Raw genomic sequence first — 144,179 nt, 5'->3', positions numbered from 1 at the left:
TTCAAAAGCTGGTTTTCCAGTCTTCTTACTTTTCCTCATGGAAGGTTGGGCCATTCTTTCAGGATCCAACACTTCTTTTTCACCCTGTTTTAGGCTCTGTGCTCTAGTCTTGACATACTCAATCTCAGGGAGGTCCAGCATTGCTGCATGGGTTTTCAATTCTACCTCAGCCCATGCTGAGGTCTCTAGGTCATTTCAAAGCAGTCAGCTGTAAGTTGTGGACAGACCACTGCCCGTTTCAGACCAGTAAACCCTCAGTCTAATTTTGCCATGGCATGGTTAGTAGTAACACTGTCAGCATTGGCAACGAGATAAGATTTTCCAATCAGGTATTGCTCTGGGAAACCAGTGTGTCTCATCATGGTGGGTGACACTGGCACCTGTATCCCCCAGGGCTTCTATCCTAGTCTCTTTTATCCAGGGGTATTTTAAATACTTCAAGTTTGGAGGCTACACAGATAAAATGGCAAACTCAACTCCGTCCTCAGTGACTAGAACTGCTTTAGTGTGAACCCTGATTTGCTCTACGCACACTGTTGATCCCATCTGCAGATGGAGGTAAACAAGGGGCTTCTTGTTAGTAGCATCACCAGTTAAGTGCCCCAACTTCTCAAAGTTGAAACACCAGGCCTTCTGGGGATCAAAGTCTTTCCCTTTGTACCCACCATTGGATCGGGAAAGAGTTTTGGGATCCACCCCCTGAATAGGTTTCTGGGCCCTTCAGAACACTCTGGATTTTTGTCTTTGGGGTTTGCACCCCCTTGGGGAGGTTTGGGAACCCCTTTTCTTTGGTCAGCCCCATTGGCTGCTTTTGTTACCCTTGTCTTGGCCCAGTAGTCTGCCTTCTTTACAATTCTGAGGGAGACATTAGACCTAGGTCTACTAGATGTTGATGTAACTTCTCATTCATGCAAAAACTCAAAATATGTTCTTTCATAAAACAATTGTAAATTTCATTGAAATAATGCACATTAATTCCAGTTAACCATGTATCCAGTGTCTGAACTGAGTAATCTAAAATATCATTCCAGGATTGGTTTTGGGTTTTGTGAGCCCCCCTGAATCTAATTCTATGTTCCTCAGTTGTGAGTCCAAAGCCCTCAATCAGAGTGTTCTTCATGAGGTCATAAGTCCCATTATCTGCCCCTGTAGGGGTCAGGAGTGTGACTTCCTCACTTTGTTCATTTCACAAGTTCTCTCAAATGCTGTGAACCATTTTATGATGTCATCACCTTCCTCAAATTTGGGGACAATCCCTTTGGGGATTTTGGAATCATAACAACAAAAGAACCAGGGGTCTATAACGGAGCTTCAAGTACTCCGAGCTGCTGCAAAACTCCTATATAAGTTAGTTAGGCGCCTTACTCACTTATATAGGAGTTTTGTAGCAGCTCGGAGTACTTGAAGCTCCGTTATAGACCCCTGGTTCTTTTGTTGTTAGGATTACAGTTAGGGGGATACGAACTGGGCAGGTCTTTAAATTTCCCTCAGACCCTTCTTCAATTGTTTGTGTTTTACGATTTTGGGATCATGACATTTCCCTGTGTCCCTACTTAGTATGTTACTGCCACCATTGATGGGAACTAAGCCCATATCTGCTTTTTCTTTCTCTAGAGTCAGGTATCTGGTCTCTAGATCTAATCTCTTGGTCAACCTCACTAAGAGGTTGGTCTCCTTATTGAGGCGTCCTCAATGTACTCAGAAGCACCTGACCCACCTGTTTGGGATCTAGGTACTGTGAGTTGAAATCTTGGAGTCAGGGGCACAGGGGCCCTGTTCTCCCTAGGACATAAGGGGGTTGTAAGTTATACTCATCCCCTCCATCCTCTTCCCCATATGAGAGGTCTTCACCTTGCTCAGAGCGATGGTCCTTAGATTACCATGCCAATAGCTCCTGAAGCTTTTGTTTCGAGGGATGGGACCACTAGGTAATGTTTTTAAGTTTACATAGAGGCCTTAACTCCTTAAATTCCAAGTGGAGATGAGGGGTGAGGTTGAGCTCCACAACCAGGTTCTCTATGTCATTGGTGATATTTCCACTAGTTGCTGGGTTTCTTGTTAAAAGACATTCTACTAAAACTTTCTAACCCCCCTACCACTAACAACAGTGAGCTTTTATTGTTTCTATGTTCTAAAGGGACTCAACGAAGACCTTAACAAGACTTTTAGTAATTTGGAAAAGTTTGTCAATTCAAAAATTCAGATTTCTAAAGACTATTTAAGAGTTCTGTTGTGTGATCAGGTGTTGACCAAGTCAGTCCAACAAATGCAAAGTTGCAGACCCCACTGCTGATCCACCAATGTAGGCTGATGGCTATGCATATAATATACCAAGTAAGGTATAATGTGCACAGAGTCCAGTGGAAACCCCAAAGGTAGTAGGTGGTAAAAGTAGATAGTACCTTACTCTCCATTTGTAGTAGTGTGGGCGAGCAGTAAGGCTTTATCAGAGGGTAGTGCTAAGCATTTTTTGTACACATACAGGTAAGAAATTATGACACACATTCAAAACTGAACTCAGACCAATTTGTTTGTATAAAAATATAATTAGTCTTATTTTATTACTAGAACCAAATCATAGGCAAAATTGTGCTCTCAAAGATAAGGTATCACGAATATGCGTATGTCATTAACTTGTTTTTTGTTACAGGCTTGTAGACATTAGCAATAAATAGTCAAAATAACTTTATAGTTACTTTTCTTACCCAGCGAGTAATCCCTAGATACCAAGCTGGTACATTACCTAATAGAAGGGAAAGAAGTTAATGCGTTTTGTAATACAATTACAGTTTTTCAGGGTTACTCACGAAACGCTCTTAGTCCTGAAAGAACAAAAATGAGGATATGGTCCGTCAGCAGTACTGGGTCAGATGGACGCTTGGTTCGCACCACTAGCGGCACCGAGGCAGCCAGGTGCAGAGTGCAGGGACCACACGTTAGCCAATTGGGTTAAGCACGGTCATTGGGTTGGGGACTGCGGACAAGAAGGCCCCCTGGTTGAAAAAACAAAAAGCTCTGGGTGTCGAGGTTAGCACAGGAGAGCCCAATGGGCAGCAAAAGCATTACACCACCAGCGGCACAGAGGCGGATGAGTGTAGAATGCGATCATTGGAAATCCCAGGTTTCTCAATGGAGACCTTTGGTCTTGGTCCAAGCGGCAGACTTGGTCTGGGATTCCTGGGAGGTGGAGAGTGACCGTGTTAGTGAATGGGGTCTATGGGAGTTGAAATCTTGTGGCCACAAGTGCTCGCAGACGGAGTCGTTCAGGTGTTCGTGGTTGGGCTCCTTGGACCACTTCGTTCAGAGAGACGGTCCAGGTGTCACCTTAAGTCACGGATGGGGAGAGCTTCCCAGAAACAGGCTGCAGGCTAGGTTTGGAGACTCAAGGTAGGTCGGGGATCACCAGATGCCAGGTAAGGATTGCCGGGATGACCTCCTTGTAGTGTTAGGCCACTCGAACTCGGGCCGTAGGCATCGGGATTGAACGGACTTTCCATGGGTGGTGCTTTTGGTGGTCCCATGCAACACCCATGGATTTTGACACTGCCCCAGATTTACAACTTAACATAAATCTGGGACAGCCCCAAAACTAACATGTTCCCAAAGCAGGTGTAACAAATAAAAATATGAAAATTTCACCTCGTTTTTTCTCTTTCCACAAGTTCTGCAATTTGCAGCACACATAGAAAAAGGGAAACACCTTATTTGATTGTTTTTGTGCAGAAAGGTGCACCTTCCAGCACAAAAACAATCCTGCGAACAACACAGACACATTTTCAACATGGTTCAAGAGTCGCTGCATTGGGGTGGCTGCAGTTAGTGAGTCGGTTCTGGCATAAAGGACACAAATGCGCAGTATCTTGTAGCTACGGTTAATTTCTGCCCTTTTATTTTGACTTGGGCAGCACAGCTAGAATGCTTGCGGCCCTGCCCTACGCCAACATTTTGTAAATATGCCACTTTATTTTTAAAAAGCGTTGCCCATCTGCCTGGGGCACTGAAGGGATTTATTGAGTGTATTACATAGGACAGGGGTACTCATAGTACGGCCCGCGGGCCGGCAGCGGCCCGGCAAGCCTTCCGTGGCAGCCCATGGACCATGAGACATCATACCCGGGTTTTCAAAGAATATCTGCAAACACTCTGCTGCTCTGTGGGGCTGTGGGGCTGTGGGGGCGATTAATTCCAGCGAGGCCAGAGTGGAGCTGCAGGGGCGCTAAGAGGAGGTGAAATACAGCAAAGCCCCATTCACATGCAATGGTCTTTTTAAAGACCTGTGAAGTGCTCGGGTGGGGCTGTTTGTCTGTGCGCGCTGTGGAAGCAGGCTGGGGATGCTGTCTCAGCCCAGGTGACACACAGGCAGGGTGAGAGAGTGGTGACAGACGGAGGTAGAGGGACAGAGACAGAGGGAGGGAGGGAAAGGGAGGGAAGACAGAGGGAGAAGGAGGGAAAGGGAGACCGAGAAATGGAGACAGAGAAAGGGAGACAGACAGAGGGAAGAGAGTGACAGAGGGAGGAGGGCGACAGAGGGAGACAGAGAGAGGGAGACAGAGTGAGGGAGACAGAGTGAGGGAAGGGAGTGAGGGAATGGAGTGAGGGAGGGAGTGGATGAAAGGGAGTGAGGGAGTGAGGGAGGGGAGTGAGGGAGGGGGTAAGGGAGGGAGTGAGGGAAGGGGAGTGAGGGAGTGAGGGAAGGGGTGTGAGGAAAGGGAGTGAGGGGAGGGAGTGAGGGAGGGAGTGAGGGAAGGGGAGTGGGGGAAGGGGAGTGAGGGGAGGGAGTGAAGGAGGGAGTGAGGGAAGGGGAGTGAGGGAGTGAGGGAAGGAGAGTGTGGGGAGGGAGTGAGGGAAGGGGAGTGAGGGAAGGGAGTGAAGGAGTGAGGGAAGGTGAGTGAGGAAAGGGGAGTGAGGGAGTGAGTGATGGAAGGGGAGTGAGGGGAGGGGAGTGAGGAAAGGGGGTGAGGGAAGGGAGTGAGGGAGTGAGGGAAGGGGAGAGAGGGAAGGGAGTGAGGGAGGGAGTGAGGGAAGGGGAGTGAGGGAAGGGGATTGAGGGAAGGGAAGTGAGGGAAGGGGAGTGAGGGAAGGAGAGTGAAGGAGGGAGAGAGGGAAGGGGAGTGAGGGAGGGAGAGAGGGAATAGGGGGAAGGGAAGTGGAGTGAGGGTGAGGGAGGGAAGGAGAGGAAAGGAGAGGGAAGGGAGATGGAAGGAGAGGGAGAGGGAGTGAGACAGTCAGAATGAGGGAGAGATAGGGATAGAGAGTGAGTGAGAGGGAGTGAGACAGTCAGAGTGAGTGAGACAGAGGGAGACGGGGAGGGAGAGAGGGAGGGAGAGGGAGAGAGGGAGGGAGGCAGAGAGAGAGAGAGAGAGAGAGAGACAGGTGTGCATGCCGGGTCTGGTAGCTCAGTGGACGAAGGCGTCTGCTGCAGGGACCTGTGTTCAAACTCATGGTCACAGTTTTTTTTGTTGCTCTAGCACCGCCCCCTCCCCACTGACCCCGCCCCCACCGGTGCGGCCCTCGGACACAAACCACACTGTAAATTTGCCCCCCCCAGAGAAAGTTTGTGAGTACCCATGACATAGGATGTGGTGTGTACACACCTTATTGTCATATCATCTCTGGTGGCAGTAGTAGATTTGTAATGTACACTTGAGTACACTTTTTGTGGAAACATCACTGTGAATACAGAAGTCTGTGCACTCCAGGGCTCTTACAAATGCCTGCCAAACGTGTTACACCGACAACACCCAGCCGCTCGTGAACATTCTCCAATGGGCGCACATGCTTGAGGTAGCCATAAGAGTAAGCGGCTTCAAAAACCGCTCCCACGTGCCAGACGGTGCTTGGTCTCGATGTTTCCCCACTTACCTGATCCTGCAACTTTCGGCTCTCGCAACTACTTCCATGACGACTCCTCGGCAGCGGCTCCACCTGGTGAATCACATCTTTGGACTCCAGTCCTGTGATCTCTCACTTCCCTCTTCTCTACCTGCAATAGAACAGAAAAGGAAACAAGACATGATAAAGGTTTGATGCAATGCAATTTGGCTAGTGCTACAGACACTCGCATTTTTCATGCAAAGACTTACCATTTGGCATTTTTACACGCATCGAGAAAGACTATGAACAGTGATTTTAAAACCGCAATCTTTTGACTTTTGAATAATAAAGAACTAATATTGGTTATGAAAAAGACTCATACTGGTTATCAAAGAACTAATGATTAACAAAACGTATTCTGATTCTAATGGTATTAATCGTGATTGCATGGGAATCATAACTCAAGACTTATGCTATTGTGTGACAAAAGCAAACAGATCGACCGACCTCTTATGTTTAGAGGATGTCGTACTTTTCAATGAATCTCCCATGAATGGCAACCTTTGGGCGAACGGGGTGTATTGCCAACTCACTCTCCTGTTTTGTTTGGGATATCCTGTGCAGTAGCTCAACATCATTCTGGGGTGATGAAGCAGCTGAAAATGACGCTTCTGCAATATTTTCTCTCTTTTCAATCCCATTCCCCCTTCTCTTGAGGTACTATCACCAGCACAGTGTCACTCATCTGGTGCTGAGGTTAGTGCTCAGGTGGAGCGCAGGTTCAGCACCGCCCCATCGGAACCACCTGGAGTTCACTTGAGTGGCACTGCCCTGAACATTGACCAAGTTGGGCTTTTAATACACACAAAAATAGTCATCTATTCTGTTATCTAGCCTGAGGTAGAATTCATATTTAATTTTGTCTTTTGGCTTTTCTCTATGAGGCTTGTGAGTTATCATGTTCACGAAAAACAATCCCTCAATTTTGTTAACGTTTTGACCCAACCATATATTAGAAAGGCTTCATCAGGATGTGTAGTTGCTCTATCAAACTCACGCTTCTCACACTCTGTGAGCCAGTCTTATTCAGAGAGGAGGAGTCGTCATTGTAAATAGACTTCAATTATCTTATTCACAATATTTAAAAAGCCAGGTCATCCTGCAATGAATATACATCAATACCTGGGAACATTGTCAGCCCCGACTTTGATCCTGGCCAGGAGCGAGGTAGTGCTGGATGCAATTCACAGGTGTTGAGAATGATGCCGCAACTACATGTCCTTATAGGATCCTTATAATACATGGTTGTGGCAAAACGTCGACAAAATTCAGGTATTGTTTTTCGCAAAATACTGCAACTCACAAAGGAATCAGGATGGCTGGACTTGAACTTTTAAATATCGTTGTACATCCTTGAATGTGTATATAATGTGTTAATCACTTTGCTCTATCATCACAACACTGGCACTTCTGAGCCCAGCACTGTCTCCCTTAACACAAATGTTTTTATTTACAAAAAAAGACTGCATTTGAATTTGGTTTAAAAATCTTTGGTTTGCAACAGAAAAAGCCTGGTAATTCTTTCCACATTATGATGAATTGCATATACAGTCAGAATAAGTCAACATATGGTGCATAGGTTTGTGTTTAGGAGACCCACGAGACCTCTGTGCTAGTCCATAGGTAACATTTAGCTTTCCAATACTTTAGGTGCATTTTTAGAAATGTAAATATGCTAAATAAGAACAAGCTAACTTTAAAATGGTTTAGGGGTTAGAGCACCAGCACTGGGCCTGGGTAGCAGTGGCACAGTGCACAAAGTCAAAAACTAGAAGCATCTGTTGACAAAAAAATGGGGGTGACTACGCAAATCGAGGCACTTACACACTGACATTTTTCAACGATAAGGCACCAATTAAGAGTCTGGAGGTACACGGCAGCGGCGTGGCAATGGCAGCCTACCTACCACCCTATTACAAGATGGGCGGTGGGACCGCCACAGCGCTGTTGCAGTCGCCAGAGAACTGCCAGTTGTGGTCTACTTACTCATCTTTCCCTTTTTCCTCCATATTCCTACCTTGCCCTTTTTCCATTTCTATCCCTGTTGATGGGATGTGTCTCCACATTCCATTTGTCATCACTTGACTACGGAATGTGCTGGTCTGAACTGGATCTCAGGAGTTGGAGTTTAGCTGCTTTCTGAGCTGGTAGTCTTATACTTGTACTGCTGAATAAATCTACTTAAAGCTTCCAGTGTGCCCTTGGATTTCTTGACACCATCATTCCTACCAGTGTTGCGGCGGAGTAGAGGCATCCATATGCTTGGCGGGACCGCTGTGGTCCTGTCAAGCATATTAGGAGTTTCCCTTCCGCCAGGGATTTCATGGCGGTTTCTCCTCTATTAAAACCCTGGCAGAGAGGAAACATAGGGGTTCCAACAGGGCCCCCTGATGCTTTTGCACCCTGTGGAGGCACAGAGCGGGGTACAGCATGAGCTCCCCTGTGTGCATGGACATCAGTTCCTACATGGCATGGACTTTTAAGTACATGTCATGCCGGAACTGTTTTGGCGTTCCCCTTGCGCTGCCTCTTTTTAAGGCACTGTCATGGGAATGCCTTCAAAAAGTCTACTAGACAAGAGGACAATCCTAATCTGGTGGGCGGTCTGACGGTGCTCCAGATTGCTTTGTCAGAGCGGTGGCAGGGTGCCCCCGGCGCCGCACTGCCAAAGTCGTAATCGGGTCCTTAGAGTCATACTTGCTCATCACAATTTCTCCATGTTCTTCATGGTTTGTCCCAATAACGAGTACATTTTCTTGAAAACATTACACTCTCTCCAAATTTCCCAAAACAGAATCCATAAACGTTTGAAAGATGTGTACAGCCGAAACTAGACCACAATGAATTTTGAGGAATTTAAATGCAACCATTGTAGTAATAAAAACTCTTGGGAGTCCAGGCACAACATAATCTGATGATAAGCAGACTCTAAATCCAAAGTGGTTAACAATTAATCAAGAGTAAAACAATGCATAATGGCCAATAGTCTATGAGCCTAGAACACGATTAACATAACCCTCTCCGCTACACTATTACTCAATACAGACTTAGTAAAATACAGTTCAAACACACTTGATAGGAGATCTATCACACCATATGCTTTATTGTGCATTTAGGGCTGATTACAAAATGAATTTAAACATTTAGCTTGTGAAAATACAAATAACACACTTTATGTAGAAATCGTCAGCAAAGACCCTTGGAATAAACACAGACGACTTCAGCATCACAAATATGTAAATTAAATATACAGAACGTTATGGTTAGATGGTCTTTAATGTAAGTTATTTAACTTAACATTAAGTAACTATAAACCAGCTTCTTTGGTTCACAATCAAGCAAATAAGAACAAAACTAAGATGTAACGTGTACAATGATTCCTTAAATGTATTAGTACAAAACAAATCTGCTAAAAATAAGTTACAATTCAGGTGAAGATAGTATATTTTATTAAACAAATTACCAGGCCTTATGTCAAACAAAAGAGAAAACACATCAGCTCGTCAAATGCAATTTATGATTCATGTGTTCGAATCACTACATTCTTGGCTAAACCTTTTAAAATGATTCTTCTTTTACTGTGTTCCGCAATGGATACAAAGATGGTTCCCACAAGGAAATAACTTTCTGAAGTTGAAAAAAATGTGTTATCCTTGGTAAATAATGTGGAACATACTCGGGTAATTTCTTATAAAAATACACAGTTAACCGCAAAATAAATATTCATTGAATGGTCACTTCAAACCATTTTTTCCAGAACATATTGAAACATGTGTGGTATAGTTACCAAGCTGCAATCTGGAAAACTAACAGTTGATCAGCCGCACATGTGGCCAGAAGTCTAGAGATCAAAGTTTCTTCAACAGCGTGACCATCCAGTTTATTGGAGGGATGAATGCAGCCTTTGTCTGGAATAACAACACACAAAGTTCTCATTTCAAGCACTTCAGCCTAAGCCAACATCATATGTAACATAACTACACCTTGTAAGGGAAAGGGAATTTAGAAGGAGGTTAATTCTTCTCCTGGGCATCCACATATGTTTTTAAACCCGGGATGACACACTCCCCATGATCCAGATTGCTAAAGAAAGCACATTAATGCCTAAAGAGCTACAATGTGCACTTTCTGTTACAAAAAAAGAAACCCTCAAGTCTGCTTCCTCTAAAATCAGAACAAATATTTATCTCAACAAACTACTGTTTTGGCCAAAAAAGAAAGGTTGGACTGTATTGTATTTAAATATGTATTTCCACTGCAAAGCCAAAACCCACACAAGTTGCGTTGTGCTACATTTCCCACTTTTCTCCACTAGCCCTAACCAAAGTATGTCTCTACTTATATTCTTTTTGAATTGTTTATATGAATAGTCTGTCTTTTGCTGCATAATTTCTATACCGTATTTAGAAGCTCGCATACCAGAACATTTAAATGTGAAGATAAATGAAGAATTAATTTTCCCTAAAATATATAAAATTATAATACAGCCTGGGTGGATTAGTTTAAATATATCATTTTTTCCAACTGCAACTGATTTTTTTACATCCCATTCGATGTATGAGTCTGTACCTGAAAGTGAATATCACTTATGTCACAAGTACTCGATATTTCTAGGGCTGGTAACGAAAATGGGATTGGCTCCCAATGATAGGCTTGGATGGAGTTAAAGATATGTATACTTTTAAAAAGGTTACTTGTTGTTAGGTGGAATCCAGTGGTTAGTTAAGCATATATACCAAGTAATTGCGCAATATTCTAATGTAAGCTCACATTCGTGTTTGCTAATACCATGAATCTGTATGCATTTTTTTTTAAACTGTGTGTTTACCTTCTACCTCTGACCACACATGGCCTTCTGAGCTAGTGTCAGTATTGTTTTGCAAAGTTATGTGTCACGTGGAGGTCACCGAGATGTTTTTTTACTGAAATGATGTGTATTGTACATCACCAGGAACACTGTACCAATGAGTACATTGTCCCACATCTTTAAAAAAGACGTAATCATTCTTTGGGCCACTAGACACTACTTTCCATTTTTTTAAATGTAACCCAGGCAGATTGAAATTGCTGAACCATATTATCTGAGATTCAAATGAAGGATTATTGTATTGTCTGTAATTCACACTGTCTTCCTCGGTTTTGCACTCAAAGATGACTGTTCTAAAAAGAAACAGGCTAGATTTTGGATTTTGCATATCAAACTATAGAACAGTATTGGGCATCTATGTCAATTGCAGCTGAATATTTAGCAGCAAAAGGACAACAGCATCATATATGTTTGTGATTTTCAACAATTATGGAAGATTTGTGTCAATGATTTATCTGTGTCGTGGAAAAGGGTGCAAACTGATCAACAGCCCATCAAAGCAATTCAAGTGACTCATACAGGATATTGCTGATTGCTTTCTCATTACTCAGTTGCCTTTTTAAAGGGAATGGCCTAGTGGCCATGGGCATTTATGCAGGGACTGTTTGTATCATTTCAGTAGTGAATGAGAATGTAACTGACATGAATGAGCTATTAAGTAATGTGGTAGTCAATGGGATTTCGTATTCTGCCTTGTTCTCCACAAGATAAGGCTACAAATAATCTTTCTACGTGCAATGGAGGGGTGTGTGACTTTCTGTAGACTTCGAACAAGAAAATAACAGCTTTTTTGTTAGAGTCTCCTGGACGGTCACATGCCTGAAGTACTACGCAATTTCTTGAAAGAAGAGGGCCAGACTATGACTTTGGAATTCTGAGGTTGGAGTGCTGAAGTTAGATCACTTTGAGACAAATTTGTTTTCAATTGACTGAAAAGTTCAATACTTTAAGATAATAGGAAAAACAATTGATTAGAAAAATTGTGTTTGCCCTGTTTTTCCCTGTTCTCACGTTTTTACTCATTTATGCTGTGCCTGTATGTTCTGTGAAAAAACTTTTCTGCTCCTCTTTTTTGTTATTCTATTCCATCTTTATTTTAATGTGCAGTCTCTGGTTAGCTAGGAATGTAATGTAATGTAACGCATACTTTTATAGCGCGAACTGTCACCCAGAGGGAATCCTGGCGCTTTAACTCTACTAACCTCACACAGAGCACCAATTAATCTGCCCTAGGGAAGAGATAAGACTTCAGCCCTTTTTTGAAGGAAGAAAATTCCTTCAAACTCCTCAAAGAGAGTGGCAAAGAGTTCCAGAGCTTGGCAGAATGTGTTACTATAATGTATGCTTTTTGTTTTGATTTTATTCAGAAGTGCTTATTTGTGTTGTGCTTTTTGACCTATGTCATTGACACCCTAATACAATTTTTGGAACAATCTAAGTCAAACAAAAACAGACCGTAGTTGTAGAACTAGCAAGTGCTTTATTAATATAGTTTTCAGTTCCTTAAAGGAGACAATGAAGTCACAAGGCAGAAAAGCAGTATTGTGCACGCTTTGATATATATTTTATGATGACCGTGTCTAAAGTGAGCACCTTATCTAAAGATTCCTTTAAACACTTCAAGAACTGGTCTGAAATGAAAAATGATGTGACTTGCCTCAGAAGTCCTGGCTTGAGACCAGTTCCTGCCTCAGTTCTTCGCAATCTGCTGTTTTGCCGCAAATTCGTAAGATCTCCTCGAAAAAAATAAGCATTTATGGAATTTGCTGCTCCCCATCAATCCAATGAATATTTAGGGATACATGCTCTGGCTAAATTAAAAACAAGCAAAAGCAAAAACGTTGTTTAAAACAGGAGAATATAAAAAAAAATCACTATTACCTGGTGCTCATCTTAAACCCCCTTCCGCCAAATTTAAAAACAAAGAGGCATAAAAGACTATTATGACAAAAATCTGCTTTGTGCTTAGAATCAGGGGAAGAAGGTTATAGATAACGCGCCTCCCAGGATAGCCAGCTCATAGCAAAAGACATTTTAGACTTACTTAGCGTCCTATCACCCCACATGCGCTATTTCACTAACTTCTACATTGGGGCTATTGCTATTTGTATGGCCTGTCCATTAACCTGTTTTAACTACATATGAACTTTAATTCCCATGAAAATGATGTGACTTGCCTCAGAAGTCCTGGCTTGAGACCAGTTCCTGGTGCAGTTCTTCGCAATCTGCTGTTTTGCCGCAAATTCGTAAGATCTCCTCGAAAAAAATAAGCATTTATTGAATTTGCTGCTCCCCATCAATCCAATTAATATTTAGGGATACATGCTCTGGCTAAATTAAAAACAAGCAAAAGCAAAAACGTTTTTTAAAACAGGAGAATATAAAAAAAATCACTATTACCTGGTGCTCATCTTAAACCCCCTTCTGCCAAATAAAAAAAACAAAGCGGTATAAAAGACTATTATGACAAAAATCTGCTTTGTGCTTAGAATCAGGGGAAGAAGGTTATAGACAACGCGCCTCCTAGGATAGCCAGCTCATAGCAAAAGACATTTTAGACTTACTTAGCGTCCTATCACCCCACATGCGCTATTTCACTAACTTCTACATTGGGGCTATTGCTATTTTTATGGCCTATCCATTAACCTGTTTTAACTACATATGAACTTTAATTCCCATGAAGAATACCCGTTCAATAGGACTATCTTAATGGTGTTGGGTCTAGTAGGTCTGTTTTATCTATTTACACAAATATTAATCATTGATGAGTTTTAACCCAATGTAAATAGGATATTGTATGATGGTTTTATTGAACCGATTTAAATTGTATATTTCTGCGTCTGTAACTTCTTATGGATTTTAGCCGAAATCAACGGTTTGATGATGATGAAAAAAAATGATTTGCAAATACATGCTCACCAAAAGTGGCCAAATCTAAAAAGTAAAAATAATTCCTGTCATTGAGTTTCTTCCAAGTGCTGAATTTTGAGAAGGGAAATATAGGTTTAAGAAGACTAACTATTCATGTGTTGCTTAGTTGCTTACTTAAGTTATTGTCAATAGTGGCACCTACCCTGCATGTGGTAATTTTGGGGCACTTTTGCTACAGGATCACGCACATAGGGTCACACCTTCTATTTAGGATATAGCATTTAACATAAATGGCAAATTAGTCGATTCTGAGTGTGTCAGCTTTTAATGATGGTTCGGTAACAATGAGAGTAATTGTGAGGGTAGTCATCATGGATGATGATCCTTTCCTCTGCACAATGCAGACAGACAAAGTCAGGTCATCCATTACAAGGCCATTGTGCTTATGGTCTCTGTAGTCATTGAGGCACATGTTTGAACGACTGTAAATAATTGTCTGAAAAGCAAAAAACTAGGCTGAACTCTAATGGTCTTGGTGCAAACATTATTTAGTCTGTTTCCTTCGCCCTACTCCTGTATCTGTTGTGTTTCTTTTTCATCTCTCAGATGGCCTGTTCATTAGCGGATCAAGAACGTGTTATCCAAGGTTTATTTACTATTGTTTAGGTGCTTGAAGCAAATTAGTTTATGTTAGGAACTGAGTTTCTGTTTGGCAGAGGTATGCACCCTGTCGAAGTAGGAAACACAGTTGTCCTCAGGTAAGTCAGATAAACACCCTAGATTAACCTGAGCTTACCCTCTGTAATTTGTCACAGAGCAGTCAGGCTTAACTTAAGAGGCAATGTGTAAAATGTTTGCACAACACTTAGTACAGTAACACAGTGAGAATACCATAAAACGACTCCACACCCAAGTGGAAGAAAAGAGCATATTTTTAAGAACAAAATAGCACTAAAATGAGAAAATTCGAATAAGTATAACTGGAGTTATGAATTTTTAAAAATACACTGAAATGTGGTGCTTAAATGTAAATAGCACTAACTGGGGACATCAGATCCCGCTAGACTGAGTCAAATCTAAAAGTTCAGGCTGACCAGATACAGGGTACAGCCTTAGCTACCTGAATCGAACCTTGGATGCATAAAAGGCAAAGGCAATGCAGTGAGCAGAGAAGGTGATGCATTATCGTCAATCCTGTAGATGTAGGTGATGAGTAACTTTGAGCTGCGCACTGTCAAGCATGCGTCGAGAGTTAAGATGTGCAGAACACTGGGGCGATGAATCATAATCAAACAGATGGACTGAAGGTTATGTGATCATCACAAAGCAATGCATTGGCGCCGAGCCCTGCTAAGATGGACATGCATCAGAAACTGGAGATGATGCATCATGATGCAGGCAATGATACAGTGTTTTCTGTCCGGGCAGTAGCAGCGATGTATCGAGGTAGACGCGCCAGTTCCAATCAGCGCAATATCGTCAATGAGTGGATTTCCACAAATGCAGCACCTTCTACCCACTTCCAAGGGCCCAGGACTTGATTGGCAACCCTTTGCAGGACAAGACTCACAGCAGACAGAGTTCAGGTGCTGTTGCAGGAATGAGAAGTATGCTCTGTCTCTGAGACTTAAAACAGAAGACAAGTCAGCATGCTCTTGGAGACAAGGAGGGCAGCAAGCAACAGGTCAGCAAAGCAATGCAGGAGTCCAGCAGAGTGTCAGTACTTTCAGAAGTACATCAGTCTGCTCTATGGTCCAGAAGTGTACTGAAGTGGTGGTATTTGAGGTCCAGTACTTATACCCAGCTGTGCCTTTGAAGTGGGGGTGACTTCCAAGAAAGGCCCTTGAAGTATAAAGAGCCCCTGTTATTCGTGCCCTGGCTCCAGATTTACCACAGGGGGTAAGCAGCCCCTTGTGCGGGAAATGGACACTGGCCATTCAGATGTATGTGTCTGCCCCTTCCTCCCATCCTGCCCAGGATGACTATTTCGGATGTGTATGGCCCATCAGTCACACCTAAGCTCCCTTTGTGTGTGGCTGTCTAGAGCGAATGCACGAAGCCCAGATGTCACCCACCCTAGACATGTATTCAGAGACAGGCATCTAAATTAAGAAAATGACAACTTTCTAAAAGTGTTGTTTTCAAAATTGTAATTTAAAATCCAACTCAACCATAATTTGGGATTTTAAATTATGATTTTAGAGACACCAAACCTGGGGACCAATCGCTTGCAAATTGGGAAGTACACTTAAAAGATGTAATAAGTCAACCCCAGTGTTAACCTATGGGAGAGATGGCCTTGCAGTAGTAAAAAAAGGCTTTAGGAGTTTTCACTGCCAAGGCATGTAAAATGTAAAAAGGTCCTACTTTTTAAAAAAACTGCACTCTGCCCTTGGGCTGTCCAGGGCCTACCTTAGGGGTGACTGATATATATTAAATAGGAAGGTTTTCGGCCTGGCAATGCGATAAACATGCTAGGTTGACAATGTAGTTTAAACTGTACATACAGGCTCTGCAGTGCCGGCCTGAGGCGTGTTTGTAGGGCTACACAACTGAATGGCACGATCAGTGCTGCAGGCCCACTTGTAGCATTTAATTTACAGGCCCTGAGCACAGGTAGTGCACTCTACTAAGGGCTTATAGGTAAATTAAATATACCAATTGTGGATAAGCCAATGTTACCATTTTTATACAGCAAGCACATGCACTTTAGCACGGGTTACCAATGGTAAAGTGCCCAGAGTCCTAAAGCCAAGAAAAACGAAGAAAGCAAAACAGGAGGTCTGAAGCAAAAAGTCTGGGGAAACCACTCAAATGATGCCAGGTCTAACAGTTTGCTTTTGGCTGTGATAACAAGACATGCTCTTTAAAATTATGTCAAGACAATTATGTGGCCCACTGTAAGTCCTTCACTATGTGCTCAAGTGCAAAGGCTCCCATATTTTTTTAAATTATGCTACCCATTTGTTGCCAAACAATGGACTCTGCTGAATTATTTTATCATTAGTATGTTGTTGTTGCTGGTTTGTAAATGTAATACCAGATTGAGTACTTCAAGTAGGAATGAGGAGTCTTGCATGGTTGACACCCGCTGTTGTGACTGATACCAGCCAAGAATTTTGAGTATCATTGGGGTTAGCTCGATTGCTAACAGTCATAGCGGAACCTGCAATCCCCATGGGACTGGACATGATTAAGCATCCGTGTTGCTGAGAAGATATACTTCTACTTGTGCAGTTTTGGGAAACTGGCCGACCTCAAGCTCCCCTAGCCTGGTGTAGAAGGATCTATTTGTGCATCTTTCTCAGCCACAATATAAAGTCTCTACATAGTCACCTTCTCCTCCTAGGAGGGCTCTGTGTTCATTTTACGAGGGCTAGCACATTTAATAAATACTTTGCCACAATCTGTAAAAGTGAAACATTGCACACATGAAACTGAAGAACACAAGTTGGATGGACTATTTGTATCAAAAAATGTACCAAGCTGGAGAATTAACTATGATGTAGAATCTATTGCATGATTTTTAGGCTAGCTTGGCAGTTATTTGTCTTCATTGAAACGCCCATTCTTTATCTAACGAGGCAGATATTTTCTGAAGTACAGTACAAATATATTCAGCAAACAAAAGCAAGTTGAAAGCTAGTCAAAATAAAAAAAACCTACAAAGAGCTCGTGCTCCTGCGAAACACTGCAGCTGATCCTGTTGGTGCTCCAGGCATCATGTTAACTCTAAACCCTCCTGCTCTGTGCCAAGGCTGATATTCTTCAGTGGCACATTTAACCTTGAGCACTGACAAACGCTGAAGCTCAAAATGGGGCAAACATAAAACAGGGATCACACAAAGATAGCAAGCCATCCCAGCTTTATAACGAAAGAAAACCAAACACTTGCGCTGACTCAACCGGGGATGTCAGCAAAAAGAGCAATTCAAAACTCACATATGCAAACCCTTTATGGAGAACAAACCGCAAACTACCCACAACTATGAGTGATCCTGGGACTCAAAACAGGCTTTCTCAAGGCATATATAACATGACAAACTGTCCATCTCCCTGTGGTGCAGAACAATGCTCATTTTAAGAAACAAAATGCAGAGTGATGCGTCTATGAAAAGAATAAGCATAAACCACTCCTAACAACAAGGCAAAGGTTTCTGAAACGCGATTCCTGATTGATGATGAAAGAACATCACAACACAAATGTATCCAATCAATAAACAATGTCTCTATAACGGATCCCCTTCAAGTTAGGAGCCCCATTTCTCTGAGGTCCCAGTGACCTTATGTCCATATTACACAAATCTGTTTTTGTCAATCAGTGTCAATTCTGGTATCTTTTGCCAGGATGTTAAAAAAGGGGGTAATATATCCCTTTAAACTTCTGAAGGAATATTGTACTGTTCATGATTTCACCTTGAAGTTCTTTAGGAGAAGATTCTAGGGACACTGATTATGAATAGGTTGCAACTTTCCAGTCCCTGCTAAAACTCTTTTTTGCTTGCAGAGGGACTGGAAAGTTCAGGCTGTGCGAAATTCTCGACATGGAGTGAATACTGTCTGCACAGAATATTGCACACGCACACTTTTCTATTGGCCAATTTCGGCCTGTGGAAATTTTCCTGAGAGGAAAATCCCCCTTAGTTACCGAGGCTTACATTATTTGATGAAGTAAGAACTGAAATCTATGTGTTGTGCAGTGCCCCATTACCAAGTGAAACCCCAGAAATGCAGATATTTACAGGACCCAGTGAATACCTAATCCTGAGGTGCCAATTGCGACCAAGAGTGGTAAAGACATCATCCCTATCTGGGGCACTCGTAATAGTTGCCTTTGCTGTCCTGCAGACTTGTAGTAAATGTTTGGAGCATTCAATCTTTCAGACTATAATAGTTAGTGTCCTCATATGTTTTTCACAAGTTGCACCGTTGCCAGATAGTCATGTTTAATTTAAATGAAAAAAGAAGATCGAAGGTTTTCAAAAAGTCAATGTATCTGTTAGAACCGGCTGTCTCTAGTTGGCAGAGGTATGCACTTCTGACAAATAGGGACACTCCTTTTCCAGTCAGGGCAAGGGGATCACACCCTTTGATAACCCCTGCTCACCCCCTTGGTAGCTTGGCAGAGCAGACAGGCTTATCTCAGAGGCTGTGCGTTAAGCATTTATGACCACATACAGTAATAAAGTGAATACACTACAAATGGACACGACACAGTAGTATTATAAAAATAAGTATTTTTATATAAGGCTTAGCACAAGACCAAATAACGACAAAAATATACACAATCTTAATAAATACTTTTGGAAGGGAAAATAATAGTTCAAATGCAGATTCTTCTTTAGTACAAAGTCTTTTCGTATCAAAGCAACTCTTCTTCTTGGCAACACAGTTCTTAGCAACAAGGTAACCCACACGGGAGCTACACGACGTCGAGGCAAAGTTAATCCAAAGGTTCGGCGTCGACCGCGAGGAGCGCTACGTCGAGCCCGGAGTCACACGGACCCCCAACAACACAGTACCTTGGAAAATGAAGCACACGATGATCAGCGGCGTCGAGCAATCCGGCGTCGCGTTGTCGGTGTCGATCAGGCCTCAGCAGGCGTCGTTGTCGATGATGCAGTTGCCCAGTGTGAGCAGCGCTCACGGCGTCGAGAGGGCACGAGGTCGATGCGATCAGCAGCGGTGCAGACACGAGGTCCCTTGGAGCTGGAGCCGAACTCACTACTCACTGGTGTTGCTGCTGGCGTTGATCGGGCCCGGCGGCCGGCGTCGAGGAAGCGGGACACTGGAGCCGTTACTCACTATATCGAGCTGGATTCGGCGACGTCCGTCGGCGTCGAGATTGCTGGTTCTTTCAGAGGTGCTGGATTCACAGGTTCCAGCAAATAGCACTTTAAGCAGATGAAGTCCTTTAGCCCTGTGACTTCAGCAGGAGACTGGCACTCTTCCAGTCCTTGGAGATTTTCTTAGCAAGCGTGAGAGTACACACACAGTTCCTCTCTCCTGGTTCCTTGGCAAAAATAAAGAAGCACTGCAGGATTCCCCCCAGCAAACAGCACACTGGCAGAAGGGGTAGGCAAGTCCTTAGATCAGCAGGCCTCTTGTCCTTGGTTACAGGGTTCCTTGTCAGAAGTGATCTGATTTCTTAGTTCAGGGGTCCTTCTCTTATACCCCTTTTCGGCTTTGATCCCTTTGTCCATGCAGGGGAATTTCCCAACATCCTGGGTCTGTTGTGGGTGGAGCCAGGCAGAAGCACCTGGCCTATTCACTGAGCAGGGCTGGGTCCTCAGATGCTCAGCAGGAGGTGGAGCCAGCATTGTCACTGGCAAGAGCAGAGCTATCGGCCTCCTGGTAGGAGGTGGGGCTAGGATCGTCCATGGCAGGCACAGAGCCATCAGCCGCTTGGCAGGAGGTGGAGCCAGCATTGTATCAGGCAGAGGAGGCTATCAGCAACTACTCTCCCCCTACTCTCAACGCAAATGTCCCACTCATTCCACACTGACTCATCCAGACCTCTGGAGCCACCCAGCTCCTGTCACACACACGCAAGACCAGCAGAGACCAGAAATGGTTAGACAAGAAAATAGACACTTTCTAAAAATGCTATTTTCAAACCCAGAGTCCAAAAACCATCCACACCAACGGATGCGTCCTTAAACCCCGAGTTCAGGGATACCAAACTCGACATTGCACCATGCTCCCCGAGCCAGCTAGGATCATAGCATTAATAATCCCGGCGGCCCATTCTAACTAATGGAGAGCAGGCTACCTCGCCATAGTGAAGAACGAAGATGGCTGTTGTTCACTATCAGGACATGCCAACTTGGTCAGGCGTGTCCTACCTTATACTTACAACGCACCCTGCCCGTGGGCCTACCATAGTGGTGACTAACATGAAGTTAAGGGAAGGTTGGAGGGACTGGCAAGTAGGTATACTTGCGCAGCCCGTGTGACAGTACCAGACTGCACGTGGGTCTCGCAATGACCGACCCGTAGACATTCTTTTACGAGGCCGCTCTTGTGGGTGGCACAACACGTGCTGCAAGCCCAGGAGCGGCATTTGTATTTACAAGCCCCGGCACTCCTGGTGCACTAGACTAGGGACTGACAGTAAACCAAATAAGCCAAAAATGGAATACAATCGATACATCAATTTAACATAGGGAGCACTTGCGCTGTGGCACTGATCAGCAGTGGCACGGCTCCCAAAGCATTATCCAGCAAAACATCGTAAAACAGTGGAGGCAAACAGAAAAAATGGAGGAGAGACTCAAGCCAATGATTTCAGGTCTAACACGTGTCCCCTCCAGCTGAAATGTGGGGAGAACTACCCTTGACCGAGGGAGTCCTCATCACTAAGGCGGAAAAATCTGGACAGACCATCAGCATTGGCGTGATCTGTACCAGGGCGGTGTTCCACCGTGAAGTCCATCCCCTGTAGGGAAATGGACCACCTCAACAGTTTCGGATTCTCACCCCTCATTTGCATCAACCATCTGAGGGGCCTGTGGTCTGTCTGAACCCGGAAGTGAGTCCCAAACAGGCAGGGTCTTAGCTTCTTCAGCGCCCAGACCACAGCAAATGCTTCTCTCTCTATCGCACTCCACCTCGTTTCCCTGGGAAGTAACCTCCGACTGATAAAGGCTACAGGCAAGTCTCGGCCCTCTTCATTCACCTGAGCTAGAACAGCCCCCACGCCATGCTCTGAAGCGTCCGTCTGGACAATAAATTCTTTCAAAAAGTCGGGTGCCTGGAGTATAGGTGCTGTGCACATTGCAGTTTTCAGGGTATCGAAGGCCGTTTGACAGGCATCAGTCCAGATCACACTCCGTGGCTGCTTCCTGGAAGTCAGCGAAGTCAAGGGGTGCACAATGTTACCGTAATCCTTGACAAACCTCCTGTAATAACCCGTGAGTCCTAAGAAGGCTCCCACCTTGGGTTGCAGGGGGGCAACCTTGCCGCTCCCTACTTGGTGCCCCAAGTACACCACAGAACCCTGCCCAATCTGGCACTTACTGGCTTTGATTGTGAGGCCTGCTCCGCGCAGGGCCAACAACACTTCCTGGAGGTGGCGCAAGTGTTCCTCCCAGCTGGCGCTGAACACTGCGATGTTGTCCAGGTAGGCGGCACTGAAATCCTCCAGTCCAGCCAAGACCTGGTTGACCAACCTCTGGAAGGTGGCAGGGGCATTCTTCATCCCAAAGGGCATCACCCGGAACTGGTATAGCCCATCTGGTGTGGAGAATGCGGACCTCTCCTATGCCCCATCAGTCAAGGCGATCTGCCAGTACCCAGACATTAAATCAAACGTGCTAAGGTACCGGGCAGCCCCCAACCGATCTATGAGCTCATCAGCTCTGGGGATGGGGTGCGCGTCAGTCTTCGTGACTGAATTGAGTCCTCGGTAATCCACGCAGAACCGAAGTTCTGGCGAAGCACCAGGCGCTGCAGCCTTCGGGACCAAGACCACTGGGCTGGCCCAAGGACTGCTAGAGGACTCAACCACCCCTAACGCAAACATTTTAGAGACCTCCTCCTTAATGTAAGCTCGGACCTTGTCAGTCACCCTGTAAGCCTTGTGCTTCACAGGAGGGCTGTCTCAGATGTCAACATCATGGACACACCAATGAGTGACACCCGGAACCAAGGAAAACAGATCCGGGAATTGTCCCAACAGTTGGCGACAATCCTGTTTCTGCTCAAGGGTCAGTGTGTCAGAGAGGACAACACCATCCACTGACCCCTCTTGCTCTTTAGCACATAGGAGGTCAGGAAGAGGCTTACTCTCCTCCTCCATTCCAGCATCTGTAGCTAGGAGCATGCCCACTTTGGACCTTTCTAAGTGGGGCTTCAAACGGTTGACATGCAGGACCCACAGGGGGTTCCTGGGAGATTTCAAGTCCACCAGGTAGGTGACATCGCTCTTCTTCTCCACAACCTTAAACGGTCCAGTCCACCTGTCCTTGAGCGCACAAGGTTCCACAGGGGACATGACCCACACTTCCTGACCAGGCTGAAGCTCTACCAGAGTGGCATTCCGGTCGTACCAACGCTTCATCTCCTCCTGGCTGGCCTCCAGATTTGCCTGAGCAAGATCTCTGAAGTGCCGAGTCTGGTTCCAAAAGGCCAGCATGTAGCTGTATACATCCTGGGGAGGTTTCCTGGGAGATTGCTCCCAACCTTCCTTGACCAGACTCAAAGGCCCTCTTACCGGGTGACCATACAAAAGCTCAAAGGGGCTGAACCCTAGAGACTTTTGCGGCACCTCTCGGTAAGCAAACAACAGGCATGGCAAGAGGACGTCCCATTTCCGCCTCATTGGTTCCTCAAGACCCATGATCATGCCTTTAAGGGTCCGGTTGAATCTTTCAACCAGCCCATTTCCTTGAGGGTGGTAAGGAGTGGTGAACTTGTAGGTTACCCCACACTCCTTCCACAGACACTTCATATAGTTAGAAATGAAGTTGGCGCCCCGGTCTGACACCGCCTCTCTGGGGAACCCCATCCGGGAGAAAACACCCATCAGTGCCCGTCCCACCACGGGGGCCGTCACTGTTCGGAGAGGGATGGCTTCCGGGTACCGTGTGGCGTGGTCCACCAAGACCAGGATAAACCTGTTGCCCAGGGCTGTCTTGGGGTCCAGGGGCCCAACAATGTCAATCCCCACCCGGTCAAAGGGGGTACTGACCACTGGAAAAGGTTGGAGGGGAGCCTTCTGCTTCCTTCCGCTTTTCCCACTTGCCTGGCAAGTGTGAAAAGTCTTACAATGGATGTCTACATCCCTTCGCATCTGAGGCCAATAAAAATGGGTGACAAGCCTGTCATAGGTCTTGTCCTGCCCCAGATGTCCAGCTAACGGAACGTCATGAGCCAACCCCAGTAGGAAGGCTCTAAAGCGCTGGGGTACCACCAGTACAAGGGCTGACCCAGGCTCAGCAGCCTTAGGCTCGCTATACAGGAGGTTGTTCTCCCAGTACACAAAATGTGACCCTGACTGATCACCTGAGGATTGGGATGAGGCCTGCTGCCTCATACCCACAAGAGAAGGGCACACTTTCTGTTCGGCACAGAATTCCTCCCTGGAGGGACCACCATCCTGCTGCCAATGGGTCAGCTCAGGCAGGTCTCCTAGTTCGGCAATTTGTTCCCCTGTGGGCTCCAGGGCATCCCCCTCAGGGTCTACCTCCTCCTGGACCACAGGAACTATGGGGGCCGGTTTCCCGCGCCTCCTGCCTCTTCTCTTCACAGCTGGGTCCTGGGCCGTACTTTCAGGCTCCGGGATCCCATCAACACCCTTACTTGCTGTCATCGATCGAGTGGTTGCACACACCCACTCTGGCACACCCAACATCTTCAAGTGCGTCTCCCTCTCCACCTTAGCCCAAGGGGAGTCTTCTAGATCATTGCCCAGGAGACAATCGACAGGCATGGTGGGCCTCATAGCAACCTGAAGAGTACCTGAAACTCCCCCCCATTCAAAGGAAACCTGAGCTACCTCACACTCTTTCTGGGAGTTGTCAGCAGCTATCACAGGGTAGAATGCGTGGGGAACCACCTGCTCTCTGGACACCAAGTGACACTTGACAGCTGTCACACTCGCTCCGGTGTCTCTGAGAGCTTCCACTCTATGGCCATTAATGGTCACCCACTGCCTATATTTACTAATGTTACTAGGCAGAGGGGGTGGAGGGACCATTTGCATGTCTCCTAGCGAGACCAGGGACATTTCTGCGGGACCCCTCCCACCAGGGACAGCCATCTCCTCCCCTCCCAGGGCTACACTCGCCAACTGACGGGGGGTGCACGCGGGGGTGCATTCGAATTCTTCATGGGACACTGGGGGTCAATATACCGGTGTCCCACCTGCCCGCAAACGTAGCAGGTTAGGGGGCCCCTATGAACAGGTTTACCCGTCGGGCCCCTGGCTTCTTCTCAGGGGGAGGCTGGGAACCTTCCCTTGGTTCCCTTGGGGATTACTTTGGGGCCCTTTCTGGGACTCCTTCTGTTTACCCTTGTCCCCCCACTCTTCTGCTGGGGACCCTGCCCACCTTTGGCTGAGTCTCCCACTGGACCCTTGTGGACCCTGGTACTGACCCAGCGGTCCGCCTCCTCAGCAAGTTTTCTAGGGTTAGATATCTTGCTATCAATCAGGTGCTGGCGCAGCTCTGGAAAACAGTTATTAGACAAATGCTCCCAAGCAAACAAATCATAAAGAGCTTCGTAACTTTCCACTTTGCTGCCCTTCACCCAACCATCCATGGCTCTGCAAAAATAAGACACATATTCAACCCACGTCGTACCAGGCAATTTCTTACATTCTCTAAAAGCTTGTCTGTACTTCTCAGGGGTTAGGCCATACTGTAACATTAAAGCATTCTTCATATGAGCATACGACATCCTATCCTCAACAGGCATGTCTAACAGGGTATCTCTTCCCTCATTCACAAAGCGACCCCACAACCCCGCTCCCCAATCCTTCTCAGGGACCCGGTGGGCCAACAATGCTAACTCATATGCTTTAAACCACTGACCAATATCTTTGTTCCTATGATAATCTTTTATCACATCTTTCAGGAAATAAAACCTACTTTCTACAGGCACAGATGGGATGCTGCCACCAGAGGGATTCAATTCTAACTTCTTAGCTTGGATGTCCAACTCCTTCAACTTGGTATCACACTCCAAAGCTAACTTTTCTCTCTCAAACTCCAACCTTTTGGTCTCCAAATCAGCTTCTCTTCTACCTCTTGCATTTTCTAACTCCAGCTGCCCATTTATCTTTAGCCTTGCCATTTCCATGTTGTATGCATGCTCCTTCGCCCTTTCTTCTCGTTCTTCAGGGGAAAGACCTTTGGAGGAAACACTGCTTCCGGGAGAGGACTCAGGCCCATTCACTGGCGCCTCCTCATCCCCTTCCCCTGGCGGTACCACCACCGCATCAGAGGGATCTCTGGACTCCAACCAGGCCTCCAAAGCTTTGTGATATTCCGTTTTGTTTTTGCAGCCCTTGGTAGGCACTTTCAACTGCTTGCAAAAGGATTTCAGCTCCTTCAAGCCGTAGTCGTTAATCTTCGCTCTGTCGAATTCCTCCACAACAACAGGGGTAGTGACTCCGGTGTCACTCATGGTCAAAACTGGCAGTGTTTAAAAAATCAAGTTTCAGAAAAGCGGAGAACCAAAAATAGGATCCTTCCAAATTAGATTGTGGCTGCGCTATGGTCTGCTTTCACTATGTAGCGCACACTAATCACTGCACATGGGTCATAAATGCAAGGTTCAAATCCTCACCGCTGCGTCCAATGTTAGAACCGGCTGTCTCTAGTTGGCAGAGGTATGCACTTCTGACAAATAGGGACACTCCTTTTCTAGTCAGGGCAAGGGGATCACACCCTTTGATAACCCCTGCTCACCCCCTTGGTAGCTTGGCAGAGCAGACAGGTAAATGTAAATGTAAATGTATAGGCATTTATATAGCGCACTACTTACCCGTAGGGTCCCAAGGCGCTTCGACCGCTGCGAAACCCTTCCTGGCTTCCCTGAGAGATGGTCCCTTAATGGGTATCTCCAGGGTGAGACCAGGCATCCCCGGCGGTCTGGTGGGGCCGTTAGTGAAGATGAGGCAAGCTAATGCCCAGAGTTGCCGAGTGTGATCACTTATCAGAGTGGGCACCGAGGCGAGAGAATTATCGAGTCCACTGACCCTGGTTCAGAAACCTGCCGCTCCGGGAATCGAACCCTGGTCCCGGGCCGTCCTCCGCTCTCGGGTCTGCTGCCTCTAACCAGTGAGCCACACTACTTCACTTATCTCAGAGGCTGTGCGTTAAGCATTTATCACCACATACAGTAATAAAGTGAATACACTACAAATGGACACGACACAGTAGTATTATAAAAATAAGTATTTTTATATAAGGCTTAGCACAAGACCAAATAACGACAAAAATATACCCAATCTTAATGAATACTTTTGGAAGGGAAAATAATAGTACAAATGCAGATTCTTCTTTAGTACAAAGTCTTTTCGTATCAAAGCAACTCTTCTTCTTGGCAACACAGTTCTTAGCAACAAGGTAACCCACACGGGAGCTACACGACGTCGAGGCAAAGTTAATCCAAAGGTTCGGCGTCGACTGCGAGGAGCGCTACGTCGAGCCCGGAGTCACACGGACCCCCAACAACACAGTACCTTGGAAAATGAAGCACACGATGATCAGCGGCGTCGAGCAATCCGGCGTCGCGTTGTCGGTGTCGATCAGGCCTCAGCAGGCGTCGTTGTCGATGATGCAGTTGCCCAGTGTGAGCACCGCTCACAGCGTCGAGAGGGCACGAGGTCGATGCGATCAGCAGCGGTGCAGACACGAGGTCCCTTGGAGCTGGAGCCGAACTCACTACTCACTGGCGTTGCTGCTGGCGTCGATCGGGCACGGCGGCTGGCGTCGAGGAAGCGGGACACTGGAGCCGTTACTCACTATGTCGAGCTGGATTCGGCGACGTCCGTCGGCGTCGAGATTGCTGGTTCTTTCAGAGGTGCTGGATTCACAGGTTCCAGCAAATAGCACTTTAAGCAGATGAAGTCCTTTAGCCCTGTGACTTCAGCAGGAGACTGGCACTCTTCCAGTCCTTGGAGATTTTCTTAGCAAGCGTGAGAGTACACACACAGTTCCTCTCTCCTGGTTCCTTGGCAAAAATAAAGAAGCACTGCAGGATTCCCCCCAGCAAACAGCACACTGGCAGAAGGGGTAGGCAAGTCCTTAGATCAGCAGGCCTCTTGACCTTGGTTACAGGGTTCCTTGTCAGAAGTGATCTGGTTTCTTGGTTCAGGGGCCCTTCTCTTATACCCCTTTTTCGGCTTTGATCCCTTTGTCCATGCAGGGGAATTTCCCAACATGCTGGGTCTGTTGTGGGTGGAGCCAGGCAGAAGCACCTGGCCTATTCACTGAGCAGGGCAGGGTCCTCAGACGCCCAGCAGGAGGTGGAGCCAGCATTGTCACTGGCAGGAGCAGAGCTATCGGCCTCCTGGTAGGAGGTGGAGCTAGGATCGTCCATGGCAGGCAAAGAGCCATCAGCCGCTTGGCAGGAGGTGGAGCCAGCATTGTATCAGGCAGGGCAGGCTATCAGCAACTACTCTCAACGCAAATGTCCCACTCATCCCACACTGACTCATCCAGACCTCTGGAGCCACCCAGCTCCTGTCACACACACGCAAGACCAGCAGAGACCAGAAATGGTTAGACAAGAAAATAGACACTTTCTAAAAGTGCTATTTTCAAACCCAGAGTCCAAAAACCATCCACACCAACGGATAATAATAATAATAATAATATGAAATTTATAATGCGCTCAGCTTACCCAGGGGCGTCCCGGTGCAACAGACCAGAAGGGGAGACTCAGCTAATCACTACTGTGGAAACAAGTGGGTCTTAAGAAGTTTCCTAAATGGTAGGATCTTGGGCTCTGAGCGAATCCTGAGGGGGAGAGAGTTCCAAAGAGACGCCACCTGCACCGAGAAACGCCTGCCCCCAGAACGGGCTTTTCTTACTCTGGCTGACTGCAAAAGGTGTTTTTGGTCCGAGCGCAGCAGACGTGGGGGTTTATAGGGACGGGCCATATTAGCAAGGATAGGGGGGCCTTTGCCATGTAAAATTTTATGGGCAGTACATAGCGCTTTAAATTTCACCCGCTCCTTCACGGGGAGCCAGTGAAGCGCTCTGAGGGCAGGAGCAGCAGACTGCCTTCTGGGAACATCCATAAGGATTCTCGCAGCTGCGTTTTGCACCTGTTGGAGGGTTTTGAAGGTCGCTTCGGAGGCACCGAGAAACAGCGCATTCCCATAATCGAGCCTCGATAGAATTAGGCCACGTATCAACAGCTTCCTTGCTGGATCAGGAAGCAAAGGTAGCACCTTTCGGGCTGATTTCAGTAAGCCAAAGCAAACCCCTGCGGTCTTCCTGGCATGAGTCCTGAAGGACAGATCTTCTTCCAGCCATACTCCCAAGGACTTTATCTCCTTCTTGGGGGATGGTGGGTCACCAAGAGACCGGGGCCAACAGGTCGCAATAATGGAGGGACTGGGATTGCCCAGGAGCATCAGCTCGGTTTTACCTCCATTGAGCTTTAAGGCAGAGATAGACATCCAACGATAAACATTGGCGAGGCAGTCGTGTAAAACCTCAGGTTGTTCCGCCAGCTGAGTGAGGCCGACCACCAGCTGAGTATCATCAGCATAGCTGATGATCTTCACCCCCGAGGGGGCGACCACTCTTTCAAGTGGAGTCATATATATATTAAATAGAGTAGGGCTCAGCGATGAGCCCTGCGGGACTCCACATTGAAGAGGGATTAGGGCAGATTGCTCTGACCCCTCCCAGACTTGGTAGAAACGGTCAGAGAGAAAAGATCCCAACCATTTCAGGGCCGTCCCTGAGACACCTACCTCTGACAGACGTTGGAGGAGCACTTGGTGACTCACAGTGTCAAAGGCAGCACTCAAGTCCAGGAGGATCACTGCCACTGACCCTCCTGTATCTAGAGTGCTCCTTGCCTCCTCCACTACTGCCAGCAAGGCAGTGTCTGTTCCATGGCCGGGACGGAAACCAGTCTGGGAGTCTCCTAGCAGGTGGTTAGACTCAAGATGGTGAGAGAGCTGACGGTTAACCAGCTTCTCTGCAATTTTTGAAAATCCAGGCAGAAGTGAAATTGGCCTAAAGTTGGTCAAGTTGGATGAGTCCATTCCTGGCTTTTTCAATAAGGCCTTCACCACGGCCTTTTTCCATCTCTGGGGCACTATGCCCTGCGTAAGTGAAAGGTTCAAGAGGTCAGTCAGAGGAGTTGACAAGGTGTTAGCCACGAGTTTAAGATGTTTTATGGGGACTGGGTCACTCGGGGAGCCACTCTTCATCTCTAACAGGACTTTTATGACCTCCTCTTCCGAGAAGGGGCCAAAAGATGCTAGCTCAATCAGGCGATTTGTAGGACTAGTAACCGATTCATCGCTTTGAGGGATAGTAGGTAAGGAGGATAATATTTTCTCTATTTTAGAGTGGAAGAAGCTGGCCAGTTCCTCACATTTTTCTTTGGGATTATCGTGCAACACTGGAGGGACCGGGGCTTTCAGAAGTTCCTTGAAGATTTTAAACGATTCTCCTGAAGAATTGCTTGCTCTCTCAATCCGATCGCTAAAGAAAGTCTTCTTAGCGTCCTTCAGTGCGCTTTTATATTTCCTTAGTTCCCTTTTATAATTGGCCCGGCTTTCTTCCATCCGCTCTCTCCTCCAGGCACGTTCAAGCCTTTTACAAGAGGTTCTGATGCACCCAAGTTCGGGGGTATACCAGGGGGCAGAGCCAATTCTTCTCTCCCTGACAAGCCTCCTTTTATTAGGGATCAGTAAGTCCAGAGAGTTGGTAAGCCATTTGCCCAAGAGCTGGTCAGCAGTGTTGGGGTCATCTGTGAGGTGAGGACAGGTTCTAGATAGCTCTTCCGCCCAACTGTCCACCGGGAGCTTCGACCAGAGTCGTTCCACAGTATGTTGTCTAGGAGCGGGGTCTCTGCGGTTCCCCAGCAGCCAGCTAAACGGAACAAGGTGGTGATCAGTCCAGGGGAGAGCCAACATCTGGAGAGCCTGCAGGTTCACAGAGTTAGCAAAAACTGCATCAAGCTGATGGCCTCTGTTATGGGTAGCTCCCATATTAACAAGATGAAGGTCCAGTGCACCAAGCGAGCTTAAAAGCTCCCTTGCCACTACGTCATTAGGGTCGTCAAAATGAAAATTGAAGTCCCCAAGGGTGACAAAGTTGGACGAGGCAGCAGCCAGTGGGATAACAGCCTCCATGAAGGAATCCACGAAATTCCACGGGGTTTAAGGATGCGTCCTTAAACCCCGAGTTCAGGGATACCAAACTCGACATTGCACCATGCTCCCCGAGCCAGCTAGGATCATAGCATTAATAATCCCGGCGGCCCATTCTAACTAATAGAGAGCAGGCTACCTCGCAATAGTGAAGAACGAAGATGGCTGTTGTTCACTATCAGGACATGCCAACTTGGTCAGGCGTGTCCTACCTTATACTTACAACGCACCCTGCCCGTGGGCCTACCATAGGGGTGACTAACATGAAGTTAAGGGAAGGTTGGAGGGACTGGCAAGTAGGTATACTTGCGCAGCCCGTGTGACAGTACCAGACTGCACGTGGGTCTCGCAATGACCGACCCGTAGACATTCTTTCCGAGGCCGCTCTTGTGGGTGGCACAACACGTGCTCAAGCCCACGAGCGGCATTTGTATTTACAAGCCCCGGCACTCCTGGTGCACTAGACTAGGGACTGACAGTAAACCAAATAAGCCAAACATGGAATACAATTGATACATCAATTTAACATAGGGAACACTTGCGCTGTGGCACTGATCAGCAGTGGCACGGCGCCCAAAGCATTATCCAGCAAAACATCGTAAAACAGTGGAGGCAAACAGAAAAAATGGAGGAGAGACTCAAGCCAATGATGTCAGGTCTAACAGTATCCAACAACTTTTGTGTGCATGATTTATTCCATATTTCGACATATACATAATTGACATCACTAGAAGCTGAAGCCCTTCCTTTATTTAGCCATGGTCTTATTAAGAGATTGCAGCAGTGCTTTGGAATATGTACAATAGACAATCAAGAAGAAAGCAATCAAATAAGCTAGAACCTAATATGCAATGAGATGTTAGTCCTGAAACAAGATATTATCAAATGTGTGCATTGAAGATTACTTGTTTCTAATATTTTCTAATTGAGAATAATTCATGTGAAAATCAACACAAATAACCTAGCTGCAGGAGATGCTCCAAGTGGTGACATATGAATGCCAAGGGCCCGATTCACAAAGGGCCTCTGCACTCGTGGCAGAGTTCTTGCAGTTATGGTGGGGGCGGCTTCACTCATGGAGTAATCTTCGAACTACAGTTTGTCATTGCTCACTCATTCTGCCATGAGTGAGGGCCCTCCACCAAAATTGTGGGTCGTCCAACATGAGTGCGGAGGCCCTTTGTGAATCTGGCGCATGATTTATAACCTAAATGATTGTTTACCTGTCTATGACAAGATCTAGATCTTGGGAATGTTTATCCAGATATGACAGTATAATAGGTAAATGAACAGAAGCTGATGTACTGGAAGACATTGTTACAGTTTACAGTGAAGAACCAGTAATGATTATTGACATTGTGCTACACTGCAGTCTTGTACTTGACGTAACCATTAAGTGTGGTTTATGGTCTGGGTGATCTTGCTTTTTTCTGTTAACTGCTTACGTTGGGAGTATTACATAAGTTGTTGCAATAAGTATTACTGTTACTATTTTGAAAATTGCTTAGGGAGGGAAAATTGGATAGAGATCGTTGGGTGGGATCCAAACAGAGGGATGGAGAGGTTCAGCTACTTGATGATGATGATGGGGCAAGATTGCGATATTGATTGTTGTTGGACCTGGCCCTTTTGGCAGGTTCACCCCGAGACTTTTTGCTTTTTCCTGGCCTGTTTCTGTAACCTGGTGGTGGTGATTTTAGGCCTCTGCACACTTTTTCACTGTGGTACAGTGTAAAGTGCGTGAGCTCTCTGTGTATTTGTGGTGAGTGACCTGCCCTCCAATAGGAATGAATGGGGAATATATATGCCCATGGTAGATCCTGATGTGTGGGGAATGCAGGGTCGAGTTTGGTATGTGCAAACTCGTGAGATTGAATGCTGCGTAATGGTATATGCGGCATGATTGTGTCTAGTGTAGAAGTGCCACTTTTAGAAGTTGGCATATTTGTGTAATTTGTGTCTGGCGTGTGATTGGCTGAGGCTGGCTGGTGAGCCTGGCTCCAAGAGTCTGGGAGGGTCTGCCCCGGTGGTGAGTGAAGTGTTTAGCATGCTGATGTGAGGGGAGGAGTGAGCTTGGGCCTGCTTGTGGATTGACCGTCTGGTTTGAGGGTCCTGAATGAGGCTGGGTTTTCCCCACACAATGCTGGCTCCACCCCCTGGGGTGCGTCTGATATCCCTAGCCTGGCCAGTGAAAGGAATTCCCTATAACCAGTTCTAGATGGTTCTCACAATGCCTACACCCTTTAGACAAAGGATTTTGGGTATAAAAAGGGTGCTGTGACACTCTAAAAATGTTCTCATTTTTGGACTTGAATCCTGCCAGGGGCGTGCTGCTGCTTGGGCCCAGGGGAATCCCTGGGTCCGGCCCAGCCCCTGGATGCCTGGAGGACTTCTGGGGGACCCCTCTGCCTTGCCTGGGCTGATAGGGGGACTTTGCTTTGCCCTGGATACCTGATGGACTGCTGCAGGTCAAGAGGGACTTTTCTGCTGGACTTTTTGTGCCTTTAAGCGCTGAGAGCGCTTTATTTGGGCTCTAGCGCCAGGGAGCGCTTGATTTGCTATTTTAGCGCAGGGAGCGCTTTAATTGTGCTAGCGAGAGCCTACCTCGCTGCTTTCTGCCCAGATTCATGTATTTGTTGCGGGGGCCGTCCCGCGTCATAGCCGCCAAACCTGTATATTTAGAGGCAGGTGCCCATCCTGCGTGTTGTGCCCCGAGCGAGTCCCCCATCGCTTGATGGTTTAATGGCAACGGGAGACCACTCTATGCTTTTGTTGGGGAAATAACAGCGCTGGCCTCGGCAGCGCGACCGGAGCCAGGGGGGCTTATCAGTGGGGCCGCGCTGCCATTGGCTGGCCCGAGAAAGAGGTGCCGCACAGCCATTGGCTGCCCACCGGAAGGAGAGCTGTGTCATCACCGGGGCTCCCAGGAGCAAGGGAGAGCCCCGGTCTGACGGTAGAGCCGAGCCGCCTTGCCCAGCCGCCCAGGAGGAGGAGCCCCTGTGAAGGGGGGGCTCCGCGACGCGGCACGAGGACAGGCAGCACCAGAGGGGGACCGGACCCACGAGAGGATTCCCCCCCCCACGGAAGCCGGTGAGTCGAAGCCGGCTGGGGGGGAGAGGAGGAATGAGGAGGCTTTTTGCCGGTGCCTTCACCCTGAGCGGCCCCACTTGACAGTGGGCTGCTCCAACATGGAGAGAGTTGTTCCGGGTCTAGTAGGCCCGTGATTGTCCTGTGTTAGGGGCATTTTGTCTATAGGGGGCACGTCCAGTGGTTTAAGGACCTTTCGGGCTCCCCCCGATGCCCCGCTAGTTTCCAGAGCCCATGTGTGGCTCAGTGGGGCACATTATTGATTTTTAGAGCCTCTGTGGCCCCGATTCACATATTAGTTAAGAGCCTAGAGAGCTCTTAGGTGGCAAAGTTATTTTCAGAGCCTGAGGGCTCCACGGAGCATATTTGTTTAAGAGCCTGTGTGGCTCCAACGTTTGGCTATGTGTATTGTCAGAGCCTGTGTGGCTCCAACGTCTGGGGCATGTGATACGCCCAGAGCCTGTGCGGCTCCAGCAGTGGGCGCAGTTTGCGCCTAAGGGTCAGTGAGGACCCTGTCGCAGTTTTGATGATTCTCAGCTGCCCAGCAATTAGTGGGCAGCTGCACCGTTTAGGTCTTGGGATCGTCCCCAGGTGCCCAGCAAGTAGTGGGCACCTGCAACGTTTAGGTTTTGCGCCAGTGGCGCACCCCTGACTGGCGCTGCATGGCAGCGCGCCCTGGCATTCTGGACACTGGGCTCTTTAGTCCCTTTATTAGATGGGGGCTGGTATGTGATTTTATTTAGGCGCAATGTGATTATGTATGTGATGGTAATTGCCTAATGTGAGTTTTGGGCAATGTGATGTGGTGCTAGGAAATGTAATGCATTTATTATGATTACGCACCTTGATCTTACACCTCTGAATGTTTTTAGGCATCATGTGTTTTTGCGCTATTGAGTTATGTTCTGGCACCTCTGAATGTTTTTATGCATCATGTGTCTTCCTTGATTTTACACCTCTGAATGTGTTGGTTTAAGCATCATGTGTTTTTCCTTCCCTGCACCTCTTAATGTGTTTTTGATGCATCATGTGCCTTGTTATTACACCGCTGAATGTATGTTTTATGCATCATGTGTTTTTCCTTCCCTACACCTCTGAATGTTTCTATGCATCATGTGTAATGCGTTCTTGCTTATACCCCTAATTGTATTGTAATACTTAGGTGGTTGTTCTTTCTAGTACAGGTGGTCCTAGTGAGGTCCTGGTTCCCTGCGTGACATTTCTCCTAAGGTGTTTAGGGTTGCGTAGGCGGTACTTACCTGTTCCCAGTAGTTACTGGATGTGATCTATAACTGTTATTTTGTGCAATACTTATTCTAAGTTCTAGAAGTGCTATTTCTAAAAGTGTTGATTCTGACAGAGGCCCACGTGGCCCTGTCCTGGTGTAAATAATCCCTTGTGAATATTGCCCGTGCCAGTTGGCACAATGTACATGTGTGATTCTATCTGATGTGTTTTTACAATACAGAAGTTATTTTTATGTAACCTTGTGTGGAGTTCCTTTTGTGGTGTGCCTAGGATGTTGTTGCTGTTGTGTGCTGGCACAAATGCTTTACACATTGCCTCCGGGATAGGCCTGTCTGCTCGTGCCAAGCTACCAAGGGGTTGAGCAGGGGTTATCTTGGCGTGTGACTCCCTTGCCCTGACTAGAATGGTGGTTTCTGCCTGGCTTTGGCGTCAGCCTTAGCCTACCAGAAATAGCCAGTTCTAACAATTGTGATATCATTAAGTCCAGTACATTGTTTAGAATTTGGATACCTAAACGTGTTTTTGTGTCGTTTGGTGATGTCTCTCCTATTACTTAGTTTAATTTTCTGACTGAGGCGGATATAGCTTCCTGAGGCTTATTGTTACATTGTGCACTGCTGTGTAAGGTTGGGCTGGCCACTTAATAGCTTCCTTTTGCTATTTGATTCACTGTATTGTTCATGCTTCTCCCAAACTGCCTTTCAATAAAAAAAATTGAATATAAATGAAATAACACAGCAAAAGCAAAGTGTACCACTCAGGGGGCTAATGCTTGTGTGTGGGGTATGGTTAATTAGAAAGCTACTGACAGGGAACTCAGCATACTGTTGTTAGAAATGGGAGTTTCTAGTTGGCAGTGGTATACACCTCTGCTCACAAGCTAGAAACCAATCTTCTGTTTCCCTCTTACGGCCACTGTTCTCTTGGTACTCTGGCTGGGGATCCTCCCACTCAGATTGCGCCTCAGAGCAATCTGGAAGTTTTGTTTGCCATCGTACTTCCTCATAACAAAACAAGGCTGCCCCAAGATCCAGCCTTGTGGATCTCCTCTTCACAGCCAGCCCCATTTCCTTGCAAAAAACTCTTAGCTTTTTCAGTGTAGATCTCTAGGTGCCAGAAGCGGACTTACATTTTGTCAGGCCTCACAGATACAGCAATCAGCCAGAAGATAAACAAAGAAAAACAGTATGTGGTTGCGTAATGGTCTTCACTCAGTAGTAGTGAACACCAATCACTGTATGTCAAGTACAGGCATAAGTCCAATCCTCACAGCTGACCACCAATGTTATAAATGGGGATCTTTATTTGGCAGTGGTATACAACTTATCCAAGTAGGGACCCTTCCTTCTAGTCAGGATAAGGGAGTTACACACCCAAATAATCCCTGCTCACCCCCTTGGTTGCTTGGCACGAGCAGTCAGGCTTATCTCAGAGGCAATGTGTAAAGTATTTGTACATAACACACACACAGCAAGACAGTGAAAACACTACAAATGGACAACACATCAGTTTAGAAAATGTAAGTATATTTACCCAAACAAAATGACATTTATCTAAACAAAAGGACCAATACAACAAAAATCCAACATACACAACTGAAAGTATGATTTTTAAAAGGTTTCAAGCAATTCTGTCCAAAGAACTCTATGGATGCAGTGATTTTACACAAGGCATCTCAAATGCATCAAAATCACAAGGCAAAACTGCTGCATAGGAGGGAAGCATTAGAAAACACAGCAATGTGTCAATTCCTGAGACTAGGGGGAGGTGATGCGTCAGTTCTGCTGCATGCAGGAGAAGTGTTGTGTCTAAACCGTACTGTAGATGAAAGCGACATGTCGAAATTAACTACAGTTCTGGTCTGCAGGTGATGCATTGGAAAAACGTGGCGCACAGATGCGATGCATTGAAATCTGGATGCACTGGAGGTCGCTGCAGCGGCAAACAGGCAATACATTGATTTCTTGGGCTCTGGTCCCACGATGCGTCGATTCTTTCAGTTACACAGCAGGGCCAGTAAAGGAGTCAGTGTGTGGGTAATGGACTTCCAAGACACTGTGCGCTGAGCTCGAGCTGTGGCAGTTTATTCAGCCACTGACAGCCGCTGCGTTGATTTATTTGGACACACAACAGCAGTGCATGGAAATTTCTATTGCACAGTGGTCCTGGGTCAGAAAACCTGGCACTGGAAGGGCAGTGTGTCAATTTTGATGGTTTCAAGCACGTCTTTGCCGCAGGAACACACTCCAAGGGCCCAGAACTGGATTTGACACCAGAAGACAGGTCAGAACTCCCAGCAGTGGAGTTCAATGATGCTGCAGATGAAGACTTTGATGGCCCTGTCACTTCCAAGTGGAGACAAGCAAGCACAAGCCCTTGGAGAAACATTACAAGCAGGATACAAAGCAAAGACCATTTATTTTCCTCTCCTAAGCAAAAACACCAACTGTAGGCCAACCTAGCAAAGGGACAGTATTCCCTTTCAAAGCTCTCTACTTGCTAGAGGGTCCTTCTTGATGCAGAAGAGAAGCGTTTTAAAAGTCTGCGGTTTTAGTTCCAATACTTATACCCCAATTGGCCTTTGAAGTAGACATTATTCAAAGGATTGTCTTTGTACTGCAAGAAGCTCTTGCCCTGCCTAATCTTGGCTCCAGAGGCACTCCAGGGGGTGGAGACAGCATTGTGAAAGGTCAGGCAAAGCCCTATGCAGGTGCAGGTGACAACTTCTCCCACTCCTCTAGATCAGGAAGGTCCATAAGCCTGGTGATGGGCCATCAGGATATGCAGGGAATACCTCAACTCCCTTTGTGTGACTATCTAGAGTGAATACACAAACAGGCCCGTCAGTCTAAGCCAGACATTGATTCCACAGGCAGGCAGAGGCAGAATTTGAAGATGGTTAAACAAGAAACTTCCCACATTCTAAAAGTGGCGTTTTCAAACAAACAATTTAAAAACCACCTACACTAAAAGATTTGCTTTTAAATCCTGAGTTCAAAGAGTCTAAACTTGAATTCTCTAGCTGTTCCCAATTGAAAATTGCACTTGTAAAATGTAACAAGGCAGCTCCAATGATATCCTATGGGAGAACTAGTCCTTGCAATAGTGAAAAACAAAATTGGAAGTCTTTCACTATCAGGACATGCAAAACACACCAGTACATTTCCTACCATTCACAAACACTGCATCCTGTATACTAGAGTACCTTGGGCCTACGTTAGGGGTGCCTTACATGTAGTAAAAGAGAACGTTAGGGCCCGGCAAGTGGGTGCACTTGCCAGGTCGACAGGGCATTTTAAAACTACACTCACAGCCACTGCACTGGCAAACCTGAGACACGTTTACAGGGCCACTCATGTGGATGGCACAACCAGTGCTGCAGGCCCACTAGTCGCATTTGATTTATGGGCCCTGGGCACTTAGTGCACTTTGCTAGAGACTTACCAGTAAATCAAATATGCCAATCATGGAGAACCAGTCAGAATCACAATTTACACAGAGAACATATGCACTTTAGCACTGAATAGCAGTGGAAAAGTGCCCAAGGTACTAAAACCAACAAAAACAGCTCTGAAAAATAGGAGGGAAAAGGCAAAAGGTCAGAGTATAAACCTGCAAAAGAGCCAGGTCCAACACTGTCAAAACTAAAAGGTGCCCACAAAGGTAATCCACTATTCTGTGATGCCATTTCAGGCACCCCCCACCATTCACCACATCCCCCAAGGACCTCCATTCAGCATTCAACATCAAAAGGGATTGAGTTAGCTGGTAACAGACATTGGCTGGTGTGTTCCGCCTGGACAAGAAATCAGGGGCCGTATTATGCAATGTGATTATTTGCACCCAACACACCTTTTAAAAGGTGCGCCGGGCACAAACACTCACAATGCGCCCTATTATGATGAATGCGCTGCCCCCATGGCAACCGCAAACTTGCGCTGCCCCCAGGGCAGCGCATACATGTGAAAGCATAAAGCAGCTGCTCCGTGTTTTCACAGTGCAGGCGGCATTAGCCCTCACTTTTACAGGGTAATAGAGATTCCTTTGCAGGTGGGTGCAGTCAGTTACTGCACCAGCCTGCAAGTGATGTCTGGGTGGTCCGCAGGACCCCCTTTATCCCCTGCAGAGGGCTGCTCTCAGGAGGTGCACTAACAGTGTTCCACCTTTTAAATGGCACAGCGGTCAGTGCACCTCCTGAGGGCTGCTTTGACTCTGCACTCGCGTCTGTAATAGGGTGCAGGCGCAGAGTCAAAGGAAATCCCTCATTTGCATAGGGTACACCCCTATGCAAATGAGGGAACACCCACTGAAAGTAGCGCTGGTGCTTTAAGTGAGCCAGCGCTATCGGTATTAAAGAAGGGGACGCACACGCGTCTGCACTCCCTTCTATAATAGCAAAGTGCCCCGGTGTGTGCAAAGCAGGTGCAAATGCCCATCACTCCCCTGGTGCACTTATTGTAATACAGCCCCAGGAGGGAAAAGACCATCCTACCTGCTGAGGTCTGTCTATGGAAATGAAAAGTAGGTTTTCTCAAAGAAAGATGCACACAAAGTGGGACACTTCATTCCTCCTCTTGGAGTCCCAAACTAAGAAGATGATGTAGCCTTTTTCATAGACACTCTTCCGTTGTTTATTGATTATTGACCGGGGAACAAGAGTGTCAGAGTACTCTCCCTACCTCTCTCCTTGTCATGCATACGTAAAAATAAAAAGTCAAGAAGGAGCAGGCTGGCAGTAGAAATTTTGCATTCTTTCTCAACCTCCCCTTTGAGAAATTCCTTAGACTAATATCCAAAGGAGGTTTACATATCTTACAACATATGCAGGTAGACATCTTTTGTAGCAATAGGAGGAATATCTTAAAGCGCAGACCACTGACCCATAGTGACCTTTTAAGGACAGTTGAGCTGCAAAGTTTCACAATTCTTGAGAAAGGTGAAAATAACTTTTAATTAGGCTTCACAACCACAACCCATAGCTGAGCTAGCATCTACAAAAACTGTAATTTTCCCTCCTCTTGTTTCCTGCCCCAGAACCCAGTGATTAGTGCCCCATGGTATCCAATATCCCATCATTTGTGAGCATTTTTTGCCTAGTGACCAGTGCCTCCTAGCCCTCTGAATTTATCTTGCAAACCAACCTCCTCGTAGCTAATGCTGTCTACACCCTATAAATCAATGTCTCTCCCCTCGACTATACATATATGTCAAATAAATGATATCTGCCTTAAGTAAACTGTAATCTATGTGCCTGTTCCCCTCAAGTATGAGCCCCCTCTAGCTATGACGATCTTCTCCACGGATTCCCTCACTACCACCCTCCAACAGTGCACTTCATCTCTCTATAGCACTCTTTCACATACATTTCATTTGTGTAGGTGTCAGAGAACTTTACATAACACATACATTATTCAGAACCAATGAATCATGTGTGTGAAAATCAATCTATAGGGAATGTTACATACCAAAATGAGGATTAAAAGGTGCATCCATCTAGTAGGCTTTATATTTTAAGAGCGTTTGCCCTGGAGAAGCAGAAACACAGGATTTAAAATGTTCCACTGGGTTTGGGGTTGACTTTACTAAGAAGATGCAGTTCTTCCCGAACACATTATTTTTTTAGTAACATTAGGATAATGAAAGCCTCGGGGAAAAAAGAACAATCTAACCAATACCTTGCAGTTTGCATGCCGCTCTTTGATGACATTTAATAGGTCATTGTGCTATATTTGGATTGTTATTTATGAACTGGAAGTAACAAAATTATCTCTGACAAAAGCAGTAACCCACTGATCTAACCATATGAAAACAGTTCAGTAATCTGCATGGTATGCAGTTCTTTTCAGTGGGCATGTTAACCCTTTTCACTACTTTGTGATGAGCCAACACTGCCATTAGAAAAAACTCATCTCTCTCCAGGGAAAAATGTATCACCAAAGTTACCTTGACATATTTATTGATGCCTGAAATCTGATGGACACACAAGAAACTCTGAAGCAGATTCTCTTAAACCTAAAAGTTATTTCTAAAAGTGCCCCCATGAGGTCTGCGCCAGGTGCAGCTGCACCTCCTTAAAGCAGGCCCTAGACCCGGTTTTGGATCATATTTTCACTTGAAACCGCTTTTATCTATAGTATTTGTAGACCTGTGGCTTTGCCTAACACATTGATGCCATTGATATCCACATTGGTGTCTCGTTTCAACATTTCTCACCCAATCTTCATGCTAATGTGTCTGACTGCCTCACAGGCATCTGGTGATAATAGATTGTGCTGTATACCCTCAGGCTTAACAGTATAAGGTCAGGGCCTTGTCCTTTCTCCTCACCACCAATAACCCCATGTCCATTCATTGATTTACCTTTAGATACATTTAAACCATCCCTTGGCCAGAAATGTGGAGGTGAACCTTTTAACTCTATTATACTGCTAGATTTCATTACTCACATTTCTACAGCTGCCATGTTCCATCTACTTTGCGCAAGAAAACCCTGTGCATGCCTTCCCTACTTGGCAGTCAAGTTTCTGGTCAATGCCATGGTCATGGGTAAATTCCCCTTCTTCAGCAGTTACTTCTAAGATTCACATACCTTTCTTTTAACCCATTTTATGGAATGATGAACTTTGCCATCAGAAATTGACAACATCTTCCTAGGCACTGATTCCTAGCACTAGAACATCATCAAGCAGGTTGGTGTTCTCACTAGACAGATATTGGGCACAGTAACATCTAATGGCCATAATGTGGAAAACCATTCATGGCACATCTGCTTCCAACCCCTACTAACAGATTTCACACTGTACTTCTGTCCAACTTACACAATCAGCCACCCAAGCCACTGGTGGTACCCAGACGACCATGTGAATCTTCAAAGTTTATATCCTTTCAGCTCTTAAGGTCTCACAAATGGAACCCTTTCACCAGTCAAATTAGAGCCTCTTCCTCTCTGTTTCTATTCAAATGTGTGCTTACAGTCCACCCTGCCATATGACCCTCCCTGTCCTCATCCCACCCAGCGTCCTATTTAAAATCACACCAATCCAACTCGAACCATACCTCCTCCACTTCTAAAAAGAAGCAAAGCTGGTTTATATCTATGGTTGTTAGTGAATCCAGCAATTACTCCACCCCCCTTTTTTGCATGTTCATACTAGTATTGTAATTGTACTGCACTTCCAGACTGACTTACTGTAAGCTATTACATTATCAATAGCTTTTATTTTCTTTATTTAACTCTAAAGAATGTGATTTTCTGTACTGGTCAGCTTCTTTCTTGGAAAAAAGAACACTTAGACTTACAAAATTGAAAATTAAAGGTTTTGAAAAATAATCTTTGATATTTCAGTTTAGAGCAGTGGTCTTCAAACTTTTTTATGCCGAACCCCAGTGGTAAAAGAAAATCATTGAGGCCCCTTTAGAATTTATTAAAGCTATTTTATTAAATCGGCAATGCTTAAATATGTTTACACATATTTAAGTTCAAAAAGAAGTTTATTGATCAAGAAAAGGTGTCAATATAATAAATAACAGCAATATAAAATAGAAATGATGGTGTTCAAATGAAGCATTGCAACATTAATAATATGCAGAGTAGGCTCTAAAGAGACATATGAGGCAAACAATAGGAAGATAATAAAATAAGCAATAAAAAAATGATAAAAATGAAATGCAGAAGAATGTCAAGGTCAATTCAAGGGGGTTTGGAGACTTCTTGCTGAGAGGGACATAAATGAAATGAACGCATAGCACATGCATCAAGGTACAACGTTATAGGAAGCCACAAATTACTGCGTTTCATTGCCATGTGAAGAGGAAAAACAAAAGCAGTATCCATTCTGTGATTATGACAGACATTATACCACCATGCTCTAAAAGAGATATTTGTAAACTTTTTCCAGTTAACAGTAATCTGCTGAAAAGAGACAGCTATCAATAAGTAGATAATCTGAACATTTTGTGAATTATGTTCCCAACAAGGAGATAGACTCCCTAAAAAAATATGAGTGAAAGAGAAAGGAAATTGAGTGTGAAAGATGGCATTAATTTGGCTCCAGATTTGCTTCCAAAATGCATGAATGATATTGCAAGAAAATAACATGTGAAATAAAGTTGCATGTGGCCAAGAGCAAGACCAACAAAGATCCGGGACTGTGGGAAACGTCTTACTCAAAGTGTGTGGCGTAAAAAGAAGTCTGTTATAAATAAAGAAAAGTGTCTGCGTAATAGTAGCAGCTCTAGATGATTTGAGGAGTTTGATCCATATTCTATCCCATAAAGATATGGGCCAAGAAGTGGCAAAGTCGCATTCCCATTGTTCCTCAACCTTAAACTTGGGCCGGGGTGAAGGTGTTGTGCGAAGGAATTTGTAAATGGTAGAGGCTTTAGACGAGGTACATAAGAAAGAGTGAAGTTGTGAAGTTGGGTTAGGAGAGGTAGAGTGAGTATGAGAGTTCAGGAGGATAGTACCGCCTTTTTGATTATAAGGTAATTGCGGGCGACAGAAGCAGGAAGATTAAAAGATTGACTAAGTGTTGAAACGGGTAGGAAGGTAGAATTAGAGAAAAGTTGAGAGACCCATATTAATCCTTTCTGCCTCCAAGGTTTCCAATAGAAGGGTTTATTATTTATAAGGAGACTCCTATTATGCCAAATGGTTGTGTTTAGGAAATCAGCAGCCGTGGTGGGAAGGGTAGGGGTAGAAGACAAGAGTAATTTGGTAGTAAATCTATGTATAGGGGTGGAAAGGAACTGTGGCTTATGGGAGAAAGAAAGATACTCAGCAAAGGTAAAAGGGGAAAGTGAAAGGCGTTCTATCGTTACCCATAGGGGCAAGCATCCTCAGGGTCTCGCAACTAAAAAGAAGCCTGCCGTAAAAGGAAAGCCTTGTGGTATGCTGGAAAGTCCGGAAAATTGACACCACCTTCCGACTTGGGGTGGGTTAATCTGAAAAAAGACATACGAGGCTTTTTGCCAAGCCAAAGAAAGGAAGAGAGAATAGTGTTAATCTTCCTACAGAACTTTGTGGGGATAGGGACTGGTATGTTGGAAATCGTATAAAGAACAATAGGGGATAGCATCCTCTTAATAGTATTGAGGCGTCCCCACCATGAAAGATAGAGAGGATGCCACCTAGTTGTGAGATCTGAAAGCTTCTAAAGTACATTTGTTAAGACAAAGTGAGACTCTATCTAAAATTGAGGGTGTAACATGTAATCCTAGGTATTTGATATGAGAAGGACTCCAAGCAAAATTGGAAGCACTAAAGTCAGGTTTAAAAGTGAATTTTGTTAAGGGTAAAATTTCACATTTATCATTATTGAGTTTATACCCAGAAATCAGTGAATATTCATGCACTTCATCAAGGAAAGCTGGGATAGAGACAGTAGGGTTGGCCATAAAAAGTAAAATGCCATCTGCATAAGCAGCAAGTTTAATGTGGGACTGTGACATCTGAAATCCATGGATGTTAGGATTTTGACGAAGCCTGGATAAAAAGGGCTCTAGAGCTAAGTTAAACAGAAATGGGGAGAGAGGACATCCCTGTCGTACTCCTCTACCTAAATTGAAAAAACCATTAGCACAGACTGCTGCTCTTGGGTTGGAATAAAGAAAGGAAATTAAAGAAATAAATTTAGGACCAAAACCAAACCAGTTTAGGGTAGAAAAAAGATAGGTTGACTCAACTCTGTCGAACGCTTCCTCTGCGTCTAATGCAATTGCTGCTAAAGAATGTTGAAAACATGAAGATTTAGATAAAACATTGAACAAAAGTCTAGTATTATCAGTGATAAAGCGCCCTTTAACAAATCCAGATTGTTCTGGTCCTAATAAAAAAGGTAAAAATGGGTCTAGTCTTACATCAAGTGAGTTAGCGTATATCTTATAATCAATGTTGACTAAAGAAATGGGCCTGTCATTTTTGTAGTATTGGACATCTTTCCCTTCTTTAGGTATTATACAAATGTGAGCATCGGAAAAGGTACCTGAAGAACTGCCACGGGTAACGAATGAGTCTGTGAGGGAATGTAGTTTAGGTAATAGTAATTTAGAGAATTGAAGGTAAAATTCATCTGTAAACCCATCCGGTCCAGGGGCTTTATCTTTCGTAAGGTGATGAAGTGCAGTAAATAATTCTTGTTGAGATATGTCAGATTCCAAAGAGGGTAAATCAATAGGAAAGTGGCGAGGTTGTTGTATATCAGAGAAAAACTTAGTTAAAGAATGAGCAGTAGGTTGAGTTTCAGAGGAGTAAAGGGTAGTGTAAAAATGGGAAAATTAATCTAAAATATCAACATCCCTATGTTTAAGAATAGAATTATCATCAAAAACAGATTCAATATTCAACTTATTATGTTTAACTTTCAAATAGTTAGCCAAAATGTTCCCCGCTTTGTTCTTTCCACCATAAAATTTTGAACTAGATTTCAACAGATATAAAAATGCATCTTCTGCGGATTTTTTGTTAACTTTCATCTTGCCGTCGATAAGAGCTGTCAAACTATCCTGTGAGTGAGAGGTATAATAGGAGTATTCCAATCTCTTGATTGGTTGGAGAAGATCACTGGTGGACTTACGATCAATCTTCTGTTTCTTGGCCACATAACCAATTATGAAGTCTCTAGCTGCAGCCTCAAATGCATCCCAAATACTATGTTTGGGAATAGAGGTCGTGTCATTAAACTCAAAATATTCATTGAAAAAATCAATAAAAGAGGCGTTGAATTTGGGATCTAAAAGTAAAGTATTATTAAAACGCCATCTCTTAGGTCCAGTGAGTTTGGGCAGGATATCAATGTTAATCGAGGAGGGAGAGGTAAGGTCACAGTTGAAAAAAATGGCCAGAAATAAGGCCTCTGGCCCTGATGGATTGCCGACCGAGGTATATAAAGATAACTTAGAAGAAATTCTTGCCCCATTATTGAGACTTTTTAATAAAATATTTTTGCAGGGGGAGCATACCCCAGCTTCATGGTCAGAAGCTACAATCTCCCTTATAGCCAAACCAAATAAAGACCCAAAAAAGATAGAGTCTTATCGGCCCATTTCTCTCCTAAACTCAGACTCAAAAATCTATTCTGGTATACTTGCATCTAGACTGGCTAAAATAATTAAGTCTATAATTCACTCTGATGAGAGGGGGTTCATACTCGGCCGCCAATTAAATGAACTGACATTCCAAGTCATTGGAGCGATAGATATAGCAACGAGAAGAAGATGCTGCTTACTATTGTGGCAATTGACGCCGCAAAGGCGTTTGATCAAGTAAACTGGCTATTTTTATGGAAGACAATGACAACATTTGGTTTTCCAGACATATTTATCAAAGGGATTGAGACACTATACAGGGGGTCCCCGGGCCAAAGTACTGATCAACGGTAGTCTGTCCGAATGGCTGAACATTTCTAGGGGAACGAGGCAGGGTTGTCCCCTATCCCCCTCCTTTTTGATATTTATATTGAGCCTTTTCTCTGCTCCCTGAGGCAAGATTCAGTAATTAAACCATTTATAATGGGAGACCGGGTGTTTAAGACAGCTCTCTATGCTGACGACCTTCTTCTTTATACATCTAACCCTGTGGAGGCTATCCCCAGGTTATTTGAATTGGCCGAAGATTTTGGCACAGTATCGGGGTATAGTATTAATAAAGATAAAACTGACATAATGAGCTGGAACAACCCCATCCCGATTCCAGAAGCAAAATCAAAAATTAGATACTTGGGGATTTATCTCACCCATAACCTAGAAGAAGTTCCCAAAACTAGCTGGTTAATGGTTGTTAAGGAAGTTAGGAAGCTTTTAACTAGATGGAACTCTCTGCCTCCTAACATGTATGGTAGTGTGAGCCTAGTCAAAATGATATTATTGCCAAAGGTTACCTTTTTATTTAACTCCATCCCCTTAAACTTTAATAAAAAGGACATTTCTAATCTGCAAGGGAGGATTTGCTCTTTTATATGGGCTACCAAGTCCCCTAGAATAGCCTGGAGGAAATTGAGAAGGGGACTGAAACTGGGTGGGCTGGCCCTCCCCGATTTACTTCTTTATTGTTATGCTTTTCAGTTTACAAATTTCAGACTCCTAGCCAACAAGTTGGACTCCTCTTCTCATGGTAGACTTTTTCAGGCTATGCTATCAGACCTACCACATGGCTTAGACTTTTTTCTCTACAAATTTGGAGATCAGAAGTTTTTTAACCCCTTCCATGCTCATGACGAGCTGAGCTCGTCATGAGGCACGGTTGAGCTGTGCTTATGACGAGCTCGTCATGAATAAAGGAGCTTTCAAAAAAGTCAGCACCGGAGGGGAAAACCCTTAGCAGCCAAGGTGTTAAGAAGATTCGTTTGAAGCTCTTACGGACAGCCCTAGACAATTGGCAATCAATACGCAGAATTTTAGACATCCCCTACTACCATCCTCAGGCCCCAATATGGGATTCTCCAGGTACACCGGAATGTTTACTGGACCAACTTGCCCTTCCACTGAGAACAGCGGGCCTCACGAAATGGGGAGATTTGTGTAATAGCTCGACACTACTAAGTTGGGACTCCCTATCAAACTTAACAGAAGGCCCCATCACGAGATTTAAATTCTACCAACTAACTGCTCGGTGGGGGAGCCAGAATTGGACCAATGAGGAGGAGAGCTCTATTTATGAATCAATAAGCAGGGAGAAGGGATGGAAAGGCAAGCTTGCTTTATGGTATAAGACATTGGTGGGAACTAAAGATAATTTAGAGGCTGAAACCATTCAGGTATGGGACAATTCCACAGTACAGGTCTCAGGAGACCTACTAAAAGTCTAGACGGACTCCTTCACACTCTCTCAAATAATTACATAACCATCAAATTTGAGAAGAAACCACCTGTTTACAGGGTATAGGGTTTACTGGACTCCTGCGAAACTTTCTAAGATTGCAACAGAAGAATACTCATGCCCAAGATGTAGGTTTCCAGCAGCAGACGATGGTCATATGTTTGTCAGATGCCCTGAAATAGCTTGCTACTGGAGACAGGTGTGTGGGTTTCTAGAAGAGGTACTGTCATTACCAATAACTTGCAGTCCCAGATTAGTTCTCTTTGGACTTCCCTATGATTATGATATAAAAAGTTGTACCTCACAGTTTATTTTCTACGTAGTTGTCATCGCCAGGAGGGAGATTTGTAAAGGTAGGAAATCGGAAAATCCCCCCAAATTTGCAGACTGTCTAAGAAACATCATGGCGGTGAGTCGTCTAGACATGTTGTGTGGTGGGGAAAATACTATTAAGGTTTGGTCTGTATTGAAGGCATGGTGCGAGAAATAATACCAACAAGTCCAATGATTATGCTAGAGGTTAAGTGGTCCTGTCCTCCCAAAGTGGCAAGTAACATCGTGAACAGGAGTTGGACTGGAAACGACCTACCTCTGGGCAAACTCCACTGGCTATCCACAAACTCACGGGCAGGAAAGGTTTGTTTGTGCTAGTGGCCTGGAGTAAACCCATCTAGAGTTAACATCTACTGGTGACATATATGAGGAGAAAAAAAAAAAAGAGACGGGAACGTGATCAGATAACAAAATGGGACCAATTCCTGCGTGGGTGAGAGTCTGGAAAATGTGATGAGAAACGAAAATATAATCAATACATGATTGAGAATGGTGGGAAGGGTAATAAAAAGTAAACTCTTTAGTTGTCGGATTACACAAACGCCAAGCATCAATAAGTTTAAGTTGTGAAATTGCTTGGGTAAAGAGTTTATGAGGTTTGTTAGGGATGAAAGAGGCCTTGGATTGTCTGTCTAAAAGGGATCAAGAGGTTGTTTACAATCTCCTGCCATAATGAAATTGTCATCTATGAATTTGGTGATAAGAGTGGCCATCACGTGTCAAAAGAGTGGGTCACCCCCTGTGGGAGCATAAACATTTAGAAGAGAAAGTGGAACACCCCTTAAGGAAAGTTTAACATACAGCCATCTACCATCAGTGTCTGATTCTGTAACCAATAAAGAATGGGAAACGGATTTACGACATAGAATTACCACACCATTGCGTTTACCATCACCAGGAGCATAAAATACTTCACCCACCCAACCTCTTTTAAGCTTGACAGATTCAACATCGGACAAATGAGTTTCTTGTAAAAAAGCAAAATCTACATTCAATTTGGCTAGGTGAGTTAGAATTATTTGTCTCTTAATGGGAGAATTAAGACCCTTAACGTTCCATGAGACAATACGTACTGACGTTAAGAAAAATAGAAAGTATGATACCTAAGAATAACAACATTATAGAAAAGAAAAACCTCAAAATGATTAGAATCAAAAGTTAATGAAGAAAGGAAAGATAGAAATAGTATAGAATAAGCAAAATATTTAACAGAGGACATCACGTAACGAGAGTGAAAATGAGAGTCAGAGATGAAAGAGATACATTTGTCTGGATTGAGGAAAGATTAAAGGATTTGAGAGTCATGTCTACAGCACAAAGAGAAATCAATATATTAAAGAGAGCAATGAGAAAGAGAGGAGGATAAAACGAGAAATGACACCTGAGCGAAAAAGAAATATAATTAGGAAAGGAAAGGAAGAGTAAGAGCCAAAAAAGATAGGAGACATAAAACATTAAGTGTTGAAACGGGTAGGAAGGTAGAATTAGAGAAAAGTTGAGAGACCCAGATTAATCCTTTCTGCCCCCAAGATTTCCAATAGAAGGGTTTATTATTTATAAGGAGACTCCTATTATGCCAAATGGTTGTGTTTAGGAAATCAGCAGCCGTGGCGGGAAGGGTAGGGGTAGAAGACAAGAGTAATTTGGTAGTAAATCTATGTATAGGGGTGGAAAGGAACTGTGGCTTATGGGAGAAAGAAAGATACTCAGCAAAGGTAAAAGGGGAAAGTGAAAGGCGTTCTATCGTTACCCATAGGGGCAAGCATCCTCAGGGTCTCGCAACTAAAAAGAAGCCTACCGTTAAAAGGAAAGCCTTGTGGTATGCTGGAAAGTCCGGAAAATTGACACCACCTTCCGACTTGGGGTGGGTTAATCTGAAAAAAGACATACGAGGCTTTTTGCCAAGCCAAAGAAAGGAAGAGAGAATAGTGTTAATCTTCCTACAGAACTTTGTGGGGATAGGGACTGGTATGTTGGAAATCGTATAAAGAACAATAGGGGATAGCATCCTCTTAATAGTATTGAGGCGTCCCCACCATGAAAGATAGAGAGGATGCCACCTAGTTGTGAGATCTGAAAGCTTCTGGGTACATTTGTTAAGACAAAGTGAGACTCTATCTAAAATTGAGGGTATAACATGTAATCCTAGGTATTTGATATGAGAAGGACTCCAAGCAAAATTGGAAGCACTAAAGTCAGGTTTAAAAGTGAATTTTGTTAAGGGTAAAATTTCACATTTATCATTATTGAGTTTATACCCAGAAATCAGTGAATATTCACGCACTTCATCAAGGAAAGCTGGGATAGAGACAGTAGGGTTGGCCATAAAAAGTAAAATGTCATCTGTATAAGCGGCAAGTTTAATGTGGGACTGTGACATCTGAAATCCATGGATGTTAGGATTTTGACGAAGCCTGGATAAAAAGGGCTCTAGAGCTAAGTTAAACAGAAATGGGGAGAGAGGACATCCCTGTCGTACTCCTCTACCTAAATTGAAAAAACCATTAGCACAGACTGCTGCTCTTGGGTTGGAATAAAGAAAGGAAATTGAAGAAATAAATTTAGGACCAAAACCAAACCAGTTTAGGGTAGAAAAAAGATAGGTTGACTCAACTCTGTCGAACGCTTTCTCTGCGTCTAATGCAATTGCTGCTAAAGAATGTTGAAAACGTGAAGATTTAGATAAAACATTAAACAAAAGTCTAGTATTATCAGTGATAAAGCGCCCTTTAACAAATCCAGATTGTTCTGGTCCTAATAAAACAGGTAAAAATGGGTCTAGTCTTACATCAAGTGAGGTAGCGTATATCTTATAATCAATGTTGACTAAAGAAATGGGCCTGTCATTTTTGTAGTATTGGACATCTTTCCCTTCTTTAGGTATTATACAAATGTGAGCATCGGAAAAGGTACCTGAAGAACTGCCACGGGTAACGAATGAGTCTGTGAGGGAATGTAGTTTAGGTAATAGTAATTTAGAGAATTGAAGGTAAAATTCAACTGTAAACCCATCCGGTCCAGGGGCTTTATCTTTCGTAAGGTGATGCAGTGCAGCAAATAATTCTTGTTGAGATATGTCAGATTCCAAAGAGGGTAAATCAATAGGAAAGTGGCGAGGTTGTATATCAGAGAAAAAATTAGTTAAAGAATGAGCAGTAGGTTGAGTTTCAGAGGAGTAAAGGGTAGTGTAAAAATGGGAAAATTAATCTAAAATATCAACATCCCTATGTTTAAGAATAGAATTATCATCAAAAACAGATTCAATATTCAACTTATTATGTTTAACTTTCAAATAGTTAGCCAAAATGTTCCCCGCTTTGTTCTTTCCACCATAAAATTTTGAACTAGATTTCAACAGATATAAAGATGCATCTTCTGCGGATTTTTTGTTAAATTTCATCTTGGCGTCGATAAGAGCTGTCAAACTATCCTGTGAGTGAGAGGTATAATAGGAGTATTCCAATCTCTTGATTGGTTGGAGAAGATCACTGGTGGACTTACGATCAATCTTCTGTTTCTTGGCCACATAACCAATTATGAAGTCTCTAGCTGCAGCCTCAAATGCATCCCAAATACTATGTTTGGGAATAGAGGGCGTGTCATTAAACTCAAAATATTCATTGAAAAAATCAATAAAAGAGGCGTTGAATTTGGGATCTAAAAGTAAAGTATTATTAAAACGCCATCTCTTAGGTCCAGTGAGTTTGGGCAGGATATCAATGTTAATCGAGGAAGGAGAGGTAAGGTCACAGTTGAAAAAAATGGCCAGAAATAAGGCCTCTGGCCCTGATGGATTGCCGACCGAGGTATATAAAGATAACTTAGAAGAAATTCTTGCCCCATTATTGAGACTTTTTAATAAAATATTTTTGCAGGGGGAGCATACCCCAGCTTCATGGTCAGAAGCTACAATCTCCCTTATAGCCAAACCAAATAAAGACCCAAAAAAGATAGAGTCTTATCGGCCCATTTCTCTCCTAAACTCAGACTCAAAAATCTATTTTGGTATACTTGCGTCTAGACTGGCTAAAATAATTAAGTCTATAATTCACTTTGATGAGAGGGGGTTCATACCCAGCCGCCAATTAAATGAATTGACATTCCAAGTCATTGGAGCGATAGATATAGCAACCGAGAAGAAGGTGCTGCTTACTATTGTGGCAATTGACGCCGCAAAGGCGTTTGATCAAGTAAACTGGCTATTTTTATGGAAGACAATGACAAAATTTGGTTTTCCAGACGTATTTATCAAAGGGATTGAGACACTATACAGGGGTCCCCGGGCCAAAGTACTGATCAACGGTAGTCTGTCCGAATGGCGGAACATTTCTAGGGGAACGAGGCAGGGTTGTCCCCTATCCCCCTCCTTTTGATATTTATATTGAGCCTTTTGTCTGCTCCCTGAGACAAGATTCAGTAATTAAACCATTTATAATGGGAGACCGGGTGTTTAAGACAGCTCTCTATGCTGACGACCTTCTTCTTTATACATCTAACCCTGTGGAGGCTATCCCCAGGTTATTTGAATTGGCCGAAGATTTTGGCACAGTATCGGGGTATAGTATTAATAAAGATAAAACGGACATAATGAGCTGGAACAACCCCATCCCGATTCCAGAAGCAAAATCAAAAACTAGATACTTGGGGATTTATCTCACCCATAACCTAGAAGAAGTTCCCAAAACTAGCTGGTTAATGGTTGTTAAGGAAGTTAGGAAGCTTTTGACTAGATGGAACTCTCTGCCTCTTAACATGTATGGTAGTGTGAGCCTAGTCAAAATGATATTGTTGCCAAAGGTTACCTTTTTATTTAACTCCATCCCCTTAAACTTTAATAAAAAGGACATTTCTAATCTGCAAGGGAGGATTGGCTCTTTTATATGGGCTACCAAGTCCCCTAGAATAGCCTGGAGGAAATTGAGAAAGGGACTATAACTGGGTGGGCTGGCCCTCCCCGATTTACTTCTTTATTGTTATGCTTTTCAGTTTAAAAATTTCAGACTCCTAGCCAACAAGTTGGACTCCTCTTCTCATGGTAGACTTTTTCAGGCTATGCTATCAGACCTACCACATGGCTTAGACTTTTTTCTCTACAAATTTGGAGATCAGAAGTTTTTTAACCCCTTCCATGCTCATGACGAGCTGAGCTCGTCATGAGGCACGGTTGAGCTGTGCTTATGACGAGCTGAGCTCGTCATGAATAAAGGAGCTTTCAAAAAAGTCAGCACCGGAGGGGAAAACCCTTAGCAGCCAAGGTGTTAAGAAGATTCGTTTGAAGCTCTTACTGACAGCCCTAGACAATTGGCAATCAATACGCAGAATTTTAGACATCCCCTACTACCATCCTCAGGCCCCAATATGGGATTCTCCAGGTACACCGGAATGTTTACTGGACCAACTTGCCCTTCCACTGAGAACAGCGGGCCTCACGAAATGGGGGGATTTGTGTAATAGCTCGACACTACTAAGTTGGGACTCCCTATCAAACTTAACAGAAGGCACCATCACGAGATTTAAATTCTACCAACTATCTGCTCGGTGGGGGAGCCAGAGTTGGACCAATGAGGAGGAGAGCTCTATTTTTGAATCAATAAGCAGGGAGAAGGGATGGAAAGGCAAGGTTGCTTTATGGTATAAGACATTGGTGGGAACTAAAGATAATTTAGAGGCTGAAACCATTAAGTTATGGGACAATTCCACAGTACAGGTCTCAGGAGACCTACTAAAAGTCTAGACAGACTCCTTCACACTCTCTCAAACAATTACATAACCATCAAATTTGAGAAGAAACCACCTGTTTACAGGGTATAGGGCTTACTGGACTCCTGCGAAACTTTCTAAGATTGCAACAGAAGAATACTCATGCCCAAGATGTAGGTTTCCAGCAGCAGACGATGGTCATATGTTTGTCAGATGCCCTGAAATAGCTTGCTACTGGAGACAGGTGTGTGGGTTTCTAGAAGAAACTGTCATTACCAATAACTTGCAGTCCCAGATTAGTTCTCTTTGGACTTCCCTATGATTATGATATAAAAAGTTGTACCTCACAGTTTATTTTCTACGTAGTTGTCATCGCCAGGAGGGAGATTTGTAAAGAGCGGAAATCGGAAAATCCCCCCAAATTTGCAGACTGTCTAAGAAACATCATGGCGGTGAGTCGTCTAGACATGTTGTGTGGTGGGGAAAATACTATTAAGCTTTGGTCTGTATTGAAGGCATAGTGGGAGAAATAATACCAACAAGTCCAATGATTATGCCAGAGGTTAAGTGGTCCTGTCCTCCCAAAGTGGCAAGTAACATCGTGAACGGGAGTTGGACTGGAAACGACCTACCTCTGGGCAAACTCCACTGGCTATCCACAAACTCAAGGGCAGGAAAGGTTTGTTTGTGCTAGTGGCCTGGAGTAAACCCATCTAGAGTTAACATCTACTGGTGGCATATATGAGGACAAAAAAAAAAAGAGACGGGAGCGTGATCAGATAACAAAATGGGACCAATTCCTGCCTGGGTGAGAGTCTGGGAAATGTGATGAGAAACGAAAATATAATCAATACATGATTGAGAATGGTGAGAAGGGTAATAAAAAGTAAACTCTTTAGTTGTCGGATTACACAAACGCCAAGCATCAATAAGTTTAAGTTGTGAAATTGCTTGGGTAAAGAGTTGATGAGGTTTGTTAGGGATGAAAGAGGCCTTGGATTGTCTGTCTAAAAAGGGATCAAGAGGTTGATTACAATCTCCTGCCATAATGAAATTGTCATCTATGAATTTGGTGATACGAGTGGCCATCACGTGTCAAAAGAGTGGGTCACCCCCTGTGGGAGCATAAACATTTAGAAGAGAGAGTGGAACACCCCTTAAGGAAAGTTTAGCATACAGCCATCTACCATCAGTGTCTGATTCTGTAACCAATAAAGAATGGGAAACGGATTTACGACATAGAATTACCACACCATTGCGTTTACCATCACCAGGAGCATAAAATACTTCACCCACCCAACCTCTTTTAAGCTTGACAGATTCAACATCGGACAAATGAGTTTCTTGTAAAAAAGCAAAATCTACATTCAATTTGGCTAGGTGAGTTAGAATTCTTTGTCTCTTAATGGGAGAGTTAAGACCCTTAACGTTCCATGAGACAATACGTACTGACATTAAGAAAAATAGAAAGTATGATACCTAAGAATAACAACATTATAGAAAAGAAAAACCTCAAAAAGAATAGTATCAAAAGTTAATGAAGAAAGGAAAGATAGAAATAGTATAGAATAAGCAAAATATTTAACAGAGGACATCACGTAACGAGAGTGAAAATGAGAGTCAGAGATGAAAGAGATACATTTGTCTGGATTGAGGAAAGATTAAAGGATTTGAGAGTCATGTCTACAGCACAAAGAGAAATCAATATATTAAAGAGAGCAATGAGAAAGAGAGGAGGATAAAACGAGAAATGACACCTGAGCGAAAAAGAAATATAATTAGGAAAGGAAAGGAAGAGTAAGAGCCAAAAAAGATAGGAGAAATAAAACATTGGAGAGGAAGACATGCTTACATACGAGGGAAGGCAAGGGAAGCTGGTTAGGAACAAAACCAGGAAGAAAGGGAGGGAAGGGTGGAACCACATCAAGCAGGCCGAGCTTTCCGGGCCAGCGAAACGAACAGCCAGGAAAACACCACGAATCGAGAAGTAAAATCTACGAATAATCATGAGGAAAAAAGGTGAGTGTCAGAGTTAAAGATGAAAGGAGCGAGATCAACAACAATAAAAGATGAGCATACAATAAAGAGGGAATGTGATATAAGAAAAAAAACACAACTACAACATTTTTAAAACACGAAACTATAAACGCATGTAACATGAACAATAAACCTAAGAATCAAACAACAACCAGGAACAGGGAGTGAAAAGAAGAATATCCATAGGAATAATCACAAAGATTAAGCAGGAGAACCAAAGCGTTCAGGGAGGGTGTGAAGAGGAAGGTCCAGAGAGCTCCATGACGGTCGTTCCATAGGAATTCAAAAAGCTTCTGAGGCGGAGAGGATCTTCATAGGTCATTGTTTTATTATTATGCGTGACTTTAAAAAGACACGGGTGGAAGAGCTCATATGTGGCCCCAATGGAACGGAGATAAGCGTGCATATCCAGGAACGCTTTGCGGCGACTTGCAGTGGCTTTGGCATAATCTTGCGTAAAGAATAAAGATGATCCTGACCAAGTGATCCTAGGAGAAGCTCTAGCCACTGACAAGACCTTCAGAAGATCCGTATATTCTAAAAAGTAAATGATGACTCCTCTCGGTCTTGAACTATTTGAGGTGGAAAAAGAAGGGCGGCCAAGTCTATGAGCACCCTGAATATTAAGCAATGTGCCTTCTGGAAAATGCAAAAGCTTGGGGAGAAATGACTTAAAAAAGGTGATAGGATTATTCCCCTCACAACCCTCCACCAGGCCATAAATGCGCAAATTATTGCGCCAATTGCGATGTTCAAGGTCCTCCACCTAACGCTGAAGAGAAGAGACCTGTGACAACAGGTGAGACACTTTGGCAGAAGATTCCAGAAGAGAAGAAACATTATGCTCCACTGAGGTGACTCTTGCGTCCATTTGCGACCAGTTATTCGTTAATATTTGAAGTTTAGCGTTGGTTTCTTCCATAAAAGGGCGAAGAGCCCGGTTTTCCTCCAATAAAATCTCCATAGAGACCTATGATAAGGGTTTGGGCGGAGAGGGAGGGTCCTTTTTCTGTCTTTTGGTTGTGACTTTCCCAGTAACTGCAGCAGGCTGTTTCATCGTAGAAAGCGTGTCTTGAGCAGTAGATAAATGAATAGCTTGGAATTTTTGATTAAAGTGCGTTTGTGAAGGGAGGAGTCAGAGGACTGCTTATTCCTGCCCTATAGTGGAAATAATGAGGAACATATCAAAATCCAGGGGTAGATAAGCAAAGAATCAATAATCACAAATGTGGTCTCCCACAGTGGCCAAAAGACGAGAAGTAGAAAATTCAGTGCACAAAGATCTGACATTGAGGAGAAAGGCAATGGACTTCGATGCACAAAATGGCCGCCACAATTAAAATGAGGTAAATCCCTGTCGACTTCATGCAGGCACCACACATGTAATATTGAGGCAAAGTAACATGTTTAGGGCCAAAAAAAGAAAAAAGAGTCATTATTTGGCCAAGGATGGTATGAAATTGACATGGAGAGTTCAGGAGGCAAGGAAATAAGATGAGCACATCGCGGTGGCAAGAGAAGGCAAAAAAAAAAAATGGCGGCTGCGGCCAAAATAGAGCTGGGACCGAACTCAATCCACCAATTAAATGAAGAATTCGCCCCTACAGGCTCCGAAAATAGCCTCAGGGCATTCCCTCCTCCTTCCAACAGCGCTTTCTGTTTCCCATGAATGAAAGTGGCGTCTCAAATCACGGGTCCCGCTGGCATCGTTCGACCGCTCACTGAAGAACCGCCATGCCCGTTCGGTGCTAAGCCACGCCCCCCCCGTTTACATATATTTAAACATTGCCAAACATACTATTCTGGTCAGGCACGCCTTACTATTGTGTACAACTATCCCTTCCCTTTTGACACTTCTCCCAGCTAGGATATACATAGCAAAAGTTGTTAGTGATGGCCCATTACAGAGCAGACTGGTGCTGCTCAGGTTTTTCAGTTAAAAAAAGCACTGTTATCAGCACAATGTTTCATTTGGCCAGACTTGGTGCCCCCCCCCCCCACTCCATCACTTGAGGCCTGCCTCTCAGTTTGAAGACAGCTGGTTTGGAGTCTATACCGTTAATTACTCAAGAACACTGTTAATCAGGAATATGTTCTTTCTCCTTTGTTCAGTACTCCTATGTTGTGGAGTAGTGTTTGTATGTACCAATACATCCAGGACACACACACAAGCATGGCAGTTTCATGCAGACAATTATACACATTTGTGTGAATATGTAAAATGCTGTACATTATAGGCAGGGTTTAGTGAAAATTCAACATTATTTCAAATCATTATAATACTCTGCTACAAGAAAACCAGAGACACTGCCTGGAAAGGGGAATTTACACAACAAAGGTCTTGCTTTAGGGAGAAGAACTAAACTCTGTCCTTTAAAGTGTGCTTTGTAGCATACACATTTTTTCCATTTCCATAGGGGACATATTTTTGGTTTACTGCCTTTGAGACCCCTCTACACAGGCATGTATTTGCCTGTGAGGCATTTGAAAAGAGTAAGTGGTTTCTTGAAAACATGGTAGTTTATGTTTGCTGAGTGAATGCTTTTATAGGTTGGTGGATGATACCTTGCTATAGTCAACTGCAGAAAGAATTCACTCAGATAACTAATGGCCGGCTGGACCTTCATCAAGGCCCGCTTTACAAGTGGCCTTTAATTCGGATGAGGCCAGCAACAGGAGTTGACCAATACCCTTGGTCCCACCCACAAGTAATCAGCCAGGACACTCTTCTCACTGAAAATACTGGGACTCACAGTATCGGTAAAATGGTGTCGCGTATTTTGTAGCACCCTCAGAAAGAGGCCATAAGAGTCCAATTTTCAACTAGTTTGATTCAACATATACCACGGTCATATGTGTTATAAAATGGGTTTGAGTTTTTTAGGCAGGAGGTAACACCCACGTTATGATTAATATTTAATACGTTCACCATATATGAATCCTCATGAAATAAGTTAGGGTTTAGAGAATTCAAGTGACTTCTCTTTGTGCTCATACTTTTTGTGAAAAAAAATACTGCAAACTAATGCATAGCACTGTTTGAACATAGGCAGCATGATGCAAGAAGTTATCAATTCTTCCAAGCGATTGGTTATGCATTCTATTCATGTCGCATGTTAGGCAAGAATGGAAAGCGAGTACTGCTGAAGGGTAGAAAAAGAGAAGCAAGTGTAGCATTGACAATATCGACATTGCTGTGGCAAAGAGACAGGTATTCAGCATATACTGGTTAGAAACAGCGAGAATATTCAGCACAGTGAGAGAGTTTGTGTCTGGGGGGGTCTGCTATTGGAAATTGGGATAGTTTCAGTCACACTGCCACAAATACAAATTCCGCCAGGGCTCCATTTCTTTTGCATTTGTTCCATTCCAGTATACGGTGGGCATGGCAAATGCTACTTCCCACACCGCCTCATGGAATTCATTTAGTGGTTGCCAGGGCTCACCGCTACTACCCTTGGCTTGTTCCTTGCTACCCCTGGCACTGCCCCTGTAACCCCAGGGGCCGTATTACACATTATCATTGTTTATGCCCGGCGCCCCTTTCAAAAGGAGCGCCAGGCGTAAACAATGATAATACGCCCTTTTATGGTGAATGCACTGCCCCCAGGGCAGCCACAGACTCATACTTTGCTGGGGGCAGCGCATTCATGTGAAAACACGGAGCAGCCGCTCCATGCTTTCACTGTGCAGGCAGCACCCACCTGCACTTTCAAAGGGGATAAGATATCGCCTTTCAGCCAGGTGCAGTCTGTAAATGCACCTGCCTGCAAGGGAATGTCTGGGTGGTCCATGGGACCCCCTTTTCCCCCTGAAGTTGAAGGCTCTCAGGAGGCACACTGACAGTGCTCTACCTTTTAAATGGCGCACTGTCAGTGCGCCTCCTGAGGGCTTTTATGACTCTGCGCCCGCGTCTGTAATATGGAGCGGGGCAGATTCCTTCCATTGCAATGGGCACGCCCCTATGTAAATGAGAGAACACCCTCTGGGGTAGCGCTGGCGCTTTAAGTGCACCAGCGCTATTGGTATTCTAGAAGGGGACGCACAAGCATCTGCTCTTCCTTCTATAATACCAAAGTGCCCCGGGACACACAAAGCAGGCGCAAATGCCTGTTACGCCCCTGAGGCACCTTCTGTAATACCACTGCTGGACCCCTCACAAAGTGAGGTTCTTATGAGGCCGGTTTACTTTCTGTTGATACATTTTGTCTGGGAAATATATATTCATTACTGTGTGCTACGCACTTCAGAATGCATTTATTTTGGGAAATTAAGACATTCTACCATTGCATGACTAATCAATAAAAATGTTATTCTCATATCAGAAATCTTCCTGTTTTAACTTTGCACAGGCAGTGGAAGGTGTTCTTGCTGATATAGGGGCTAAATAGAATGGAGAATTTTCCACATCCTCCGGGCCGGTGGAAGCCACCGCTGGCCCGGAGGATGCGGAAAATCCTCTGCGGACCCACCAAAGACCTACCGCCACATTAGGATGGCTGGTGGGTCCTGACTTACAACCGCGGCGGAAAAGCTGTACCATGGCTGGCGGTGTCTATCAGACGCCGCCAGCCATATTAGGATAGAGTAAAAGAGATGCTTTTCCACAGCGGCTTTTCCGTCGTGGAAAGCATACGGAATTTGAGTTTGGGGGCCCGTGCAGGCCCCCTGGGTGAAGGGGGGGTGCACATGGGGGGTACCCATGGTACCCCCCTGCATATGTATGCAGAAATCAGCAGGCACCGCGTGGTGCCTGCCGTTTTCTGCATACAAATGCAATGTATGCATTTTTAACATTGTGGCGGGTGCAGCTTGAAGCTGCACCCGCCGCAATGTTAAGGATAGAGGATGTGACCGCCACCCTGGCAGTCACATCCTAATCTGCACGGAGGGAACGCCGCTGCCCATGCGGACGTTCCCTCCTACTCTGGGGTCCCGGACGGACTCAAGTCCGTCCGCGATCCTAATGAGCCCCATAATGCGGTTAGGGCCCCGAGAAGATCTTTCTCTGGACCTTGGTGCTTTCTGCTAAATGTACATTTTTCATTTACATGGCCATGCAGAAACTACATTTCTTGTTTGCAGCCTTGGCTCCTACTGATGTCCATTGCAACAAATCAAAAAGCATTCATAAGGTCAATAGGTCTAGCTTTGCCTGCTGGTTTTTTGTCCCAGCCATGGTTTATGTTCTTCGGATATTGTTTTTTTTAAGGCGTTGCTGAGGAGGCAGCTCAAAAGCAGATGACCAAGCATGCCAACACATGTACACAAGGATGTCATTTTCAAATGTTTTTTGTAAAAAAGTTTTGCAGAAAACACTGAGCTGGCTACCTGGTCATGTACATTCAGATACGCAGGCTATTTTTTTCATGGCTTTGTGGTGGCGTTTTATCGAAGCAATTTCGAAAGAGAAAATACGAATTTCAATTTGGTAGATGGAGGTGTGCCCTGGAGATGGAGAGCAGCCAGGGAGCATCACTGCATTATACACACCTGACACAATGTAGCTGGACCTATCATCAACATTTTTCCATGCAAGCGCTGCCCCCTACTCTGGCAAAAAATTGGGGTCCTGTGATGCCACTTCTTGTAATGTCATTCTGGTCAAAGGTGTGTGATGTTACTTCCACTAACCCTAGCTTTTTTAAGAATTGACATTCATGCACTGCCTTCTCACATTTATTCATGTATGTATTTATTTTTTATTATAATAAATTATTCACTTTGCCACGAATATGACCTAAGTATAGTACAACCGTTAAACCCTCCCCCCAATTAACTGTAACATATACTCACATAAAATGGATTTAAAAGATGTGCCACTATCAAAAGAATACTATACATGTTAGATTCTACAAAATGATTAAGAAATGTGGGTGTACAAACGTATGATTCTCATTTTTCCTACTTTGATAAGCAAAGAATGCTTTCCCCTCCCCAGTTAACCTCTGAAACATAGGGAGATTAGTACTTTAATTTACTTCAATCTTTACCAGGTTCCTGGTGTGTTTTAAAGCAAAGGACATTCAGTTCAGCTTCTCACTTATATTTTAACAAGGGTTGCTTGCAGTGCAGAGGCATGCACTTAAACATTACATTTCAGAGGGGTGGCCATAGTCAACAATCTGGAATATGTGCTTTGTATCATAGCTGGATTGGTTAACTTAGTTGGCACTATCGGTTGCGTCCATGCACTGCCGTTACCTTGAAGATATAACATCCTATTTGCATTTACGGAAAATTCTAGCCCTAAAACATTGAAGTATATGCGACGCAAGTACCATTTTAACAAATTAATGTGGAAGGTTTTCAAGATCAGCACAGAATACAGCCATCCTCCCTCAGAAACAATTACAAGTCCAACTATAATCCAGATGGAAATGGATATGCAAGTATGTACCACCCATGGAATAACACAAAGGCCAATAAAGAATTAGTGAAGGACAAGTCATCATGTGTGTTGCTGTGTGCACATGCAGTGTGTCAATGTGTGTGAGTGTTTTTGCATGTCTTCCATATGTGCACGCGTGTGTGAGTGTACCTATCAGTGTATGTACTTTGTGTGTACGTTTGTGTGTGTGTGTGTGTATGTGTGTGTGTGTGTGTGAACGCACGCATATGAGTATGGTTGTAGCATAGCACCACATCTCTTTAAATGATACAGGAGGACTGGATGTACACAAAGTATATTGCTGACTCTACTGTTCCACTCAAGGACAGCCTCTTTGGCACTTTGAAATACCATATTCCAAAACTCTATCCATTTCACCATGTCTCCAAAGATGTATCACTGAAAAAGTGTGTTGTTTAGTAACCATGTTCAGTTTTGCAATCAGGCAACCAGCTCACCGAAAGTGCTAGAAGTAGTACCAAAGGATAAAAAGGAAAGCCATAAGTGCTTACAAAATGGGTATTATTGTAGCTGGTCCTTCTTGGGCCACCCCTACATGGCCCAGAAGGTTGTTGTGCCCTTACTCTGCTCCCTTATATGTGATTTTGCTTTTGTAGGACACAGGGACTGAGTCCCCAAGTCCAAAATGGCTACTGTGTCTTTTCCTTCAGGTTGCGGGCAGCCAATCACATCGCAAGCTTGAGCTTGCAAATCCACTGGGGTGGATCTGCGGTGTTAAAAATACAAACATTTTGACTCATAATTTCACAAAAACTACTGAAATGAAAAACACCAAAATGCATAAAGCATGCTTTCTCGATCAACATCTTGCTTTAGGAACATAACATGAGAATGTAACAAGTTGTAATTCCGTTCAGCTGTTTTTGTGGTATCATTGTTCAATATCCCCATGGAAAATTGAATAGGGAAAATGGGTTTGCAAACCAAAAAATTAATTTCCTATGGAAACATGGTCTTAACTATAGCAGTCGCCACTGTGTAGTTATAGTTAGGACCAGGTTTCCATAGGAATTTGATTTTTCGTATGCTAATAACTTTGGTGCCATTTAATGAATATTCATGAAACTTTCCAAAAAAGGTTCATCCTTCTAATTTCTTTCAAGATCTGTGAAGCGGGGGACACGAAAATGGGCAGGTTCCAAAACACATTTTCCCCATGCAATTTCTCTTAGGAATTTTAGACAATGTTACAGCCAAAATGGCTTCACAGAATTACATCAATTTTGAGAAATGAAGGTTCAAAAGTGATAGATATCTAGTAATGTGGTACCCCCGGTGTACTCCTGCGGGACTTCTGTGAGTTCACATCAGGAAAAATGCAATTTGATTGGCTGGACCTGGGGGTGTCCTGTGGGGCCAACAGATGAGATTGGTAAGTTGCAATGGGGAAAAACCACTGACATTTACCTGTTATAGTTATCTTAAGAAACTGTAACTTGTGCCCTTGCCAAGCACTGCCTAGTAAGTCAGGTATTGCTTCACTCTTGCGTAATTCTTCGTTGGGGGCTATTTGATCATGCAGAACATCCTATGATATATGACCTATGGATATGGCCTGATACGTAAGAACAGAGAACCACCAGTGAAAATGTGGCATGAATAGAGGACTAAACTCCAGGGAAATGAGAATTGTAATGTTGTCATTGTAATTTGCCACATTTTTCTTGTGTTTTGGGGGATTTTATCTACTGTACAGAACAAATTGGACTTCCTGGTTTTATGGATGGATAATTTAATTTAATAAACTGTTTGCAAACTGACATCTAACTATAAAGTCACTTTAATCTTTGTTTATGAGTGAATTTCCTAGGTTTTTTTCAAATCTAAAGTAAGATAATATTACCATACCTAACTATAACATCACTTTAGCCTTTGTTTTTTTCAGGGAATTTGCAGATATAGATGTATACTGGATGCATTTTGTTTCATTGCAATATTTTATTGTGTTTGCCATCCATCAGAGGTTAGTCATACCTATTGATTATAAAAACACAAAAAATATGGAGCATTGTTCAAATCTATTTTTCATTTTAAGACATATTAATGTTTTCACCATTATGTCATTGTTCTAATCAGATTATTTGATCCCCGGTATGAAGTCCAATCTCCAGATATATACATCTGTGTATATACTTTAATGCTAGAATATTGGATTTATCATTGGTCAATATGTCTTATTGTTCCCAAAGAGATAAAAGCAACTTTATTTCAACCCTGCAGAATAGCACCTTAATAATGAAATCATGGGGTTCACTACTACAAATAAAAAAATGGAAAAAATGTATTATATTTTAGATGAAAATCCAAAAGAACATTGATAAAGAAAGATATGTGCATTGTGCATTAAAAAAGTGCAGAGATGAAATGCATAATGTTCCATACAATGGTATATAATCCGTTTTTTATGTATTCAGCTATCATGTTTACATATTTTTTGTGAACTGAACAAACAATTCTCCACATCAAGGACATCTGCAAAGCCTCCTAATGGTACATATATCTTTCTTTTTTAATAAACCAAGATGGTTGAGTCGGAGAATAATAAAGTGTTAGGCTGTCTAATAAAGCCATAATAAGAAATAATGTCTTTTGTGTTCAACCAACATTATCCAGACTGTAGATTAAAAAGTACCGCTCCTGCTGTCCATTTATAAGGTGGAAGCAGAAGTGTGAGAGGGAAATCTAGGGAGGGAATGGCTTCTCACTGTGTAAGCACACATATTGAATGAAACAGCAGGTGCCTGAATTGTTCTTTTAAGGAAGACCATAATGCAACACACGAAGGTACATTGTTTGAAATGGAATGCAAAACAAAAAAAGATCCACGTTAACAGCAAAGAGAGAACGGTGTTTTTGAAATGTAATAATTTGTACTCACAATGAGCACAGATTATTTCCTATGGCTTGAAATAAAATGAAAACAAATATCTAAGAAGATAGCTTGATTGTACAAGAAGCGGGTGATTGGTCGAAAACAGTTGGGTGACAAGCAACAGTTTCTGGTGCTGTTGTTTTTTTATTAATATAATCCTATATATGAGAAGAGAAAGAATCCATTGATCTATAGTATACAATTAAATTCCTACTTACCATTACTGACTTGGCTCTCTGTGAGCAATTACCAAATAATAGAATAATGGCAAAGAATTTTGAATTAATTTACTACCATTTGTGATGCCCTAAAGTTCATAGAAATCTGTTTTTTGTTTCCTGTTTTTTTGTTGTTTTTTTAGTGACCTGATCATTTTGAAAAGAAATGCTGTGCATATCAACAAAAGCCATAGAACATAGGTTCATTTTGGCCTTCTTCAAGGAAAGCACTTTGCAATGATGCCACAATGTTCAGAAATCTTGAATAAAATCATAACTTTACTGAACAGCTTATCTTTCTTTAAAGAAAATAGCTATATATAGATTTGTAATACACTGACAAAAAAAATGTATATTCTTCTTTGGGGACTGGCTGGTACCAAATGAAAGTGTTTGGAAGAAATTTGCAAAAATGAAATGGCCTCTCTTTGGACAGCAAGCATGTGTAGTAATTGTGTTAATAAACCACATTGCTGTCCATAAGTAGCCTAGACATGTGTTGCAGAAGGAAGCATCAAAGGTTGGTCTGTTGTCATTAGACAACTTCAAAGAGGATGGCTTCTGTAGGCCTAAGTTTTATGACAGGTGCATGCGGAGATGCTGGGTCAACTCAGGGTGGTCAGGAGAAGCCTACACTGAAGCAAGACTGCCAACAGGCCCTTTTATCTGTCAGAGAAGGTAGGGACCCTGGGTTTGAAGAATGTTAACAGTGATTGGAAAAGTGGACATCAGACCTCTCTGGTTTCAGCTGCTCTCAGCATGGAAGCCCGGTCACCAGTGGGAACATCTGGGTAACAGAGAGGGCTCAGAGTGTCAGAGCCTCGACCACAGGCCATCAGCGCAACCCTAATACAACCACAGACCCCGTTAGTGCATTGAAAGAAAGGAGCAGCATCATGAAATGACCCCTATGAATGAGCTGGCACGGATCCACCCCAAACAGTAAAAATGTGTTCGATTTTACCATATATTGAGCAACACATTGGTGTTAGCTGTTCGACCAACCACAGAAAAATAGCACACTCTGCCAAAATGTGTCTGCTCAATGCATGTTGTTGTAGCTGTTCAACACATGCTGAAATGCATCACTTCTTCAAGACATGCTGGAAACGAGATTGACTCAATACTCTTTGCTTAGAAATGCAGTAAGTAGTGTAGAGAGTAGTCATTTTTAAAACAGTAATGCCAACACCACTTTCTTCTTTTATTTTTACTAATTAATTTATTCTATATTTTATTTTTTATTTTATTTTTTATTTTATTTTTTGCAGCACTCTACATTGTTGTAACACAAACACAGAGAAATTGGCCGGTGGCTTAACAAGTGTGCCCTTCTTCGGACTGCCCGCCCTGGGATAATAAACGAGAGCGTTTTGTGTTTTCACTTTTGTAGAATTGGCTCAGAACCCCAGGAAGAGCCTGCAATGAAGTGTGAACATTTATTTTTAGTTAATGAAAAAATGCTTTCAGGGTTCCAGTTGAAAATGTTCGACACCGTATTAATCAGTCACTTGCACGTCATTAAGTGGTACGAGGCTTTTACTGTAAAAAGCCAGTGTTTACAAAGAAGTCGGTGAAACATGGCCCCTTCCGCACTCTGGCACACATCTCTACTGCATTCTTTTCCACCTGCGCGTGACACCACCTTAATATCACCGGCAGATGATTAAAAGAACATTATCCGAGCCTTGAGAGCGGGTGAATGAGCTATGCTAAATTGGTTGTTTTCGGTTTTGTGATTAATTGAACTTCTAAACCATATTTTAGTGCGCTTTGTTTTTCTGTCCCCAGTCATCCCATATTATTAAAGAGAAATTCTGCATATCTCTCCTGGAGTCCAATTAAGGATTTGCATCACGGCTAGATTTTTCACTTTAATTACTGTATATAAAGTAGGTTTTGACTTATTTCCTTATTTATCAAACTATGCAGAAGAAGCAAAATTCATCAAATAAACAGATATCTGTAGCTGTAATTGCAGCCGGAATTGAGCGTGCAGGAAGAAAATATGAGGGCCCCACTTTCATTACGTGGAACATAATAAACATCTGAATAATTAAACTACGAGTAAATCAGTAGCTTGGCAATTGTAAAAATAAAAAAAAGACTCACTAGTTTGATCCGAAAAATATTTTCCACGCCATGGTGTTTTTTTTTCCTCTAAATATTGGACAATCAGCAGTTAGCAGAAAGAAACCGGTACAGCTCGTTCTCAGGTGACAAATACAATGCGCGGTAATGCGCATCTGGCGCGAGCCCTTCATTAATTATGAGACACCATCCTCTGGCAATTTGCATCCAACCTTTCAGCCGAAATGAGGAAAAAAATCTGACTGCTGCAAGTGAACTGTAATAGAATTCACCGCCTCTCATCATACATTTTGCGAGAAACCAACTCATTAATTGCTTGATGAAAAGTTACATTAGGAATGCATTGCTTTTTTTTCTCCCTAATATTAATCACCATTGGAAACGGCTCCTACACGAAGGATTAAGTTTTTACATCCTGTTGTCTGAGAGTGGAACATTATTGCTACCCTGAAAGGCCCACTCTGGGTAAAGCAATCAGCTTTGATAATTACAGCTGCGATAACTTCTGACTTAATTGAAATGAGGGTTCGTGTCCGCAAGAGCATTTTGGAATCATGTTTTTTACCCGATAGGAAACGGCGTGTAATCTAGCTCGGTTATTTGTATAGCTACATTTTTTTTTATTTGTACAGTTTTCTTAAAACTTTTCCACGTAATCGACATTTTACGGATAGAAAAAATGTACCTCTAACAAAAAAACAAAATATTAAAAAGGGGTACTCAGAAACCCCCCTCGCATTATTTGTGCGAATTTCCCCTCGATGGAATCTGCAATAAATATAATGAGAACACCAGCGTAGTTCAATGACCAAAGTGGGTGAGGAGGGGCCGCACGGATCAAGTTCGCAACGGAAATGCTTGAGATAAAATGTAAATGTGTTTTGACGAAAACCCTAGGCAGACCAGAATAAACCAAAAAAAACAGTCACAACACACCCCTACAACTTTAAAATCCATGTTAATGCATGGTTATCGGGATAAAAATGGCTGGAAAAAAAAAACAACGTTTTGTTGGCACGTGGACTGGTGGCATCGCGAGCAAAGCGCGCGCACGTGAGGGCACGCGCGAGTGGTGTGTTTATTTTTAGCAAGGTGACAAAAGCAGCATGTGTTGGGTACATCTCCCAACCGAAGGAAGCAAATAAACATGTGCTAATGAGTGAGACTGCGGAATAAATGCAAAGTACCGCAGCAGCTAATCAGTGCAAAGAAGGCCACAAGTGCAGAGTAACGTGTTCATGCAATTAAGCAATGATGAGGTGTAAAAATGATCCTCAATCACACGAGGGAGCGGTCCCTGCTGCGGGGGTTGTTCTTGTGCCCTGCGGCTGTCCCTCAAGTCACTGCTTTGATCACTGTGGAACCCTGACACCAGGGACAAGCACACATTTGGAAAGATTCCCCCGTTGGAGTAAGCAGGGATGTCTGCATAGGCCCAAGTTGCAGGTTAAAAGAAAACAACCAGGGCTTTATTTGTGACGGTCTTAGCGATGGTGGGCAGAGGCATGCGTTTTTGGAGATTGGTTTTTTGAAAAACCAAATGCCAACCCCACCACTTTTCAGGTGCTCATTAATTCGAGCAAACAAATCAAATTGAATTACAGATTTGTTCGGTATGTAACACTTGGCATGTAACAATACAAAAAAGTACAAATCACTAGATAAATTACAAACAAACAATTGTATTATACCACTTTTTCTATTGAGTACTAGCAAACAATAAATCTTTGCACATATTCAGACAACACTCAATATCTCAATAGTAGAGAAACATAATCAGTGTTTCAACTCAATGATAGAGACACGTTAAAGGAAGAAAATTGAAGAACACAAATTAATTTGTCAGTAAGACTCAGAAATTGATCCTTTATCTTTCATATATTCTATCAATACTGCCGACGCGTTTCGAATCCATAAAACAAGTAAACGGACTCTCATCAGGGCTCAATCAATGTGGTTCTGCAAGGTGTTTTTGGGAGATTGGGACATATTTTTCAACATTAGACTTTGACCCAGAGCCTGAGAGAGAACGACAGAAAAAGGAGAAAGAAACTGAAGGACAACCATGATTACTCAAAGAACAGATTTAAAAAAATCCGCAAGAGTGAGACAAGAGGTCCTATTCACATTGGTAAAGCCAGGGGCATAGAAAGGGGGGTGCGGGCCGCCCAGGGTGTCATCAATGAGGGGTGTGACAAAATGGCAAAAATATGGGGCATATTTACATGTTCTGGCGCATCTCTGCAAATCAGCAGGGATGCGCCAGAACAGATGCGTCATGCAATCCCCTCCTTTCGCCACCACAGATGCGCAATGCGGCGCATCATGGTGCAAGGAAGGGAAGATGCGTGACGCATCTTGTGGCGCATGGGCGGCGCATTGCTGGAGTCGCATCGCAAGCGCGATGCAACTCCTGCAATGCACAGGGGCCACCCATACTCAACGTGGTGCGTCACTCCTTACGCCTGCTTCAAGCAGGCGTAAGGATTTGACGCAGCAGCATCATAAAACTGACTCAGTGAAATCTTGTAGATTTCACTGCGTCAGTTTTACGGGGCTTACCTGTGAGGGAACGCCCACCCTGCGACAAAACGCCCACATGAAACCTGACGCAGGTTTCATGTGGCGCAGGGCTTTACAACGTGACGCATCTGCCTAGAAACTCTAACCCTGTGAATGGTCGGAGTTGTGGGCTTTCAGGCTGGGAAGGTAAGCTGACCACCCCTTAAATTTGGTGGGAAAGCAGGGAACAACCTTCTCCACAGACAAAAGTGTTCTGTCCGGCGGAAGAAAAACAAGTGATTTTGCCCAGTAGGCTGCTGTTCACCATAAATGGAATTCTCACAATGGAAAACTGGGTACAAACAAGAGAAACAAGGGATTTGGGAAAAGTCACAAGACATTCCTAAAAATATGTCTGAAAACCTGCACCAGGTATAGCTTTCCTGGCAAACTTCTGGCATTTTTTATAAATAGAAGAAAAACAGAAAAGTAGGTTCAGGTCAAGGATTAAATCTCTGTAATTACTTTTCAGTTTTTTGTCAATAATAAGTTTAAGGAAGTTTAGGCTGATGAAAGACAAAGACATGAGGTGAAATTAAGACTGCCCAGCAGTGGCATTTCCAACCCTGTTATTTATCTTTGGTGGGCTCCTAAGAAAAACTGTGGGCTTCAGCACTTGTTCTTTTTACGAATTATGCACCGAAAAAAAGTGCATGGCAAAAGGGGACACAACTGAGTGTAAGTACTTGCTAAGAAGATCTAAGAAATCATGTGTACGGAAATTCAGGTTTACCTCACCTGCCTCCTCACATGGAAAACATACATATTAGTGGATGTGACGTTACCGCAATAGCTGCCAAATTTGGAACTCGGAAACCAGGTTTGAGTCTTGGCGTCAGCTCAACATCCCATGATTCTGGGCAAATAATTTAATTTCCCGGGTGCCTAAAAATCATGTGACCTTGTGTAATGTTACTGGTGCTCACGTAAAGTGCTCTAATACCTTCAGGTTGAGTTTTTGCTATACAAATCTGCAGCAAATAAATAAAATAGTGAGCATCAGTTTCAAAGAACATATGAAAAATGATGACCCTCTTACACCATGTCAAAGTTGAGTGTTGTCCACATTGCAGTACACATCAACTGAGTTGATTCTACATGTAAAGTTTTCCACACAGGGCAGTTGCTGTTGAACAAACTTGCATGGGCACAATATACCTATAAAAGCTGTACGGTACTATGAATTACGTAAAAAAGGCGAGCAAAGATTCAAGATGCCGTCGGCACATAACATCAAACAGCATTTAAAATATTTATTCAGGGAACACAGCTCAAAGATGTTCACTGTACTTTCATGGCCTTTTAAATTCCTATCTTGGCCTGTGTGACTTCCATGAGGAGGTCATGCGCAGCCAGGCGGACTAGAGGCAGTGGCACGTGGGCGAGTGGACTGGGATGCACTTTTTGCTGGCCCTGAACTCAAAACTCTTGAGCTCTGCAGGAGTCAATGTGAGGGGCCAGCGTTTGTTTACAAGACAAATGGGAGGGAGAAACTGCTGCAATAATGGGGGAATGCAGACCTTGGCTTCAAAACATGTTTACCTTTAGTGATTCTAATAGGGAGGCATGTGAACACCCACTGAGAAGTGGACTTGAACCAGTAGGGGACTGACCCCAAACTCCCTGTCCTAAAATCTTTTATGTAGCCGGCCATGCTGGCATTAGCAGGATTGAGTTAATGACCCTTCTGGGCCAGGCGATGCACTGTTAAAACAGCCCTTTTAAGAACAGGCCAAGATAACCGCAGACTCCAATTACACAAAATCAATATTACAGCACCATAATTCATACTACACTACTCCAAACATTGGGCTGTTTCTCCTGTGAAAGGGAGGGTATTTTGGTTTTTGAAAAATGATTCAGTCCAACATATGTTACCCCTATGTATGTAAGTATGTGGTATTTGTATAGCACTAACATAGCCAAAAGGCAGAGGATTGGGACGGCTAAGATCAGCGACTGATTGGAGGCAAGTCTGTTCAGTCGACTTTACACTTTATGGGCCATATGTACAATGAAGTAGCAGAGTGTGTCGTTAGCCTCCTGGACTTAACGACACACTCCGCCACTTCGGAAATGCAAGGTTGCACCATATCTACAAGGATGTGGCGCAGCGTTGCGTTTCCCCCTTTGATGGCACTAAGTTTCACAACTTAGCGCCAACGCAGGCACCCTTGCACCAGATCGCAAGGGTGCCTTTGTGCAGGGGAGGATTGGTTATGTGTGGAAAGGTGTCCCTTCCTGCACATAAACAATCCTAAAATGAAATTTTGTAACTTTCATGTGTGCTGCTTTATGCAGCACACATGAAGGTTAAAAAAATTGCATTTTTAAAAATGTTTATTTATGTACAGGAAGGGACACCTGTACATAAACAGGTGTGTATGCCACCCTGGTACATAGGGGACAGCGTCATATACAATGGGTGTTGCGGTGGAACGCCCCGCTCCCTCCTCAGAACCTGATAACCCACATTATAATCATCAACAGAGATTTGCGTGGGTGTAAAAACAGCCATGTTTAATATTTGGCATTTCATAAACATGACAAGGCATTTCAAATTCATTAATTACAGTTATCAACACAATTTTAATATTGACTTTCCATATCTTCTTCCGCAAGATTCGAATCCTCCAGGACTAAGGGGTCTTCTAGCTCGCATCTTCCATGCAGCGCATCCACGCAAGGTGCAAACCACCTGCGCCCATGAGGAGTGGGCCCCCAAACCACTGATCCTTGTCTGGGCTTATTACAATAAAAGTTTCCTTTACCCCTTTGTATTATAATCGTCCTCCATGTTATGCACCAGTTCTAGACCTTACGTATCTCTCATCTTTCTACTGCTGTATCGTGGGCACAGTCTCCCGCTGGCCAGGTAATGGATGAATGTGCACTTTATAAACACACTTATTAAGTTAATGTAAACAAGTAATATAGCTAGCAAGGAGCCAAGTAACCCGCCGGAAAATCACATGACTTACAAAAGCACGTCGCCTTTTGGAATGATACAGGCCCCTGCTTTGCATTATCCCAGCGCAGTCAGTTACCAGAGTGGTTAGCGCAGCTATCAGCTAAAAAACGCTGAATTGTTCAGCCTTGTCTTAAACCGAGAAATTCCGGCTCCTCCTGACACTGCCCAAGCAGGCGCGGAGGAGGAGTTGAGGAGCAAGGAGCCATGTTACCCGCCAGAGATCAAAGCCCCTGCAATGCTTTACCTCAGCGCAATCAGTGAACAGACCTCTTAAAAAACACAGACCCTTTACAAAACACAGAAAGTCCGGCTCCTCCCGACAATGTCTAAGCAGGCGCTGCGGAGGAGATGAGGCGTTTTAATTCACCATGCGATGCCCTCAGTCACCTCCGTGTCCAGTCCACAACCTTCCTTCAAAGCGCAGCTGTGCAATAACATTTCATCTCAACCCCTCTTATTTTAATGTGCACGAGACAAATATGTAACCTATCCCTCAGCCTTCAACACTTTAAGAAGTCCCCCAAACTGCAGCCCCCGCCGTGTCAAACTGATATCAATATAACTTCCAAAATAAGACATGTTTTATGAAGACACTCTTGACGAGAACCCCGTAATGCATACAAGCATATTAACTCTCTTCAAAAATAAGGCACTTTAATGCACACTTGGACGGACAGATCAAGATTTGGAAATAAGGCACTTTATAAGGCACATTGGAAATAAGGCACTTTATAAATTTTGGACAATATAGAAATTCCATAGACTTTCCAATGCATTGTTTCAAAGTTGTTGCCGGCCGCCACCTGACCTAACGCTCTGAAACAAACTTTGCCCAGCGACAGTTAGCACTCGAGTACTAGCAACTAATGCGGCGATCTGCAAGCCACCAGCTCAAATATCAGCACGCCAGTCCCAGCATTCCCTCGCACAGAGGTCGGGAAACCACACTAAATGCTCCACTCAGAAGTGTAACGCAGCCCTGCCCCTCACTCAAGAATCCCAACTAATCAGCAAGGGGACGCGATGCAACTGCCGCCCTTGGATCGCCAACTAGTTCTTATCCACTGCAAGCAACAGAGACGGTACAGAGCCACCCCCACTCCCTGCACTGAACCTGACCTCCAAGTACGACATGGTGACCACAATACATAGAACCGTGCAGCCTGCATTGCGTGAACCATCCGTCGGCTACCTCGTACCCGCTGCACACGCATGAATGTAGTGTGATACTGGGAACTTCCTTCACCGCCTGGTACTCCAAATAAGTAAAGTTGCACAATGGAACGGTAGAGATGAGATGCAATTCAGATGCACTCTGCACTACACATATTCCGGTCGGAGTACCGAGAGGACGTGAACCAAGCTCCACATACGCTATGTCCTCAAATACAGCACCACAACCCTATTGACCATCAAGGTTCCCCTCGGCAAAACGAGCACCCACCAGCACGAGAAAGCAAAGAAGGGCATGTCAGCACGAGCCCGAACGTACCACCTCAAGAAATATTCCTTACATCGACCCGTGCACTGCACTACTGCCTCGATCTCCGTTACAATCCCCCCTGGCCCACGTCGACAAACGAGGTGAACCAGCACGCCCGGGGAGCCCCCGCCAGCAGCCGCAAACCACCCGATCCGGATAACCTCCGTCCGCCATAATTACTTTGCCATCCACGGCTGCCCCCAGGCCCCCCGCGCGCACCCCGCCCGTGTTCAGTTTACTCTCTGCCCCCCCACATCAACCAGGAAGGAGCCCACATGCCCGGGAGTCCTGCCGTCAGCCGCGGACCGCCAGAGCCGGCCTCAACCCATCGCCCGCCCCGGATACCCCTCCCGCAATCCGCGGCTGCCCCAGGCCCCCCAGGCACCCCGACTCCTCACCTGGCGAGATGAAACGGCTGCAACTCGACGCGCCTCTCCTCCTTGTCGCCTCCCGCCACGCTCTTGGCTGGATTGACCCGCGACCCAACGACCTCCAGCACCGGACGAGGGAGTACAGGGGCATTTAGAACTAGAGACATTTACAACTAAGGGACTTTAAGACTAAGGAAATCCCTCGGCTTCAAACTCAGTTCAAATTGTCCTAAGGGCTGTAGGAGGGAGGACGCATCAGGGAGGCCGCCACTATCCGGTCCGGTGCCACAGAGGAAGGAGAGGCCGGGGTCACTGCCCCCAGTGCCTAAATAGGTCACCAGGCTCCGCCCTCTGTCGCACCGGATGTGCGTCCTCCCGACCCCGGAAATGATAAGCGGCCGGTCGCCCATTGGGGCAGACCGGTCGCCCCTATCCAGATCAGGTAGGAGGGCGGGGGCCGGGGGGCCGGGCCCTAAGGGCGCGCTTGTCGATGCTCAGCTCGCGCTTGGCAAATGATTCAGTCCAACATATGTTACCCCTATGTATGTAAGTATGTGGTATTTGTATAGCACTAACATAGCCAAAAGGCAGAGGATTGGGACGGCTAAGATCAGCGACTGATTGGAGGCAAGTCTGTTCAGTCGACTTTACACTTTATGGGCCATATGTACAATGAAGTAGCAGAGTGTGTCGTTAGCCTCCTGGACTTAACGACACACTCCGCCACTTCGGAAATGCAAGGTTGCACCATATCTACAAGGATGTGGCGCAGCGTTGCGTTTCCCCCTTTGATGGCACTAAGTTTCACAACTTAGCGCCAACGCAGGCACCCTTGCACCAGATCGCAAGGGTGCCTTTGTGCAGGGGAGGATTGGTTATGTGTGGAAAGGTGTCCCTTCCTGCACATAAACAATCCTAAAATGAAATTTTGTAACTTTCATGTGTGCTGCTTTATGCAGCACACATGAAGGTTAAAAAAATTGCATTTTTAAAAATGTTTATTTATGTACAGGAAGGGACACCTGTACATAAACAGGTGTGTATGCCACCCTGGTACATAGGGGACAGCGTCATATACAATGGGTGTTGCGGTGGAACGCCCCGCTCCCTCCTCAGAACCTGATAACCCACATTATAATCATCAACAGAGATTTGCGTGGGTGTAAAAACAGCCATGTTTAATATTTGGCATTTCATAAACATGACAAGGCATTTCAAATTCATTAATTACAGTTATCAACACAATTTTAATATTGACTTTCCATATCTTCTTCCGCAAGATTCGAATCCTCCAGGACTAAGGGGTCTTCTAGCTCGCATCTTCCATGCAGCGCATCCACGCAAGGTGCAAACCACCTGCGCCCATGAGGAGTGGGCCCCCAAACCACTGATCCTTGTCTGCCCTCTCCAGGGGCCCACCCTCAGACCACCCGGCTGACCAGGGACCCAGGAGGCTCGTAACCTGTCGCCCTAGCCTCCCCAGCCGGGGCCATATTTTACAGCGGAGAGCTTACCGTCTCCCCCCTCAATGCTGGCCTAGGGAGTACGCAAGGCGGACTCCCGTCCATTCCGTCGGTCAATTTTACTGTTCCAAGGTCTTTCTACCACCACAAAGGTGACCCGGGCCCACAGGTCCGCACCTTCCCCACCTGCGCTCTGAATGAAAGACCCCAATTCTGTAATTCCAGTACTCGTACCAATGCTCAATAACTGCACTCCATCGTCCCGGGATACATCACCTCGCCGGAAACCATTCAGTGTAGACTGTGATGCGAGCGGCCCTTCGCTGAGCACAACCCGGCCGTTTCCACCCTGAGCCGCCTCACCGAGAGATTCCAGGCTCCGGGCCGCGCTCCGGGTCCCAACCTTGTGATACCTCACCTCACCAGAAGTCAGACCGTGTGGAATGTGACGCGAGCGGCCCTTCTCTGAGCAGAACCCGGCCCCATTCCCCCTTGAGCCGCCTGCAATTTCCACCAAGGGGAAGACCCTTCCCAGCCAGGCCAACTCCGTTAACGGTACCTCTTTTGACCGCCAGGGACGAGTGCCCCAGTACCCCTACCACCTTGGCAGGGCACCCTAATGCACAGGAGAGAAAAAGAAGAATAAGGTACAGTCATGACCAAATTGCAAGCATCATTTAACAGCCCCCCAGGCTGGATATGAAGTATTGGTTGGATATGCGCCTAAAATATTAGTTGTATTTGCAATGTAGACCAAGCGCTATCCCTGTCTGGGAGTTTCTGTGCCTGCCTTCCTTCATTGTAATATCCAAGTTGAAAAATGCAATCCTTGTGGTACCGAATACAGCATGACATTCCTGTAGGCTGACACTGACGTACCTAGGGTTCAGTAGAACCACCTCCTTTGTTTAATTTCATTTCGGCATCATGCTTGTTGCCTTTAAGAAATCTCTTTTCTCCATTTTCATTCCTGACTTTCCGGATTGTGATCTAAATATTAGCTGCCATTTTCTGCTTGGGGCATCTATTTTAGAGCTGTTGACCTCTCAGGGGTACGACACGCTAAGGGTGCACCCTATTACTGCAGCACCCCTTAGCTAGAAAGAATTTCAATATAACTCCCATTGTATCCCAAAGTGAGGTTCCTTTCACTTCATCCATATGTACTGACCTTGAGACCATGAGCAACTGCAGGTCATTAATTCCGTTTGCTTAATTAATGCTCTTTTGAAATAAAATTGTATAGGCTTGATTGTTTTTGTGAGCTAGGCTCCGCCTCTGCAACGTGCATCACATGAACACTTGACATGGCCTTGCTTTTCCTCATGCCATGCAGTAAGGCTGGAGATCCCCATTTTTATGTTTTAAGTATTGTTTTAGATTCAATTATGTGTTGATTTCATGGTCTACCTCTGTAATATGTCGTGACCAACTGGTTATGGGGCTAGAATGCACGTGATGCACCAGAGCTTCCCAAATGCTTCAGAAACATTACTTAATTTTTAAATTGACAAATGTCTGTGACCCCCTAGCTTAAGAGGATATGAGACGTGTGAATTGTCTTTATGGTAAAAAAGAAACGCGTGGTAGGGTACTGACATTAACAGGCATCAATGCATATTCGGTAGCCAGGGCCACTAAATTTGCACAAACATAGTTTTAAAGCTATTTATTTATTTATTATCCCATCTTCTATAGCGCGAACAAGACCCTTGGGTATCAGAGCGCTTCACATTACAAGAATGAGATTACAGCTTTAGTTAAATAATATATATATAATAAACTTTATTCGGATTTTAAAGATCCATAAAAGCAGTACAGGTAAAAAATCTTCAGTGAAATATAATTACAGATTACTTAAAAACAGCAAAAAGGAGTTTCGGTAATTTATACAGTACTATTATAATTAAAGGTTTTTCCTGTGTCCGTATATACATTTCAGAAAGTTAAGAACATGGTAACATGTGGCTTCGGTATCCAAAAGCTGCAAGCTCAACATGGCTACTCGGCATTGTCTAAGACCCCAAGATTTTAAAAGAGTTAGTAACCAGAGTTTGCGGTGTTCCTGATAAAATTTGCAGAACAGAACAGTATGAAGGGTGGTTTGACCTGATATCCCATCGCATGGACATGGAAGTGGATTTGGGTCCCAAACGTTTGGCGTTGGGAAAGCTACCAGTTTGTGAAATATGTTCAGTCTGAATCTTATCAGGAGAAATCGTTCGAAGGTACCAATGTCAAGGTTTAAATAGGGCTGCATTAAAAGGGTAGATTGAACCATTATTGCGTGCTGCACCGACTGTTTCCCAGCTTCTATTTGTAGTCTCAGATTACCCAGATGGTCCAAGGCTCGTTTTTTAAAGTTATTTTTTGAGAGTTCTCCAATTTTTTCGGGGTTTGAATAATATTTTTCTATTCCAAGGTCAAAGAGGAAGGTCCGGATATAGGCCAGCCATTTAATTTTTAAAACGTAGTCCAGAGACATTGCATCCGCCAGTATTGTTTTTGTAATGTCGTTTTTATCTGACGCCCAGATACGTCGCCAAAGGAGGAGTGGTTGAATTTTGGCAAGATCTTCGATATATGGTGCCCCCAATTCTAAGTGGCAGGCGTAAGTCGAGGAACTTTTGGGGGCGGATAAGAGGAATCTGAAAAACTTGTTTTCTGCAATTTGCAGAGAGGTGACATCCGTATGGCCCCATAGTCCTGCTCCATATAAAGCTGTAGATTGGCATTTGGCTTTGTATATGGTTATCAATTCCCTGGGCGGACGTTTTCCTAGTTTTTGTGTAAACGACACCAATGCGGCTAATGCTCTTTTAAAACAATGTTTTCTGGCTTCTACTGCTGGTTTCCAGGAGAGTTTATTATCTATCATGACTCCCAGATAGCAGTATTCATTTGTAGAATCTATTTTTTGGCTGTCAAGGTAGATGGAGTTTTGCTGTTTCCTCCCAACCCCAGCCTTCATTACGAAAGTCTTTTTTACGTTTATATGAAGGTCAAGGGTTCTCATGAACTGCGAATATCTATTAAGGGACCTTTGGAGTTCACGGGGGGTTTGTGCAAGGAGGACGGCGTCGTCCGCGTAGAGTAGAGCGGGGATCGGGCGATGTTTGGCCAGTGGAAGATCACGGGCACCCTTCAGGAGCTCGACCTCCAAGTTGTTGGTATAGAGGGAGAAAAGGAAGGGTGCCAGGACACATCCTTGTCTGACCCCACGCTCTACTCTAAAAGACGCCGTCAGTTCCCCCTTTGTCCCGTAGCGGACTCTTGCGGATGGATTGGAATAGAGTTCCCTTAAAAAGTTCAGGAGTGATGGATCTACCCCCATCTGTGCTAAAAGGGACCACAATTTTGTATGGGAGACGCAGTCGAAAGCCGCGGACAAATCTACGTAGGTCATATAAAGTTTTGCTTTCTTTGCATGCACATATTTTCCAAAGATTATCGATAAATTTAGGGCTTGTTCCACAGTACCTAGTCCTTTTCTAAATCCAAATTGAAGGTCGGATAGGATGCCTCTCTCTTCCGCCCAGTCCTGAAGTCTTTCTAAAATCACTCTTCCTGCTATTTTTCCCAGTGAGTCCAGCAAAGAAATTGGGCGATAGCAGGCAGGGTCCATACGGTTACCTTTTTTAAATATCGGCACCATGATGGACCTTGTCCATGACTCCAGAATTCCTAATTTTGCCGTAGCGGTGCAGACCCTTGTTAAAATCGGTGCCCAAAGTTCTGTTTGGTGTTTAAAAAAGTCTGCCGGGACTCCGTCCGGCCCTGGAGCTTTTCCTTTTTTGGTTGAGTTCAATGCCACAAGAATCTCGGAGATTTCAAAATTTATGTCTATAGGGTATGGTAGGAATGTTTTTTCCTCCTCTTCCGTCTCTTGATCAGAGGTTGGTTTTTGGAAGATGCTGGTAAAGTGTGATACCCAAGTTGCAGCGTCTATAGCAGCTTCGATTTTTGGGCAAGTGTAGTCTGCCAAGAAAGGAGTTCTTATAATTCTCCAGAAGGCTTGAGAGTTTTTTTCTTGGGCACTGGTGTGGAGTTCATGCCACAGCGCTTGCTTCAGTTCCTCTTTCCTCTTTTTCCTTATTTTATGATATTCACTTCTGAGGGTGGCTATTGTGCGGGGATCCCTTTCGTTTTTGTTTAAGGCTAGCTTCAGTTTTGTATGAGCCTTAGTGCACTCTTGGTTAAACCAGCCTTTGGGCCGGGATGGACCGGATTTTTGTTTTTTTGTGAGTAAAACCTTTAGTTTGTCCATAATTTGGGCAAAGTTATTTAGAAGCTCCACGTCCTTAGTTGCTATGTCCAAACAAATTTTGATTTGAGGATAGACTGATCTTATTAACTCTTTGGTGAGTTCCTCTGGGTTTATCCTTCCCCATTTTATTGAGTACCCGTTTACTTTATCCATATTGATATTTTCCTGGGTCAATGCATTGGCTATTATTACTGGAGAACATTGTTGATAGTTTAGTGAGACTTCCAAGGTTAATATTGCATGGTCACTTTGAGGATTCGGTTTGACTTCAAAGTTTTTTATTCTTAGTTGTAAGGATGTTGATATAATTATGAAGTCTACCGTGGTTTTGTAGCCTCTTCCTATATAAGTAGGTGCAAGTGAATTATCCCCATAGTCCAAAGTGTTTACTATCTGGAGATCCAGGTCGGATAGGAGATCATTCATTTGTCTACCCATTTTGTTATGCAAGAAATGGGTGAGTGAGAGGCCATCTTCTGTCACCATGCCAGGACATTTTCTTTTTGGTTGGGTACAGGCGTGAAGATTGAAGTCGCCTGCCCATATTATTGCGGCCGGGCCTCTTTCTCCTTGTTTCATTCTGAAAGTAGTTAATTTTTCGTGGAGGTGGGCCAGGACTCCCTCAAAGTCCAGTTCATCCAGGTTGTTATAAAAATTAATGATAACCATTGACTCTTTTTTCTGGAGGAAAAGACCAAGGATCTGCAAATTAGATGCCAGTTCTATAACCTTTATTTTAGCGTTTTGGATAGTGTTGGCTACATAGATGCACAGACCTCCCTTTGGTCTACCTGTGTGTCCCGACTGCGCGAGAGAGGCGTACGTTTTGTACCCCTGCAGGTGATGTTCTTGTAATGACCATGTCTCCTGTATGCATATTATTTGGTGATTATGCGTGTGGTGCATGATTGTCCCATCCTCTATTTTTGTCCTTAGTCCAGCGATGTTCCACGAGATCAGGCTCAGGATTGTTGGACTGTCCCTTGAGCTTTTTACTCTTTTTGGTTCGTTAAGGATCTCTGGGGCTGGAGGAATCGCTGGGTCTGGAGGGACTAATAGGGAGACCGTGGGTTCCGATAGGTCTGTGTGGATTTGGGAGTGTTCTTGTGGTTGTGGTAGTCAATCGACGCACTCCAAGGCGCTATACCTGTTTGCTAATTGAAGGCCATTCCAGCTATCCCAACGTGTGGGGTCACTGTACTTTCTCCAGTGTTCCTGTCCACTCCATTCGTCCCTGTCTCTGCCTTGGTGATTAAGGCCTAGTGGGTTGAATGGGGGAAACCGTCCTTGCCGCGGCTGCTGCCATAGGTGAGTGTTGTGTTGCGTGGATTGCTGGGGTTGCCACCACTGTTGGGTGGTATGATATGGGTATTGAGGAGGATGAGCAGGTGGTTGGGTAGCAAGGTGTATGGGTTGAGGAAGTTGGGCGGGTGGTTGCCACTGGAAAACTGATTGTTGTGGAATTTGTGGGAATCGTGGCATGTGTGGGTGCTGCTGGTGTTGATACATATAGTATTCAGAGGAGTTTATAGGCCCAGTGTTTAATGGGAGTACGGGAGAGGGGAAATTTTGCCTTGAGGATGGGGGTAGGAAATAGGACAAGGGAAGGGGATTTATTTGGGTGGCTGGTCCTCTGTTGGGTGAGTTGCAGATATAATTTGATGCCCCTATCTCCCTAAATTTGATGCTGATGACATCCCCCGCTATTGCCTTCGTGCTTCTACCAACCCAATCTCCTCTGCGTGCGGAGAAGATATCACCCCTGATGTGAGCGGGTAAGGGTTTATGGAGTTGGAGCCACTGGGCGCATTTGTTCCTCAGCTCTGCGAAAGTTTCTCTGACACCCTCCTTCAGTGGGGGAACAGCTGTTAACACCACCACGAAGGGAGAAGCTTCCGGGGGTAAATTGATTATTTTGGGCCGAGACTGCTTGGTCTTCAGTTCTGGTGGTTTTCCTGGGGAGGGGGTCTCTGCTGGAATGGTGGTATTTCCTTTTGTTTGTCGGTTGTTTGTTTTAGTTTGACCTGCTGGACCTATTTGTGTAGCAGAGGGGAGATCTACCGCAACCGGAATGTCTTGGGAGGCATCTAGATTACTCCCTTTTTTAGCTAGGGGTTGTGTTACTGCCGCTTTTCTGGTTGGTGAAGTGTGAGGCTTGTTTGTTATACCTGTTATTTGTTTGGTGCTAGATGGTTTTTTTGGGAGTATTTCCTTTGCCCCGTGCGTTGGAGCGGGACCATTCCCGCTTGCCTTACAACTGCATTTCGTATTGATTAGTGACGTAAGTCTGTCCAACTTTGATATTAGGGGTTTGATCTGTGCTGTAATTTTGGCTTCGAGGTCTGATTTTAGGTCCATAACCATGTTTTCCACCCAACAGGGGATACCTGCCGAGGAGTTTGGGGTGGGCGTGATCAGATTATGATTCTTTGTTTTTGTTTTAGGTTTTTCCTTGATAATTGGCATAGCCTTAGGGAGGGTGGAGGTGTTTTTCCTTGTTTTTGTTGGTTCTAAGGTCGTTACTGGATCAGGTAGTAAGGGATTACTAATGGCACTCTGGTCTAATTTTTCAGTCGGTGATTGGCAGACTTCTAAGTCTGGGGTTGCTTCAAGGTCGACATATGATTGATCAGAGTCTGTTTGGGTTACGGATAAATCTACAGAATTTGGAACAGTCATCGTAGGAACGATAGTTAGTGGCAGTGGTAAAGAGCAATTATTAGCAACCTGGTGAGCAGGGGAATTTGCGGTGGCAAGTGAGCCGAGCGAGGATCGTTTGGCCTGCATGAGGTCCAAGGAGACTCTTTTCTCCAGTAGGATGATACTCTTATCAATGGTGTCGTTTACCCTGGATATGAAAAGGTCTATAGGACCGGTCACTTGTGTCACCAGTGTAGCTTTCTTAGAAAATCACATGACTTACAAAAGCACGTCGCCTTTTGGAATGATACAGGCCCCTGCTTTGCATTATCCCAGCGCAGTCAGTTACCAGAGTGGTTAGCGCAGCTATCAGCTAAAAAACGCTGAATTGTTCAGCCTTGTCTTAAACCGAGAAATTCCGGCTCCTCCTGACACTGCCCAAGCAGGCGCGGAGGAGGAGTTGAGGAGCAAGGAGCCATGTTACCCGCCAGAGATCAAAGCCCCTGCAATGCTTTACCTCAGCGCAATCAGTGAACAGACCTCTTAAAAAACACAGACCCTTTACAAAACACAGAAAGTCCGGCTCCTCCCGACAATGTCTAAGCAGGCGCTGCGGAGGAGATGAGGCGTTTTAATTCACCATGCGATGCCCTCAGTCACCTCCGTGTCCAGTCCACAACCTTCCTTCAAAGCGCAGCTGTGCAATAACATTTCATCTCAACCCCTCTTATTTTAATGTGCACGAGACAAATATGTAACCTATCCCTCAGCCTTCAACACTTTAAGAAGTCCCCCAAACTGCAGCCCCCGCCGTGTCAAACTGATATCAATATAACTTCCAAAATAAGACATGTTTTATGAAGACACTCTTGACGAGAACCCCGTAATGCATACAAGCATATTAACTCTCTTCAAAAATAAGGCACTTTAATGCACACTTGGACGGACAGATCAAGATTTGGAAATAAGGCACTTTATAAGGCACATTGGAAATAAGGCACTTTATAAATTTTGGACAATATAGAAATTCCATAGACTTTCCAATGCATTGTTTCAAAGTTGTTGCCGGCCGCCACCTGACCTAACGCTCTGAAACAAACTTTGCCCAGCGACAGTTAGCACTCGAGTACTAGCAACTAATGCGGCGATCTGCAAGCCACCAGCTCAAATATCAGCACGCCAGTCCCAGCATTCCCTCGCACAGAGGTCGGGAAACCACACTAAATGCTCCACTCAGAAGTGTAACGCAGCCCTGCCCCTCACTCAAGAATCCCAACTAATCAGCAAGGGGACGCGATGCAACTGCCGCCCTTGGATCGCCAACTAGTTCTTATCCACTGCAAGCAACAGAGACGGTACAGAGCCACCCCCACTCCCTGCACTGAACCTGACCTCCAAGTACGACATGGTGACCACAATACATAGAACCGTGCAGCCTGCATTGCGTGAACCATCCGTCGGCTACCTCGTACCCGCTGCACACGCATGAATGTAGTGTGATACTGGGAACTTCCTTCACCGCCTGGTACTCCAAATAAGTAAAGTTGCACAATGGAACGGTAGAGATGAGATGCAATTCAGATGCACTCTGCACTACACATATTCCGGTCGGAGTACCGAGAGGACGTGAACCAAGCTCCACATACGCTATGTCCTCAAATACAGCACCACAACCCTATTGACCATCAAGGTTCCCCTCGGCAAAACGAGCACCCACCAGCACGAGAAAGCAAAGAAGGGCATGTCAGCACGAGCCCGAACGTACCACCTCAAGAAATATTCCTTACATCGACCCGTGCACTGCACTACTGCCTCGATCTCCGTTACAATCCCCCCTGGCCCACGTCGACAAACGAGGTGAACCAGCACGCCCGGGGAGCCCCCGCCAGCAGCCGCAAACCACCCGATCCGGATAACCTCCGTCCGCCATAATTACTTTGCCATCCACGGCTGCCCCCAGGCCCCCCGCGCGCACCCCGCCCGTGTTCAGTTTACTCTCTGCCCCCCCCTCAGCCCGCCCACATCAACCAGGAAGGAGCCCACATGCCCGGGAGTCCTGCCGTCAGCCGCGGACCGCCAGAGCCGGCCTCAACCCATCGCCCGCCCCGGATACCCCTCCCGCAATCCGCGGCTGCCCCAGGCCCCCCAGGCACCCCGACTCCTCACCTGGCGAGATGAAACGGCTGCAACTCGACGCGCCTCTCCTCCTTGTCGCCTCCCGCCACGCTCTTGGCTGGATTGACCCGCGACCCAACGACCTCCAGCACCGGACGAGGGAGTACAGGGGCATTTAGAACTAGAGACATTTACAACTAAGGGACTTTAAGACTAAGGAAATCCCTCGGCTTCAAACTCAGTTCAAATTGTCCTAAGGGCTGTAGGAGGGAGGACGCATCAGGGAGGCCGCCACTATCCGGTCCGGTGCCACAGAGGAAGGAGAGGCCGGGGTCACTGCCCCCAGTGCCTAAATAGGTCACCAGGCTCCGCCCTCTGTCGCACCGGATGTGCGTCCTCCCGACCCCGGAAATGATAAGCGGCCGGTCGCCCATTGGGGCAGACCGGTCGCCCCTATCCAGATCAGGTAGGAGGGCGGGGGCCGGGGGGCCGGGCCCTAAGGGCGCGCTTGTCGATGCTCAGCTCGCGCTTGGCAAATGATTCAGTCCAACATATGTTACCCCTATGTATGTAAGTATGTGGTATTTGTATAGCACTAACATAGCCAAAAGGCAGAGGATTGGGACGGCTAAGATCAGCGACTGATTGGAGGCAAGTCTGTTCAGTCGACTTTACACTTTATGGGCCATATGTACAATGAAGTAGCAGAGTGTGTCGTTAGCCTCCTGGACTTAACGACACACTCCGCCACTTCGGAAATGCAAGGTTGCACCATATCTACAAGGATGTGGCGCAGCGTTGCGTTTCCCCCTTTGATGGCACTAAGTTTCACAACTTAGCGCCAACGCAGGCACCCTTGCACCAGATCGCAAGGGTGCCTTTGTGCAGGGGAGGATTGGTTATGTGTGGAAAGGTGTCCCTTCCTGCACATAAACAATCCTAAAATGAAATTTTGTAACTTTCATGTGTGCTGCTTTATGCAGCACACATGAAGGTTAAAAAAATTGCATTTTTAAAAATGTTTATTTATGTACAGGAAGGGACACCTGTACATAAACAGGTGTGTATGCCACCCTGGTACATAGGGGACAGCGTCATATACAATGGGTGTTGCGGTGGAACGCCCCGCTCCCTCCTCAGAACCTGATAACCCACATTATAATCATCAACAGAGATTTGCGTGGGTGTAAAAACAGCCATGTTTAATATTTGGCATTTCATAAACATGACAAGGCATTTCAAATTCATTAATTACAGTTATCAACACAATTTTAATATTGACTTTCCATATCTTCTTCCGCAAGATTCGAATCCTCCAGGACTAAGGGGTCTTCTAGCTCGCATCTTCCATGCAGCGCATCCACGCAAGGTGCAAACCACCTGCGCCCATGAGGAGTGGGCCCCCAAACCACTGATCCTTGTCTGCCCTCTCCAGGGGCCCACCCTCAGACCACCCGGCTGACCAGGGACCCAGGAGGCTCGTAACCTGTCGCCCTAGCCTCCCCAGCCGGGGCCATATTTTACAGCGGAGAGCTTACCGTCTCCCCCCTCAATGCTGGCCTAGGGAGTACGCAAGGCGGACTCCCGTCCATTCCGTCGGTCAATTTTACTGTTCCAAGGTCTTTCTACCACCACAAAGGTGACCCGGGCCCACAGGTCCGCACCTTCCCCACCTGCGCTCTGAATGAAAGACCCCAATTCTGTAATTCCAGTACTCGTACCAATGCTCAATAACTGCACTCCATCGTCCCGGGATACATCACCTCGCCGGAAACCATTCAGTGTAGACTGTGATGCGAGCGGCCCTTCGCTGAGCACAACCCGGCCGTTTCCACCCTGAGCCGCCTCACCGAGAGATTCCAGGCTCCGGGCCGCGCTCCGGGTCCCAACCTTGTGATACCTCACCTCACCAGAAGTCAGACCGTGTGGAATGTGACGCGAGCGGCCCTTCTCTGAGCAGAACCCGGCCCCATTCCCCCTTGAGCCGCCTGCAATTTCCACCAAGGGGAAGACCCTTCCCAGCCAGGCCAACTCCGTTAACGGTACCTCTTTTGACCGCCAGGGACGAGTGCCCCAGTACCCCTACCACCTTGGCAGGGCACCCTAATGCACAGGAGAGAAAAAGAAGAATAAGGTACAGTCATGACCAAATTGCAAGCATCATTTAACAGCCCCCCAGGCTGGATATGAAGTATTGGTTGGATATGCGCCTAAAATATTAGTTGTATTTGCAATGTAGACCAAGCGCTATCCCTGTCTGGGAGTTTCTGTGCCTGCCTTCCTTCATTGTAATATCCAAGTTGAAAAATGCAATCCTTGTGGTACCGAATACAGCATGACATTCCTGTAGGCTGACACTGACGTACCTAGGGTTCAGTAGAACCACCTCCTTTGTTTAATTTCATTTCGGCATCATGCTTGTTGCCTTTAAGAAATCTCTTTTCTCCATTTTCATTCCTGACTTTCCGGATTGTGATCTAAATATTAGCTGCCATTTTCTGCTTGGGGCATCTATTTTAGAGCTGTTGACCTCTCAGGGGTACGACACGCTAAGGGTGCACCCTATTACTGCAGCACCCCTTAGCTAGAAAGAATTTCAATATAACTCCCATTGTATCCCAAAGTGAGGTTCCTTTCACTTCATCCATATGTACTGACCTTGAGACCATGAGCAACTGCAGGTCATTAATTCCGTTTGCTTAATTAATGCTCTTTTGAAATAAAATTGTATAGGCTTGATTGTTTTTGTGAGCTAGGCTCCGCCTCTGCAACGTGCATCACATGAACACTTGACATGGCCTTGCTTTTCCTCATGCCATGCAGTAAGGCTGGAGATCCCCATTTTTATGTTTTAAGTATTGTTTTAGATTCAATTATGTGTTGATTTCATGGTCTACCTCTGTAATATGTCGTGACCAACTGGTTATGGGGCTAGAATGCACGTGATGCACCAGAGCTTCCCAAATGCTTCAGAAACATTACTTAATTTTTAAATTGACAAATGTCTGTGACCCCCTAGCTTAAGAGGATATGAGACGTGTGAATTGTCTTTATGGTAAAAAAGAAACGCGTGGTAGGGTACTGACATTAACAGGCATCAATGCATATTCGGTAGCCAGGGCCACTAAATTTGCACAAACATAGTTTTAAAGCTATTTATTTATTTATTATCCCATCTTCTATAGCGCGAACAAGACCCTTGGGTATCAGAGCGCTTCACATTACAAGAATGAGATTACAGCTTTAGTTAAATAATATATATATAATAAACTTTATTCGGATTTTAAAGATCCATAAAAGCAGTACAGGTAAAAAATCTTCAGTGAAATATAATTACAGATTACTTAAAAACAGCAAAAAGGAGTTTCGGTAATTTATACAGTACTATTATAATTAAAGGTTTTTCCTGTGTCCGTATATACATTTCAGAAAGTTAAGAACATGGTAACATGTGGCTTCGGTATCCAAAAGCTGCAAGCTCAACATGGCTACTCGGCATTGTCTAAGACCCCAAGATTTTAAAAGAGTTAGTAACCAGAGTTTGCGGTGTTCCTGATAGAATTTGCAGAACAGAACAGTATGAAGGGTGGTTTGACCTGATATCCCATCGCATGGACATGGAAGTGGATTTGGGTCCCAAACGTTTGGCGTTGGGAAAGCTACCAGTTTGTGAAATATGTTCAGTCTGAATCTTATCAGGAGAAATCGTTCGAAGGTACCAATGTCAAGGTTTAAATAGGGCTGCATTAAAAGGGTAGATTGAACCATTATTGCGTGCTGCACCGACTGTTTCCCAGCTTCTATTTGTAGTCTCAGATTACCCAGATGGTCCAAGGCTCGTTTTTTAAAGTTATTTTTTGAGAGTTCTCCAATTTTTTCGGGGTTTGAATAATATTTTTCTATTCCAAGGTCAAAGAGGAAGGTCCGGATATAGGCCAGCCATTTAATTTTTAAAACGTAGTCCAGAGACATTGCATCCGCCAGTATTGTTTTTGTAATGTCGTTTTTATCTGACGCCCAGATACGTCGCCAAAGGAGGAGTGGTTGAATTTTGGCAAGATCTTCGATATATGGTGCCCCCAATTCTAAGTGGCAGGCGTAAGTCGAGGAACTTTTGGGGGCGGATAAGAGGAATCTGAAAAACTTGTTTTCTGCAATTTGCAGAGAGGTGACATCCGTATGGCCCCATAGTCCTGCTCCATATAAAGCTGTAGATTGGCATTTGGCTTTGTATATGGTTATCAATTCCCTGGGCGGACGTTTTCCTAGTTTTTGTGTAAACGACACCAATGCGGCTAATGCTCTTTTAAAACAATGTTTTCTGGCTTCTACTGCTGGTTTCCAGGAGAGTTTATTATCTATCATGACTCCCAGATAGCAGTATTCATTTGTAGAATCTATTTTTTGGCTGTCAAGGTAGATGGAGTTTTGCTGTTTCCTCCCAACCCCAGCCTTCATTACGAAAGTCTTTTTTACGTTTATATGAAGGTCAAGGGTTCTCATGAACTGCGAATATCTATTAAGGGACCTTTGGAGTTCACGGGGGGTTTGTGCAAGGAGGACGGCGTCGTCCGCGTAGAGTAGAGCGGGGATCGGGCGATGTTTGGCCAGTGGAAGATCACGGGCACCCTTCAGGAGCTCGACCTCCAAGTTGTTGGTATAGAGGGAGAAAAGGAAGGGTGCCAGGACACATCCTTGTCTGACCCCACGCTCTACTCTAAAAGACGCCGTCAGTTCCCCCTTTGTCCCGTAGCGGACTCTTGCGGATGGATTGGAATAGAGTTCCCTTAAAAAGTTCAGGAGTGATGGATCTACCCCCATCTGTGCTAAAAGGGACCACAATTTTGTATGGGAGACGCAGTCGAAAGCCGCGGACAAATCTACGTAGGTCATATAAAGTTTTGCTTTCTTTGCATGCACATATTTTCCAAAGATTATCGATAAATTTAGGGCTTGTTCCACAGTACCTAGTCCTTTTCTAAATCCAAATTGAAGGTCGGATAGGATGCCTCTCTCTTCCGCCCAGTCCTGAAGTCTTTCTAAAATCACTCTTCCTGCTATTTTTCCCAGTGAGTCCAGCAAAGAAATTGGGCGATAGCAGGCAGGGTCCATACGGTTACCTTTTTTAAATATCGGCACCATGATGGACCTTGTCCATGACTCCAGAATTCCTAATTTTGCCGTAGCGGTGCAGACCCTTGTTAAAATCGGTGCCCAAAGTTCTGTTTGGTGTTTAAAAAAGTCTGCCGGGACTCCGTCCGGCCCTGGAGCTTTTCCTTTTTTGGTTGAGTTCAATGCCACAAGAATCTCGGAGATTTCAAAATTTATGTCTATAGGGTATGGTAGGAATGTTTTTTCCTCCTCTTCCGTCTCTTGATCAGAGGTTGGTTTTTGGAAGATGCTGGTAAAGTGTGATACCCAAGTTGCAGCGTCTATAGCAGCTTCGATTTTTGGGCAAGTGTAGTCTGCCAAGAAAGGAGTTCTTATAATTCTCCAGAAGGCTTGAGAGTTTTTTTCTTGGGCACTGGTGTGGAGTTCATGCCACAGCGCTTGCTTCAGTTCCTCTTTCCTCTTTTTCCTTATTTTATGATATTCACTTCTGAGGGTGGCTATTGTGCGGGGATCCCTTTCGTTTTTGTTTAAGGCTAGCTTCAGTTTTGTATGAGCCTTAGTGCACTCTTGGTTAAACCAGCCTTTGGGCCGGGATGGACCGGATTTTTGTTTTTTTGTGAGTAAAACCTTTAGTTTGTCCATAATTTGGGCAAAGTTATTTAGAAGCTCCACGTCCTTAGTTGCTATGTCCAAACAAATTTTGATTTGAGGATAGACTGATCTTATTAACTCTTTGGTGAGTTCCTCTGGGTTTATCCTTCCCCATTTTATTGAGTACCCGTTTACTTTATCCATATTGATATTTTCCTGGGTCAATGCATTGGCTATTATTACTGGAGAACATTGTTGATAGTTTAGTGAGACTTCCAAGGTTAATATTGCATGGTCACTTTGAGGATTCGGTTTGACTTCAAAGTTTTTTATTCTTAGTTGTAAGGATGTTGATATAATTATGAAGTCTACCGTGGTTTTGTAGCCTCTTCCTATATAAGTAGGTGCAAGTGAATTATCCCCATAGTCCAAAGTGTTTACTATCTGGAGATCCAGGTCGGATAGGAGATCATTCATTTGTCTACCCATTTTGTTATGCAAGAAATGGGTGAGTGAGAGGCCATCTTCTGTCACCATGCCAGGACATTTTCTTTTTGGTTGGGTACAGGCGTGAAGATTGAAGTCGCCTGCCCATATTATTGCGGCCGGGCCTCTTTCTCCTTGTTTCATTCTGAAAGTAGTTAATTTTTCGTGGAGGTGGGCCAGGACTCCCTCAAAGTCCAGTTCATCCAGGTTGTTATAAAAATTAATGATAACCATTGACTCTTTTTTCTGGAGGAAAAGACCAAGGATCTGCAAATTAGATGCCAGTTCTATAACCTTTATTTTAGCGTTTTGGATAGTGTTGGCTACATAGATGCACAGACCTCCCTTTGGTCTACCTGTGTGTCCCGACTGCGCGAGAGAGGCGTACGTTTTGTACCCCTGCAGGTGATGTTCTTGTAATGACCATGTCTCCTGTATGCATATTATTTGGTGATTATGCGTGTGGTGCATGATTGTCCCATCCTCTATTTTTGTCCTTAGTCCAGCGATGTTCCACGAGATCAGGCTCAGGATTGTTGGACTGTCCCTTGAGCTTTTTACTCTTTTTGGTTCGTTAAGGATCTCTGGGGCTGGAGGAATCGCTGGGTCTGGAGGGACTAATAGGGAGACCGTGGGTTCCGATAGGTCTGTGTGGATTTGGGAGTGTTCTTGTGGTTGTGGTAGTCAATCGACGCACTCCAAGGCGCTATACCTGTTTGCTAATTGAAGGCCATTCCAGCTATCCCAACGTGTGGGGTCACTGTACTTTCTCCAGTGTTCCTGTCCACTCCATTCGTCCCTGTCTCTGCCTTGGTGATTAAGGCCTAGTGGGTTGAATGGGGGAAACCGTCCTTGCCGCGGCTGCTGCCATAGGTGAGTGTTGTGTTGCGTGGATTGCTGGGGTTGCCACCACTGTTGGGTGGTATGATATGGGTATTGAGGAGGATGAGCAGGTGGTTGGGTAGCAAGGTGTATGGGTTGAGGAAGTTGGGCGGGTGGTTGCCACTGGAAAACTGATTGTTGTGGAATTTGTGGGAATCGTGGCATGTGTGGGTGCTGCTGGTGTTGATACATATAGTATTCAGAGGAGTTTATAGGCCCAGTGTTTAATGGGAGTACGGGAGAGGGGAAATTTTGCCTTGAGGATGGGGGTAGGAAATAGGACAAGGGAAGGGGATTTATTTGGGTGGCTGGTCCTCTGTTGGGTGAGTTGCAGATATAATTTGATGCCCCTATCTCCCTAAATTTGATGCTGATGACATCCCCCGCTATTGCCTTCGTGCTTCTACCAACCCAATCTCCTCTGCGTGCGGAGAAGATATCACCCCTGATGTGAGCGGGTAAGGGTTTATGGAGTTGGAGCCACTGGGCGCATTTGTTCCTCAGCTCTGCGAAAGTTTCTCTGACACCCTCCTTCAGTGGGGGAACAGCTGTTAACACCACCACGAAGGGAGAAGCTTCCGGGGGTAAACTGATTATTTTGGGCCGAGACTGCTTGGTCTTCAGTTCTGGTGGTTTTCCTGGGGAGGGGGTCTCTGCTGGAATGGTGGTATTTCCTTTTGTTTGTCGGTTGTTTGTTTTAGTTTGACCTGCTGGACCTATTTGTGTAGCAGAGGGGAGATCTACCGCAACCGGAATGTCTTGGGAGGCATCTAGATTACTCCCTTTTTTAGCTAGGGGTTGTGTTACTGCCGCTTTTCTGGTTGGTGAAGTGTGAGGCTTGTTTGTTATACCTGTTATTTGTTTGGTGCTAGATGGTTTTTTTGGGAGTATTTCCTTTGCCCCGTGCGTTGGAGCGGGACCATTCCCGCTTGCCTTACAACTGCATTTCGTATTGATTAGTGACGTAAGTCTGTCCAACTTTGATATTAGGGGTTTGATCTGTGCTGTAATTTTGGCTTCGAGGTCTGATTTTAGGTCCATAACCATGTTTTCCACCCAACAGGGGATACCTGCCGAGGAGTTTGGGGTGGGCGTGATCAGATTATGATTCTTTGTTTTTGTTTTAGGTTTTTCCTTGATAATTGGCATAGCCTTAGGGAGGGTGGAGGTGTTTTTCCTTGTTTTTGTTGGTTCTAAGGTCGTTACTGGATCAGGTAGTAAGGGATTACTAATGGCACTCTGGTCTAATTTTTCAGTCGGTGATTGGCAGACTTCTAAGTCTGGGGTTGCTTCAAGGTCGACATATGATTGATCAGAGTCTGTTTGGGTTACGGATAAATCTACAGAATTTGGAACAGTCATCGTAGGAACGATAGTTAGTGGCAGTGGTAAAGAGCAATTATTAGCAACCTGGTGAGCAGGGGAATTTGCGGTGGCAAGTGAGCCGAGCGAGGATCGTTTGGCCTGCATGAGGTCCAAGGAGACTCTTTTCTCCAGTAGGATGATACTCTTATCAATGGTGTCGTTTACCCTGGATATGAAAAGGTCTATAGGACCGGTCACTTGTGTCACCAGTGTAGCTTTCTTAGACGTGCTTCTAGTTTTGGGACGCATCGTGATTCTCCGTGATGTACGTCAGAAGTCGTGGGGGCCTGCGGGAATGAAGTAAAGTACAGGGTGACAGGGCCGGGGCCGTCCTCTGCCGTCCTCGAACGGCCTCAAACGGCCCTGTCTTTGCCCAGTCTTCGCCCGTGCTGCGTCCCGCGCTGCGGGAGTAAGATGTTATTAAGTAGGGGGCGTAAAGGGCGTAAAGGGCAGGGGGCGGGCCAGCAGGGAGAGCGGACCGGAAGCTCTTCCTTGGTCTTGCAGGGACTTCTGGGAAATGAAGTCCCCGCACGCTCGCAGCCCCGCTGGTTCCTCGCGCCCCTTACCGCCTTGCCGCCGGCGTCCTGCGTTGGTCCTTGAAGATGCTGCCTCTACCAGCGCCCACCAGCGAAGCGGCACCCGCGAAGCGGGTGCGGCGAGAGGTGGGCTGGGAGGCCGGTGCGCTGCTGGGCTGATAGGCTACAGCGTGAGTGATGCCTTCCGCTTCAAAAGTAAGTAAGTAGGTGTCCCACAGGGTAGAGGAAGAGGAGCGCTTTTAACTGGCTTTGATGGGCGGGGGGCGGGCCAGCAGGGAGAGCGGACCGGAAGCTCTTCCTTGGTCTTGCAGGGACTTCTGGGAAATGAAGTCCCCGCACGCTCGCAGCCCCGCTGGTTCCTCGCGCCCCTTACCGCCTTGCCGCCGGCGTCCTGCGTTGGTCCTTGAAGATGCTGCCTCTACCAGCGCCCACCAGCGAAGCGGCACCCGCGAAGCGGGTGCGGCGAGAGGTGGGCTGGGAGGCCGGTGCGCTGCTGGGCTGATAGGCTACAGCGTGAGTGATGCCTTCCGCTTCAAAAGTAAGTAAGTAGGTGTCCCACAGGGTAGAGGAAGAGGAGCGCTTTTAACTGGCTTTGATGGGCGGGGGGCGGGCCAGCAGGGAGAGCGGACCGGAAGCTCTTCCTTGGTCTTGCAGGGACTTCTGGGAAATGAAGTCCCCGCACGCTCGCAGCCCCGCTGGTTCCTCGCGCCCCTTACCGCCTTGCCGCCGGCGTCCTGCGTTGGTCCTTGAAGATGCTGCCTCTACCAGCGCCCACCAGCGAAGCGGCACCCGCGAAGCGGGTGCGGCGAGAGGTGGGCTGGGAGGCCGGTGCGCTGCTGGGCTGATAGGCTACAGCGTGAGTGATGCCTTCCGCTTCAAAAGTAAGTAAGTAGGTGTCCCTTTAGTCCTTTAGTTAAATAAACTATTCTGATGATTTACTATGAATTACAGGTTAAGGGTAAAACCAACTTAAACTACATAGCACCTGAAGGATAAATGAAAATTGTTCCAGTGACTATTATCCTTCAGTACCTCTCCCAGTAAAGTGTCTGGATTTGTTCTGGTCCCCTTAAATCCATTGTGGCCCACAGTTTGGGAAACACTGTAATACTCCATTTGTGGGGGCTGAGGGCATTGCCTCATGGATTGTGCAGGATACCCTAATTATAACGTGCCTAGTTCTGTCATGCTATTTCAAATATGTAGCTTGATCTTGTTACAAGGTTCAATCCTATATGTTTTGAGTGACTAGCATACGAATTCTACTACTATGCAGCAGTCTCAACTTTTCTCAGGAACGGATCTGTCTTCCGCGTAGCTAAGGAAAAACATTGTTGGTAGGACAGGATGTTAGCTGATTCATCCCCAGAGTATTCTGCACCTGTCCGGCCTCTACTTTGAAACTGGGTGGATTGTAACCGTCTTTTTTTCCGGCCGAATTACAATAGACTTCAAGCTGGGGAGCGGTAGTGATTGTTATTTACAACCCTCCTACCCCCCTGCAGAATATTCTCCTAAAGTTCTAGTATTTTAGACCTGATGAGAGTCGTATATAGACTAAGGGGTTTGGGTAATTCTTACACTCTCACCTTTATGAGACTAAAGAGGAATACATAATTGGTAGTGCCCCAAACTCAGCTGTGATGTCTGAGGAAGTTCTAGGCTGCACAATCCCCTGAGGGCTTCCCACTCATCAACGGCCCCAACTGACGAACCTTGACTTTTTATTCACCCTGAAAACCCAAGGATGCTCTGCCTTCCGTAGTCGGTTTTGTCACCATTCCTGTGGCTCCACTGCTACTAATTCGTGTCCCAGGATGGCCCGCCAATGACCTCAGCATCCAATCCCATCATTCATTGACTGTTCAACGGATCACTCCACTCTCCTTCCTGCTTACACTGTGCATATTCACTCATGCAAAACCTGCCCTGTTCTGACACGCAAAGGTGTAGACTCTTATGGCTGTGTACAGCCAACAACTGTTCCTTGCCACATAGAGGGCTGATGTACAATGAGAGGCAGCTCGAGCTTCACCGTCGTTGTTCCCAACAAACTCAAATTGGAACCCCTTAGCTGAAGATATCCCGAGTGAGGATGGCGAGTCACCTATCACTAGATCGCATTCTTCCTTTTTCTGCGCCAGCACAATGTAGACAGAGCAGTCATCATAGCCAGGGGAACGCCTGAAAGCCCAGACTACAAACCATCCCAACCCGGGGAATAACTGAACGCACCGACTACAAACCCGACCACTTAAAGCTCGGTCCTGCATAGGCACAGCAACGTATTTGCCAGAAGTGAGTTTAGAACAATAATTCAATGCAGACCTACTACTTATTGGCGGGAAGTCTGGTTGGCAAAACCGGTATGAACAGGTGTTGGCGCCCATGCAAAGTACTCATCTTTGGAGCCTGTCTTCCCAAGGGACCTAACCTCCTGGTAGGCTTGAAACCCCATTAATTGTATAGCCTGAGCTGCCTGTCTTCGCGCAATCAGAGAAGGAGCCTCAAACTCGCAACCATGCTGTTAATAGCACCACGCTCTCACCGACTGAGCCACCCAGACAACCGTGTAAGGGACTACTCACACTGTTCTCACCGTCTGTCTGATGGAGATGAGCTGCCCGTCCCCCACCTCCGAAGAAAGAAAGCCCTTTAAACAAGTAGTGCAGCCTGCAAGGCCCACCGGCCACACCGCCCATTCCTGCGAGCATGCCGTCTAAATTAGTCACTGCGCAAGCACTCCACATGCAGTACAAGGAGTGCAAAATTGTTAAGGTAATTCCTGTCGTTCTTATTTATATTTCACATGCTATACTTAATCATGCATTCCATGTTCGTTCCTTTTCAAGCAAGTTACTTTTCCAGTCAGCTTATTACTCTTGCCTCGTGCTTAATGTGGATTGAATCACATACATGTGTTTAAATAGCTCCCGATCGTCACCCAATATGTTGTAATGAACTCTCTCCTCAACTTCGATTGTAATTAATAGACGTTGGTCACTCCCTTCACAACTAAAGAAACGGGGCAACCTATATCTTATAAAAAACGAAAAACGGAAATGGCTACACAAGCAACACGAGTCATGCCATAAATTGAAAGTAAGTTTAAAACAGGCAAACTATTAACTGCACCATGGCTAATAATGGGATTTGCATGCTTTAGCTGTGCGCAGATGTACATTACAACAAAGGCGTCACATTTGCAGCGATCGCTCATACCCCCATCCCCGGCAGCCTTGTACTGTGTGCCTTCGCTAGCAGGACAGCCTTGCCTCCGGGGAAAGCCTCGCGCTGCGTGCAATTACCGATCACTTTGCTCCCTCAGTTCGCCCCAAGTAGAGGAAGTCATGTGTTCAAATTTGGAATTCGGAAACAGGAGCCGAACAAACTACAGGGATCATGTTCTACCCTGGGTACCGACAGCGCCCCTGCTTTATCCCCTTGTGCCAATCCCTCGCTGCACCTGACCCATGTCGATAGGGAGGTGAGCAGTACGCCCCCAGGGGCCCCGTTGGCAGCCGCAAACCACCAGCTTAGGACAGGCCACTAGCTCGCAAAAATTCCAACTCTTGCCATCTACGGCTGCCCAGAGGCCCCCAAAGCGCAGCCCCCACCTCACCTTGCGACATGGACGCGGCCCCACGCCGATGCCTCGATCACGTTTGTCTTTGCCTACTCCCACGAGGTCCGGGCTCGGCTACGCCGGATCACCGCAAGCGGAAGACCGCCGACCTCCCACTCCACATGAGAATATAAAGTTATGAAGTTTAAACTAGAGGCCGGGAGGGACGAGGGAGACGATTCTGGGACCCGCGACCGGTCCGGTGCAGCAGAGGAAAGAGACCGGGGTACCTGCCCCTTGAACCTAAATAGGTCCCCAGTCTCTGCAATCTGCCCCACCGGAAGTGCATCACCTCATTGCCCTGGAAGTGCTAAGTGGCCGGTCGCCCCTTGGGGCTGACCGGCCACCAATGAGATTAGCGAGGTAGGGGCGGGGGCCGGATCCTAGGAGCGCGCTCCTTGATGCTCCCGCTTGGCAAAGGCAGCGTTAAGCCACGTTAAGCGGCTTAACGCTGCCTTGTACATATGCCCCTATGTTTTTTGCCCTTTTTTATCAGATCCCTATAAGAAAGTTTTTATTGTCACTTTTTAAGAGTTTTACATTGAGTCAATGCAGACCTGCCCTGTTGTTTTTACAACAGCTACATAGTCCCCTTATATGCTTCTCTGTGGCCTCTTTAATTTGGCAAATAGTTAAACTAAGGAAAATGTGCAATAACATGAGACCACCATGTATTTCCATACATTTTTGTGCACTCGTTCTATTATATGTGCTCTGAGGGATTTCTATTTATTTGATTGTTTGCACTGTGTTGTTCTTGCATTTATACTGCAGAAATGTAGCGAATAAAGATATACTGGACTTGCTGGATTAGACGGGGAGCTGAGTTCTGAGAGTGGAAGGAGACTGGCACTTCGTTCTGATGCAATGTTCTTTAAAATGAGATTTCGTATTACTATTGTGTAGAAAACATACACAACACAAACACTAGACTCGAACACACAGAAAAGCCATCATTGGAAATGTGAAGCATTACAACAAATAGGTTTATATTCAACAGTAGGTGTTTGTACTCACATTACGTAGACAATCTGGAAGGCCAACACAATCTTCAAACCAGCAGCTTGTCGAATACAATTGATATATTTAATAATAACCATGCATTACAGTGGCAAACAACTCTCATATTTGGGATGATCATGGGGTGATCTTATCAGAACCTAAACCCGTGGTTGAAGAGACTATCTCCAATGGATCAGAAAATTAGAAATCACCAAGAGATCGCAACAATCATCACAGGGACAGTTTCACTTTATTTCTAGGTTTTTAAATAGTTTGTTTCAAGAGATGTGGATGGTATATTATGGAAGTGCCACAAACTGAATGCGGAGTTATTCATTGTTCTGTTGCATAGGGCTTAGTGTATATCTCCAATAGTAGATGCATGTTTAAACTAAATGTCTTTTGAGTATTTGGGTGAAGTTTACAAGGACATTTTGAAGTATATAAAGTAGTACTCCTATAGGTGATACAAAGGTCTGATGAAAGCTGTTCTTTGCACCGGCATCAAATGTCCACAGCAACCAGCAGTGTGAGACCCGCACTTGATGATACAGCAATGACAGCCAGTGATGACTGCCAATGTGAAGCTCCAGTAACAACCATTCACAACACCAGACTGAATCCTCAAACTACAACGATGACCGCCTGCGATGCTTAGCCTCCTTCGCATGGCTTCATCCACCGGGAACAGATCTCTTAGCACTGGACTTGAGTAGGTCCCTTTTTATAGGGACTAACATGGCCCGAACTTGTGACTTTTCCCGGTCTAGCATGACCAGTTGACCAGATAACTGTGCTTTGTGCGTTTAGGTGTTATTTTCACTTAAAGATTTGAAAATGAATATCTCAGGTTCTACTGAGTGCATCCCCTTCAATACCACTGCTTCAGAACCAATGCTTCGCCGCCACTGCATGGAGAAGATTGACGCATCACCTCTACCTTGTGAAGATATCCGGTGCATCGCCTTCAGAATCAACGCATCTCGGGACCAGTGTATTGCCTTTAGAAACATTGCATCGCCGCCTTTGCGTGGAGAATATTGACACATAATCCCAACTGCATAGAGAACACTGACGCATCACTCGGCTGCATCCTGCATCTTCATCAACACAAACCAGGATTAAAGTACTTTTGTTTAGTGTTCCTCACTGGGTCCCTGTATCCGGCCCAGGCTCTATCACGGTCGGCCTGAACTCTTGACTTTGTCCTGGTTCTGCGTGACCAGTGTTATTTTGCAGTTTATTCTTTAAAGATTCATATATTAAGTTCCCCTTATTGGAATTTTGTTGTTTTTGTCTGCTTTTATTGATAACATTAAACTCTATTTTTCTAACCTTGTGTGGAGTATTTTTGTGGTGTTTTCATTGTGTTACTACTTGAAGTGTAGCACACACACTTTACACTTTGCCTCTCACCTTAAGCCTGTCTGCTCTATGCCAAGCTACCAGAGGGTGAGCACAGGTTAATTTAGGATGTGTTTGTGACTTACCTTGTCTAGGATTGTGGTTCCTGCTTTTACAGGGTGCATAGCTCTGCCAAACAGAAACCCATTTTCGAATGCGTGATAAACAAAATCAAGCACTGACAAAACCCAAAATGCTGTTATCAAACACCGGATGTATTGCTTTGCCAATGCTTGTTATTCACAGAAGGGTTTTCACCACACTCGTTGTGTTGAAATTGGTATAAGAAGGGCTGTGACCCTGAACAGCATTTTTGAAGTTTTATGTAGAATTTAGGAATGTTCTATATTTCTTCCAGGGTGTGTTGTTTATGAAGCCGAATCATAATTTTTCCAGGTGCAGCTTTATAACACCACTTCATTGGTGGAGGTGTCACTTTTAGGTGCAGGACACATGTATTATAGGGTATGAGGGTGGAGTCAGAGATGTAATAGGTTGAATTACCTAGCTTGTATCTTTGTGTTTCTCATTTCTAAAATGCTTGCATACTATTACTTTGTGCAGTCCAATTCTGTGTCTGTTTTTATAAACTCGCTCATTGGCAACATGTGTTGGCAAACTAAGAAGAAAAATAAATAGCAAAGTCTTAGCATGGGCAGTATAATGCAGAATGTTTAACACAAAGGTTTTATATATATATATATTATATATATATATATATGTATATATATATATTATTACCTACTGGCGGTCGCCAGTAGGTATATATAGTTAGGATTTTTTCTCTATGGGATTTTTGAAAATTCTATGTCTAATAACTTTACCGTTTGTGGACGGAATTGGCTGAAATTTTCAGGAAAATGGAACATTTTGTTTCTGAGCAGCCCCTGACAATTTGGGGGGGTTTCATCAAGGGGGGGCCGAGAAAAAAGGGGGGTCCCAAAACGCATTTTTCCCATGTTAATTTCCATAGGGCGGTTGGCCTCACTTTTAGCTCGAACGGCTGAATGGATTTGCACGAAACTTGGCAAAATTGTAGGGACTGTTAGCCTGATGTGCCTTTGCTAGGTCTCAATATATGTGCTCCAGTGGATTTTGAGTAATTTAGGTTCAAAAAAATATATATATCTGGGCGGAGCCTAACCACACATCTGATCTGATTGGCTGTCAGCACTTCATCCAAGAAGTGTTGGCAGCCATCTTGGGACCAATATACATGATAGCACCTCATTAAAAAGCATTGTAGTTAATAGAGGGTTTTAGGACTTTAGTTACATTATAAATCATTTGTTGATGGTACCATACTCGTTTTAGGAATTGTGGTGGGTTCTAAGGTGATTTTACCATGTGAAAAAACCTTCTGCTGTGATATCATGAATATTGTTTGAAAGAAAACTAATATCTCATGATTTTCCCACAGTGGTTTGGAAGGGGATCTATAAGCTAAACTGAAAGCATATTTTCTGTAAATTCACATTATCTTTCTCAGTCATGTGAAAATGAAGTCTGACATTCTCAGTAAAACATGTACATCCAACAAGGACAGAGACTGTCAGTTGATTCCTTTGTGTTCTACTGCAGCCTCCTAGAGTGTTCTAAAGAACAACTAGAGCGCTAACAGTCCTACTTATTACAAAGGTATGGCACACCTGAAGCCATCTTGATTGGAATAAAGTGGTAACTCTTAAAACATTTAATTTAAAAAGAAACAACATGAAGGGGTATATTTTGCCATAGAAAGTATGATTAGTGCTGCAGAATGAAAAATTAGGGCACATTTTGAGTGACTTCTCAAATCCTTTTCTATTTCATTAAAACATTCTGACATGCAGTCTCCCAAAATGGCCACCAGAGACAAAAGAGCCCAAATGTAGCCCAAATATCACCCAGATGTAGCCCAAGTATAGCCCAATGACAGAATGTCCCAGAGTGTTCTAAAGAACAACTAGAGCGCTAACAGTCCTACTTATTACAAAGGTATGGCACACCTGAAGCCATCTTGATTGGAATAAAGTGGTAACTCTTAAAACATTTAATTTAAAAAGAAACAACATGAGGGGGTATATTTTGCCATAGAAAGTATGATTAGTGCTGCAGAATGAAAAATTAGGGCACATTTTGAGTGACTTCTCAAATCCTTTTCTATTTCATTAAAACGTTCTGACATGCAGTCTCCCAAAATGGCCACCAGAGACAAAAGAGCCCAAATGTAGCCCAAATATCACCCAGATGTAGCCCAAGTATAGCCCAATGACAGAATGTCCCAGAGTGTTCTAAAGAACAACTAGAGCGCTAACAGTCCTAATTATTACAAAGGTATAGCACACCTGGAGCCATCGTGATGGGAATAAAGTGGTAACTCTTAAGACATTTAATTTAAAAAGGAACAAAATGAGGGGGTATATTATGCAATAGAAGGTATTATTAGTGCTGCAGAAAGAAAAATTAGGGCACATTTTGAGTGACTTTTCAAATCCTCTTCTATTTCATTAAAAAATTCTGACATGCAGTCTCCCAAAATGGCCACCAGAGACAAAAGAGCCCAAATGTAGCCCAAATATCACCCAGATGTAGCCCAAGTATAGCCCAATGACAGAATGTCCCAGAGTGTTCTAAAGAACAACTAGAGCGCTAACAGTCCTACTTATTACAAAGGTATGGCACACCTGAAGCTATCTTGAATCTTGATTGGAATAAAGTGGTAACTCTTAAAACATTAAATTTAAAAAGGAACAAAATGAGGGGGTATATTTTGCCATATGAATTATGATTAGTGCTGCAGAAAGAAAAATTAGGGCACATTTTGAGTGACTTCTCAAACCCTCTTCAATTTCATTAAAAAATTGTGACATAGTCTCGCAAGATGGCCACCAGAGACAAAAGAGCCTAAATGTAGCCCAAATATCACCCAGATGTACCCCAAGTATAGCCCAATGACAGAATGTCCCAGAGTGTTCTAAAGAACAACTAGAGCGCTAACAGTCTTACTTATGACAAAAGTATGGCACACCAGAAGCCATCTTGATTGGAATGAAGTGTTAAGTCTGAAAACACTCAATTTAAAAAGGTACAACATGAGGGGGTTAATTTTGCCATAGAAAGTATGATTAGTGCTTCAGAAAGAAAAATTAGGGATCATTTTGAGTGACTTCTCAAATCCTCTTCTATTTCATTAAAAAAATTCTGACATGCAGACTGAAACATGCACTTTGAATACCAGCAGCAGACGTCCCTGGTGAGCAGTAGCTTTACTACAGTGATCTAATGTGCAACTAGAGTGCTAACATTCAGAATTTATGGCAAATGTGTGACACATCTGAATGCCTTCTTGATGGAACCAAAGTAAACAAGCATTGAAAATGCAATAGATCTCGCCCTCATTTAAGTTAAAGCCATTCTGTTTGTAATGAGGTGGCTTTTTAGCTTTGCTTTTATTAGTGTTTTTTCAACTTTCATGTAAATAACGCACCGTTTTCACCAAATCGACTTTGCCCAAGCACACCCTTCCCTTCGGCCAACAAATCCCAAAAATCCGGCACACCTGCCGATCCACTCTCCCTACAGCTCACCCAAGCCCCGTCCCTCTAGCGCAACTGGAACACCCCAAATTCACCTTCTCCATGCGCACCAAAAACTCCCATTGAATAACATGACAATTCGCTACTCCGCACAAAAATTGCTCTTTAAAGCACTTCCACTGCTCCGATCCGCTTCAAACTTGGCTGGACACTAGTTCCAGCGATTCCCTAACATCTCACCAAAAATCAGCCCAATCCATCCACTGGAACGGGGACGAATTTCAACCCGAATATGCGCCCCCCGCAAACACAAAAAAAAGCCATAAAACGGCCAAATCTCGACCAAAAACCGCCAAAATCCCTCAAAACCTTGCCAACACCAATACGCACGAAACTGAACTGGCCCCTCAGCCCTAGGCTCCGGGAACCCTACTTAATTGACCCAAAAGCCCTAAAAAAGCAACATAATACACACGAAAACGCCCTAACAACCCTAAAATGCATATAAGTATATGTATGCATGCATTTATGTTTGTATTTATATGTAGATATACAGATGATATATGTTTATATATGTATGTATATATATATATTCACTGAAAAAACCATAGGCTATAGACCATATATAGTTAGGAATTAGCATTTACAAAACCTTGAAAATTCACTGAAAAAACGTAGGTTATAGACCATATATAGTTAGGAATTAGCATTTACAAAACCTTGAAAATTCACTGAAAAAACCATAGGTTATAGACCATATATAGTTAGGAATTCGCATTTACAAAACCTTATTTTACTCACACAAAACCATTGAAATTCCATGTATAGTTAGTTGCACTAACTATATATCGCGCACCCGCAATCCACTGCTGATGATGTCACATATTACATCATTCATGACATGGTCAGTGACATCACTGATGACATCACTGATGACATCTCAAATGACATCACTGATGACAACATCCAGTGACTGTATGTTTCTGTAAAGTTAAAATATGTCTTACATATTGAAGAATGAGTGGTATGTTTCTGTAAAGTTAAAATATGTCTTACATATTGAAGAATGAGTGGATGTATAAGTGTCTGGATGAAGGATTTAGTAGGTGCATGACTGACTGTATGAGTGAGTGATTAAATGTGTCTCACTGAGTGCATGGGTTAGTGACTAAACTGTCTTAATTTGTGCATCATTATGTCTGTTGTTCTGTAAACTGTTGCATGTGTTGATAAGTAGCTATATGAGTAACTATATGGGTTATTGATTGGTTGCCCAAGTATTTGTATGGGATACTGAGTGTGTGTGTGGGTGGCTGGGAGGTGTATGACTTTGTGCATAGATGTGTGAGCAGTTGATTCACTAGATGTATGGTTTCAAAAGTGCATGTGGAAACAGCTGTATGGGCGGTTGACTGTGTGCATGAGTGTATTGGTGAGTGAATGGATATCTCAGTGCTACATGTCAAAGTAAGTACATATGTAAAACACAGTACATGTGAGAGTTGACATATATAAATAACTGTGCATAAGAGCCAGTGAATGTGTGAGTGGCTGTATGGATCATTGTGAACTTGTATCAGGGATTGTATAAGAGAGTAAATATGTGTTAGTATATGTTTGAATAAGTAAAGTTTGTATAACTGTATAGTTGAATAAATGGAGGTGTGATTGATTCTCTGCATGACTGACTAGGTGTGTGAGTAACTCCATGGATGAGTGACAGTCTGTGAGGGTCTGTTTACACTGATTGTATCTAAGGTTATATTAGAGTCTGAAGAGGTTCATTGTATTATCACATGAATGATATCATCAGTGATGTGATCAGTAATGTCAAATGAGATGTCATCAGTGATGTCATCAGTGATGTCATTTGAGATGCCATCAGTGATGTCATTTGAGATGTCATCAGTGATGTCATCAGTGATGTCACTGACCATGTCATGAATGATGTAATATGTGACATCATCAGCAGTGGATTGCGGGTGCGCGATATATAGTTAGTGCAACTAACTATACATGGAATTTCAATGGTTTTGTGTGAGTAAAATAAGGTTTTGTAAATGCGAATTCCTAACTATATATGGTCTATAACCTATGGTTTTTTCAGTGAATATATATATGTATATATATATATATATATATATATATATGACAAGAATGTTTTTAGAGAAAAATCCTCGTTACTCTCACTAATAGCTCTCATTATTCTTTGAAAATGCCTCTAAGAACTGAAACTCTGCTACAGCCTGTGGTGATTTGTAATCATTCCCAATGTTAAATTATTACACACTGCATGCTGTGACTACAACTGTTTTCATTTAATATTAATTCAAACATTTTAAAGACGATGTCTGTACCTAAGAGTTCGATAATGGTGCCAAATACTAACGCAGAAAGTGTTTTGTGCCAGAACTTTAATGAGAACTTGACCGTGTGAATCTGAAAAAGAAAACAGCTATATTATGAAATGGAAAACACTTACCTAATTTTTAGCAACATTTTAAAATAAAAGAAAGAAAGGCATGTCGAAATTAATAGCACACAAATCCAAGCAAAACAAAAATATATATATATATACGGACACACCACCTCAAAGTTTGCACACTTCTTGGTGAAAAAAGCAAACACACAACTTCTTCAGCCCTCCACAAAGGTCATCTTTTCAGTTTTCTGCATGACTCTGAGATGATGATGAGTTTGGATCTTGGCTACTCTTTTAATGATCTAGTTTGTCTATCTTTTCTTTCTTGAAGTCATTGTCCTTCATTCTTTTAGATGTTGTTACAAAAAACCCGAGTTTCCCTTTAATCTAATGGTTGTAGTTTCTGCCTTCGTTGTCACTTGTTCTGTGCTGCAGTAGATGACAAGCTCGTCAAGCCACTTCAAATATCACTTTCTTCTCTTCTGTGTGACATTATAGAAAACGCCTTATTAAAGGCAATATCTTTGGTATTTTGTAGCATAAAATAATTGTGTGTTGACCAGAAAGTTACTTGGTCTTTATTTATATTTAAAATGCTTTTGTTAGGTGCAAGAGTTGTTGCTGGCATGTGTCCACGAAGACAAAAAGTGGCTGGACAGCTGACAGTTGCCCCTGTGCTGTGTCCTCAATGGCGACCATTAAGAAAATGGGGTAGCCCATAAGACATGGACCTGGGTATACAGTAATATAAACAAACAGTGGTCCAGAGCCTATAGATTACAACTGGTGACTCAATCAACAATGACTCAATTTCTTTTGGTGAGCAACAATATCCAGTCTGCTCTATAGTATATCAATACTTATACTGAGAGAAACCTAACACCACGGTTAAAGAAAAATATATGTATTTATTTTATTCCATTCTTAGATTTTCATTTTTTGTGTTCATACTAATTACAATATATTCTGAAGTAAGTAAAAACAGATAGGTTGCCCCAAAGGGAGCGTGCAAAAGTGGAAAGGATGTGCTCAAAGAGTTGAAACAGATGAAAGGAAAAACACAGTGGTGGACAAAAAAGTATTCACATTATTTTTCAACCAATGCTGGACATGCAATTTGCCCTATTGAAAACCTGGCCAAGATATTATTTTCAAATCACAACATTGTACTACATAAACCTATATGTCCTATATTTTGCACTATCAACAATGTTGTTAAACAGCTGGTCCAAGGTTATAAGAAGAAGGTGTCGACGTTTCGACTCGTCTTAGCCCAACGGTGATTTAGACCTGGGGATTGCGAGTCTTCATCAGGACTGTAGGAACAACTGGGACAACCAAGGGATTTATAATTTACCCTAAAAGGAAAGAATTAGGAGATTACTGAACCGTGGTGGAGATTAAAAACCTATAACCCACACAGGGCTAAAGGTGGTGCTAGCTTACCCTTCTGACCAGAGCAAGCGCAGGAAGGAGATCCAAATCAACACTTCCCAATAGATAAGTCCTTATTCAAGTAGGAAAAGGCGATACTTCATTTGTAGTGACTGGCAAAGTTCGTACCTACAATTAATTAATTAAGGTAGCATCAGTATACCTTAACCATAGGCTTAGTAATTGTGTCCAAGTCACACATAATAGAGGTCAAATACCTTGATGTGAAGGATGTGCCAAAGTCAAGCGTTCTCGTTGACGATTCCCGATTGCTTTTAATGCAATCCATCCGAAAAAAAGGGGGGAAGTAGGGTCCTGATTTCTGATTCAAGGATTCTACAGGGAAACATGGGTGATAGGATTATCATTAGTTATATGCCGATTATACCGGTGTGTTTAAGTTTAAATGGGCACGTTATTCCATCAACAAACCGCTTACCTAATATACTTCTTCGCAGGTAAGCATTAGCTCAACAATGAATTCCTAATCGTTACCTGTGAGGAGATACAACAAAAACGGGTCTCACTCGATATTGCCACCAAGTTCGTGGTATTAACTAATTGTGTGTCTAGAGGGGCAGCTTACCCCCTCAGTCTCGAGATAAAATGAAAAGGAAATTACCCGATCGCCGCCTGTTAAAGTCGTGTATGCTATCCGAGCCTCTCTGTGCATCCGGAAAAACGCCGTCCCGGTGCGTGTATTTCCGCGTTTGAAATACCAAGGAGACTGCCTCACGTGACTTGCATAGAGAGAGGACTAGTGATCGGGGAATACCTCCGCATTCCACCTTATGGAATTTTTGGATTAACTCACAATACAACGCATCAGTCACAATGTTGAGAATTTTTTAGCAAATAGTGCACATGCGGCGATATTTGGACTTACACGAGCGGCGATTATGTAATTACGCCGACTCGGAATTAATGAGACTAAATTGGCAAGAAATTGAAAAGAATCACAAGTATAATAACACTTAAGGTATACATATATAGAGCAGCCAACAAATCAACAATTCTGGTGGGAATTAATTCCAATCCTGAAATACCAAATCGAGATGGATGGTAATGGAAATAGACAAAGGACGATTTAAAGGGAAATCGGCAAGGAACCTCTAGCCTGATTTCAGCCTAAGGGACTTCTAACCTGATTCCTGCACAGGTCGTGCTAGTTAACAGAGGTTGTTTGTTTATGCACATTAGAAAAGGCAAAAGGGGGGATAAGTGTTGACAGTAGGTCCAGATTGAGTTGTCATATATACCTTTTCGCCTGTAGACAAATATTTCAGTATCTGTGTATAACATAATCATCAACAGAATAATTCATGTTTCCAAAACTATACATATATCAATGAAAAATATATTATCATGAACTGATAGCTATTATCGTTCAACAATTATATGCATGCGGTTGAAAAATTATATCCAGTCTATTTCCTAAAAGCACATTTACGCAATTGTGTAGTATATGACAACACACAGTGCAGTATATTTCTCAAACTCCATATATGCAGTTGTATAATATATGGCAACACACATAGTCCAGTCTATTCATATTCCCAGCAATGCTACTTGTCTGTTCATTTCCTCAAGCTCGTTGAGTCCCTTGTTGACAGTATTCAAGGTGTATATCCATTTACACTCTCTTCTGTTCAGGATATTATGTAAGTCACCTCCTCGAGGGTTGGCTGTTATTTTTTCAATAACCCACTACCTCTTTTTTTTATTTATTTTTTTATTTATTTTTATTGGGAATATAAGTGCAGTTACAGTTAATAAAAAAGAAACATTGTTCATATAAAATCCGGAGGAAGAGCAGCAATTCTTACAAAGTACACTAACAGAAAAAACATCACACAACTATACAAAACAATGAATAAATTATGTGGCAATAAATATATACTCATGGTATCCAATATGGCTAAAACAAATTTCGATATAATTACATCCTGTTATTAATTTCCTCATCGTTCTACACTGATCAATCAAAAACTAAAAGCAGAATCTAAAAGACATTTTCACATTTCGGCTATTTACATTTTTGATTTCCTCCAATCTGTGATTGGGGCCCAAAGTCTTCTTCCAAAGTCCCGAGTTCTAGTTCCTTTCAGTTCATAGAGTGCCGACTCAATATTGTGAATTCCCTGCAGTCTAGAGAGCCACATTTGGAAGGAGGGGGCCACGCTATCCTTCCAGCCGGCTGAGATCAGTAATCTAAGCACGGCCACGGATATAAAGATAAGAGCTTCCTCCTCCTTCCCAAGTTTTAGTTCAGAATCGGTGCCTAAAATCATTAGGGTAGGGGATAGGATGATCTTATGTCCTAGCAGCCCCTCCCAGAATTTTTCGATCTCTTTTTTAACTGGTATTAGAAGATTACAATTACAGAACATGTGGAGTAGGTCTGCTTGTCTGTTCCCACATCTTGGACATGTATCGTCCGCCCTAACTCCCCAAGAGAAAAGTTTTACCGGTGTGTAATAAAGATTAAACACTGTCTTGTAATGTTGGGCCCTTAAATTTGTAGCTCTGAAGATCTTCTTATTCAGAAATAGGGCTTTGTCAACATCTACATCGGGATTCCCCAATTTACTTGCCCAAGCTACCTCGGTCTTATCTACATCGTCTTTAACCTCTGATATTAAAAGATTATATACAATATTAATTTTGCTACGCCCTCTGGTAAGCGTTTCCATTAAGGGGCAGATGTCTGGAGGTACCAGTTTAGGTCTCTGGGCCTTCATTATGCGAGTTATTTGTGTATAAACAAACCAGTGTGTATCTGGAATACCATATCTACTTTGTATGTCACCGAAACTTACTACTCCCTCTCCGTCCATCAATTGCCGCAGAGTTTTAATGCCCAGCTCTCTCCATACTTCAAGAGTTCTGTCGGCATCAATTGCAGAAAAAAGGCTGGACTTATAAATATGTATGTATGGGTTATTTTTTGGGATATTACAGTGTTTTCTGCAAGCCGTCCAAACTTTCCAAGCGCCATCTACAATCTTAAGTCTTGTCTTCTTAAAGAAATTACGGTAAGTTTCACATACCATTAACCCATGGGCCTTTCTGCTTAACAGTAATTCAAATATGGACGGAGGGGAGCACTCTACTCCTCCCCTTGGGTCATTATCATTAGGCTCTACCTGAAAAAGCACTGACATTTGTGTCAACAGGCACGTCCAGTGATAGATCCTTAAATTAGGGAGAGCTAAGCCTCCCCTATCTTTGGGGAGAGACAGCAAGTTGGTGGATCGTCTTATCTTTCCAAATTGCCAGATAAACTTAATAAAGGTTGACTCCAGATTTGTAATGATTTTTTTCTCCAGAAACAAAGGAATAGCTCGAAATAGGTACAGGATCTTAGGGAACATTGTCATTTTGACTGCGTTTACCCTCCCAATCAGGGACAAATGTAGCCCGTCCCACCTTTTTAGCTCAGATTTAATAGATTTAATAAGTGGGGTATAATTTTCCTCCACGATTTTCTCAACTGACGCGTTGATTGTCACCCCCAGATACACTGCTGCTTCTACAAATCTGGAATCAGCCTTCATAATCTTTTTCGTACAAATAATCTGGGTCTTGGATTCATTTAATAAATATCCTGACCTAGCGCCAATTTTTTTTTGTTAAGTCGGACAAAACCTCTATTGCCTGCTGTGGCACTGGAGAAAACACCGCAATATCGTCCGCATACGCTAAAACTTTATTTTCATGCCCATTAAACATTACCGGTCTTAACCTCGGGCTTCCTAATATAGCCTGTATTAACGGATCGATATATAGGGAGAAAAGGATCGGAGAGCACGGGCATCCCTGGCGGGTTCCCCTCTTTATAGGAAACAAATTCGATTTCTCCCCCATAACGGTCACACTGGCAACTTGATCTAGATACATCGCCTTTAGTGCCTTAATGATTTTCTGTCCGAACCCTCTACCGGCTAAAATATCCCATAAGTAACTCCACACCACCCGGTCAAATGCCTTTTCTGCATCGAGCAGGATCATGGCCATCTCTACCCCCGTAGCAGCATGAGCATCAAACAGGGCTATAGCTCTGTTGGTATGGTCCGTCGTGCCACGACCCGGGACAAACCCATGCTGCCAGGGGGAAACAAGACCACCTATGACCCTGCCCAACCTCCTAGCCCATATCTTCGAATAGAGTTTGGTATCCGAATTGATCAGTGAGATAGGTCTGTAAGACCCCGGATTCTCGGTAGGTTTTCCTTTCTTATGGAAAATTATAATATTCGTCTCTTTCCATGAATCCGGGGTTTGACCTGTGTAAACTATCCCATTAAAGAGATCTACCAGTAAGATGATAATTTCAGCTTCAATACTTTTGTAGACCTCTACAGGAATGCCGTCTGGTCCTGCTGCCTTCCCCGAGGCCAGCTCATGTAAAGCAGCTATAACCTCCGATTGAGTAATATCTTTATCTAACTCTTCTTGTAGGCCCTTTTCTAGTATCGGGCCTTGATCTTCAATACCATCTTGTTGCTCATAATCTCTACTCTCATCATCATAGAGCTTTTGATAGAAACCTCTAAAGACATGTAAAATATCCCCGGTTTCCGAATATTCAATATCGTTATCCACAATCTTTGAGATAGCATTTTTAGACCTCTCTTGTCTTAAGCGGAGAGCGAGGGCTCTACCACCGTGTTCGCCTGTCTCATTGACACGATTGACCCTAGTTGCTTTATACTCCCCTGCTGCTTTTTGTGTGATCACTTTCTTTAATTCTGCTTTAATAGCGGTCAGAGTATTGTAGCAATGACTTCCATCGCCACCAGAAGCTATTACTTTAACATGTTCCCCTTCGATCTCTAATAGTCTCTCAATTATTTTGGATTCTTCTACTCTATCATCTTTTTTCAATTTGGCTGAGAAGCTAATAGTCTCACCTCTCAAAGCTGCTTTAAAAGATTCCCAAACTATATTTCGGGAGGCACTAAATCTGTTGGCATCAAAAAATGCTTCGGACCACTGCTTTAAGTGGGCTACAAACCTAGAGTCCATCAATAATCTTCGCTCAAACGTCCACGTGGACTTTGCTCTTCTGAGCCCATTCATTTTATACTGAATAATCAGAGGATTATGATCAGACAACACCATTGGTAATCTAGTAATGGTGACTCTATTAATTTCTGATGAGGAGATAAATATATAGTCCAATTTAGAGTGTTTCTGGGCTGGGTTCGAAAAGTATGTAAAACCAGGATTTAATGGGTTTTTAGTGCCCCAAACATCAACTAGTGCCAATGATCTCATCACTGCTTTAATCGCCCTAAACACTCTAGGTTTTCGACCTCCATATTTTGAATTATCATGCCAATTGGCCGAAATATTAAGATCACCACAGACTATTAACGGTCCTGGCCATCCTGCTAACTCTATCTCCAGGAAGTAAAAAATCTCCGTGTCATCGCCATTTGAGCCGTAAATTGCACATAATGTTAGACCCATCTCTAGTTCCAAGATGACCCACCTCCTATGACTATCGACCTTCGTTCTTTTGGCCTTACCTAGCGATTTCCTAACCAGTACAGCAACCCCCCTAATCATTGTAGTTTGTGACGAACATGCAACCAACTCAAAACCGTTTAAGAACATAAGATTCCTCTTCACCCAAGGGAGATGGGTCTCCTGGAGACAGAGAATATCAATCTTATTAAATTTGACAAAATGAGCCAGTCTTTGCCTCTTTCTCCAATCGTTTAGACCACCCATATTTAATGTACAAATATTACAGTTTGCCATCATATATTTTGCATTGACTACCATGTAGGCCCAGTTGCTTCATATTTCTGTGGCCTTCTACTGGAGGTGCACCCCAGATCGCATGTAGAGGTGGTGGTATCCCCCCCAGTTCACCAACTGGTCATTGGCATTTGATCAGTGGTAAACTGGGGGGGATACCACCACCTCTACATGCGTTCCGGAAAGGAAGGAATATCCGGGATCACTTAGTAAAATCAATGTTACCTAACAAAAAACAATCTGAAAGTCAACCTACGATCTGGGGTGCACCTCCAGTAGAAGGCCACAGAAAATGTGGGACGTGTAAGGCTTGTCCCCTCACAAGAGAGTGTAATAACTTTGACCACAATGACCAGACATATAAACTTACCCAACATACCATCTGTAACACCTCATGGGTAATTTATGCAATTATATGTCCTTGCGGTTTTTTGTATGTGGGTCAGACCACACAAAAGATCAAGTGCAGGATTCTACAACATATGAGTCGCATAAGGTGCAAAGTTCAGGGCGCCCCGTTGGTTGACCACTTCAGCAGATTCGAACACTCTGAGAACAGCCTGAGGTGGTGGGTTATTGAAAAAATAACAGCCAACCCTCGAGGAGGTGACTTACATAATATCCTGAACAGAAGAGAGTGTAAATGGATATACACCTTGAATACGGTCAACAAGGGGCTCAACGAGCTTAAGGAAATGAACAGACAAGTAGCATTGTTGGGAATATGAATAGACTGGACTATGTGTGTTGCCATATATTATACAACTGCATATATGGGGTTTGAGAAATATACTGCACTGTGTGTTGTCATATACTACACAATTGCGTAAATGTGCTTTTAGGAAATAGACTGGATATAATTTTTCAACCGCATGCATATAATTGTTGAACGATAATATCTATCAGTTCATGATAATATATTTTTCATTGATATATGTATAGTTTTGGAAACAGGAATTATTCTGTTGATGATTATGTTATACACAGATACTGAAATATTCGTCTACAGGCGAAAAGGTATATATGACAACTCAATCTGGACCTACTGTCAACACATATCCCCCCTTTTGCCTTTTCTAATGTGCATAAACAAACAACCTCTGTTAACTAGCACGACCTGTGCAGGAATCAGGTTAGAAGTCCCTTAGGCTGAAATCAGGCTAGAGGTTCCTTGCCGATTTCCCTTTAAATCGTCCTTTGTCTATTTCCATTACCATCCATCTCGATTTGGTATTTCAGGATTGGAAGTAATTCCCACCAGAATTGTTGATTTGTTGGCTGCTCTATATATGTATACCTTAAGTGTTATTATACTTGTGATTCTTTTCAATTTCTTGCCAATTTAGTCTCATTAATTCCGAGTCGGCGTAATTACATAATCGCCGCTCGTGTAAGTCCAAATATCGTCGCATGTGCACTATTTGCAAAAAAATTCTCAACATTGTGACTGATGCGTTGTATTGTGAGTTAATCCAAAAATTCCATAACGTGGAATGCGGAGGTATTCCCCGATCACTAGTCCTCTCTCTATGCAAGTCACGTGAGGCAGTCTCCTTGGTATTTCAAACGCGGAAATACACGCACCGGGACGGCGTTTTTCCGGATGCACAGAGAGGCTCGGATAGCATACACGGCTTTAACAGGCGGCGATCGGGTAATTTCCTTTTCATTTTATCTCGAGACTGAGAGGGTAAGCTGCCCCTCTAGACACACAATTAGTTAATACCACGAACTTGGTGGCAATATCGAGTGAGACCCGTTTTTGTTGTATCTCCTCACAGGTAACGATTAGGAATTCATTGTTGAGCTAATGCTTACCTGCGAAGAAGTATATTAGGTAAGCGGTTTGTTGATGGAATAACGTGCCCATTTAAACTTAAACACACCCATGTTTCCCTGTAGAATCCTTGAATCACAAATCAGGACCCTACTTCCCCCCTTTTTTTGGGGTGGATTGTATTAAAAGCAATCGGGAATCGTCAACGAGAACGCTTGACTTTGGCACATCCTTCACATCAAGGTATTTGACCTCTATTATGTGTGACTTGGACACAATTACTAAGCCTATGGTTAAGGTATACTGATGCTACCTTAATTAATTAATTGTAGGTACGAACTTTGCCAGTCACTACAAATGAAGTATCGCCTTTTCCTACTTGAATAAGGACTTATCTATTGGGAAGTGTTGATTTGGATCTCCTTCCTGCGCTTGCTCTGGTCAGAAGGGTAAGCTAGCAGCACCTTTAGCCCTGTGTAGGTTATAGGTTTTTAATCTCCACTACGGTTCAGTAATCTCCTAATTCTTTTCTTTTAGGGTAAATTATAAATCCCTTGGTTGCCCCAGTTGTTCCTACAGTCCTGATGAAGACTCGCAATCCCCAGGTCTAAATCACCGTTGGGCTAAGACGAGTCGAAACGTCGACACCTTCTTCTTATAACCTTGGACCAGCTGTTTAACAACATTGTTGATAGTGCAAAATATAGGACATATAGGTTTATGTAGTACAATGTTGTGATTTGAAAATAATATCTTGGCCAGGTTTTCAATAGGGCAAATTGCATGTCCAGCATTGGTTGAAAAATAATGTGAATACTTTTTTGTCCACCACTGTGTTTTTCCTTTAATCTGTTTCAACTCTTTGAGCACATCCTTTCCACTTTTGCACGCTCCCTTTGGGGCAACCTATCTGTTTTTACTTACTTCAGAATATATTGTAATTAGTATGAACACAAAAAATGAAAATCTAAGAATGGAATAAAATAAATACATATATTTTTCTTTAACCGTGGTGTTAGGTTTCTCTCAGTATAAGTATTGATATACTATAGAGCAGACTGGATATTGTTGCTCACCAAAAGAAATTGAGTCATTGTTGATCGTGTCCTCAATGGCGACTGGGGCAGATGCCATCTGGCTTGGGCCCTGTTGGACTGTAAAAGGTTGTGGGCTAGGGAGGATAAACAAGATGCCACTTGTCTATGCACCCTCTCTATTAATAAAAACAAGTATTGAGAGCAGAGTGATAGGCCAGCGATCTCCAGTTCTGTCCACAATTCAACTTCAGCCTTTTGAGAGTGAAGGGGTTCAAATGCTCCTGACAATAGATATTATGTGATGTTTACATTTTGGTCATCGGAGTATCTTTCTTAGCTTGTCCTCGGTGGACCATTATATGGTATGGAGGTGGGGTGTAGTGTGCCAGCTGACACCTTCCACCTCATTGTTCGATCCCCAGTGCCGGCGGCATGTTAGTCCTGCACCTTATGACTCTGGACAATAGCTTGCTTAACCCCTTCCATGCTGATGACGGCCCCCGTCTGTCATGCATCACGGTGGGCGTGTGCAGATGACGGCTGGGGGCCGTCATGAACCCGCCCACTCATTAAAACGGCCACACAGGCGCAGAATCGCAGCCGCGCCCAAGGGATTAATCATCCCCACAGCCCTCAGTGGTGGGACACCTCTCCGGAGGTAGCTGTGCGCTTTACAAATGTTGGTATTTCATGTATTTGATATGTCCTGTTTGATCTTTAGGCAATTGAAAACAGCATGTCATGCCAATTGTCTGATGTCCCAGGCCCCCTTCGCTCTCATGGTTTCGACAGTGAGAGAGCTTGGGAAGTCACCCAGCATGTTGTGTGCAATTGCAAACAGGGTGTCCGAGAAGCTATTACCGGTCCCGGGCTGGATTTGATAGAAAAAGGTGTGGACCACAGAGGACCATTCAGCATCCAGGAACAATGTTGGAAATCTTTTCATTAGTTGCAAGAGGAGATGTTGGCATATTGCAGAGTGTTTTGATCGGGACAAAATTGTTCCATGTTCTTACACAGATGCCTTGTTTTTAATTCCAAAAATGTGCCCGGGCAAGCTCTCATCTGTACCAACCTTAACTTACATTCAAAATGGTACTTGTGACAGAGGAAGGGACAGCTTACTGTACCACGAAACTCTGTTAGCTATTGAGAAGTGGGTCCCTGTAAAGATGTTGGAAGTCAGCATCTTCCACCAACATTTATTTTTAGGTAGACCCAGATTTCAGAAATCTGATTTAAAGCCCTGTTTACATTGCAAGGAAAGCATCACACTGTATGTCACCTGTCCATCGCCTCCTTAAGTGAGCAAATAGTGCAGGCCAGGACGTGCTGGGGAAGATTTCACCTTTTCATGCACCCTACTGGCTATTGTGGAGAACTGTCAATTTCTCTGGTTTCCTGGGCATTCTTTACCCTCATAAATTTCAGGGTGAAAGTGCAATGAGACATCTGACAGCTGGTCCAGTGCCCTGTTTGCAGTTGTCAACAGGGTCTAGGACAGCTAATAGCTTCCTCAATGAAATGCATAGAAATATAAAGTGGCAGAGGACATTTCTACTGCCAGCCTGACTGGACTTCCAGCCATCGTAATTAGAGATCTCAGCAAGCCCTACTGAGCTCTCTAACTCTTCGGAGGAGCGAAAGCCGCTTATAAAACCTTTTTCTTAAAAAATAAGAAATCCTTAAACGGGAGTTGGTTTTCGAAAAAGAAAAGAAAAATTCACTGACCCCTTGGGAGTTCTCCTAAGGGTTTAGGCTTAATTTCTCATTTTTTTCAGTTTATGGCCACCAGTGATACCCTGAAAAAGTAAAACATCAGACCAGGCACTTTCATTAGGGCAGACAGTCTGGTGCCCCTACACGGATGGCCTCAGCTCTGTGAGGCTATTGAATTAGAGCATGCTTCTCCAATGAGTAACTTGTGAGCTAATTGTAGTTCTCCTGGTTGCAACCCAAACTACTAAAGTGTAACCTTTTTGCTTGGCGAAATTAATTTATGTACACCAACTTGAAAAGTGTGTATTTGAGATGAAAATGTGTGTAGTTTCAGAACTCGAAACTGGATGTTTTTGAAAAAAATTGATGAATTTTCAAAATATTTTGAAAGCAGATATGTGAGTGATAAATCACGTGATGATGGGGAGTCATATCACTAATAATATTACTTTGATGCCCAACACATTGCAGCTATGGCTTTTATGTATTTAAATGTGTTCCTAATTCCCAAAGCCTTTTTTTTCTTTACTGTTGGGAACTTTCCTGATTAACAGAGGTAAGCACTGTTGTTACTATTGCATAGAGTGACCACTATGGTAATCTTTTCTGATGTGGTCACTGTCACAACCGCAATTCTAGTTGTGCAGGATTACTTTCATTGAACAAAAATAGCTCTTATTACAGAAAAGGTTGAAAACCCCTAGACTGGCGGCTACGATGGCAGAGTCATCCGGTGCACTGTATTTGAAAACGTGTCTGCCAGACTCTAAATCAGGTCTATAGTTTGGCAAAAGTTTTGTAATATCATTTTTTTTTCTTCCAGTATTTAGGAACAGAGAGAGATTAAATATAAAAAGAAATGTTCTGTTAGACAAAGGGGAGATGATTGGAGGGGTTTATTAGAACACCAGTCTTGTCCAAAAGAGAGAGGTGTCTTTGCCATCTCAAATGCAGGGATTAGGGGCCAGATGTAGGAGGCCATTTATCGACTGGTAACGGCCGATTTCGGACGCTACCGACCGGTAAATGGATATTTGTGATGTAGGTGGCCAATTTTACAGATTCGGTAAATTTACCGAATCTGTAAATTTACCGAATCGGTAAAATACAGAATCGGTAAAATTCGGTATTTATGAGTCGGTAAAATATACTTACCTACATCTGGCCCTAGATGTTATGCCTCTCCTTCCCTTGCCAGGCCTGAGCACAGGAGGCGTTATTTCTCCCCATTTTACCTATACATGGGAGGGAACCATTTTGCCCCGCCAGCTTTTCTCAAGCGTGGAGAGATTTATTTCTATCCCTCACCCACGTTGTCAAAGAATATGGAGGAATTTTCTCTTGTCAAAGATGAAAGCTGGTGAGGTCTTGATTGTTCCATTTAACTGTGACTAGTGTCTGTCTTGGGTGCTGAAACTGCACTTCGATCACTCTCTTTTGTGAAGCCTCTCTTTGCCAGCAGTGCAATCCTTCTTCGGTTCTCTCTCATGATATCAAATCTGGGTGGCAGGGGTTCCACTTTTACGCCCACAAGATGCCCTCCGGAGATGCAGTGACTACTAGCCATTGGATAACCAAGTATCCTCCCACCTGATGATGCCAAAATGTGGCATCTAGCTAACCCAGAATGCAATATTCAGTCCACTCCCAAGACGGCAAAATCCCTCTAGGTGGGTGAAGGTTGGTATTCCATTTCAGAGGTGTTGTTACCTGAGGGCTACACGCCAACTGGAATACCAGTTCGGCAACTGTTTCCCGCTCTTTTTCCCCCATGCCAACCTTTCTAACAGAACAAAAGAGCAGCCCCTCTCTTGTGTGTCCACCATTTACCCTTCAAAGGCGGCTTTCCCTTATTACCACCCAGACAGACAGCATTTGTACTTATGCCCTCCATCTGCAAAGTAATAAGAAACCTCAGTATACTGAAGAGCTTTGCTGCATCACAGAGACAGGGGAGTTTACTGGCATTCAGTTAACCACAGAGATTTTGAGGCAACAAGTAGCCAAGCAAGGATATTCAATAAAAATGTCTGATGCTACTTAAAATAATCTATACTACTATTATAAAGAGAGAACACAAACCTTTTGGCAAGGTAAACTCGGAACCACAGCGCCAATCCAAACACCAAATACATTGTTGTAATCCTCAGGGTGTGCAGATGGACATAGGCTATAGAAAATTAAAAAAAAACGTAAATTTAAAAATATAACTTAAAAAAAAGTAGTGCCTTGAAAGTAGCGCCGGCCGCGACGCTGACGGCCAAGACGTAGCGCTGGCCACAACGTACGTGATGACGATGAGCAGCGGCGGTGTAGTGAGGAGCTCGGGGAGGAGTGGCGGCTCAGGTAAGGCTCTGGGACACGGGACGGGAGGGAGCCGGTGCGGGAGGTTGGCCCAGAACAACTGCGTTAAGGCTCAGGGTCTGGGGGCAGCATTTCAGGCTTGCGTGCACTCCCACCCCAGCCTTCGCCCGCCACGACATTGTCCGGGACACAGACAATGTCGTGGCGGGCGGGGGCCGGGGCGGGAGTGCACGCAAGCCTGAAATGCTGCCCCCAGCCCCCTTCTGCCCCGGGCAACGCTGGGGCGGGCTGCTAGTACAGAAATAAAAGGAAACATCTCAGGGTTTTAGGTGCAGCTTGGATTTGTATCCAGCCAAAGGAGCATACATTTACATTACTTCTTTTTGTAATGAACATTGAAGGGTCAAAATATAATGGCGGGGACAAAGGGGAAAAATATCCATGTATAAGGCACATAGTAGTGTTGCAGAAGTAGGGGAAGAAAGATCTTGGGCCAAGTGTGCAGCAAAATATGAGTACGTTTGAATAAACCAAAACCTTGACTGATTTACATGCTCTGTCCACCAATTGCTATATCAGACTCATGATGCATGAATTTTAAAAATGTATTACAGGTGCAACAAGAGTTTGGAGAATCTCTCTCTGAGTTAGATTACTATTTGGCAAATGCTAAAACTTAGATTACCAGTGGAGATTTTTCAGTGAAGCATTACCATGTACAGAATGGAATGGAAACATGAGTGACTATTCCTCAGCAGCACCAGTGATCACTGATGAAGATGTATGATGCAAAACAGTTCCCAAAGTAACAATGTATGTATGAATGACATGAATGTAGAAGTTCTGTCTGCTTACCTTGAAAATGTTCTGCAAGGTACTGCACCTGCAGTCAGACTCTGATGGGATCTTTGAATTAAATTACAAAGGGGCTGATTCACAAATTGAAATTTACATACGAGTAAATCTACATGTGTAAATTCAAGCTTACACTTGTAATATATTTACTACTTTTGTCACTCACCACATCCAAGTGTAAGTTTACTACAAAGTGTAGACCTACATGTCTCCACCCTCTGAAACAGTGTAAAGTTACTACGTCCAAAATGGACAGAAGACAGTAGTAAATGTATTGAAGCTCAGTCTTGGAGTAAGTCCAGCATCACACATGGCCAACTACTGGTACTGCATCACCTTCCCGTAGGTAATAATGGAGGCAAATAACTTAAACTAGAACCCCACTGGAAATAATAGTAAAATAAATAAATGTATTTTGACTTTAAAAAAAATATAGAGATACAGTTTAAGGTTCCATTAATATATCTAAATGAAAAATATATTTTTTAGGATAAAATATTTCATTTTATTTTAATTTTAAAACAAATGAAATTATTCATTTTTTAAACATAAGTAAAATAATCTACATTAATTCACTTCTAATATGTTGTAATTTTTAATGCATAATTTGTAAATATAAATATGTCACTTTAGATAGGGTTATTAAAATAAATCAGTCAAAAATATTATCAATGTAATGCAATATATTTAGTTAAATACTTTCTTAAATGTTTTTTGGACTGGAGCTAGAGTAATAAATGTCATCCCTAACCGTCAATCGGCAAAGACTGCTCTCGCCACTCTGCACTGGCTTCCCATCCACGAGAGAATCAAGTTTAGGACCTTGTGCATTGCCCACAAGGCATTAGCAGGCAAGGGACCACCCATCTCTCGCTCCATTATTCTGCACCATCGCTCAAGCAGCGCCTTGCGGTCGGACAGTAAATATCTGGCTGCAATCCCTAAAATAAGAAAGTCAAGAAGTGGAGGACGTCTTTTCTCTTATAATGTCGCTAAACTATGGTAGTCCCTTCCTCTTAAGACTCGTCTTGAGGCTAACCATCTGACCTTCCGAAAACTCATTAAGACCTTTCTGTTTCCCTAATATCATTCGGACTTCATGAATGTACCTTTAGTGCTGGGATTCCCTTGGGAAGCCATGCGCTCAAGAAATGCTGTTTCATTCATTCATTCATTTCATTCATTCATCATCTTTATTGCTGTAGTTTCCATTTTGGTGGGGGTGAAGTTAGAATAGGTCGGAAGCATTGCTTCCTACTGGAAATGTACCTATGAGGAGGTGGCCTGACTGGATGGCGTGATCCGCAAAGGACCCTGGGACACTACCTATGCTATTGATGTATCGTAACTAGGGAAAGTGTCCGGGGACTTCTGCCTTGCAGAGAGAGAGAGAGAGAGAGAGAACATCTTAGAACGAGCTCTGTCTTAGTGACTTTATGCTACTTGACCCAACTAATGTGGGGAGACTTCTTAGGAAGGCTTCACACACTGACACCTTAATTGATCTTGCCCTGTGGAAATGCTATGTAGGGATGTCACGTTAGTGGTAGTGTAGGAAGAGATTAATGTATTATTCCCACAAATGTTGGATGAATGGGAAACTGGACGTCTGTTCCATAATCTTTTGTATCCTGATTCTCAAACTAATCATCTTGTGCATGATCCACCACCTCAACTTAATCTGTAAATTTGGCTTTGTATTAGTTCCAATTTATTTTTACACCCTCACTTTGAGGTGCCTGTATGTCCAGATATTCTTGGCTTTGTAATAAATCAATTACGCTTATTTGGTAGCTAGTGATCCTTAAACATTCTGGTAATTTGGAATCTAAATGATTGACCTGCTAATGACTTCAACCCCACCACGCTTTCATGCTGAGAAAAAGTACCATAAACTCGAGGTTCTAGAGAGGATCTAGAACATGGAACTCAGCTCCTTCAAAGTCAACTGGAACCACTAAAGAATATTAGCTGTAATCCCACTCATTCTTTTCCTATTCTTATGCCAGGATGGGTACGCAAAAGTATTGCCTAATAATACAACTTTAATTTTTGCAAGTGCAACAAAAAAGTATTTTGTTTCCATTATAAATATTTAGTCCAATTACTAAGTATTTGATAACAATTAGTGTTTCATTCTTTGACACCGAATCACTTACATGTGTGACCATGCAGATATGCAAACCACATAAACAAGGAGGGAAGCTGTGTGTAGCATTTACAATGGGGAGCAGATCAGCAAAATAAAAATGTCAACACATCAGTTGGAATTTCATTTGGTACAGGTTGGTGATGGCTGAGCTATTTGGCATTTTCAATAAACTATAGAATTCACTCCTGTGGAATGTAACAGTTATACATAACTAAACTGTTCAACTGACCATTTATATTTTCTGAATCATTTAAGCATAGTATGTTACTTCTAATTTACATTGATTAAAACTAGTATAGGCTCCTACAAGATTGATCCCCCAATATAGGCAAAATGCTCCAAAACATGTGTCATTTCTACTATTGTACAATATGGAAATTTGCATCACTCTGTGTGTATATATGATAATATTTTTAGCCATTATGGTTGCAGTACATTATGCACTATGTTGAGTCTTTAAAGCCTGTTGCTGGATGTGGCCCTTTTTGCAAAGTTATCCCCAAACAGTTTGCCTTGTTCCTCCTATTTTTCTGACCTGTTTTTGTTGGCTTTAAGATTCTGGGCATTTTAGCACTCTTGATCAATGGTAAAATGCATTTGCTCTCTGTCTAAATTGTATTGGTGATTGCTTTATCCATGATTGGCATATTTGATTTACTTGGTAAGTCCCTAGTAAAGTGCACTGTGCGTGCCCAGGGCCTGTAAATCAAATGCCAATAGAGGTCCGGCATCACTTATTGTTTCACCCACATGAGTAGACCTGCAAACATGTCTCAGGCCTGCCACTGCAGTGTCTGTTTGTGCAGTTTTAAACTGCCATGTCGATCTGGTAAGTGCCCAGGCCCAACCCTTCCCTTTTACTACATGTAAGTGTAAGGTGCCCCTAAGGTAGGACCAAGGTAGCCCCATGGGCAGGATACAGTGTATTTGAAAGTTAGGACATATACTGGTGTGTTTTACATGTCCTGATAGTGAAATACTGCTAATTTATTTTTCACTACTGCATGAACTATCTCTAAGATTGGTTATAATTGGAGCTGCCTTGTAACCACTTACAAGTGTAATTTCCAATTGGTAAGAGATAATGATTTGTAGCTTGGGGGTCCCTGGACTCACAATTAAAAAATACACCTTTAAGTGGAGATGCTTTTTAGATTGTGTGTTTGAAAATGCCACTTTAGAAAGTGGGTATTTTCTTGTTTTACCTTTCTGTGCCTCTGCCTGCCTGTGGAATTCATGTCTCAGGGAAGGTGACAGTTCGGCTGTTTGGGCATTCACACTAAACAGTCACGTAAAGGGAGTTGAGATGTGCCCTGCATATCCTGATGGTCCATTACCCAGGGGTCTTTCTGAGCTAGAGTGGTGGGAGTAGTCACTGACACCTGAATAGGTTTATGCCTGCCCTCTCACAAAGCTGTCCCCACCCCCCCTGTACTATGCCTGGAGCCAGGTCAGGGAAAGACAGGGTGGTGTGCACTACAAAGACCTTTGTTTGAAGTTTGCCTACTTCAAAGACAGAAACTGGTAAAAGTTCTGGAGCTGTGACACTACAACTTCAGAACACTTCTGGACTAAAAGGACATTCTGCCAAGAAGAAACACTGGAGAAGCTGTCAGGAGTGACTACCACTTTATTGTGTGCTTTGCTGGGTTTTCCTTCTGCTTGCTGCTTCTGTCTTGGGCAATGAAAGTAGTGGACTTTGCTTTCTACATCTTGCTTGTCAAGGTTTTCCAAAGGCTTGTGTATGCTTGCCCACTTTTAAAAAGTCTCAGGGCCATCAAAGACTTCATCTGCAGCCCTTGAACTCCTCTTCTGGTAGATCTGACCTGCCAAGTGGTGCCAATTCCAGTCCTGGGGCCCCTGGAGGTGGCTGTTGCTGCAAAGAAGCCTGGCAATCCATGCATCAACATCCAGCACCTGTTTTTCCTGACGCAGCACCTCCATGCTGCTGAAAAACCAATGCTTTGCTGTGATGCGGCCAAAGAATCGAGAAAGCGCCTGCCGTGGGGCTGAATGATTGCCGCAGCCCGAGCCCTGAGCACCATGTCTCCGACATTCAAGGCACCCACTTCGACGCAGGCCCTGCTGTGCGGCTGAAGAAATCAACGCATAACCTATCAAATGGCTGGAAAATGGATGCAGAGCCTATATCGCCACGGCCACATTGACCCAGAGTGTCTGTATTTTTGACTCATCACACCATGCTTAAGGACAAGGCTCAGGAAACACGGACGTCCTTACATCTATGCTTTATTGACTATAAAGCTGCATCTGATGACGTTAACCGCTTAAGACACTGGTCCAAATTGTGCAGCTGGGGGTTGCCTGAGTCTTTACTCAAACTATTAATAAACCTGCATATGAACAAGTGGCTACAGGTGAAGCTGGGGAATGGTACACACCTGTCGAGGCGCATACCCACAGAAAAAGGGCTGAAACAGGGCTGTGTTTTGGCACCAACTCTTTTTAATCTGTATAATGCTGATTTAGTCTAGTTGCTAACTAGCTGCAATTTGCACGCCCCGAAATTAGGAGACATCTCACTACCCTGTCTCCTCTACACAGATGACATAGTCCTGATCAGCAAAACAAAAGTAGGGCTACAACATCTCTTAATCACAACGCGGGATTTCTCCCAAGCAAATGACCTAACGATTGACATGGATAAAACAAGAACAAGACAGTCGGAAAAAAAGGCGACAAACCTCCGCCTGGTTCTGAAGAGAGACCAGAATTGAGCACACAACTGAATACAGATATCTAGGTGTGAAGCTGGACACAGGCGTCCGCTTTGTAGCACAGAAGGACAGCATAAGGCACAAAGATTTAGTACTAGCAATCTCCCTAAAAATACTAAACTCTAAATTAACTGGCCCATCAATCCTGCCGCTCGTTGAGGTGATCCGGGCAAAACTTCTGCCAACAATCACCTACAGACTATGAGTTAGACAACACTTTATTGTGGATAAACAATAGTTTATTAGTTTACCCTCGACATTGGTTTATGTCTTTGAGTTATATCTTAGTTAGCGACAATTATTTTCATTGTTTTCAAACGACAGACATGAGATCACCATCAACCTCATATCCAGCCATATACAATTCAAACAGTGATTTGTGCATATGTACAGTGCAGGGGGAATAATGATGATCGAACACAATTAAGGAGAAACATTCAAACTCTTTACATGGACAGAATTGTCATGGACAAAAATCAGAGAAAAAACAGTTCACAGAAACAAATCACAATTGGGAGGCGAGCGAGAGTAAGCAGTTTTTTTGTGAAAATTCTACTCTCAACTCATTGAACACAATCAATATGTACTATTCACAAGAGAAAGCCCAATTTATGCAACAGTCGTATTGACCCTTAGTGACAGGGAAAATGCCGACGCGTTTCGAATCCTGGAATTTGTTTGCAGGATTCTCATCAGGGCGCTGTGATTGTGGTCCATGGGAACTGTTTGTGGAAAAAGGAAAGGACGATTTAATTAAAGTTTTTGACCTCTAGCCATTATGACGGTAAAGGACACGCACAGCCTTGCGGGTTACCTTTTATTTTGGTGCCATGGGTCCTACTGGGATTGAAGGATCGTCTATGCCACGTGAAGTTTGGGCTGCAACAGAGCACACCGTGTAAGGATTGTGAGGTAAAAAGGATTGTTGAATGACGGAGGGCTACAAAAATGTAAAAAGATACCTTGGATTCGAGCCGTCCTTTGGCGGGTGTGCCGTAACGGAGTCTTTAATTCTCCATGCTAGCGTAGTTTATCTGCAATTGGAGAATTTAAAGGAGGGTTGGGGTGAATCAGTGACCCCCATTTCTAACACTTGACAGTATCTGCAATTGTTATATGGTATCCTCAAATATTTATTTGTCTGTGCTCATAATTTCCCACTCTGAATATATATGACAGTTTAAAGCTCAAAGATGCCTCAAAATCTTTGCCAAACCAATTGCAAATAGATTTAAACCTAACAGCCTATGATTTAAGTAGATTAACGAATAAAACAATTTTCTTGTGATTCACAAACCAGTCTTTATTATCAGAAATATTATTTGTTGACCAATTTCTCTTCCATTTACCATTAACATGACCTATATCACCTAATGCATCAACTAAACTGTGGTTAAAAACTGAGATATGTCATTCCTCATGTTGGGGTAGGTGATGACTATTATTGAGTGTAGATCAACTAATCTTTGACCAAAATAAATAGTGAGGTTGCTATTTTATATATGATCTAACACAGAATTTGTGCAAACAGGTGAAAGAAATGTTCCGTGTGCTGGACTAGCAATTGCTTAGCTACAGTTCAATAGTCTAAATTGGGGCACATATTGTTTGTTCATCCACTGACCTCTTTGCTAATTTTTTGCATTCAAAATATTTGCTCTGGAATTCCCCACACAGAAAACCAATCTTCCTCTTTTCCATCAAAGACAAAATTACAATGTATATCACATTTTAATAATAATATATTTTCCGAAAATCTTTCCATCAGAGAATGTATCATTTGTATAGGTTATACGAATTAGGTTGTAGATAAATATTGCAAATGCCAGTGCTACACTTCCTTTCCCAAATATTAGCAGGATAAACAGCCAAAAGACTTGTTTTTATTTCAGACTATGGGGCATATGTAGGCAAATCCATTTTTGGGATTCGGAATCGCAAAACCGGATGTAGGTTAAAAATCGCTAATATTTAGCGATTTCCAAAAATTAGCAGAATTTATGTGCAATTACCCAAATAGCGATTCCTTATTAGCGAATTCGCTAATAAGGAATCGCAAAACCGGGAAAGAGCAATTCAGGTGCAGAATGATGACATCACAACCAGGAAGTATGATTTCCCATGCTGCACCTGATTGCCTGCACCTGTTCCAGAGTCAGTTGCTGGCTGAGAGACAGAGAGGAGGGAGTGTGGAATTGCTGCTGACACCAAACTTTGAAAAATGGAATCCCAGGGTGCTGAAAAGCAGGGTGGGGACAAGCAGGCAGATGAACAGTGCAGGAAAAGAAGACAGACATTTTCTGAGAGGGAGCTGGAGGTATTGAAAGAGGAGGTAGTGAGGCAACATGACCTCCTGTTTGGGAAAGCCTCACTTTGTGTGCCTGAAGCCAGAAAAAGAAAAATATGGTCAGACATACAAGAAAAGGTAAACGCCATAGGCGTAACCCATCGTACCACCGAGGACCTAAGGAAGAGGTGGTACGATATGAGGCAAAGATCAAAGGAGAGAGTGGCCACAAGATTGACAGAAGGTAAGGCAACTGGAGATGGGACCTCCACTACACCAGATCCGACGCCCCTGGAGGAGTTGGTAGAGAGCACCCTCATGCCTGAGGCAGTGATGGGCGTGGCTGACCTTGACAGCTCTGATACCAGGGACACCACAGAAGGTAAGATGCATGCCTATCTCCCCAAAGCATCCCTATCCTACTCAGACCCCCAAATCCCCATGCATGAATAGGAATCCGGTCCATGTTTTGAGGATCACTCATTGAGGCATAATGGGAAATGTAGTACCATGTAATGTGGGTAGATACAGATACACATACAAAGGGTCCATGGGGAAAAGTCACACTAGCAATGTGCAAAGTAGACAAAATAGACAAGTAGGCATGTAACTTGTAATTTCAAAAACCTTATTGAAAAAAAAACTTTAATTTGACACACAACTCATGTGTGCTATTTTTTGGCAGATGGACCAACAACACAGGACACTGTGGCAGCAGTGGGGGATACAGCTACAGCAGAGGACCAGCCAGGGCAGGAGAGCCAGGGTGCCAAACGTGACACACCTTCAGCGCAAAGCAAACAGCGCAGAATTGTACCTGCACTGATACCAATGCCATCCGGGTCCACGGATGTAGAAGATGACACACAGGCTGCAGTTAGTCCAAACACAACTCAGGGCAGATCACAAACTTGCGCTACAAACAAGACTGGCAGTGGTGCCAGACAGAGGGCACGGGCCAACACCTGCAATGCCTCGTCAGTTACAGATTCTGTATTCGCAGGGCTGGAGGGCAACATGTTGCGTGTGCAGCGCCTGCAAAGTAAAGGAATATCATCAATACAGCATCAGCTGGCACAGCACAACCGCCACATGTCGGAGGTGAGACTTGGTGTAAGAGCAATAGCAAAAGCCTCAGAGGCAAATCTGAGTGAAGCTAGGATTGATAAGCAGGCCCGGCGCAGGGGACAACGTCGGTTACACACACGCCAGGACCAGTTTGCAAGGGCTAGCAGCTGGCAATCCACAGCCATATCTATGCTTGCCCGTGAGATGGCACACTACTGCCAGGACGTTACCAAGAGCCTGGTGCAGGTAACACATGCACTTGACCAACTGTGGGCTGCTGTCACTGGGAGGATTGTAACTCCAGGGAGCCTAGACACAGATGGCCAATTAGCAGGAGCACACCTACTCCACCTATTCCTGCAGAGAGGCGTAGGAGTGGCCGTCAGGGCAAAGGTGTGGACAACAGCACTGAAACTACTGCACAGGCTGAAGGAGGTGCATGAGTGCGTGCACGCCAGAGGTGAAGGGGCGGCATGCACAATGGCATGTTGTGAGGCAACACATGCCATGAGGACTACCTACGGCAATAATATTTTGCCACTGTGAGGACATTAACATGTGCTAATTACAAACGTACAGTCACACTGTGTGACTTTGCATATCCTGCATTTAAGGAAGTAAACATATTTTTCGAACATCAACATTGGTCATTGTGGTCTTTTATCTCACCTAGAAGTAGTTCTGTGTGATGTCATCACGTCTCAGGCGCCCAGCAGCTGCCCCAGCTCCTCCTGCATGTCTGCGTTGGGGGGCTGGTTCCTCCTCATTGGATGTGTCGGACTCTGTCAGATCTACTGGGGTGCCCTTTTTGGTAGCAATATTGTGTAGCATAGCGCAGGCCATCACTATCTTGTAACACGTCTCCGGGCTGTACTGTAGAGTACCTCCACTCTTGTGGAGGCAGCGGAAACGGCTTTTGAGGATTCCAAAGGTCCTCTCAATGGTGGCTCTTGTGGCTCTGTGGGCAGGGTTGTATCTCCGCTCAGCAGCTGTGGTTGGATTAAGGTAGGGTGTGAGGATGTAGTCCCTCACAGCATATGCACTGTCTCCTGCAGGGATGAAGTATGTAGATATTTACTGACATACTGCAAATAGAAACATTTCATACTACTGTTTGTGTGTGCCATTGAATTACCTAGCAAGTATTCCTCTCCATAATCGTCATTTGTAAGTCTGTAATGTAAACCACAGTGTCTAAAAATGAAGGAATCATGAGTGCTTCCTTGAAATTTTGCAACTATGTCTGTGATGACATGTTTGGCATTGCAGACTACCTGGATGTTTAAAGAATGGTACGATTTTCTGTTTCTAAAGACATACTCATTGTGTGATGGGGGGACAGTGCGACATGTGTTCCGTCTACGCAGCCAATCACGTGGGGGAATTGGGCAATTTGATAAAAATCCTGTTTAGTTTGGTCCAGTTCCTGCTGTGTGTCTGGGAATTTGATGTGGTGATGCATCCTTTGCATCATGGCATTGAGGAATGCATGGAAAAAGCGCGATAGTGCGCTCTGGGACACCCATCCTACTGTGGCAATTACCCTCTGAAAACTCCCTGACGCTAGGAGGTGCAGTGAGCACAACACCTGTATGTGTGTGGGAATGGTGTGTGCCCTGTATGTGGGGTGCTCCAGCATGGGTGTCAGTTCCTCTATCAGCTCCAGGATACTTTCTGGATGCAGCCTGTAGTGCACATGGATGTCTTCCTCAGTGCGTTGGAAGAGGGTGATGCGTTCCTGTTGATCCTCTCCTGCCGTCTCCTTCTCTCTTCAGCCTCTCGGATATGCAGCCTCCTGGCGATAACATAAAGCCCAGCCATTGTGAGAAGCCACTGTTGCATTATGGGCCACTTTAAATAGTTTGCACCTGATTACCACCTGGCCGGAGTTGGTGGTAATAGAGAAGTGCAAAATAGCGATTTTTGAGAATTCGCTATTTGCTACTTTTACCTACATGGGAAAAATGTGAATTCACAATTTGCGTGACAGAATTTGCGATTTCCGCTAATACTGACAGGCAGATTGCGAATTCGCAGATTTATTCGCAGAATCCATTATACGTAAAATTGCTAATCACAAATTTTGTGATTAGCAATTTAGCATGGGACATTACTTACCTACATCGCATCACACACTTTTGCGTTCGCAAACCCCCAAAATTCTGCGAATTTCAGATTTTGCGAACGCAAACGACCTACCTACATATGGCCCGAAATTACTACGAAAGCTCCCAGAGACACTGCTATAGATTTTACCACCATCCTTTAGCCACCCTTGTGAGCCCTTCCAGGATTCTTTTCAATCACAGCATATTCATCTAACAGCCATTCTTAGGTATACCAAGCTTCTTGAGCACTTAAAATATCACAAGAACATAAAACATAAATCACCTCCTCTTTTTTAAACATCCCAGCATCTGTACATCAAAACATTTAAGTTTTTCTTTCTTTTTCTTAAAATTTTCATAGAGTTGCCTGTCATTTCCTAAATTTTGCTGGCATATTTGTTAATAATTACCAAACGTTGTACACATATGCATGGGCTATATTAAATCCCTTTCTTTTGTCTGACTATTTTTGCCATTTCTCATGATCATTGTTCTCCCATTTCCTTAAACTGGGATCTGCAGGCCAGCCCCCAAGAGTAATCTATAACTTGCATGGAACACTCATTTGATTTTTTAAATGTTCCATTTGATGAGATCTTCGTAGCTAAGGGCTGGATTACCACAGTTATTGTTAGCTATAAATATGTATTGTCGTTTAAAATACCTAGATTTATACCTTCCAGGTATGCATACAAAGATTTCTGGAAGTGTAAATGGAGTTACTACTGCAGATTTCTCTGCCACAAGTGTGTAGAAATCTGCAGTTTTGAATCTCACAGAATGGGTGGAAAGTGGTTTCTACAAGGAGTGTTTAACTGTGTACGGTTGGGAATACCCACAAACATGTATGTTAGTGGAAATTCACAATTGAAATCTGTCCGTTCCCAATCTGTAAATGGTCACAGTGGGACTCCAGCTATGGGCTGGAATACCTTCCCTTTCAGGATGGGAAGGAAAACAACTCACACCCAGGTTTTCTGGGAGCTTAGGATAAGTATTTTCATCACTGGAAACAATGTTTAGCAAGTGGAGAAAAAAAGAAAAACAATGTGCATTTGCAGAGTGGTCTGCATTCCCTCCTGTGCTTAAATCTACAGTTGGCACAGTTTTCTAGGCGAACTTCTGGGGATCTGTGTGAGCACTCACAACTAATACATCAGCACCTGTATAAAAACGTAATTCTACAGGTGTAAATGTACTACTTTTTTCTTGCACAGGGCCCCAAATCACCATTTCGACACTGACTACTTTCACAAACTTGAGCTCCAAACCTGCCATGCTGTAGTTGTTCAAGGCCAGCTATATAGTGACACAGTGTCATTAATATTTCTTATAGTTCAATATCTAGTGGAAGACAAGTTGTGGATTCCAACCATAATCTTTTTACTAAAGATGAATTAATAAGTGTTACTTATTTGTTTTTTTTTTGAGTTTTATATAGCGCACACTTGACCTGAAGGTATCAAAGTGCTTTATACAAGCACCAGTTGCGTTACACAAGGACACATTAATTGTTGTTGGGCACAGGCAGTTTAAGGGCCAGATGTAGTTAAAGTCAGTTTTTGAGTCCTTAATAGCGATTTTTACCTAATCGCAATTAAGGACTTGCAAAATACCATGTAGGTAGGAATCGCAATATTTTTTGCGATTCCTGAATATTCCTTAATTGTGTATTGCAAATTGCGAGTTGCAATTAAGGAATACCTTCCCATTCATTCCTATGGGCCTAGAGGCCCATAGGAATGAATGGGAACAGCGCCTGCAATTTCAAGGATGCAAGGTCTCCAGAGGGACACCCTGTTGCACCCCTGAAATGTACATGTGTGCACATATGGCACACATACATGCCATAAGGGCATGAATGTGTGCCACATGGCACTTTTAAAAAGCAAAAAAGTGCTTTTTTAAAAGAATCGCAAGTTACCACCAACTTGAAGTTGGTGGGAATGTACTATTCCTTAAGGCAATATCGCAATTTTTGATGCCTACTAGCATAGCATTTAGGGAATCGCAAATTGCAATTCCCTAAATGCTTGCGCAAAATAAGGAATCGCAAGTTTAGTGATTCCTTATTTTGCGAGTAGGTATTTTCCTTTCTACATCGGACAAAGCTGAATTGCGATCGCAAACATCAAAAATTTGCAGAATTTCAGCATTTGCAATCACAATTTGGCTTTCTACATCTACCCCTAAGTGATTCGCCCAAAACCACAGGATGTTGAGTGTCATTGCTGAGACTCAAACCTGGTTCCCCAGATTTGAGATCGATCTACCTCGCCTTTAGGCCACATCCTCTCCACAAACCTTCTATTTTACTGGTCATCTCTAGATTGAATAAATACAACTTGCAACTCTGTACATAACCAGATAGGCCTGTCCTTTCTTTTCATGTGCAGAGTTCTCCACCTTCACTGTGCAGTCTCCGCACTGGTAAACTTACTATTAAATTGCAGTTTTGTAAATACTGAAAAAATGTAAACTTACACAAACGTGTAAGTTTACCTTTGCGAATCAGCCCCGGAGTGTAAAGCAATTTGACTGCTTGCAATAAACTATGCCCCCAACACAACACTCCACTACGGCTCTCTCTTGTTGGAAAATATGCATACTTGCACTTGGATACAGAATTTCTCTCTCATGAATTTTTACAACTTAACATGGTGCAATTCCACGTACATTATTTTTAAATTAATTATTGTTTTCTCCTTATCTGGTATTGACATAGTGGTAATTATTGAGGAAATATAAGTTAATATAGCAGTAGATACAGTCAGATATACACCGGGCATCTCAAATATTCGCATATTTTCTTTAGTAAGGGTTACAATGTTGCACATTTCCCCAGAATTGAATGGAATATCAAGAAAGTAACATATGAATTTAATGAAACTATTCAATATTGTTTGTGATTCTATTTGATATGTCTCAAGGAAAAATGTAATATAAGAGCATACCATGCGTTCAAAGGTCATCTGAGGTACAATCAAGGGGATTGGCTTGAGGAGGAAATATCTCCCAACATACATTTTCTATTCAAATTAGTGGCCCATAGCAAAGAAATGTGCAAAATATTACAATCATAACATTCTCAGAATTTTGCAACTTTTACATTATGCAAAACTTGAAACGTTTGACAGATTTTGCAACTCATTCTCCTCACATCTCTATGGTGATGGGTTTAGTTGCAAAGTTCCCTAACTGTCCCCTTTTTGTTCTACGTTGAGTATTTCATATTGTCATTTTATACTTAACCTACTATTAATATTCGGCATCTGTTTCATTAGGGAGAGCAAGAGAGTAGTTGTATGTTAGAACCTAATTTAATTTATCTTAGCTTTTTTTGCACATTGCTACACTTAACCCTATGTCTGTGAGAGATTTGCAGCCTGAGTGTTCATCTTCACCCATAATGGACCCAGGGTGTATTTACTTATTGATTGCTTTAGCCTTATGTGATGTAACCAAAGTATTTTAACAGGCTGATTCACGTCCATTCGTTGAATTATATCTTTTTATGTACACAGACCCTTTTCGACACATTTTATTCAGTGATTGGCATTTTTCATATTGCTTGACTTACTTGCTCTAATTTAACTACTTCACAGCCAGCAGCAGTTTCCAGGAAGGAGATTAAAACCTCCGTTTCTGAGGATTAGAAAAAGCAGTAATACTTTATTCATTAATGAAAAATTAATCTTTAATTTGATGTGAAGCATGATTTGGTGCTATCGCCATATTACACACATCTCTTTTTTGATCATACTCAAGAGATTCAGATGTAACTGATAAAGTCGATCTAACACAAGGAACCCCCTGAAAACATCCTTTCCACTATTATTTTGCATTCAAGTTGATTCTTTGAGTTTTCAATGTCCTCTTACAGTGGCCGAAGCTAACATTAATCTACTAAACCTCATTCAGAATGGTGTTTAAAACAATGTCTATTTCTACATTAATATGCTCCTCGACGCCCCACTTCACGCACATTGGCAATCCAATAGAGTTCCTGTAACGTTCACGTACCTGACCAATGTTTGTGCAGATAACATAGCATGTAGATTTGAAAAATAAAATTTCAGGGATGATTTCCGATGTGTAGATAGAGAAGCATCCTATGGAGTTTCATTGCATTTCCAATTCTAGCCCTAAAATAAATTACATCAGCATCTGTGTTGAAGGATTTCTTTCTTCAGATAGATATTGACGATTAAACTCAGTCAATATTCCACCCTGGCCGCCCAGCCACACAGGCTAATGAGTTCTATGATGTGCTTGTAGCTCTTTATGCACCTTTGCCAAGCTGAGACAGCTGACGCCCTGCAGCAGGGTTGAGGTGGGCATGGGAGGGGTTATAGGTAAAGGAGTTTCTCTCAAGTGAAACTAGGATCCTAAAAGTACAGCGCTGGTCACTGGTGCCTGCCTTACAACATCATGCAGTGCCCATATCACACAGAGCAGTGTTTGATGATGGCTGTTGGACTTGGCCTTTTTTGCAGGGTTATCCCCAAGCCTTTTGCTTCTTCCTCCTATTTTTTCCTGACCTGGTGTTGTTGGTTTTAGGACTCCGGGCACTTTACCACTGCTGATCAGTGCTTAAGTGCATATGCTCTCTTTGTAAATTATGAAGATTGGCTATCCATGATTGGAATTTATGATTTACTGATGAGCCCCTAGTAAAGTGCACTGAGGGTGCCAGGTACTGTAAATCAAATGCTACTCGTAGGCCTGCAGCACTGATTGTGCCATTCCACATGAGTAGCCCTGAAAAGGTACCTCAGACCAGTCACTGAAGTTTCTGTGCGCAGTTTTAAACTGCCATGTCAACCTGGCAAGTGCACCCACTTGCCAGGCCCTCACCTTCCCTTTTCTTACATGTAATGCACCCCTATGTTAGGCCCAAGGCACCCTTCCTGGGCAGGGTGCAGTGTATGTGAAAGGTAGGACATGTACTGGTGTGTGTGTGTTGGGCAAACGCTTTACACATTGTCCTTAGGATAAACCTGACTGTTTTGCCAAGCTACCAAGGGGGTGAGCAGGGTTTATCTTTAGTGTGTAACTCCCTTACCCTGACTAGAGCGGTGGGTTCTGCCTGGCTTAGGTGTATACCCTAGCCAAACAAACCCCCATTTCTAACAATGGCAAAAAGTGATAATGCCTCCAGGTAAATAGAAAAACATGGAACAGTCTCTCCCAGATATTCTTTTAAGACAGATTTGATACATACAGTATTTTCTGGGTCCACTTGCTTACTATTGGTCCTCCGATGGATCTTTTAGATCCAACTCAGAGGTGACAGGAGTTAACATTTACATTCAATCAAATTTCAATTGACAGTGCAACCCAATTGGCTACCCAATGAGGACCAGGAATCGGTAGCCAAGTTCAAAAAGGTTTACTACAAATTAATAATCAAGTTCAAATACACTATTCTTAAAACCGTGCTATAAAGGTATTGCATAACAACTGGAAGTCCCAGACACCTAAAGAAATTAAGACAGACTAGTATGAAACAAACAAGCAGTTCTGGGATTGTGATAAAGAATAGTAGCATCTGAATCTGGTACTCAGACAATAGTCTAAGACAATCTTGCCTATACTTTAGTAATCTAGAATTTCAAAGTCCAGTGTATGGTTGAGAAACAAAAGAACTTACAATGAGGGAATTTTCAAGAAGAACTCGGTACAGGGCAAAACGTAAATCAAGCAGGAAAGTTTTAAAATCTCAGAAACTCAGTCAAGAGTCTTCTATGGAACAAGAATAAGTGGTATCCCAAGCAACAGTTATGCAAGAATCATAGGGAAGCATTGAGGTCTAAACCTCAATAAAACCATTCAAGTGATGGGGAATCAAGAAATCAGGGAAGGTGTCTGCAAGGAACCTGCATGTGAAATCTGCATAAAGTCTACAGAAGGGGTTCAGCAAGCCAGTCTGGCAAAAGTCAGGAAGGAATCTTAAAAGGGCTCAGGCAGGATGGGCAGGCAAGAAGGGATTTGAAATTAGTTCAATTGAACTGTATATTATAACGTACAAAGTCTACTAGGTAACACACCCCTGATCACACAATCAGGCATCCTTTGTCCTCATCAAATTCCCAAGTTAAAGACTGTTACATCAATAGATTATCCCACACTGGGCATGGGAATGGCATCTCTTTATCAGACACAAGTTGAATGAAACATTTGCTCAATAGGCTGTTCAGTTGATGCTCTGTTTCTCCATGTATCTTCATCAAGGTCTTCTTCTCAGGTGTTTTTCCCTATTGCAAGTACAGTGATGTATCAATTCTAAACCAGCAATGCATGTGAATACCTGCAAGAAATGTTACTTTATCAGAAATTGGAAAACTGCATGTTATGAAATGCAGCATGATGAAATACAGACTTAAATTGTTAGGGCAACTTAAACATTAATTCAATGGTGTACATTTACCATGCGAGTGCACATTTAAACACAAATGAATATAAGTTTCGAATAAATTGTATTGAGTTCATACTACTTGTGACATACATGAAAACCTTAAAATAAATCAAGTGTAAGTATGACTAAGAACTGCATGTACATCTATATACATGTAACATTAATGCACACCTTACATATCTTTGTTGTTTCAAATAATATCACATTCTCCATATGTAAGGATAGTTTGAATGAATGAATGAATGAGAGAGGATTTGTAAATTGCAATGTTACTCTGAAGAGTATCAATGCACTGTTTCAAGTCACTATGTGTTAATCACAAGTTTTGGCGTAAATAACAAGGACCCCCTGCTAGACAACTGGATTTGTTATACAGGGAAAATAGACAATGTAATAATAGCAGACAGTTCGAAAATGAAACCAAGGAGAAACAGCATGTAGGAAGCACAGCAACCAATTAAAAAGTACAAAATCGAATTTATTTGTAAATGTACATATTTAAGATAAAAAAATTTTAAACTCAAAAAACATAAACATGAGAACAAATTAAAAAACCAATTAATTCAATACAGAGAAATTATCTTTCTAATACAGTTACACAAAAACTCCATAAAACAGTGGCAAAAATAATCATCGACGCGCGTTCTGGCGTTTTTACAAGAACGCCTTCTTCAGGAGCCACATTAAAACTGAAAAAAATATGTAAAACAAATTAAAAACACACAGGGGAGTATTTTTCACTCCTATCGTCAATATACAAATACATATGCATAAAACTATACCAAAGGCTGTGCTTACCAAACATTTCTTCCCTACTTATGCAGTTGTTAAATATAACTGCACAAGGAACAAACTAAATAATTTATATTTGAGCAGTGTCATTTTAGTAGGGCAGTGCAAATATGGATTAATGACCCCCATTCAAGTGAGATAACACAAGGAACTACCAATACAGTTGCGGTGTTTCGGAAATAAAGTTTACTCTACAACATAGGGAAATAAACACGTTATTCCTAGTCCGGACTAGGAATAATGTGTTTATTTTCCTATGTTGTAGAGTAAACTTTATTTCCGTTATTCCTTTCTGCCCATAGTTCGAAGACTTGTAAAGGGGAGAAAAGCAGCTATCATATTTGCGGCTCCCGTGCTTCCATTAGAAATAACAAACTTATGAAAGAAATGGTAAGCGCTAGCATTGTTGAATACATTAGTACTGTTTACTCTACCTGGAGCGCAGACGCGAACTTTGTTTTGTGTTTTATCACATAATATCCCCTTAGCTTTCCCTGTCGTTTGTTAACTTGTTGCTGTATCTCCGAAACACCGCAACTGTATCGGGCATCCTTTCTTTAAAATAAAGTAATCTTAGCGCTAGCATTGCTGAATACATTAGTACTGTTTACGCTACCTGGAGCGCAGACGCGAGTTTTGTTTTGTGTTTTATCACATAATATCCCCTTAGCTTTCCCTGCCGTTTGTTAACTTGTTAACTTGTTGCCGTATCTCCGAAACACCGCAACTGTATCAGGCATCCTTTCCTTAAAACAAAGTAATCTTAGCCAATTTCAAAGGGCATGTAATAGAAATTGGAAACATGTGTAGGAATCCTTCCATCCCTGTTTTCTGATTAAGCATCGGTTACCGATACCTTGAATACGGTAACCAACACATGCAGGCTTTCCTTTGGAATTTGTCTTGCTGCAACGCGCTCGCATACGAGATCTAACAATAACGGTAGGGCTTTCTTCATTTTCTCACCTATAGTACTGAAAGTTATAAACCAGACGCCCATGGATATCCCGTCCTCAGCGCTTTGTTGTACATAGATGCAACAATTCTTTTGCATTTAATCGGTAAGTTTCATCGCGTAAAACAGTGCAAAAGTCTCACCAAAGTTAACTTCTCCATTAGAAAGTTAACCTCTTCACTATATATTGATAAATCCTGGCCGGTCTTTTTATCAAGAGCACTAAATATTGCCGGAAGACTTCGTCATTTGACCCAGGTGCAATCACACATGTTGACTTAGAAGCCAACAGAATTTAGATTAACTTGGGGCTTCTTTATTTTTATGTACAGACAACTGAATACTTTTATCGATCTTCCTTCCCAGCACTAAAATCCAGACGGCACGTTGACATAATTAAACATAGGAATCATGTGCCTGAATCAGTGAATATCTTGAACGCACCAATTAATTTAGGTAAGATAAACAGGCCCAACATATCCAAACACTGGATAAATAGGATATGTTTTATTGTGATATATCCTCAATAAGAATGTTTTGATTATCACAGATTAAAACTTTATTGGAACAAAAAAAAGTGACTGCGCCTACCCGACAACAAGAAATATATTTCAATGTGATACTTATCTAAGGAATACGGAGTGAACATTTTCACCTATGTTCCCCTTGGTCAGGTATGATTATAATTAATTAAGAAAGCTCACAGTTTTTCTATCACTGACTGTGAGTATTGGTAGTTCCTTGAGTTATCTCACTTGAATGGGGGTCATTAATCCATGTTTTGCACTGCCCTACTAAAATGACACTGCTCAAATATAAATTATTTAGTTTGTTCCTTGTGCAGTTATATTTAACAACTGCATAAGTAGGGAAGAAATGTTTGGTAAGCACAGCCTTAGGTATAGTTTTATGCATATGTATTTGTATATTGACGATAGGAGTGAAAAATACTCCCCTGTGTGTTTTTAATTCGTTTTACATATTTTTTTCAGATTTTAATGTGGCTCCTGAAGAAGGCGTTCTTGTAAAAACGCCGAAACGCGCGTCGATGATTATTTCTGCCACTGTTTTATGGAGTTTTTGTGTAACTGTATTAGAAAGATAATTTCTCTGTATTGAATAATTGGTTTTTTAATTTGTTCTCATGTTTATGTTTTTTGAGTTTAAAATGTTTTTATCTTAAATATGTACATTTACAAATAAATTCGATTTTGTACTTTTTAATTGGTTGCTGTGCTTCCTACATGCTGTTTCTCCTTGGTTTCATTTTCGAACTGTCTGCTATTATTACAGTGTTAATCACAAGTTTTAGCACACATTTATGAAAGTCGAATTTCCTCTTCAGAGAAAGTGCATTATTTAATAAACAAGGATGGTTTTATATTCCTTAAAACGTCATTGAAACGTCCTAATTAGCATGGTTAAACACTCTTGGGAGTAGATTTGCTAATTCTAGGATAAAGGCACTTTTTAATCGTGATTTGTGAAAAGTAAAGAGTGAACAACTTTGCACTGCACCAATGCACCCTCTGTTGGCGTATCAAGCCATCACACCACTGTTTTAGCAGATGGAGAGATTACAATCTACCTGACCACGACAGGTTATAGTATCAAGAGCTAGCTATTCCCTGGAGATGTATGATGCATCTATTGTTAGGTAATTCATTAATGCCAGCTTATCTTCAGCAGCATGACCATTTCCTGGATCTGCTTCTCATAGGCTTCATGGGTCACCTTTAATTCTGGGATTTGCCATATTTAACCACCTCTCCATGGTTGGATGCATGCATCATGCATGAACAGGGGCAGTTGGTTGTCGTCTCTTTTAAATATTTTACACTATTGTTAAATCTTTACACCATCTGCTTTTTTTCGTTTTCTGGTGCTGTATCTCTCTCTGTGGGTGAATGACACACAGGCTGTTGTTGACAATGGCACTTTATTTTTTACCTTTCATCATGCAAATTTTCCGTAGTAAGGTCACGTGGGTCCCAACCTCCCTACTATACTAAAACGATCTTCCAGAAAGACGTTAGTATATTATAACAATTGTGGGCAAACATAATTAGCAAGGGTCGTGGGTCCCTTGCTCACTAAGCCACTGGAGTCAAGCTATCCTGGCTGAAGACGGCTGATAGCCAGAAACCGGTCCTAGGATGCTTGATTCCGGTCCAGGAAAGACATGGCTTGGCAGTTTGGTCTGGACTGTTCCCATGAGGCACAGGGTCAAGACTGATTTTCATATGGCCCTGTCTGAACTGGGGTGGCTTGGTGAGCAAAATAACGATGGATTATACCCAGATCTGTGACTGGGAATGAATGTTTTGCCATTGTGCAACATTTCGTCCATCATCTTGTGTGTTTTGCAGGCAGAGGAGCAGGAAAAGGAAGCTACATTAAACACACACCAGACCGCACCTTGCAAAACAAGGATTCCCGGAATTGGGGTAGCCCAAAGTATAGAGAAACTCAGTACAGGCCCTAGCCCCCATGTAGATATAACGGGGAGAACTATTGAATTAGTATCTTGGAACGTTGCAGGTCTGGCATCCAAATTCCAGAACCAGGAGTGGCTGGAATGGATAAGAAAGTTCCAAATAATGTGCTTCAAATAAACCTGGGAGGTAGACCGTACTGATTTCTATATAGTGGGGTACAAATACTTTTGGATACCGGCAAGTAAATCGATGGCTGGAAGAGCGAGGGGACGACTTTTAATATTTGTGGACATGTGCCTGGGGGGAGTTGGGTTGATCTAAAATGGAATTCAGAAGATTTGTTAGGGCTTGGGTTTAAAAACAGGGATTTTAACATAAACTTGGTTAACTTTTATAACTCAAGTCGAGGAGAGATTTACCCACCTGAAGGAGCAGAAGCAGGGCTCAACTGTACCAATGCTTTTAGTTGCGGGGATTTCAACTGCCACCTGTGCCCAAATTTGTTACACATTAAAGAAGTCTGGACCTCTTGTAATTTTGAGGATGGGCCGCATTTTGAGCACACATTGGAGGGCAGTGAACTGAGTAGGTTGATGGGCAAATATATGCCCGAACATACAATGGACCAACTGGTTGTAGATCCCAATAAGCGGGTAATCCCCACTTTTAAAGGAAGGGGCCGCAGCCCCTTCATCGATTTTATTCTAGTGTCACATCTGTTAAAGAAAAGGGTTAAGGGTTTTTCAATAGAATTGAGTAGCTTCAGCGATCACAATCCCCTAGTACTGTCTTTATTAGCACCAAATGCAAGTAGGAAAACTAAGAGAAAGGGGGGCTCAAATGGAGTAAAGATCACCGATCAGGGTAGGCACTTGAAATGGGCAAGAATCAATGGGGCAGATTTTTATAGTTCATTTGTAAATGAGGGCGGACAGCTTTTACAGAAATGCTGGGATCTATCAGTGGTAGGGTCACATTTAGTGGTTGCTTTTGAACAAATGGGCAAATTAATAGATGCCCTCTTAAAAACAACGGGACAGGGAAAGTCTAAAAAGGACCCGAGATGGTTTGATAAAGCCTGCTCTCTCGCACAAAGAAAGTTGAGAGCTGCCCTGAGGTGTAACCTAAGGGACAAACAAGGGGTGATGCAATGTAGGTTACATTATAGGCAGGAACTAAATCGACGAAAGAAAGCCCTCCAAATTCAAACTTGGGACGACCTAAGAGGAGCCGCGGAAATGAAGGACACAACTGCCTTTTGGAACATAATTAATAATCCTTGTTTCCAAGAGGCCAATAGCCCGCAGATAGGCTCTAATGTTCTCCTGGAACAGTGGGTGGCGCAGTTCAGAGGCCTCTACAACCGAAGGCACAATGAGCAACCAGATAAGGGTGAGGGGTCGGGTGGTGGAAAGTAACACTAGAATTCTCTTTAGAGGAGGTTACAGTTGGCATCCAGGGCCTTACTAAAAACAAGGCACCAGGACCGGATTGGATCCCACCGGACCTTTACCTAAGTAAAGTGGATCAGTGGGCTCCAATTCTAACAAGAATAATAAATGCCACCATAGCCACAGGGCTTCCCCGCTCTTGGTCCTCGGCCACAATAGTGACCATTTTTAAAAAGCGTAATAGAGATAATCTCCAGTGTTACCGCCCAATCTCCCTTATAAGTGTCACTGCTAAAGTCCGGGGACTTGTAGTCCTAAATCACCTAATGACATGGGCTGGGGAAGAACACATCATCACTGACGTCCAGTAAGGATTTAGGGCTAACAGATCAACCACAGATCAATGCTTAAACCTTTATCTATTGGTGGCTAAATATACCATTGCTGGTACTGAAGCGGTCTATTTAGCCTTCATGGATCTCACCGCAGCATTCGACTGCATCACTAGGGAGAAGTTGTGGGATCTATTGAGTAGTTTAGGGGCAGATCAGGACCTCATAAAGATTTTAAAAGCCCTACATTGGAACACGACAGCTAATATAACATATAATTGGAGGGTGGATGCACAGATCCTTTTACTTGCACAAGTGGTGTGAGACAAGGATACATCCTGGCACCATTTCTGTTTTTCGTTGTATATAAATGGTCTAGAGCAAGCCCTATTAAGCCTGAATGTTGATTCGCCAAGAGAAGGCAAAAGAGCAATCCCAGTATTACTCTACGCTGATGACGTGGTATTGTTGGCACGTACACCACGGGGATTACAAACATTAATAGATGGCTTTGTGG

The sequence above is a fragment of the Lissotriton vulgaris genome, chromosome 11 (assembly GCF_964263255.1).
Source record: "Lissotriton vulgaris chromosome 11, aLisVul1.2, whole genome shotgun sequence".
NCBI lineage: Eukaryota > Metazoa > Chordata > Amphibia > Caudata > Salamandridae > Lissotriton > Lissotriton vulgaris.
The sequence above is the reverse complement of the archived record's forward strand: the minus strand, read 5'-3'. Positions refer to the sequence as shown.